We start from the raw sequence: 107,647 nt of genomic DNA, 5'->3' as shown, positions 1-107,647 counted from the left end.
CAAAACATAAGTACATTTGAAATTTAAACAAAGAACATAATGGGCCGACCCTTATGGGCACCCCAAAATGATGGGCCTATCCTTGTAATTCGGCCCGTAATAGCACCTAGGGCAAATTATATTATGCACCGCGCGTTTTTTTTTTAAATGAAAATTAACAGTGTTTATTTTCGTCGTTTTGCACCCTTTTGCAAAAAGTAACTCTGTTATTCAGTGTCATTTTGTATGCACTGCAGTTTCAGTTGAACACAACTACAGTTTCATTTCGATATTTATAGACTCAAATATGTGAAAATGTTATTTAATTTTATTTTATATACACTATAGTTTTATTAAAACACAACTACATGATCATTTTGATATAATTACAGCTTCATTGTACAATATACACTCAAATCTGTGAAATGTTATTCAGTTTCAGTTTATATACACTGCAGTTTCATTTCACTATAACTACAGTATCATTTTGATATAACTGCAGTGTCGGTTTGGATATACTGTAGTGTCAGTTGGTGTTTAATACACCAAACAAACGGACTCCATTAACTCTAACGGCGGGCCGTTTCTTTACTTAAAGAAACGGCGCCGTATATGGGCCGCGGTGCATAATCGATTATGCACCGCGGTCTATAATATAACAACTGAGCACCTAGTATCGTACCAGTCGTTATATCGTGCACCGCAGTGCAGGTGCATAATCGATTATGCACCGCGCGTCAAAACGGCGTCGTTTCTGTAGTTATAACGAAGTGACACTACAGTGTGTCTAAACCAACACTGTCTTACGTATTATTTTTATATTATCAAATGAAACTGCAGTTATTTCAAAATGATACTGTAGTTGTGGTGAAATGAAACTACAGTATATATAAAATGAAACTAAATAACATTTCACATATTTGAGTGTATATTGTACAATGAAGCTGTAATTATATTGAAATAATCATGTAGTTGTGTCTTAATGAAACTATAGTGTATATAAAATAAAATTAAATAACATTTTCACATATTTGTGTGTATAAATATTGAATGAAACTGTAGTTATATCGAAATGAAACTGTAGTTGTGTTGAACTGAAACTGTAGCTGTGTTAAACTGAAACTGCAGTGTATACAAAATGAAACTGAAGAACAGAGTTATTTTTTGCGAAGATTCTATTTCTTTTATTAAATAAAACGACATCGTTTTGATGCACGGTGCATAATCGATTATGCACCGCGGTGCACGATATAATTTGCCTTACGGACTACGGAGAAACAATGAAAGAAATTGTCATTCCACGTTTAAATAATGGCATATTTAGTTCCATCTAACAACACAAAAAACATTGAAAAGACTTTCTACTTAGTGCAATAGTGCACCCACCTTCTTGACCAATCCCTATTTTAGAATTATAGATAGATAGATGGGGCTCACCACTAAAGAGGCTTATAGCATCATTCAAATAAATCATACACCATTCATCTCATCAATTTATGTGTAAAATTCATTTAACAGGATTAAAATGACAAATTATTAACACTTTTTTTAGATGACGAGAGAAATTCACAGTTACTATTCAAAGATATATACTAGGTAAATCTCACTCACGTGTAATAGCTCACATACGATATAAAAATGATAAATCACACTAGAAATATCATGTACAACGAGACTTAATCAAGATAGTATGAACAAAAATCGAATGATTTTTAATAATTCTTAATACCTAGAGTACAAATATCTATCTACACCCTTGAAAGTGGTTTATATTGTGCTATATAATCATAATTATAATTTATCACAATTTTTTTTCAATATTATAATATATTATAACAAAAGTTTTACGTTTACGTAATGTATTATTAGCAAATTAAAAAATTAATTAAAATTCTACTCTATTAAACACAAAAGTCAAAAAAACACATCAAACTCAAAAATTAGAAGGATATGTTAAAAAATATGCATGTGGGTGAAGAACAGCTATTAAGCTTTGAAAAAGTAAATATTATAAATAAAATGAGGTGGAGATAATAGAAGAGAATTTGGATTCAAAGTACTTTTTAGTATAAAAATATACTATTTTTTCAACTAAAAAATTCGTCCATGTGGCACTATTTATGTCTTTAAAAAAAACACTCTATTACTATTAACTAATTAATTAAAAACGAAGTATACCCCAAAAAAATTAATTAAAAACACGAGTTAATTATAAGAATGAATTAATACCCATTTTGGTCCCTCGATTATTGAATATTGTTTAATTTAGTCTTTGACTTTAAAATTACTCAATTTGATCCTCTGACTGGTAAAATCACACTCAATTTGGTTATCTGTTACAAAGTCCATCCAAAAACTGTTAATTTGAAGTGCAAAATGGTCCATCCACTATTATTTATTTATTTATTTTACTTTAAAAGAAGTTTTTTGGTACATTTTACTTAGAGCTTCTCTTTGGATGTGGGTGAATTTAAGTTCATTTTCTTGTTGATAATGCACTAAAGTACTTCGTGCTTACTGCTTGCGACCATAGAACCCATAAGTAAAAGCTCTTCAATTCAATCCCCACCTCTTGATTAATCAATTGGCAAGCCTTTTCAAAGAGCATCTTTTTATTGCAAGGAGACCATGCAAGTAGTCCCCTGAGAAGAAGGTCAAATGATAGGAATCACTTTCTGAGTTTTTATCATTCTCAACGGATGACAAATTGGAAGTGCTAAATTGACTTGAGCTAGAGAATAGACTTCATGCTTATCATATGTTTATGAAAGCTTGATGTGCATAGAGTTGAAGTTGTAGAATGCAAAGAGTTCAATCAATTAAAATGAATTCAATTAAGGAAAACTAGGAATGGAAGTACTCATCTCTCCCGTGATGCTTCTAGTGTCTAAGAGAAAGGTTGATACATTGCAATTGAGTGATTCAAGTGAGACGACTTTACAAATGCCTTTAACCTCTTGATCTACTAGGTCTTTTCTTGGTATAGAAATACCTTTAAGTGACTATGATCCTAAGAAACATTTCATCGAACACCTTGTCTTCGCCTCATTCCAATCTTAGGCCTCTCGAAACTTTAAGAAAAGAAATACAAATTGGCTTGGGGCTCTAATTGATCTAGCAATCTCTTGCTTAGATCAATTGCTTAGAACAATCAAAGAAGTTTGGCAGGAACTCATAATTCACCAATTGTAACAAGAACTCAATCACAATTGCAATGCACAATCTAATTAGGAATTACATTTCACACTAGCATCATGCAATAGAATCACAATTCAATTCCTACAAGATATCTAGCCACTGAATCACTCATTGTAGCTTGATGAATCATCATAGAATCAAGGATCAATCAAACAAAGCAATTAAAGTAAGAAAGCAAAAGAATTACCAAACTTGATTCCAAATGAAGATTCAATTTACAATCCTCCTAAGATCAAGGAATTGTGTCAAGATCCTTTCCTTTAGAAGATCTTCATTCCAATATTCTTAAGAGGCTATAGAGAAAACCTAGAACTCTGCTAAGAACTAAACTCACTTGCTAACTTCTAAAGTATCTAAATCTAGCCTATATATAGCTTTTCCCTCTAAAATAATCTTCAAATCTCGCGTTGGGCTGCATCCACGAGCCGTCCACGAGCGTGCCACGCTCGTGGATCGCGCACTTAAGCCATCAGGCGCTCCTCTCCACGAGCGTGGATTCCACTCGTGGAACTCATTGTTCTCAAACCATGAATGCACCACGATCGTGGACTGCTTCGTGGACCCCACTATTTTCTATCCACGAGCATGCCACGGTCGTGGTCATGCCCTCTTGGGGTACTCCACTTTGCTCGCTTCTCCGGTTGCTCCGATTCATGCCCATATGCCTTCCTCTAAGCTCAATTCCCTTCACAAACACTAAAGTGCAGGATATGGTAGAGCTTTGCAACACATTAGCACATTCATGCATATTCAACCATAAATCAACCATAAAGGATTACAATTAAGCATCAAACATCCCTATTAAGACCCTAATAAATGAGTGTCTTTGACACTTATCACAAGTTTCCACACTTTAACTATTGCTTGTCCTCAAGCTAGTTCTCAATCAAATCAAGAATAAATAAGTCCCACAATAAATAACACATTAAGAAATAAATATTGGATGACACTTGTGTGAGACCGTCTTACGGATCGTTATCCATGAGTCGGGTCGGGTCGAGTTGAATCAATATGCACATATAATACTTATACTCGCAAATTTAATACTAAATCGAAAATAAAATTGTTGTTACTTATACAGTTATACATAATACTTTTGAGGACAAATATAATACATTTATATTTTGATGTAAAAGTATTACTTTTTGTTTTTTTTTATCAAAAGTATTATATTTTCCTTTATAAGTAATGTTGCACTTATAAAGTCAAATGTAATACTTTTGATGAAAAATGTAATACTTTAATATCAAAATGCAAAAGTATTACATTTTCCTCTAAAGTATTATATTTTCTCATATAAGTAATAAACATTCCATTCTTGATATAGTATTACATTTGCAAGTATAAGTATTACATTTCATCTTGATTCGATCTGTCTCACGGACAAAGATTCGTGAGATGGTATCACATAAGTTTTTGCCTTAAATATTAGACTATTATTTTTAGACCTGGCAATTATGGACACGACCCGTTAACACGACACAAAACCGGACATGAAAATAACGGGTTAGTGTTTAGTCTTAACGTGTCCCGGGTGGTTAACGGGTTGACCCGTTAAGGACCCGTTATATTTCGTGTTTTAACGGGTCAACCCGTTAAACCTATTAAGAACCCGTTTAACCCTTTAATATTATCGTGTTAACCCGTTAACACGAACCCGTTTACCAAACCTGTTTATAACCCGCTAAGAATCATTGTCATTTAGGTAACAACCATTGTCATTATTGAGATTACAAAAGATATTATGAATATGACTAAGGATGAAATTACTACATTAGGCCAAGATCCTACACCAATTAATTGATGTTCAACAATTTGAAATTTGGATTTTTATTGTGTTCAATTTTATTCTAAAAACTTGTATAGACTCCTTTAATTATGATTTTTGGATGTTTTTTTTTCATTTAGGTAACAACCATTGTCATTATTGAGATTACAAAAGATATTATGAATATGACTAAGGATGAAATTACTACATTAGGCCAAGATCCTACACCAATTAATTGATGTTCAACAATTTGAAATTTGGATTTTTATTGTGTTCAATTTTATTCTAAAAACTTGTATAGACTCCTTTAATTATGATTTTTGGATGTTTTTTTTTTTAATGCTACTAGCTCTATTACATTGTAGTATCTGTTCATATACTTTCGCAACCTACTGAAACACAGAGAGCTAATAACGCCTCCCACTGAGGCTCGAACTTACAACCTTCCAAATGGAAGTCCAACCCGGATACCATTAGACCACATAGTCCTGGTATGATTTTTGGATGTTATTTTATCTTTTTATGAATGTTATGAATTGAATATTTTTAGTTTGTTTGATGAATTGAACGCTAGTTTTTTTTTTTTTTTTTTTTTTTTTTTTTTTTTTTTTAGAAGTTAACTTTAAATTTTAGTTTTTTAAATATATTAATGGAAATAGCGGGTTTAAACGGGTTTCGTGTAATATCGTGTCAACACGACTTGAAACCTATTAACAAAATGTGTCTATCGTGTCAACCCGTTAACAAATCGTGTTCGTGTTCGTATTAAAAATTTGAACCCGTTAACCATAACGTGTCGTGTACGTGTTTAGCCTTATCGTGTTCGTGTCGACCCGTTAACGGACCTATATACACGAATTGCCAGGTCTAATTATTTTCAATCTTGCATGATTTCTGTCACACAAGAACAGTTCTTGGTATCTGGTCAGAAACAAAGGTGAAGTAGGGGTCGAGTTTTCTTTTATTTTATTCAAAATTATTAAAATAAATTTAATAAATTTTTAATGGAATAATTTTCACATCAGACTATATCGGGAGAACATGTCATTTCTTGTTTAATTACATGATTTTGAATTGTTTAGAAACTTAATTGTAATTTTTTTAGTTAAATGATTCGATTCCAATTTTACATATAAATTGGATAGTGTATTTAATTTACCCCTTACTCCTAAATTGTAATTATGACGATAGCACAATATAGGCCACTTTTTAGGGTGCAGGTAGATATTTGTTCCTGAATGTCGTCGGAATATACTATCATTCTTTTACAAATTAGGTAAGAAATTAAGATTATTGGTAAGTTAAGAATTAGTGGCAACTTATTGGTTAAAATAATTATTAAAATGCAACCTAGGAATTTGGTGCAGATTTTATTGCGGGTACCTGCCCCCACTATGAGAAGATGTTTACCTGCATGCATATATCATATATTGGCTGATTTGCCTCCACTTTTTCATTAATTTATGTGGGTGTCATTAAAGCTTGGGTAAATCTCACTATCAAACTATATATATATATATATATATATATATATATATATATATATATATTCCACTGTTTTTGTCACAAATACTTACTGAAAGATGTTTTTTTTTTTTTTGAAAGATGTTAATCGCGAGACGTGGCTTGACTGATTTCTAATCTATTAGTAATATATGGTTAATGGGATGAGACTTAATTATTAGTATCCTCATTGGGATGGAATTCGAATCTAAATTTTTTTTTTTTTTTTATGAAAAATAATAGTAATGCCATCACTCTACAAGGTACTTGGTAGGACCTTAAACATTAGGAGTATATGTGTTCGGTAAATAGCTATTAACTGATAACTGTTAGAGAATTGTGTTATCGGGTTTGACTAGTTAATAACATTAGCTGATTGTAGAAAGATGTTGTATATATATATATGTACTCGATACTTATAAAGTAATAAGTAAATAGATAATTTAAACCTAAAAATGTTTCAAATATACAGAAATAATGATGGTGGAGGACTTAACTTTTATTGTAGTATTGGTATTGTTCCACTAACAAAATTAGAAGTCTTTTACATTGTCTCTTGACCAAATATATATCAACAACATTTCAACTTTTCATTCTAATTTTGACAATATTTCTTCGCTCTCTAACATGACGAGACAAAATCGCTTTAAGATAGTGTTAGGCATGCTTTTATCTCATCCCAGGTGTTAATAAAAGCACTTCCAATATCCTCATTTCTAATTAAATATGGTATTATTATAAAACTCATCAAAATAGTAATAAGCCGTCCTTATTAAAAATGTCCACTTCATTTATCTAAATTTTTGGTACATCAGAAAAAAAGCAATATAATTTAAGTTTCTAATCATTTTTATTTGTCCACGATACTTGATGAATCTAAGGCTGTTTAGATTTTAGAAGTCGATCTTCCAATTAAAATTGTGAGTTTTGGTAGGTTATTGGCTGAGGTGGCTAAATTGATTACCTTATCCGTACGTATAATGGTTGTCTTTACACAAAATGTGTTTCACCTTAGTCACTCGTTGCTTTTGATCTTCAAAAAGTTTTATAATATACTTTTATTAGAATATGATCGCCAACTTCATTCTCTTCTCCCACCTGTACAATATATATAAGTTGCATCCAGCTTTCTGAGCACGATCGATCAATCCATAAAAGTTAACAATTTAACTTTGTTAATAGTCATAAAGTGTAGAGTTTGATTCCTATTAGAACAATTTCTTTGGGGCGTATGCCTCCCAAAAGGTAGTTGGTAATAACGAAGGCCAACAAAGGTTTCTCGAGCCAAATGGAGTTGGCCTCGAGTGCAATAGTAAAAGAGAGCTTGAATTGCAAGACCTCCTTGTTGAGCAAGGACAAAAGTTGGCCATAATGATTCACCAATTTGTCGAGTGGATGGACCATTATATTGTCCAATGGATAAAAGTTACTCTAGATATAAGAGACTAATATTTCTCAATAACTCATCTCGACGAGAAAGTTTAGCGCCTCGATATTAACATGGCAATAATGCCACCACCCGGGGTTATAGTTAGGGGCGGACCCAGTGTAGGGGCAGCTGCCCCCACCCCCTCCACCGACCCCTTTATATATATGTATATGTATATGTATACATATATAGCATGAAATATTATATAAAATCTATATTTATGTTGAAGATATCAATATTTTGAGTAGCTTAGTTTGTTGAACTCCAAATTTTATGTTATAATTATAAAAAGCTTATATCATGGGTTCAAATCTCATTAGCAATACTTTTAATTATCTTATCTATTTCATTTCTTCACAAGATAAATTAAATATTTTTAGTCTACTTTTTATGAATCATTTAATTAACAAATTAAATGTTCTTTTAGTCTAGTTTTTATAAATCATTTAATTAATGTAGTATACAAGTTTATAATATACTTTATTGTATTCGAATTAATTTAGAAAAATCGATATATAACTAAAAGAAATTAAAATTTAAAAGTATTTATGAATATATTGTTATTCAAATTATTTTATCTAATTGATTATGTTTCATATTTTCTCATAAATATATTACAATTTATAATGTATTTTAAATTTTAACCTTATTATAATTATTTGATATTTTGTCATTGAAATTTCTAACGTTATTTAATATTCGCTCTTACTCAGTTATAGTATGTTCCAAGAGTTGGACTGATTAGACTGTTCGCTCGTCAATTAATTGAAAAATACAAGCATACATTTAAAAAAATTTATAAATCATTGAGATACGTATACATACATTCTGCGATTTACTTTTCGAGTGGCAAAACATGCATGGTTTGTTCAAATGTAATAATGAATTTGACCTAGTCCTTGTCATTCTTACGTGTCCCCTATTCCTAGTCTCCACAAGTTTGGAATGGTGATTCATACCATAGCATTGTGTTTGTCTTAATCACACCCACTAAATCTTTGTTTTTGTCGTACAAACTAAACGCTGCCTAATTTGTTTCAAGAACTAACCCATCACCTTCTTACTGTATTTGAAGATCGAACAGTGTTGTCTCAGGCTACTACTGTAGTTATCTACCGCTGGAGCTCTCATACCTTTCTTTAAAAAGAGTTTAAAATTTGCACGCATGTTATAAGATGTTACGCATATCAAATTTTATGTTTTTAATCTCACGTAACTTATGACGAGTATCATAATAGTTCAGACCACGAGGTGTGCTGAGCAAATTTAAGTGTAGGAGGTAATTTTAACTCCATACTATACTCAATCTAATTCCTTTTTAAAAAAAAAAAAAAAAAATCTCATACCATACTCAAATTAATCCCCGGTTCAAAATGCGAATGTTTTCAATCTGACTGTTAAGCGTACATCCATATGGTGTAGGGTTGGGGTCGGTCTTATCTTGGATATATTATTGATAGTTGTGTCCCGTTATTGGGTTCCTTGGATTCTTGTGAGCTTGTCTTTGTTCGGTGATCGGCTAATCGACTAGCCCAAGCTCTCACAAGCTCAGCTCAATTTGGTCATGGTTTTTGGAAAATTTTCACTCCAAACTGTATTTCTCATCTCATTAATTGAAGCTTTAGATTTGTTGGCAACTTGGCGTTCAAAAAAAAAAAAAAAAATCAATCTCATGATAGAGGGGTAATTATTTTTTCCTAGAGTAGTCCTAGCAGCAACAAGCGGTTTGCTTTTATACGTGACAAGCTGCAAGTTGTTGCTCCAATCTGAGCTTGAGGGGGAGTGTTAGGATTCTTATTGGAGTATATATACTTCTATAGTCCACTGATAATTGATTAATACAATCCTAATCATGGTAATTAGATTTCATGAAATGAGGAAATTTCAATCACGATGACTCAATAGTTCAGTAGACATGCCCAAAATGTTGGTATGCACAAGGAATCTGTCCACTTTAGACATAATTCCCACATTACTACGACTGAGACTCGAACTTTGGTCTCTTCTTTTTTCTGTTGACCTTGGTTAGAGGAGAGAAATAATGCATTTAATTGAATCCTTAGCTTTAGATTTATATATTTATGAGGCATTCCGGTTGATTTGGTCATACAGTTAACTTGGTAATTATAGGGTTTTAAGTTTGACTCTTCATAGGAGTTGTCTATTGATCTTCTTAATTGATTTAAACCGGTTATGAACAATTTAAACTGATTTACCTCCATGTAATCTTTTATCTTCAAGAGTCACAAAGCAGACTTCACCTAGAACACATATTTGAGTACTACCTATACGTTTTTTCATAAATCAATGATTATATTTTTACATTTACCTTCAATACTAATTATATTATAAACCTAATTAATTATGTCTAGTGTCAAGTTATATGGACCCCTCCCTTCCCCCCCCCCCCCCCCCCCCACCCCCCTTCTCTCTCTCTCTCTATATATATATATATATATATATATATATATATATATATATATATATATATATATATATATAGTAAATTAATTTTTTTTTACAATATCCCTGCAAAAAGTGTGGATTTATTTATACCTTCCATTTATTTTGAACGGGTGAATCATTTTTTATTTTTTGATTAATTTAATCTTTTCTGAATTTTTTTTTAAAAAAAATTGACAGTAAATTAATTCTAAATTTAATGGAAAAATTAGTTAAGGTAAGATCAGAACTATTGATTTGTCACACAATTTAATACTTCAGATGCAGAATGCACACAATCTATCCCTGGAGTAGATTGAATTGTGTGCATTCATGGAAGAAGTTTGCAGGTTTCATTTGATCTTGATTTTATATAGTTCTAGTGCATATTGATGCTAATGCACTAAAATTGCAACATGCATGACTACTATTCATGGTGCTGTTTTAACTCTTGTCCTTGATTAGCCTCATAAATGTTACAACCATTGACCGTAGGTATAATCATGATATATGATAACCCAGCACTATCACCCCAAGGAAACCCCAAAAACTAAAAGGAGAAAGCTATGAAAGAAGTTATACAATTGGGGTTACTATATGAAGCATCTTTCTTGTCAAAAACAAAAACAAAAATTTCACTAGTCATTTCTGCTAGATATTGTAGGTGGATTCCACCAGATAACATTCCACATCTAGTTTGATGTTCTCTTGGTGTTTTAAGGAGCATTAGCATATGTTTTGTCATTATTGTAGCTTCTAATAATTACTATACCTTATTAAGAAAAGGTAGCAATAGATCGAAAATTCTAACCATGACAATTTACCAAAGGATGTTTCCAATATCTCTAGTGCTACTCATTGAATTGATCCCCTTTAATTTGTTCCCAATGGGATGTGAGCTTGAGGAATCAAAATGATTTCATTCCAACCAATAAAAGCAATCAATAGTTGTCATTCACTTTCTACGTAAATTTTGACTTCATTTGAAGCATCTTTGTTTTTGATTTTGTTTTTGTTTTTTTTTCCCCTTGTAAAAATGTGATAACGGTTGAAATTTTTAGTATATATAAAATGGCATAGAAAGTGGCTATTTTATGATATAAATATATGCAGGGTTCACTTCTGATTTGAGTCGAGTTAAAGTGGATTCGCACTCTTCGTAATGAGATGAAGAAATTGATATATTGTACACGAGTCCCATAATCCGGACGTACATAAGAATACGATAATTGAATCGAAGAATATAATACATCATTATTTGAAGATGTATTTCCACGTAGGTCCAATGAGGGACCTAGTACGTCGAACCCAACATTCGATGAGGTTGAGGATAATGAAAGTGGAGGGTCTGAAGTATAACCTAACCTCGAAGCTAGACATAGCAAGCGAGCGAGGATTGAAAAATCCTTTGGTCCAGATTTTCTGACGTACATGTTAGAGTGTGATGAGCATATTCTAATAACTTGTTTACTAGAAAATGAAGTAGATTTTACGACATATTTTCTACAGAAAGACCAATGTGGAAAGAAGAGTGGATTCTATTGTACAGAGTCACACTTGAAAACTTGTTGATTTTCCTTCGGGTAGTAAACCCCAAGGGTCCAAGTGAGTCTTTAGAAGGAAGATAAAAATAGATGGTTCCATCGAGAAGTATAAGGCTAGGCTTGTAATTAAAAGTTATAGGCAACGCGAGGGCCACGATTACTTCGATATGTATTCTCCCGTGACGAGAATAAATTATATTAGGATGATACTTGCCATGGTCACGATGCGAAACTTGGAAGTTCATCAAATCGATGTGAAAACAGCATTCTTGAATGGCGAGTTAGATAAAGAAATCTATATGGGACAACTAAATTATGATGTGTGGTATTTGTGGGTCTCGGACTCCCTACCATTCACTCTTCGTTAGAATAGTGACTCCCGCACGAGGTTAGAACATATATTGATGCTTTAATGATTCGAATGTTGGTTGACATGTGTGAGTATGCGAGATACTCAGAAAAGAATCACCAATGCAAGAGAGAAGTGAGGTCGCTTCAAATGAGAATTGATGGGCCCAATTCTTTAGAAACTCTTGTAGAACCAAAAACGGTGACTCATGACCAAAACGGGCACACCCATGAGAACAGAACAAAGGTTGGAAGGTTCCCCGTTTTGTGTGGGATATGTCATCGTCTACACAAGCGACAGTACGGTACAAAGACATCAAGTTCTACCGGACAACCAGTAGAGTAAACATATCTCACAAGGCAAAGTTTAAAGGGTAACACCTACCTATGCTATGTAGGGATCGACCGCAGAGCACATGCATGTCGTTTTTCCACGTCCCGAAAATTAATTTTCATTCATGTGGGGGATTGTTGGGATTTTTAGCATTAAATAACATAGAAAGTGGCTATGTTGTGGTACAAATATATGTTGGGGTCCACTTTCTATTTGGGTCGGGTCAAAAGTGGATTCGCACGTACTCTTCGTTAGACCTGGCAATTCGTGTATACAGGTCCGTTAACGGGTCGACACGATAAAGACACGAATACGATAAGGCTAAACACGGACACGACACGTTATGATTAACGGGTTTAAATTTTTAACACGAACATAAACACGATTTGTTAACGGGTTGACACGATAAACACATTTTGTTAACAGGTTTCAAGTCGTGTCGACACGATATGACACGAAACCCGTTTAGAACCGCTATTTCTATTAATATATTTAAAAAAACTAAAATTTAAAGTTACGTTCTATAAAAAAAAATAATAATAATAAAATAAAACCTACGGTTCAATTCATCAAATAAACTAAAAAATATTCAATTCATAACATTCATAAAGTGAAAAAATAACATCTAAAAATCATAATTAAAGGAGTTCATACAAGTTTTTAGAATAAAATTGAACACAATAAAAATTCAAATTTCAAATTGTTGAACATCAATAATTGGTGTAGGATCTTGGCCTAATGTAGTAAATTCATCATCAGTCATGTTCATAATATCTTTTGTAATCTCAATAATGACAATGGTTCTTACCTAAATAACAATAATTCTTAGATGGTTATAAACAGGTTTGGTAAACGGGTTCATGTTAACAAGTTAACACGATAATATTAACGGGTTAAACGAGTTCTTAATAGGTTTAACGGGTTGACCCGTTAAGACACGAAACATAACGGGTTCTTAACGGGTTAACCCATTAACGACCCGGGACACGTTAAGACTAAACACTAACCCGTTATTTTCGTGTCCGGTTTCGTGTCGTGTCCATCATTGCCAGGTCTACTCTTCGTAGTGAGACGAATAAATTAATATATTGTACGCTCAAAACGGATAATGGGTGAATGAGAAATTAATTTTCAAAAAGGATAATGGGTGAATATATATTTGGTAAATTAACTTATTCACCATCAACAATTATGACCTGCTCTGATATTAATTGTCAAGATAAAATGTTTATTAATATCCTAAAAGGTATAGTTAGGAGCAAAGACGTCACTTTTTTTTTTCCCTTTATACTTGTTTAATAGTCAATACCATGTTTTGATGACAGAATGATGGACTCAACTCTTCAAGCATCCGTCTAATGCATATTCATTAAGGGCTTAAGAAATGTTAGATTTCAGTATTTCACCATGAGTTTTTTTCAAAAAAAAAAAAAAAAAAAAGAAAGAAAAAGAATTCATTTAATACTTTAGATAATAAAAAAAAATAATCGAGTAGTGCTTACATTTAAAAAATAAAAAGAAAAGGAAATATTAGAATGCAAATCTAAAAGGGGAATATGGCATCATTCTTTATATATTTTGTCAATTGGACTATGTATCTAGCCATGTAGTACTTGTTCAACACTTCAACATATCAGCTATGTTATTATTATTACGGAGTATTATTGTTATTGCTATTGTTATTGTTATTATTATTATTATTATTATTATTATTATTATTATTATTATTATTATTTTACAAGGTTTTGAATAGGCAAATCATGCCATTTGTAACATATATTGGTGATATTCATGAGAGTATAGATAAGATGTCGTAGACTTTCTCCTTTTAATTTTAATTTGATATTTTGGGTCCAAATCTTAGAGATGTAGTAATCTTAAAACTCACAATGTCTTTTTTTAACACATTTTCCATCCGAAATTAATCATGATGTCTAATTCTAATTTACTGCTTGAGAAAAAATGTATGATCAAGGAAAAAAAAAGGATAAAATACATTGGCGGCTAACAACAAAGCTTACTTTTTAGTTTTTAATTTATTTTAATTTATTTTTGGTTAGTCTATTCATTTAATTGTAAGTGGACAATTTTAGTTGTTTATGTATGCACTAAGCTTGGTTAATATTCAACTCCTTTACTTTATAATAAATTATTAGTGGCGAGAATATTATTTTGATCTTTTTATAGTTAAAGAAAGAGCGTCGTCTAACCTTACAAATTCAAATAGAGTAATTAAAATGTGATTTATTATTAATAATAAGTCACCCTCAAGTATTAATTATTAATATTTAATCCTCCAATGACGTCATACCCATCAAGAAAAAGAATAAACTAATTTTGACTAAAGGATATGATGCACCACTGAATTAATGCTATATGAGGTTGGATTTTTCTTTTTCTTTTTAAGCTATGGACCCATTTATAGTTACATTTTAAAATTAATTAATAAAATTATCTAATTTTAGTTCTCTAACTTTTAACTTGTGGCAGTACCAATTTTGAATTTATTTTTTTTTTATGACATGGACCTATTTATAGGTCCTATGCATTTTATAATTAATCTTTGACTTTAAAGATATCTAATTGTAATCCTTTACCTTTTTAATTAGAGACATTTGCAGTTTTGATTATTTCATTTGTAAGGTTCGTTGGATTTTTAATTTCTATTTCAAGTTATGGACTCATTTATAGTCACATTTTTAAAATTAATTTTTAATTTTAAAATTATAGATCTTTAACTTTCAATTTGTGGCAATACCAATTTTAATCATTCTATTAGTGATGTTGAAATTTTCTTTTTAAGCCATGGAAACGTTTATAAGTACTATACATTTTAAATTTTAAAATCTATTTAGACTTTAAATTTATCTAATGGTAAGTTGTAACCCTCATACCTTTTAATTTGGGGCAGTTTCAATTTTGGTTATTTCAATCTGTAATGTTTGGTTTTTTCATTTTTATTTTAAGTTATTGTCAAATTTATAGTTATATTTTTAAAAATAATTTTTTATTTTAAAAATTATATAATTTTAGTTCTATCTGTAACTTTTAATTTGTGACAATATCAATTTTGATCATTATGTAATTTGTAAGTGATGTTGAATTTTTCTTTTTAAGCCATGGACCCATTTATAGGTACTAATGTACTATACATTTGAAAATCTATCTTTGGCTTTAAAGTTATCTAATTTGTAATCCTCTACCTTTTAATTTGTCTTGATTATTCCACTTGTAAGGTCGGGTTTTTTTTTTATTTTGTTTTTAAGCTATGTAGCCATTTATAGCTACTATATATTTTTAAAATTAAGCTTAAACTTTAGAGTTATCCAATTGTAAACTTGTACCTTTTAATTTATGCTCGTTTCAATTTTGATTATTCTTACCCCAAAAGTCTGAATCCCCAACTCTAAGGGTCCCCCACATTCCGGTCCGACAGAGCATGTGCGAAGATGTAAATCACGGTAACTCAATGGGTTAGTAGACAGGGTCAAATGTCGGTGCACACAAGGAATCTGCCTACTTTGGACATAATTCCCACACTCCCACTGCCGAGGTTCGAACCTTGATCTCTTACCCTAAATACTGTCCACTAAATCATTGAGCTAAGTCCGTGCGGGACCCGTTTCAATTTTGATTATTCTGTTAGTAAGGTTGGGGTTTTCTTTTTCTTTTGAAGTTAATTATGGAGCCGTTTATAGTTACTATACATTTTTAAAATTGATATATGACTTTTAAGTTATCCAATTGCAATCCTCTAACCTTTAATTTGTGAAGTTGAATTTTTCCTTTTCTTTTTAAGCCATGGACTTGATTATCATTTTTAAAATCAATCATTGACTTTAAATTACCTAATTGGAATCCTCTTAATTTTTAATTTGCTCAATCTAAGGTCTTTTTTAAAAAAAAAATTGAATTTTATATTTTATTTAATTTTATAAATATCTTTATTAAATTCTTAAACTCAACAATTTTTTAATACAAATAAGATATCAATTTATCTTTTACATACATACATATTATATATAAAATATTAATCCTTATTAAGAATAGAACAAATTAAAATTAAGAATGTCCTAAAAAAATTTAAGCTATTAAGATTACTTATTTTTATTTTAAATAAATTGTATGCTTTGATTTATTTTTTATTTTTTAATATACCACACTAATATTCTCATATTTGGAATGAAAATCTCATATTTAAATAACTCAAATCCTTTATCGATTAGTCAACACATTAATTTATTTTCATTTAATTTGATCCTTTAATTTAATTTAGTCATACAACTAATTAATATTGTAACCCCCATATTCCACACCAACCCCATGCAATGCAACCAAGTGACCAAGATTGCCATTTCCAAATTCCACACCAAACCATTATCCACAGTCATGCTATCATGAATCATGATTGCAAAATAAAATAAAATAATAAATTTACAAGATCCATTAACCCCCCAAACCAATAAAAGTACTAAAATTGATTGTCGCATTATAAAACTAAAAAAATAAAATAAAAAAATTACAACCAAGTAATTTTAAAGCCAATAATTAATTTTAAAAGTTTCATTTTTATAATTGATGAATGCCAATTAAAATCAAACTTTTTCTCTTCTTTTTTTTTTTTTTTTTTTTTTTTAACACTCGTGATTCTTTAATTTACAAGGTAATGACACTGTTTGAGTGTTTGATTAATTAGTTTTTTGTAACAACTTATAGCTCTAAAATACTAAAATTCAAAAAATTGTTCAAAACAATTTTTTCGATTAACATTTTAAGAAAGTTATTTTGCATGTAATCAGCAATCAACTAACAGTTAATTTATCAAACATTTTTTTACAATCAACTAATACTATCAACTAGTCAAACTCACTAACCAATCAGCAAACAAAAAGTTATCAGCTAACTGTTATTTACCAAACACCCTCAAATCTTTTCAGCGATCATCCATTTGAAATAATAACAGAGATGTCATCGAACTACATAATAGTTGTGTCAACTTTTTTTTTTCTTTTCTTAGAATATCTTATGAAAAAAATACTTTCCACAATATTTGAACGGTCACTTCGAAGAGACCTGAGCATTTGTTTTAAAATATCTTATATGGTTTACGGCTGAAAAAAAAAATAGATTTGTGTGTAATATTGTGGGCAGAAAATAAAGGGGAAGGAATTGGCATCATGTATAGTAAAAAATGGATTTTCCAGTTAGCTAGGTTGTTCTTTAGCTAGAGCTAGCTTGCTTTCTGTTCTGGAGCATCTGCTGACCTAACATACATTGCAATATGGTTGGTGGATTCCTAATCAGATCAGATCAGTTCGAGTTGCTTGGTTAGTTGGAGGTTCCATTTGTTGTCGGAATATCGGCACATCGCATTCACATGGTACAATAATGTTATATTTTAGGAAGATAATGTTAAATCATGTTGGTTATATATATATATATATATATGACTGGTATCAAGTAAGAACTAGTAGTCCTGTAAGAAAGAATGTACGAACTAATTTTATATTGTTTGGCAGAAATTGGTGAAGGGTCAAGTCCAACATCTTGTTTCTTGAAATATGGTGGTGGTATATATATAAAAATAAAAATTAAAAAAATTGCGCTTTTGCGGTTAGCTATAAGTTTTGGCATAGTGGTAAACGGCTAAACGCTTGATCCTAACAAGTGGTCTGGTATTTGAACCATGTCAATAGCAATTAAGACTGACAGGTGTTGAAACTTGAAAGGGGTAGTACACTCATGTGTTTGTACTATTAGTTATCTGCGGATATATGCACTATCAAGCGTTCTCAAATATAATGTCGTAATTGTGAAAATGTCATTGCGTTTTGTTCCTTAATTTTCAGTTCTTGATGATCTGAACGAATGATACTAGTCCATATGTTCTCACAAAACTATTAATTCTCATTTGAACTTGATTCTCGATCTCTATATATATACATACACATATACACACAAACATACACACATGACACTTGATCAATACTCTTATCTTATTCTTAGTTTTAATGATGTTTCAAGAGCGGCAAATGATCCTCTAATCCAATTCTATGGAACATACCACTTTACCAGCCTTGTCATTTTGGAATATGACGCTTTCAAGTGTGTTTAGGCAATGAGGGAATAGTTGATAATTGATAGTAAATTGTATTAATGGATAGCTAATAGTGAATTATATTAGTTGTTTTAATCAATGATTATTTGTAAAAAAAAAAATAATAATAATGTTAATAAAATAGTTGTTTATTATTAAATTATGTGGTAATGATACAATACCATCTAAAGTCATAAATCTATTACTTTATTTAGTTATCTTTTTTTTTTTTTTTGAATACTATTGACTCTATTAGAAGATAGTATATGTTCAATATCCCACCACTGAAGTTCAATTCTGTGATTTTTTTTTTTTTTAAGAAGAGCCACAGAGGTGTCATTTGAACACAAGGTTCTTGGTATTTATTTAATTATCTTTAAATTTTAAATAATTTAGTTTTAAAATTTGTTGTTGTTGCGTTGTTGTTGTTATCATCCTTCTTGTTGTTTTTATTAGGGTCTTAATTATAAAGAAGGCATCTTAGGAATTTTATGGGTACCTTAGATTAAAAAAATAAATGCAACTAACTGATATCAACTAAGATCGATCTTAGGGCTTTTATTACTATACAATTGTTAAGCAACTAAGTAATTGTTTACGCCTAAAAAAATTGGTGATCCACCTATTTCAACTGTTTGACCAAGTGTGAGAAAATTCATCTTTTTTTTTTTTTTAAAGTGCGAGTATAATATATTTATCAGTTTCATTTTATATATGTAGTTCAATAATTAATGAAGATTCAAGCAGTTTATGATATATTCATGTTTTTAGATATTAATTAATTAACATAATAATATTATATAAAATGTATGTTTCACATGACCCGAACATTTCTCGAGTGAAGTGGGTACCCGTAACCATTGTAATAATGGCTATATCCGTTGACTTTCATTTCTCTGCAGTACCAACCTGAGCCCTACTTTAATTTTTAGGCGGGTCCAAGGTCGGCTTCATTGGCCTATACTAGCTAGCTTTTTTTTCCCGTTAACTTTCATTTTTCTGCAGTACCAACCTGATCCCCCTACTTTTTAGGTGGATCCAAGGTCCCGCAATTTCATGGGCCTAAAATGTTTCGGTCAATTTCAATATACCTAAGACTTTCACATGAAACAATTTTACACAAGATCAGACTTGTTGAACACATGCATTCAATGTCAAGAAATGGTTAACCAAATGATGAAGGTTCAAATACAGGCCTATATTATCGTTAATTTTTCGGCTTAGGGCTTTCAAGCAACTAATAACATTAATAGGAATTTGCAAATGTTAGCAGGTTGCTTTGAAAGTTTACAAGTGTTGTATGAGTTTATAAAATGATACACATATATAATATAATGGTTCAATTGTCTTAGATTGCTAGCCTTTTTTATTCAAACCCTAAGATCATCTGTTTATACACACACCAATATAATTGTCTTCGAAGTGCACAATCAAATGCAAGTTGGTGTTGCTCCATTTGATCATATTGAGACTATGATTTTAGCTATACTGAAGGTTTTTGTGAAATGACAAGCAAGCCAGTTGATTTAAGCCCTAACCTTTCTCTCAAAATGTTGAATCCCCAACCTTAAAGGTCCCCCCACCCCGGTCCGAAAGAGCATTTGAGATGATGTAAATCACGGTGACTCAATGGCTCAGCAGACATGATCAAATATCGGTGCGTACAAAAATCTGTCCACTTCGAGCATAATCCCAACACTGCCGTCGGACGAAGTTCAGACTTTGATCTCTTTTTCCAAATATTGTCCTACTGAACCATTTATTTAAGCCTTAACCAATTTTATGTGAAACGGGTGAAAAGCATCCCTCCAGGTTACAAAGGGTCAGGCAACTATTTTAATTGCATGCTTTCCATTCATTTTCTTGTCATAATTTCTTAATTCCCAATCAACAAATTGAGCTTGCAATGAAATGTGTTACGTGCCATATTGTTACTTTTGATTCTTAGTTTCAGATGAAACTAAGTCTTTTTTTTTTTTTTTTTTTTTCCAACTCTGACTTCAGATATATAAATATATTATTTCACCGGTACCCTACTTATAGCTTAGATTATTTTAAGTATGCTTTATTAGTGTGTAGACCTCTTTTAAAAATATTATTAGTCACGTTAATTTGTGAAGCCCATTAAACGGTTACGTACAATTTTAATTTTTCTTGACAATCCTAACTGTTAATAATGTTATTATTTTCTTATTGTATTTGTTAATATTATAGTTAATAATTGTGTGGTGTTAGATTGGTTAGTCTATTAGTTAGGAGAGATTTACGATTCCTATTTCCTTTTGTATTGTAATATCTATCTTTTGGCACTAGTACAAAACTGCACATTTGCTACTGTTGTAAAGGGCTTTTCGCCACTGTTGTACAACAGTAGCGAATACTATAGTCACTAAAAGTCATGGACTTTTCGTCACTGTTGTGGAACAGTAGCGAAAAGTTGAGTCATCTGCTACTTTTCTTCACTTGAACGGTGGCAGATTATTATTATTATTATTTTATTATTCACTTTCCGCTACTGTTCTTGTTGAAGAACAGTAGCGGATTAATTTTATATTTTTAAAAAAATTCACTTTCCGCCACTGTTCTTCTTTGAAGAACAGTGGCGGATTCATTTTAATTTTTTTTAAAAAAATTAAAAATTAAAAAAACAAAAATAAAAACAGTATTTGTTTTTCACACTGCAATTCTCATACAAACATTATAAAATTACAATACTTCAAGCTAAAAAACAATCAATGAATTACAAATTTATAGTTCCAAATTAAAAATAATTGAAAGCTAAGACCTGGCTAAAAAACAATCAATGAATTTAGATGAATGGTTAAAAAACAATCAATGAACTAGTGTGCCAAAACTAAGACCTGGCTATAGTTGGATCGTATAGGCTCCAATTCAGTAGTGGGAGGAGCTCATTCAATTTATGCCAAGGTTGAGCAACCAAGATGAATGGCTGCCCATCTTAGAAATGTTCAAAGATCCATCTTACCGGTACTTTCAATTGGATTTATATAAGCTGAACTGCAAAAAAAGGATGTATAAAACTATAAATTAATTCCAAGGCCAGTTGCAATTTTGCAAGCAACAAAGATTTATTACTGTAAATTCTTTTCTTTTTTTCTTTCATTCTTTTTTTTTTTAGGCAAGTATAACAGTAAATTTATTAAAATTCAAAATTACCTAGGTTAATCCAGATCCAATATCATTATATTAGATAATAAACTTAGATGTTTAACACATGAACTCTTAAATACATAGTAAAAATTGTGAACCTTGAGCTAAAAGATCTCTATTCACAACAGAATTGATAATTTCTTGCTAAGTTTAAGCTGCTAGCTAGCTAAGCTAATATATGTCTTGTTAGTTGTTACCTTCAGTTCTTCAAAAGCTCTAGGAATTGCTTCAAACCCTTTCCATGTATACCTATTCTTTGCCTTCCTTGAAAGAACCTGAACAATCGAGGTCAAGCAAAAAGAAGAAGACACTGCAGAATGGTTATTTAAGAGGTGAGAACGGTGGAAGATAAAATCAGCCACTTTAATAAACACAATTGATAAGAGATTGGCTCTATAACATTCGACTACTGTGTCTACAACTCTACATCACAGCTATATCAAGAATTGACTGACCTCAAAGTAAATAATTTTGGAAGGGAAACAGTAAGTTACACTGTAATGCTTGTGTGAACCATATGGTTGTCCAACAAGGTCACCAAGATTCAATCCTTCCATTATCTGTTTGCACCAACAACTCGTATGAATCAATTTGATAAAAAGGGAACAAAAAGAAGAAATATATAACATTTCATTTGATTATATACTTGGTTGCTTCTACGCCCCACTAGTACGAAAAAACACGTTTGCTTAGAAATATCTTGTATTTCTACTTTGTCAGAAAAAGAGATTACAATTATCCAGCATGAATGTTCAATTGTAAAGGCAATTCTTCAGTTTAATGCCTTGGAAAGTTTTCACAATTGTAAGGGCACAAAGAGAGTAAGCCCTTCTTCGGTATCATTGGCTTGGTTTTGGAAAGTTTCCACAACTTTGGTGATCTCAATGTAGTTAAGGAAAGTGTGGAAAGGTCCAGCAACATATAGCAAATCTGTTAGGTTCACAAAGTCTGGGGCCGGGGCTGGCGCCGGAGACAGAGAAATGCTTTTTTGGGCATTCACTGCCGGCATCGAGCAAGAAAAGATCAGCAGACTAGCAACCACAAACACAAAAGTGTAATTCATCTTACAGGTATGATAATCTGCTTCTCTCTCTCTCTCTCCCTGGAATAAACACTAGAGACTAGAGTCCCTGCATTTGCAAGATCCTAATTAAATGAAATCACAAACATCATAGGCAACACATAGATCCAAAGACAGTTCAACTAGAATCATTCTACTTCTGCTAAAGTTGCATTAACTAGAAGTCTAGAAATCTAGAATCATCCTACTACTGATAAAGTCACATTCTTTAGCCCCCATATATATGTAGATCTCAGCATTTGGACATTAATTCCATCCAAAAGAAGGATAATAATAAGCCACTAATGAAAAAGATCAGGCACCCTTTAACAGATAAGCATTCATGATTCAGTTCAGTAAGAAAGAATATTAAAAGAATTACTAAAACCCAGCATCTCAAGAAGAATGTCACTTTTCGTGAACAAGGAAAGTACATACAGACATGCTGGGAAGTGGGATTTGGGATTTGGGATATCAGATTAGTACTTTTCGCCACCGTTTCAACTAAGAACGGTGGCGAAAAATAAAAGCCTTTTCTAAACCGTAACCGTTTTATCTTATAACAGTGGCGGATTGTTGATTAATTATTTACAAAATTGCCACCGCGAATTTTTAATTAAGAATACACCACCGTTCTTATAACAACAGTAGCTAAATGTCAGTCTTCTATGTCCATTTTTGTACTAGTGTGGTAACTGAATGAAATCATCTCTCTCAACCTTAGGTTAGATCCCCCTATTTTCTCTCTCCCTACCGCAAAACACCGCTATGTCGACAAACTCATCGAAGAGGACGGTGACTACCGCCGCCGTCCCTACTCCAGCCACCACCCCAAACACCCTATCCTCCGCCCACCACTTTGTATCCATCATGCTCACGTCCCGGAACTTCTTATTCTGGCGCACCCAGCTAGTTCCGTTCCTACGAGGTCAAGGCCTACTCGGTTATGTTGATGGTGATACGACGTGCCCTTCGCCAACCATTGACACCGTACCCTCCTCCGGCGACTCGGCTTCCGGCGCGACTGCCGCTGTCCATGTGGCCAATCCGGCGTACAAGGCGTGGATACAGCAGGATCAATCGATCCTCTCCTTCCTCATATCCTCCATTTCAAATGAAGTAATGTATCTGGCCATCTGCCAGAATACATCTCGGAAGGTGTGGCTGTCCATCACGGCGGCGCTTGGCTCCTCCACCCGCGACCAGTGTCTGAATCTTCTCGAACAATTCCAGTCGCTCCGCCAAGGCAACAGCTCTCCGGCCAAATACCTGGGGCGTGCACAACTCATCGTGAAAGATCTCGCATTGGCCGGCCGACCGGTCTATCTCGACGAACAGAACTTGTTTGTATTTCGGGAGCTCCGTCCGGAATTTAGAGCCATGGCTGCCTCTCTAACAATCTCAGGTAATCTGGTCTCTATACCTCAATTTTCTAATTATTTACAGGTTCAGGAGTTCATCTTTTCCGATGAATTCCCGGTGGGCAATGACGGAGGCAGTGGTGGTTCACCCACGACACTATACGCTGGACGGGGCTAGCGACAGAATGGAGATGGCGGTTTCGGCGGTCGGCAAGGTTCTAATGGGTATGGGCGTGGCGTTCAAGACCGCGGCGGTCGCGGTGGTTAGGGTCGTGGCCGCGGTGGTGCATCGTGGTGTCATATATGTCGCTTACACGGCCACACTGCCGTGTACTGTTACAAGCGATACACGACGCAACCGCCGGCGCAGGCCAATTTGGTAGTTTCCGGTGATGACGCAGCAGCGAGCACGACGGCGAGTTGGTTTCCGGATACGGGGGCGTCGGCTCATGCAACGTTGGATGCCACGATGATGTCTCATTTTGACGAGTATAACGGTAGTGATGTTCTACGAGTCGGTAATGGCGCAAGTTTGATTATTTCACGAGTTGGTTGTGCATCTATTCCTTCCGTGTCAAAGTCATTATATTTGTCTAATGTGTTACATGTGCCAAAATTGCCAGTTCCTCTCTTATCTGTTCATCGGTTTACTAATGAAAACGATGCCTTTTTTGAATTTCACAAAAATTGCTTTGTTGTGAAGGATTCCACCACCAGGGCGATACTGCTTAAAGGACCCACCTCGGGTGGCTTATACAAACTACCGGTGTCTCGGTCACATTTCGCGTTCCTCAGTTCCCGTACCTCTCCCATGGTGTGGCATCGCAGATTGGGCCACCCGCACGGTCATGTCCTAAATCGCGTCTTGTAAAATTGCCCGGTTGATCTGAATAAGTCCAAGTCGTTGGGGTCGTGCACGGCTTGCCAACTCGGCAAATCCTCGCATTTTCCATTAGATAGGGTCGTTTCTTCTAGCCAATATGTTTTGGATTTATTGTATACAGACATTTGGGGCCCCGCCCCTGTAATTTATGCTTCTGGTTTTCGTAACTTTCTGTTATTTATAGACGATTATTCGCGGTTTTGTTGGTTTTATTCCTTACGGGTAAAATCAGATATTTATAAAATTTTTGAGTCGTTTCGTGTGATGGTAGAACGCCAGTTTTCGTGTTCTATCAAGTCCATACAGTTAGATTTAGGGGGTGAATATCGCAAACTACATAACATATTTAAATCACTTGGCATTAACCACAGGCAATCGTGTGCCTACAATACGATTGAGCACCGTAATAGACATATTGTTGAAACCGGGTTAGCTCTTCTTGCCGAAGGCTCAGTACCTCTACAATACTAGGACTATGCCTTCGAAACAGCCACCTGCCTAATAAATTATTTACCCTCGTCTATGTTACAATTTGAAAGCCCATATTCTCGTCTATATAAAGCATCACCCCCATACACGTTCTTACGGGTCTTTAGGTGTCGTTGTTACCCTGATCTTCGGCCTTACAATCGGCACAAGATAGAGTATCGCTTGGCATCCCATGTCTTCCTAGGTTACCCCCCGTCCTTTATGGGCTATAGGTGCATGGATCTAACAACTGGAAAAATCTATATCTGTCGCCATATCCGGTTTGACGAATCCATTTTCTCCTTTTCAGACTTGACGTTTAAGGATAAGCCGCAGCAGGTGACTACCCCCGCACCGTGGGCGGCTGGGCGCATCATGCCACAATTCCCGCAACCCAACATGGCTGCACTGTTGACCCACTAACCAACACCATTGGCTCCAGAACCAACACCTTTGGCACAAAAACCCGCACCCTTAGCTATTGAAGGCCCTAGTGTGCCCGCCACGAACAGAACCCGTACCGCTCGTGCTCAACCACAGGAACGTGGGCATGTCATGCGCCTTCGTCACATGACCCGGGGCACAGACGAGCAATTCCACGCCTTAAGTGCAACTACTAATCCCACTTGCTACTCGCAAGCTGTAGGTCATCCACAGTGGCGTGATGCCCTGGACAAGGAGTTCAACGCACTACTACATAACGACACTTGGCGACTCATCCTGAATGAACCTCATATGAATATCATCGGATGCAAATGGTTGTACCACACCAAGCGCATCACAAACGGTTCAGTAGAGCGCTATAAAGCACGACTCGTCGCTAAGGGTTCAATCAGGTAGCAGGAGAAGATTTCTTTGACACTTTTAGCCCTGTCGTCAAATCGACTACGGTCCGGATGCTGTTTTCTCTTGCCGTATCAAATGGTTGGACTCTTCGCCGGCTAGATGTTCACAATGCCTTTCTCAACGTGCACTTAGCAGAAACAGTGTATATGAAACAGCCGTCGGGGTATGAAGACCCACACATCCCGGTCATGTTTGTCATCTTCAGCGCTCCCTATACGGTCTCAAGCAAGCCCCTCGGGCTTGGTTCAAGAGACTACATGATTTTTTGGTTTCAACAGGTTTCTCACCGTCCAAGACGGATGTCTCACTCTTCCACTACACCGCTGGCTCATCACGGGTGCTCTTACTTGTATATGTAGATGACATTATTATGATGGGGAATGATGCCACTATGATTGATACCCTCCTTCGTCGCATATCCAGTACATTCAAGATTCGAGACCTTGGCACACCGGGGTTCTTCCTGGGCATTGATACGCTCAAAGTTGATGGTGGTATAGTGCTCTCACAGTGCTGCTACATGGGCAACATACTCAACCGGGCCGGAATGGTAGATTGTAAACCTCTCGCAACTCCAGCTGCTGTCGCACAGGCTGTTACTCCTTCGGCACAACCGTATAAAAATCCAACACAGTATCGGCGCATAGTAGGGGCTCTACAGTACTTAACTATCACTTGGCCAGATCTTTCCTATGTTGTTAACCGTTTGTGTCAGTTTATGCATTCTCCCACTAACGACCATTGGGGCCTACTGAAGCGAGTGTTGTGGTACGTCAAGGCACCCTCGACTATGGTTTACGCCTTAGCCATTCACGCTTTCTCAAACTCAGATTGGGCCCGTTGTCTGATAGACAGGAAGAGTACTAGCGGGTACGCCATCTTTTTGGGTTCCAATCTCATCTCTTGGCTCTCCCGGAAACAGCGCACCGTTGCACGCACTTCGACTGAAGCTGAGTACAAAGCACTGGCGGATGTCTCGGCAGAGGTGACGTGGGTTGTCTCGTTGCTACGCGAGCTTGGGTTACACTCCGGCCATCCATCGACTCTTTGGTGCGACAATCTAGGAGCCACGTATCTTTGCGCCAATCCAGTTTTTCACGCCAGGACTAAACATGTTGAAATCGACTACCACTTCGTCCGGGACAAGGTTGCCCCGGTGACTTCGTGGTTAACTTTGTGTCTACCAAAGATCAGCTAGCAGACATCTTCACGAAAGCGTTACAGCTCTATGGGACAAACTCAACGTTGTTGCACACCAACCTTGTGCTTGAGGGGGTGTGTTAATAATGATATTATTTCCTTATTGTATTTGTTAATATTATGGTTAATAATTGTGTGGTGTTAGATTGGTTGACTATAGCTATTCTATTAGTTAGGAGAGATTTACGTTTCCTATTTCCTTTTGTATTGCAATCTATATCTTTTGGTAACTGAATGAAATCATCTCTCTCATCCTAACTATGTTAGCTATTATTTTGATTTCCAAAAAAATTCGCAGGAGTGTATTCTGGATGAAGCTCGCCGTATAACTTTAAAGGATCATAAGAAGATAAGTCAGGCTAGATTGTTTGTATGTTGAAAGTTACTTCAATTCTAAGTTCTAACTCATTCCTATTAGATTATCTTGTTATCTTGCATGTAATCATAATACTTAACGTAACTCATTTATAATAATATTAACACTCTATCTTAGAAAATAGATTTCCTTTTTCTTTTTAAAATGTTTCAACATCCTAAAATGCAAAAAGTAATTCCATATTTCTATCTTACTCTTTTGACACATTGTTATCAAGAGTTTGCTTTTATCAAGAGTGCTTTTTTTGGTTAATTGTCGTGTCATAGTATATGCACTCCTATTGTGTCATATGCTATCATGTTTACAAATTATAAAAATATACTGAGTGTGCGTGTATATATATACACACCCACAAACTTTTTAGTTATACTATAATATATTTCCTCTCATTTTACTCCGTATTCTTTAATATAATATGTGATGATTAATTATAAGCTCTAAAGAACAATCCTTTGTTGGCAATCCTAACCAAATTGGTTAGGGTATTGGCTTAGTAATTATACTCTAGTACAAAAAAGAGTAAATGGATGTGACTTTTTGCTATCCTTTTTAAAAGAAATGTAGTGTATTGTTAAAAAAAAAAAAAAAAGCGGTGAAAAAGTAGTAAATAAATTAATAAGAAACCGTGACCCTATTTAAACAAAAGGACCGCAGTTTCTAAAAGAAAATATCCCGTCGAGTTTTCACGACATTTTCTCGTATGAAGGGTCGAGGAAATTCATCTTATAAAATAATTAAAGAAAAAAAAGGTATACACTTTCTGGGAGAATGTGTCACGGGAAGTAAATTAAACAAAAAATAAATAAACTTTCCGAGACCCTTTCTCCTAGAAAGGGTTGCGGGAAGTCTTCATATCTAGATATGAAAACATATCGCGAAAAAGCTCAGCATCCACACTCCTCTCATCTCATCTATAAATTAAAAGTCTCTGGCGATATCAACACCACCGCCACACTCAGCCACCGTTAACGGCACTGCCACGCTCAGCCATCGCTAACGCCACATCCATTGTCACGCTCAGTCACCGCTAACGCCACCTCCATTGCCATGCTCAACTACCGCCACCGCCAACCTCAGCCACCGCATACCATTTTGTCGGTAAGTCTTTTTCTTTTAATTGTTAAAAAATGTGTTTTTATTATTATTTTGCTAAATATGATATTTGTTATTTTAAAAAAATATTTCAAATTTTTATGAATTTGTGGTTATTTTTGTTATTATATCTTAATTTGTAAAAAAAAAATGAATTTTGGTGATTATATATATATATATATATATATATATATATATATATATATATATATATATATATATATATATATATATATATATATATATATATATATATAGGGTACTTTTTTGTGATTATATATTAATTTGTGCGTGTGACTTTTGAATTTTTATTTTTATTTCAAAATTTGATGATTTTTAAGATGAGTTATTGTGATTAAATATTAATGTGTGCATACCTATCGGGCAATGACATTTTAAATGTTTAATTTTGAATTTTACTTTTTTTTTTTTTGTGAAATAGGTATTTTTATGAATTAGATATAGTTTGATGGCTAATTAACTTGTAATTTAATGGCACCTTTGTGACACTTTCAAATGAGAGGTTAGAGGTTTGAACTACGAAGCTGATTTATTTGCAGCTAATATTACAAGGCTAGCTAGCTTTTCCCACCGTGTATGCACCTCCCGAGTGCTTTTCTTTAAGTCAAAGTAGTGAGGATATATAATCCTAGGATACAATTAATATTTTTCATTCTCTAAAAACGTTTTTAATTAAGAATAGTATTTAATTACAACCACTTGGAAGTTGGAACATTGAACATAGTAAAAAAAAAAAAAAAAAAAAAAAAAAAACAAGAATCGCAAAGCATATGAATAACGTACAGTAAATTATGCATAAAATACAGTACTATTACAGTTGGACGACAATTTAGCCGCGCTCGCAAATGGAGAACGCAACTTGATCCATCCCCCCACCCCACCCATACTTTACACTCACCCACCTATTATAAAATGGCCCCCAGGAGCCTCCTCCTTTCTCAACCTCTCACTTGTTATTTATTGTATAACACACATATATACATATATATAACAGTCCTCCATATATATATCTATCAATGGCGGCTGAGATATCATCGGTAGCTAATGGCAACCGCAATGCAACAACCTTAGATATCAGGGACGACGATGTTTTGTGTCGTCCCAGAAACTTTCTTCCTTGTACTTGCAGCGATATGGCGTTCAAGAAATACGCGGAGGCGGCGGCGGTTTCCTCCTCCGCCGCCGGCTACTCGGACTTCATGCGCTTCATGCAAAAGGTGACGAAAGATTAATATATACACTACTAGAAATTATGAAATTTCCGATCACCTGAAAGTAATCTAAATCAAGTCTAAAAAGTGGTCGGAAATAGTAACAAAGATTTTTTTAGATACCAAAAGTGGTCGGAACAAGACTTTCGACTTGATTTAAGATCACTTTCAGGTGGTCGGAAATTTCATAATTTCCAGTAATGATATATATATATATATATATATATATATATATATATATATATATATATATTCTTGGATCGAGTAATAATAATAATAATATTATGCATGCAGTTGATAGCGGAGTTTATGGGGACTTACTTGCTGCTGTTTGCCGGGTTTGCTGCGTTGCTGACCAACAAAGATCTGTCGCTTCCGGTGACGGCAATGCTGTGGGGAATGGACGTGATGATCATGCTCTACACCGTCGGCCACCTTTCCGGCGCCCATTTTAACCCCGCCGTAACTCTTGCCTTTGCCTCCTGCAAAAGGTTCCCATGGAGACATGTATGCATATATATATATATATATATATATATATATATATATATATATATATATATATATATGCCCCTTTAGAACCTGCAAAATTCTAAGATTCTGTTCGGTCGTACCAATTAATTACCTTATATCATATACTCGATTATGTGTGCAGGTGCCTGCATATATAATTGCGCAAGTGCTGGCTGCAACTCTAGCAACTGGGACCGTCAGATTGATGTTCTCAGCGGAGGAAGATCATTTCCTGGGAACGGTTCCGGCGGGGTCGGATATGCAGTCGTTGATACTCGAGTTTTTAATCACATTCTATCTCATGTTTGCCGTCTCCGGCGTTGCCACAGACAAACGCGGCGTAAGTACCATGCATGATCAAATTTACAGTACGTAAATCAAGATCCTTTTAATGTGTGATCATCATTTTCTTAATCTTGTGATGGTTGGTTCAATTCAGGTTTCAGAATTCACCGGACTTTCCGTCGGAGCTGTGATCGCAATAAACTCAATAATCGCTGGGTACGTATATATAACTACACAAAACTCATAAGTACACTTGACTAGATTCTACACCATCAACACAATGCTTTTCAACCTTTTTTAGTGACAATAAAAAAACCCATAGTCATTAGTCACTACTCGAGGGGTGTAATCACAACTTATAATAACCTTAGATAGTAAAATACCAGGTACCAGTCTAGGCTTTTGCTGACGGGCTCAAATCAATAAAGCTAATAGGCTTCTTCAACTGGAAGTTAAACTTAAAACTTTATGGTTATCAAGCCAACAACTTGACCAACTTACCAAGAAATTCGACATTGCATGTTCATCAACACAATGCTTTTCAACAATTTTTTGGGTCACAAGAAAAAACTGTAACCATCCACCAACTATGCCTAAGGTAAACTTCACTTATGAGCCTAGTCAGCTAATTAAACATTAGATAAATCAGGCTAGCTATGTCGTTGTTTATAAGTTCATTGCTTATCCTTAAAGCTAAATTTGAAACCATAATTTACTATTATCAAGTCATAAATCTGACCAACTTGATTAAAATTGTCTCGTTTTCAACCTCATACGTACAGAACTCATATATGGTTCTGTACGGAGAACATAATAGTACATATTGTTAATATTTGCAGCAACTCATGATGAGCTCACTTTTGTTGAACGTACAGACCAATATCAGGGGCATCAATGAATCCAGCAAGGACTTTGGGGCCAGCAATTATATCAAACCGTTACAAGAGCATATGGGTATATATGTTGGGCCCCACTGCGGGGGCCACTGCGGGTGTCTGGTTCTACAATGCCGTCAGGTTGCAAGACAAGCCCTCTGATGAAGAAATCATCAAATCCCAGATCTTTCCCCAAGACTGCCCCACCAATTAATCTTAATCTCTCCAATGTAATTTAATCTTAAATATGTTGTCTCGGAATATTGAGTGAAATAGGCAAAAATGAAATGAGATGAACGAGAGATCAGAGAGTAAACAACTTATCATCATCAAGTCTACTAAAACAAAGATAGGCAGAATTACATACTTGGATTACCCAGAGTAATTCTGTTTATTTTTGTTTAGATTTTGTAAGTTTGGCCATTTATTCTCACTTCATTTTCGCATATTTGTTTGGCTACATACATCAATATAATGAAGAACTTATTCCCATCATATGTCAAAACCTGATGAGATCAAAACGTCAAGCAAATTGTGTATGGCACGTGCATAAATAATAATAATAATAATAATAATAATAATAATAATAATAATAATAATAATAATAATAATAATAATAAAAATTGAAGCTTTTGAACATGATGATAGGTGGAGTAAAATTGATATTCGATCTATATATATAAAATGTTTCAAGTGAGGTAACAGCATGAACAAAACTGGATGGATGCTCTTTGAATGGAAGTATACAATATAGCTGATGGGGAGGGCCGTGTGGTCTCACACCACAAGGGTACTAATCAGCAAGCTTGATTATATACCCACCATCTATGTGTGATCTACTCTTTTCATGGGTGAAATTATGAATGTCAATTGGTCCGATTCTGTGGATTTTTGAACAATTTTATCAGGTTGTTGGACTTATTAGTTTCGAGTTTAATTATTTTTTATCGAGTTAATATTTTTTTTTGTCCTAACCCTAAACTATCAAGCTATCCGGCTTACGGGATGCATGTGTTCAAATAAAATCTTGATATTTTAAATTTTTAATTTTAATAAACTTATGCATTTTACACTAATAAATATAAACTTAGACAAATTATGTTGTGGGCACGGTTCTATATCTGTAATTTCTATACTGTAGATTCATAATTTCTATACTGTAGATCCATAATTCTATACCGTAGATTCATAAAATTTATACTTTAGATTCCAATTGTTGGACTCTGTTTTCACAAATCAGAGAACTATATGTTCATAATTGATAACTATACAGTTTAGAAATTATGAATTTACAGTACAGAAATTATGAATCTACAGTACAGATATTATGAATCTGCAGTATAGAAATTATGAATCTACTGTATTTAAATTATAAATCTACGGTTTAGAAATTATAAATCTAAAGTATAAAAATGATAGATTACAATATAAAAATTATGAATCTACAGTATAAAAATTATGAATATTGAACCGTGTCCACCTTGCAAAGTGGGCACGTGCTCACAACATAACGTTTCATAAACTTATGCATCATTTAATCAATTCAAAATTTCATTTTCATATTCCAACTAAAAAATGAATCTATTTACACTTATATAATAACTAGTTACCACATACGCATTGCACGAATATTCTGAAACCCAATGAGTATTTTTAAATTAGTGTTTTAGAATTTATCAAAGTATCATTCGGTATTCTGGCGTATGTCAATGCAAGATTATTAAATTTTTCATAAAAGTAAATATTTCAAAAATGTATAACTATGACCTGTGGCAAAAATATTAGATTAACTAATGTAATAGTAATTTTAGATGAAAGCACGTACCCACACTTCCACTAGATACAATCCTAAGTATAATATTTGTTGCCAAGTACTTTGTGCTTAGATGGCACTCGGGTTGGACTTCCATATGAGATATTGTAAGTTCAAGTCTTAGTGGATGTATTATTGACTTTTTGTGCTTCAGTAAGTTGAGAAAATAGTTATGAACAGATACTATATGATCAATAACATTCAAAAAAAAAAAAGTATAATTTTTATAATATAAAATCTTATTAATTGGCGTAATTTATGCTTTCATCTTGTTGGCACTTACATAAGAAATGAATTCCTTATTGAATCTACTACCCTACTATATTTAGTGGACCACTCTTTATTGAGTATCCATTGGACCAATTAAGCCTGTTGGAATTTGGGCCATTTTAATTTCCACAACACAAACAAGCAAAAAGGCGAGTACGTGCATGTGAGTTACTGAGTATGTGTAAGCAGCATAAAGAATGTTAGTTATTACTGGGAGGAGCAGACATCATTGTATCTAATCGATACGACCGTAACAGTGCTGTCATCCAATGCAATATACTTATGTTTTATTCAACTGTTTTAAGAATGAGTTAATGTTATGCATTTTGCGTTCGAATTTGTGCAATGTAATAGGGCCAGACCCCACACACAGATAGTTTAAAGTTATAACTTGTAATAATTTAAATATTTTCTGCATACAAGAGCAATTGATTATAGGACTTCTTAGAGTCTTGCATTTATGTCAATAATTTTTTATTATTTTTTGAAGAAATGTCAATAATTTTTTATAGTAATTTATTTGTTATAACTTGTAAGGGCATCCCTATTAAGGGGATGTGTACATGTTTTGAGGAAAAAAGTGTGAGGTGGAGAAGAGAGGGGAGAGTGTGTTACAGGAGGTTGGGATTCTTTGTCCCCTTGTATGGGGCCCACAAAGAAAAGAAGTAAGTAGAAAAGTTGGCGCGGGGCCGTGGGCTACACATTCGCGGGTGCGTTTCAAGTTCTTTTTATTTTATTTTTTCTTTTTTCTTTTGTTGAGATTTTGTTTTTTGTTTTTTTTTTATTTTTTTAAAAATCTTTTTTATCTCATTTTTTCTTTCCTAATTACACCTACAAAAACTCATCAAATATCACACAAAAACCTCCACTATTGAGGATGCTCTAAGTTGTATTAAATTTACTTTCTAAAGTTGCAATTTAATTTTTGAAACTGTAAGCCTATAACTTTTCATTTTATAAATCTGCAAATAATATATGGTGATGGGATGTGAACTCCGTGGGCTCGGGGCCCAAGAAAAAAAGGGATCAAGCCCAGAGGAAGAGAGGTCCAAGACGAGAAAAGGCCAGGTCCAGAAGAGGAAAAACCCGAAAGAGATACGAGCCAAACCGAGGAGTCGGCTCGACTCGTAGGTCGGCGTGAGTGTGGGATCAGCACGGGTAGAAGGTCGGCCTAAACTAGCCGTTAGCCCATATTAAACTCCTAATTATTACCCCTCAATTCCTAACCCCCCTAATTATCTACCCTTAAAGTCCTATTAAAACACATATTTACTTACCTCATCATAGCCTACCATTTGTTACCACATTTACTACCCATCAATACTCTACTAAATTACCCAACGGACATTTTTGGATGAGCTAGCTATAAGGAGAAGAAGAGCACAAGGGAATTGAAGGGGATCACTCATTCATCTATACATGGGAGGACTCTCCCAAACACTATTTTCCCACTTACTATTCTCAGTCCCACAAAGAGAAAGTACTCTTCCACAACCACTCTCCACTCATCTAAGCAAGAAGACCACATGAAGAAGACTCCATATGAGAAGACTCCACCACTCTTCCACGTATGAAGAAGACTCCCTCTCAATGTACAAAGTATAGTAGCTCTATCTCTACACAACATCACATACACAAAATAGCTCTACAATATGTACAAAGACACCTACAAAATACATAGTGAATTTAGGCTTGACACCGCCCAAAAAGGCCCGTGGTTTTCACATTTCGGTTTCCACGTAAAAATCATTGAGTCATATTTCTCCTATTTTAGTAGCCTTATTATGAAAGGTGAATCCACCAACTACGATTGTGTTGGACCTCCCTGGCCGCAAAAACCCAAAAACCAACATATGGTTTTAAAATAATACAAATAATTAATAAATTTACATTTTAATAATTTTAATTGCGAGTTTAAAAATATATAAGTTTTTTTTTTTTTTTTTTTTTTGTTACACCACAATGTATCTTGAGTAGGTCATAACTGTAAAAGTCACCTTTAAGCCTAAACCATACTCAGACTAATCCACGTTCACACCGAACCGACTTAATTAAAAGACATAGTGCTGATCAAATTGATTTTTCGTACTAAAAGGAGTTTTAAAATTATTAATAAATTAAGTAGAATGAGCCAGACCGACTATATGAAAATATGAATAAAGCCAATAATTTATATTTGTGGCAAATTATGCCGAGTCCAAAATGACGTCGTTTTAAAGAAAAACGCAGCCTTCCAGTTTAATTTTTTTTATTTTTATTTTGTCTCGCCGTTAACGGCGTTAAAGGCGTTATTCGTTTGTGGCATTATGAATGTACAGTTATGGAATTATGAATGTACAGTTATGCAATTATGAATGTACAGTTATGAAATTATGAAATTATGAACACAGAGCTCTGACATTATGAACTTACAATTATGAACATATAGTGATAAAATTATGAACATAGAGCTCTAAAATTGTGAACATAGAGTTTCGAAAATTATGAATTTACAGTTATTGAATTATGAATGTACAGTTACGGAATTATGAATGTACAGTTATGCAATTATGAATGTACAGTTATGCAATTATGAATACAGAGCTCTGACATTATGAACTTACAATTATGAACATATAGTGATAAAATTATGAACATATACTCCTATAACAAAGTGGTCTGAATTTTTGTTTTTTATTTTTTATTTTTTAAAAAGTGGCAGAGAACGGTGCCACTAACGGCACCGTTACGGTGTCCAGCATGCATGCTGGACACAGGTCCATAGCATAACGATTGTATATTTGTGATGTGGGCTAAATCGACACCACACGCCCATAATAATACTGTGTTAGTTGACGATTAGACTGAGCCAACACGACATGAATCACTTGACCTCTTTAATCAATCTTTTTTAGGAAGAGTTCTACTGCATGTACTTTTACAGGTTGTTTGGTTCACTATAATTTAGCTGTAATTGAATTGCAATTCAGTGTATTCCTCAATTACATTGTTTGGTTGGAGGAATTGTCAAAAAAAAAATTTTGATGTTGTTGAATTGCAATTCAATGAATTTGAGAAAGAAAAAACATATGAAATGACATTACTATCCTTGATTGTTATTATTATTATTATATAATGATATTTTAATTTTTATATCACTTATTTCCTTCTCAATTTTAATTTTCAATAATTCTCGTTAAGTTTTATTTCCTAAATTTTACTCTCTAAAGTGAAAGTGACGGGATTATGATAAGTTATATATATTTTATGTGGGTCCCATACAAATGTAATGTATCTCTGGCGGAAACCTCACTTCACCCTTGTTTCAGTAGCTGTCGGAAATCCTGGCGGTAGACTCTCCGGCCGCAGTGATTCTATCGAGCCGCCACACGGCCAGGGTAGGAAATGGCAGTAGGCCCTTCGTTCAATCGGCGTAACCCGCTCGTCCCAGTCACGCCACCTGTACAGAGCCCGGAAAGCGCCGGCGAGTTCGTGAACCTCACCAACGACGGCGACGATCACATGGTTGATGCTTTGGCTTCGGTACCAGATACCACCCCGGAGGCTTCAGAAGCAGACGGCACGACGATGATGCAAGCAATTTCAGTGGAAGATTACAAGAGCAAAGGCGTCATCATGGGGCCCTTGGTTGCGGAATCCAGTCGTTATGGTGTGAACAGGGTCGTGATCGACCTCTCCCAGGGCCATGGAACCCTAGGCGACCCGAGAGTCGTAATCGACCTCACCCTAGACAATCCGGACGACGAAATTCAGATTCTGGAGGCAATGTCGGCGCCGGCGAGGGTAAAAGCCGAGTGTTCCAACTCGAAACCCGTCTATATAGACGTCGAAGACGCCATGGAGACCCCTGCTTCCTCCTTCATCTGCGAAATATGCTGCGACGCGAAGCAAATGAGCGACATTTTCACAATCAAAGCCTGCAAACACTCCTACTGCACCGATTGCATTTCAAAATTCGTAGCTTCGAAGCTCCAACAGAACGTCTCCCAAATCAATTGCCCTGTTTCTGGCTGCGCGGGGGTGCTGGAGCCTCATAACTGCCGCTCGATTTTGCCGCCGCAAGTGTTTGATCGTTGGGGGGACGCGTTATGCGAGGCATTGGTGTTGGCTTCTGAGAAATTCTACTGCCCCTTCAAGGATTGCTCTGCGCTTCTGATCGATGAAAAGATTGAAGTTGTGGAATCTGAGTGCCCCGAATGCTGCAGATTGTTCTGCGCTAAGTGTAAGGTTCCATGGCATGCTGGCATTGTTTGCTCTGAGTTTCAGAAGCTGCATGAGAACGATAGGGAGAAGGATGATATACTGCTGGTGAATATTGCAAATGAAAAGCAATGGATGAGGTGCCCTAATTGCAGGGTCTATGTTGAGAGGGTTTCTGGTTGCCCATTCATGATGTGCAGGTTAGATAATTTCTCAAACTGTTTGTCTTTTCATCATTTTTATCCATTTGATTGATTATAATATGTTTAGGCCATCATTGCACTTTGCTTAAAAGTGGAAAATACTTCACTTTTTGACCAATTCATCAAAAAAATAAAAAAAATGATAATAGCTCTACTTAGCTGACAGCGATAGGGTTAAGGTTGATTTCTACTGAAAAGGTATGAAATTGATTTTATTGTGGGCATTTGTACTCCCGAGGTGCTTGTACAGGTGCCCACAATAGGGCCTATTTCATACCTCCCAGTAGGAATCACGCAATCCCACAACTTACTTTCTTCACGAGACTCCATAATAGGGACAGTGAGAACTTGAGATTGGTTATTTTATTGACCCTATTGTGGGCATTTGTACTCCCGAAGTGCTTGTACGAGTGCCTACAATAGAGCCAATTCCATACTTTTTAGTAAAGGTGGGAATTTGGGATTTGTTATTTAAAAAATGGGAAATACTTAAGGGTCCTGAGTATCAGTAGAACAGGACTACTTCTATATTTATTTAGTTTCCTTATGCAGTGAATTTTGGATTAAATGCATCTTTAAATCCTTAATCTTAGAGTTTTAATGACTTTGTTGGCTTTTCAACCTCATCAAGTTACATAAAATGACAGCTGAACCATTGTGTGCCACTGGTTTAGTGTACAGTCAAAGCTTGTCTCTTTTCAGTCTAGATTGATCTAGACAGTTTTATGAGGCAAAATACCTGCTTCCAACATTATAAAGATTACATTTTTTTTAATATTTAGAGTTAGGACTATGGTAATATGATAAACTAATGTGTGTAGCAACAATTGGATTGGGAAATGATAGAATGGAATGGAACCTGTAGTGTGCTGCTTATCTCTTTAGCTCCTTGTTATCTTCTACTATCACTTCTTGCTTGTTTTGAATTACTGTTCTCTGCTCTTGCTGAGATGTTACCAATTGTAGGTGTAAGTGCTCCTTCTGTTACAAGTGCGGAGCTCCTGCAAAAGGTCACCATTGCCTTAATTGTGGCACTTAAAACTTAGAATCTCCTTTGTTGAGCCTGTTTAGTTGAGTAGATATTTGCTGAACTTGAACTTTGTGAAGTTGCATATCATTTTCATTTCTAAACTCTGTTGAAACTTTTGATATTATCGTCTGAGTAGTTCCAGAAAGATAGATTGATAAAGTGATAGCGTTGTACATGCATGACTAGGATTTGTTGTTGTGTTGTTTTTTGCAGAACAATGTTGGTGCAATAATGTTTAATTAGTTAGAGTTTTGAACCTATATTATTGATTTGCATCACGTCATCTAAATTGCTTCGTTTCTGTCTCCTGGGGCGGCTAATAGTCAATAATATTTAAGATGGTCTCATGTCAACCTTTATCGCTTTGACAACAACGTTAAATCTCAATTTATGGGCGAATGAATTTGTTTAATTTGACCATGGAAAACATGCATGTCCATTATATATTTATATTGGCTTGTTATTAAAGAGCAAAGTGGGCAATCTCCTGTTGCTGGCATGACTTCTCTTATTCATTCACTCCAATAATTGCCCCCGTAACTATCAACACAAATGCAATACTAAATCCATCACCTTACACAACGTTTTCCTTACTAAAAACATTGAGAATTCTCAATCACCATCTCTAACTAAATAACTTCATTCTATTTATAATAATAGACGTGTTACTTTTTTTTTTTTTTTTCGAGGTATACGGTGGAAGACGCAATCCTTTAGTCTTGTAAGCTCTAAACCAAGTTTGTTTCTCCGCTTTATTGAACACTAGCTTGGTCGGTAAATAAGTGGGTATGGTCGAAAGTGTCTGTTGTAATTTCAGGTCCTAAAGCCCCATTCACTAGTAATTAATGCGCCTTTTATAGGCTAGGTAGGATGAACATATCGGGCTACCGGTATGTCTTACACGTGTTGGATGTAGGTTGGGTGGTCATAATCATCATGCCAAGTATTTGATGAGGGCAGAAAAGGTGATGGGATTTGACGGGACGGGACGTGATATGACTAGTTGTCCCGTTCGGGGAGTACCTTTGAGGCAGTTATGGGAAAAAGGCTTGGTGACCGGTTATGTTAATAGGCTTCTCAGTCAGGTCAAGTCGAGAGTGGTTGGTACGACATGAGTACACAAAGGAATTAACTAGGTGTGCATTGAGATCGAGAACTCCGGTCGGGAGGTAAGATCAGTAGCAGTGGGAGATGGTCGGATACAACTTGTGTAGTACATATATGTCTGGTAGTTGCTCGTAGGCGTTTAACTCACTAGTTAAGTAGACAGTATTTGGGAGAAGAAGATATGTGTGGTAGTGCTAATATATTCCCTACCAAGACATTATGTTTATAGTGGTAGACATGGTAGTTGGGTTTACTCCACTTCACTTTTCATTTCTTTAATCTTATATTTATCTAACTTTCGATTTCCCACTCTTTTTTTAAGTTGAAAAATGCACAAGTAAACCCATTCTCTTGTTTCGGTTCTATAGTTTTTTTCATTCATCCGATTAGTAAATGCATCTAATGTCTTTTAGGCATTGTATAATTTTACGGTGTCTTTTAATTGTTTTAGTAGGATAAAATATTTACTTTCTAAAATTATACTCGGAGTAGTATTTAGTTTAACTTTTACACAATCACAATATGCCCTCTCTATTTTAAAATTTATTAAAATCCTCGTTTACATTTGTGATCGAAAATATATAACTAATTTAACTATATGAATATAATTGAAAGAACAAGGGCAAGTCTTTTCTAATTTAATCAAAAGTCTCAATTTAATCTTTATGTGCTTTATATTCTGACTAAAGAATAAGTGTTCAAACAAAAAAAAAAAAATACTAAAAGAATACAAAAAATATATAAAAGACAGTAAACTAGCATAGTCACAAAATTATCATGTGAAAATGATACGAGGATGCCACCCATGTTCCTATTAATGGACAATATCCATTTATATAGGCCACCCCTGGGAAGAAGAAAATGATTGCCACACAATATATTGTAGGCCACGTGACTGGCTGATATATATATCATATATGTACTTTTACTGGCTCATATATATATATATATATATATATATATATATATATATATATATATATATATATATATATATATATATATATATATGTACTTACTTTTTTTTAGGTGACTAGAATAATCTTAAGTCATTATTTAAAGGTATGCACGGAGTAAATTTAACTTTGTGATCTTAATTGACAATTAAAAAGGTTAAGATTTAAACTCGTGACCTTATAGTTAAAGTTTGTATTTTTAGCTATGTTAGTTGGGTTATATCTCCATGGTATATATATATATATATATATATATATATATATACTTATCATTATTAAAGTCGTCAAATTCAAGCTGTTTGGCACAGCCACGGTTCGTAGGCCATGGCAGCATGCAGCCAACGGTAAGCCATGAAAGTCACCTCAAGATTCAAAGAAGAATTGATACATTCATAAGTCATAACTCGTCCTAACCAAGAAACTCCCTCATATTTTATTTTAACCTTTAACCACTATTTGACGTATACATTGAGTAACTCTGACTCTTGTGTAATAACTTAGGCGGGAGAGATAAATCAAACCGCACTAAAATTACATTTTATTCTATATTGTGTACTGATGATGCTGGTTAGCTGTTCTAAAACCGTCCCGTATAAAAGAATGTGTAGCATAATTACGAGTTTATTGCTATACCGCACTGAAATTATATTTTATTCTATATTGTGTACTTATGATGCTGGTTAGCTGTCCTAAAACCGTCCCGTATAAAAGAATGTGTAGCGTAATTACGAGTTTATTGCTATACCGCACTGAAATTACATTTGATTCTATATTGTGTACTTAGGATGCTGGTTAGCTGTCCTAAAACCGTCCCGTATAAAAGAATGTGTAGCGTAATTACGAGTTTATTGCTATAGTTGACATTGTAAGTAACGGAACTAGTTTAATGTTATACTTGACACTGAGGAAAGATATTGTTAATCTTAAAATGGAGAGCGTTGGGATATATATAATCTATAAGTGTGAAGCGAATATTACTTTTTAGTTAATCCCGAAGAGGGTACAAGTGTTGGACACTTGAGTAGTAAAGTAAAGAAACGGAGGAAATTAATGAAGTTAATCTTGGCTTATATTGCTTTATTATGATGCTTATTAGCAGCCCATCTTCTTACACAGTTTTCTCCCTTTGTTGTAGAGAGTAGAGAGAGTGCATAGAATTGGCATTCGCGTTTAGCGCTTTTGGTTGATTGAAACATATGCCCAGAAAGCTTTACTTGGGAACTTCATTCCGGACTTTAGATTTTGAATCCGTTAGATAATCATATAGTTTTTCTTCAAAGCTCCTCCCGCGTATTCGAAGCTGGAAAAAATGATCCCCGGAAGAAATGCTGTTCGTTCTCGGATTCTCGCGCTGTGTTGCTTCCTGGTGTTGATGAGATTCGCAGAATCTCGAGTTGCTCGACGGGAAGGTGAGCTACGGAGAGTCCTTTCTCTTGAATTTCATTTCCTTGAGTAATCAAACCAATGAATTTCATTTCGTTTTAGTGTATGTGTGTTCTGAGAAAAAAAAAAGTTTTAGCTTTGTTTAACTTCGAACGATTTCTGTAATCATTTGAATGGGAGCTATGTTATAGTAGTGTATGCAGATAGCATGATCAGGAATCATTAATTCTAGGCTTCCTGGAGAAATTTTTTGCCTTTTATTTGTGGAGTTTCGCTGTGTTTTCATTTTGATGCTATGTGTTAGTAATGTTGGTGTTCATAATTTTGGGAAAGGAGAAATGTTTGTTGGAATAGTGGATTATAATTTTATTTTCTCCCCATTTTTAATCTTTGAGCAGTGATATATCATATATGTATGTTAACATCTACTTCCATTGCTGTGTCTCAGTGGATGTTCTCCAGCAGGTTGTCACTACCATGGGTGTAACATCTTGGAAGTTCAATGCTCGTTCATGCAAAATCGAAGGAGTTGGGACAGCACAACCGCGGCCAAGTTGGTCTGAGAGCGATGTTAAGTGTGACTGCAATGTGGGGAATAGCACTGTGTGTCGTCACATTGTTGGAATGTAAGCCTTCTTGATCTTATAAGCAAGTGCACTTGACGTTGTTTTAGTTCTGATTTTGACTCTACTCTGTAATTCTTTGTGTAAACTGAGTTTCATGTTTATGATCATTGAGCTTGCATGTGCGATATAGTTTTAATATGGGAAGAATTACATAACTACATAAGATTAAGCCTTTGAAGTATAAGAGATTCAAGCCTCAATTTTTTTGATGCATCTCCAGAAAAGAATAAAAAACCAATTCAATATTGTTAGTTATTCCCGGAACTTCTGATTGCAAATTCGGTTTTCTCTATCCACCGGGAAAGAATACTTCAATAACAAGTTCAATATTCTATAGCATTTTCTTGCAGAGTTAGAACTGAATGTAATTTTCGCTACTGCAGTGTGCTAAAAGGTTTAAGCCTTCCTGGTGTTCTTCCACACAAACTGGTGGGGCTCCCTTATCTCCAACATATGTAAGGGTTTTATGCCACTGCTGCATTTTTATTTTTATTTTTTTTTAAATTTTTTTATTTGCATTTTTGATATGCTAAATATCAACAAACATCTGAAAGTCATCTCTATTGTTCTAGCGACTTTGCTTACAATTATCTCAGCGGTACAATACCAACTGAATGGGCCTCAACAAAATTGAATAACATGTAAGCTCTTAGCTTTGTATCTTTTATGGCTGAATGATTTGCTGTGGAAGTCTTTAATAAAATTTAAAATTCACTAACAGCCAGTTTCTTTTATCAAGCTCTGTGCTTGTGAACAGGTTGTCAGGGGAAATACCTAAAGTATTAGGAAATATTACCAGCCTCACATACCTGTATGTATTATCAATTGTTGCATTTATTTTGATTTACTTTTCCCTCTTGGAATGTAAAATTGGCAGCATTTTACTCCTTTCCTTGTTACTTACTATTGCTTGATTAATGGTTTATGTTATTCTGCATTTCTTGAAATTTAAACAAAAATTTGAACCAGAAATCTTGAGGGGAATCAGTTTTCGGGTGGTATTCCTTCTGAACTTGGAAACCTCGTAAACTTGAAAACCTTGTAAGGCGCTTCTTCTTTATTCATTCTTTGCCTTGTATTTTGAAGGATAAAAGTTCCTGAATGATTCCAACATTTCAATTCCAGGATGTTGTCCTCAAATAGTTTGGTGGGAAGGTTGCCTGCATCATTTTCTGCACTTGTAAATTTAACAGATTTGTAAGCACAGTTCACATATTCTTCAGTTAATTTATTTTTTGTGTTTCAGGTGGTATGATTGACATTATTATATTCCTTTTTACAGCAGGATAAATGACAACAATTTCACCGGTCCAATTCCAGATTTTATAGGGAACTGGAAACAACTTACAAGACTGTAAGATGACTAAGATCTCCATTTACCCAACTTACTCCAAATGTGCGTATAGTTGGTATGTAATTTATTTTGAATGAAAATGAAGGGAGATGCAAGCATCTGGATTAGAAGGCCCCATTCCAGCAAATATATCTCTTCTTAATAACCTAATTAATTTGTGAGTACTCAACCGTTTTAACATTGAAATACCTTTCATATTTACTCTTTGTTTTCCAGTAGTAGTTAACAGTTTTCATATTTTTATACAGGAGGATCAGTGACATAAATGGACCTAGTCAGGGATTTCCTCCACTTAGTAGTAATGGAGGCCTAGTAACATTGTGAGTTAGGACAACTATAACCCTATGGAAATTGGTTTAGGCTTTCATGTTCAAGATCCTATATTTGAGGAATTATTACTTTTTCAGGATATTGAGAAACTGCAATATCTCTGGAATAATTCCCCCATATATCTGGAACCTGAAAATCCTTGAAACCTTGTAAGTAATCACGCACCATTTGACAACATAAATGTTAACTTCTTTGATATGCAAGAGTTCTCATTAGCCCTTTGTTGCATAATATTTCATTTTTTACCACTTTTAAGGAAGTTTTTTTATGTTCAATTTTTTGGGTTGCTTTTAGGTTGTTTTATATCCTTATACTCTCTGTTATTTATTCTTGCCCTCTTCTGTGTAGGCTACATAATATTTTTTATGGGCCAAACATATAGAAAATAGTGGTTAGCAAGAAGGATTTGAACCCACAACCTTTTGCTTGCTCTGATACTATATTGAAATATGTGTTCCATCTCATCTAAAAGTTTGAGTTTAGTGAATATACACCTTTGTCATTTTGTATTCATACTCAGTGATTTCTTCACTCCAAATAAACTTTAATTGGCCATTTTCGGATTCTTTTCAAGAAGTTCATCTGCTTTTGTCCTTACGTTGACATGTTGCAGAAGTTGTTTCTTCAATCTAGAACCCAAAGACATTCTACCATTATTTTCTTGTTTTGTGCATTGCAAGTACATATTATTGCACTTCCATGAAAAATATTAAAAAAATCGTGGATTGAAGTAAATGACACTATTTTTGTGGGTTTTTTTTTTTTTTTTTAAATGAAAAAAACACTTTGCTAATGGTAATGGTAATCTGTAGAATCATTGCTTCGCTGTAACCAAGTCAAGAATTGTGGCCCAACTGTTTGTTCAATTCTTTAAGTGCAGTTTTATTGTCTTGAGTAAATTGATCTTAACTTGAGCTGTTTTTGTATAAAGGGACAAGTAATATATTTTTGACATTTCAGCAATTTTTGGTTTTCTATCATTCATTGTTATTACTTATTAGCAGGATAGACTGCCTTTATCACTTTGTTTTCTCTTATGCGTTGTTCATTAGCTGAATGCATTCCTTCTCTTATGCCTCCATTCCAACTTATGTTTTTCCTTGTTAACTAAGGAACTATAGACATGACTATTGTAAGATGCCCTAACACAGAAATGCACTAATACCTCTTCCAACTTTCCCAGGAAAGGATACTTTCTTCTTTTTTCTAATCATATTATGTTTTTAAATTTTATGATCAGGGATGTCAGTTTCAACAAGCTAGAGGGCGGATTTCCAGATCATATTAGTCCCAGAAGTACTCTACATTTTTTGTAAGGAGAAATTCTAAAATTTTGGCTTCAATAGACAGTATTTCAATACATTACTTGAGTATGCATATTGCCAGAAATGTTATTTATCATATTAAGTATTTCTTTGTCCTCCCTCCTTAAGCTTTCTTTGGTACTATGCAAATAAGTTCTGTATTAATGTCCTGATTTGTGTTTCTTGGACACAGGTTTTTAACCGGCAACGTCCTCACGGGACATATTCCTAGTTCAATCTTAGTAACTGGACTGAATGTGTATGTTATTATCTCTCCAATAATTTTTCATGGTACTGTCCTGATAGCAGACCGCCAACGGGGGAATTATTTATGGTTATTTAAATGTAATTTTATAGATTGTAGTTTAGGAAAATTATGAGATCATTTTACTACCTATACACATGAATGGGCTGGGTGAATTTCTGCCTTTATCTTTTTTTTTTTTTTTTTTAAAATACTATTGACTCTATTATAATGTAGTATCTGTTCATATATACTTTCTCAAAGTACTAAAGCACAAAGAGTCAATGTCCCCACACTGGGGTTCGAACTTGAGACCTCTCATTTGAGGGGCCACAAGCCCACAACTATGCCGCTCGACCACAAGGCCTTTGGCAAAATTCATATTTCTGCCTTATCTTTAGTATAAAGGTAGCTAACAAAATTCATAATTTGATTGCATGTGCAGTGATCTTTCCTATAATAACTTTACATGGCAAGGTCTTGATGAACCTGCTTGTCAACCTAATCTGTAAGGAAACTCTTTATTCCACTGTTATGCCCTTAACTTACGAAGTTTCTACTGATAAATATTCTTTTCCCCTAGGAATTTAAATATAAACATGTACAAGAGCTTTTCAACAGTAAGTGCACTGTAAGATTCTCATTCCCATTTTCCTTCATTGGAATTGTATTTTTCACATCTTTTAGCAAAGAACTTATTCAATACGCTTAAAACAATACTCCGTTTGTTCCATTTGATATGCCTTATATATTATTCATTAATCAAATCACCTCTTCTTTTTTTTTTTTTTCAATTATTTCTTTTAACAATTTCTTATAATTTTCAATTTTTTTTTAAATAGAATTTTTAATATGGCTTTTAAATATAAAAATTTTATTCACTAAAACTAAATTAAATATTACAAAAAATTAAATTACAAATAGCTGGAGTCAAACCTAGTTATCCATGTAAGGCATACATTTTGGGACGGAGGTAGTAGGTTTTTTTTTTTTTAATCTAAAATTCAAAACTGATGTTAATTGCTTCTTGATTTTTCTTCAACAGAAGGAGAGTTCTTCCATGTGCGAAGGAAGTTATTACTTGTCCTAGATGTAAGTGTATTCTTTGTTTTCTGATTTTTTTCTCATTGCAAACTGCATTGCTTGTCAGAAAAAGGATAGCAGAATAATTTCTTTTAAAGGCAGAATTCTGAAATAAAAGAAAAATAAAGGAAAAGTCTACTTTCCAATTTTCTTTTTTATTATTTTCCTAATATCACGTACTACGGAAACCAACATATTTCAGTTGCCAAATATGACTTTGACAAGTAGCTATTTGTGTCTAATATTTTTTAAGCTCTTGTGAAATCAGTGTTGTAAAAATCGCGCCTAGGTGCTAGGCGGTCGGCCTCCTAGGCGCTCTAGGCACCCTAGGCGGTCCCCAGGCGCCTAGCGATTTTTTCAATATTGTGTGAAATACATCCAAGTTATGTCTGTAAAAGTAAATTTCATTTGTGGTCTCTGATATTCAAGCTAAGTTTCAATTTGGCTAAATGTTTTAGTCAATTCATTTTGATCCAAAATGTATGACATTGATTTCAGTTAAGTAAGTATTAATGTAATTTAAAACCAATTTATTGACAAATAGATTAGGAAAATTTTTGGTTTTTTATAGATATATTGTTTTCCTTTTTCATACTTTTCAACTTCCTTTTCTTCTATTTTATTTCTCTCTGCCACCTCTTATTAAACATCAACTTTATTGGATTTGCATAATAATTAGAGATGCTCCTTACTTATATGTCAATAAATTGGTGTGAGGTGACATTGGTATCTGATTCAAACCAATATCATATAATCAAGATCAAATATAAACTATTTAAACATTTAGGGCCAAATAAACTTAATTTAAAGTTTTGGGACAAAAACTGTACTCATCAGTGTAACTATGGAAACACTTTATCTTCCCCTACAGATAGGTGTTCTCTAAATGTAAATTGTGGTGGCAATGACGTTACCGCCAACGAAAGAAACCGTGAAGTTATGTATGAAGGAGATGCAAGTGTTGAAGGCAGTTCGGCTTCAAAATATTTCACTAGTAATAATTATTGGGGATTTAGTAGCACAGGAGACTTCATGGATGATGCTAATACTCAGAATGCACGTTTTATTGTGTCACAACCATCAGCAAACCTCTCTGAATTGTACAGAAGTGCTCGTATTTCTCCTCTTTCGCTTACTTATTTCCAGTATTGCTTGGAAAATGGGACTTATAATGTGAGTCTCCACTTTGCGGAGATAGAGTTCAGAAATGACAGTACATACTACAGTCTCGGAAGACGTATCTTTGACATATATATTCAGGTTGTTTAATTATATCAACTACTTGTGTTTCTTCTAGTAAGTGGTTTAGATTTTAGAATGCTTATCAGTATCTCTATTTCAGGAAAAACTTGTTCGGAAAGACTTTAATATTGAAGAAGAGGCTCGTGGAGCTCAAAGGCCTGTTGTATTGTATTTTAATGCCAGTGTGACAGATAACACCTTGGAAATTCGCGTTTACTGGGCTGGTAAAGGGACTACGCGTATCCCTCTTCCAGGGCATTATGGTCCCCTTGTATCCGCTATTTCAGTTCGTCCTTGTAAGTTTCTATTCCCAAATTCCCGTCTTTTATTCTATCTTGGGTGGTTGGAGACTTGGAGTGGCTTTCTTTTCTTTTCTTTTCAATTTTGAAGATCACAGTTAGTCTACCAAAGTGGCATTTGCATAGGAACATAGATAGTCATTCAACAAAAATGTGTTTTGTTGAATGTTTGAAACTGCATATGCTATATTTGATTTTTGCCCAGTTCTGCAATGGTATTCTTCTTCTACTACTTTTAGTAGAAAGTTTTTATTACAGAGTATTTATTTATTTATTTGGTGGCAGATATTAAATGTTCAAACGGGGCCAATAATCATGCAAATATTTATATTATTGTTGGAGTGGTGGCCGCATGCAGTACCATTCTCATGTTTTCCTTGCTGTGGTGGAATGGCTGTCTACAATGTAGAGAGATTCATGAAGGTAATTCTTAATAAACATCACAGTTACTCGAAGGCTCGAAGCTCATAAATGAAGTCTTACCTGAATTGATGTATGCTGACATCACTATTCACTATACATTTCCATGTGCAATGTGTGTGCATTCTCCGATTGAACTTTTAAATGAATAGTCACAGTGTTTGGTTTGGGTTTGTGGAAGAGAATGGGGATGTTATAACGGAAAGTATGATATCTGTATTCTTGACAGAACCAGCAGAGGGCGAACTGCAAATGGTTACTTATACTTTAAGACAAATAAGAGTTGCGACTAGAAACTTTGATATCGCAAACAAGGTTGGAGAAGGGGGTTTCGGTCCAGTATACAAGGTATGATCTCATTCCGAGTCTATTGGTTGCATCTTCCTTAAATCTTTTGTCAGACCTCTGATGAAGATCTGGTGTAGGGTCGGCTTCCTGATGGCACTTTAATAGCAGTGAAGCAACTCTCCTCCAAATCGAGGCAAGGAAACAAAGAATTCTTAAACGAGATTGGAATGTTTTCTTGTTTGCAACATCCAAATGTTGTTAAGCTTCTCGGGGGCTGTGTTGAAGCAGATCAACTACTTCTTGTATATGAATACATGGAGAACAACAGCCTCGCTAATGCTTTATATAGTAAGTTCTCACTAAAGTCGGAAATTTCCTCAGTAACTACAATGTCCTAGAAATTTACATACATTAACATTTCAATGGCGTTTTTTTTTTTTTTTTTTTTTTTAAATTCAGAGGACAATCAGTTGGTCTTGGACTGGCCGACAAGGTTAAAGATTTGCATTGGTATTGCTAGAGGTCTGACCTTTCTTCACGAGGAGTCGAGCCTCAAAATTGTTCATAGAGATGTTAAAACTACAAACGTGCTGCTTGATAGAGACATGAATCCCAAAATCTCGGACTTTGGACTTGCTAGGCTCAACGAAGACGATAAGACCCATATCAGCACTCGAATCGCTGGAACAATGTGAGCTTTACTTACATCATGAAATAAATACAAACGTCATTGTTACTTTGAGTCTCTCGTGATGATCAGAATTCTAACTCGACTTACCATTTCTTGTTGACTCCAGAGGGTACATGGCTCCGGAATATGCACTTTGGGGTCACCTCACCTACAAGGCCGATGTCTACAGCTTCGGGATTGTACTTCTGGAAATCGTTAGTGGACAGAGCAACACTAACTACATCCCAGTCGAAAGCTGCGTTTGTCTTTTAGATTGGGTACTATTCTCTTCACTCCTATTTTCTTTAATGATTCTTCTATTAATGAAGCCCAGTCTGCATATTTTTGCTGTTTTTCCAAGTAGAATAGTACACCCCCCCGCACATACCCTGCACATACCCTACACATACCCCGCACATACCCTACACATACCCTGCACATGCCCTGCACACTTTCTCAATCCCTCGAATTTTCAACCATGCTTATAAAGTTGTATATTTCAGGCCTGTTTCTCGCTGCTAAGTGGGAATCTGGAGCAGTTTACCGACCGGAAATTGAATTCTCGTTTCAACAAAGAAGAGGTCGAAGGGGTGGTGAAAGTAGCACTCTTGTGCACCAGTGCAGCTCCAACACATAGGCCTATAATGTCACAAGCTCTGGGTATGCTTGAAGGAAGTATCAGTATTCCAGCTGAAATCCCAGAAGCTAGTACATACACCGACGATTTGAGGTTTAAGGCCATAAAAGACTATCGTCGAGAGAAGACAAAATTCTCGAATGCTGCTACTGGAACCAACTCTCAGATCTCCGGCACTGATTACTTCGAGTACAATCCCGAGTCACCATCTCGACGTAATCAGAGCGAGATTAGAGTCGTGCCTGAGAATCCCGCAACTTTCTCAGAGTCACCCTGAGAATCTGCTCTGCTTTTTCTTCACAATCTTGCATGCTTCATGAACTTGTAAAAGGAGACTTCTATTCTTGAAGTTGGTAGCTGGTTCCAGCTATCCTCTTCTTTTATTTGCCTTTACATTATAAACTCCCAAAGGCTTCTTATTTATCTAGCTTTTAAATAATTAGCATCAATTTGTGTCTATAAATTTTGCATGGTTTATGTTTTCAAGAAATTTCTAGTGTTGATAGGTATCAATACCTTTTGTACCAAATACAACCATGCATGATTGTACTGTGTACTATGAGAACATGTGTTGATAGTACTCGATACAGTCCGAAATGCATTCATGGTTGTATCTGATGCAAAAATGCATCGGTAATGATATCTGTACAAATTCAACTTGTAAATACATCATGATTATCTATTTTTTTGATTGTTGTTATATTTTGTGGTCGTTGTTGACTTGTTAGTGCTCTTATTTGTCGTTGTCAAATTGATAGTACTCAATACAACTCAAATAACATTTATGGTTTATTTAATGCAGAAAGACATTGGTAATGATCAACACAAAATTTAATTTGCAAAGCATATATGATGATAATCTGCTGATTTATTGTTATATTTTGTGGTCTTTGGTGAAAGGCATCGGTAATGATTAATATTGTAGAAATTCAATTTGTAAAGCATATATCATAATTATTAACTGATTATTGTTATCTTATTCTCATATTTTGTGGTGATCCTTATTTGCCTATGTCAAATTGATAGCACCCCAAGGTTGATCGTTTTAACTTTTGGCATATAGTGGCCAAAGTAGGAGGGTAAAATAACAAATGAGAATTATATTAATTTGACTAAGGTTGACTAGGGACAGAGATTCACTCTTATCCCTAAAAATTTATTGTCCCTAAAGATGTCAACGGGGCAGGAGAGGGGGGCATACCCTCCGTCTCAGCCCCTGACTTTCTACCCCATTTCCCGTCTCCGTCCCCAGCTTTGCCTGAGAAGGAAACAATTTCACAATCTCCATCTCCACGGGGATTATCCAGGGACAATGAATCCCCTACCCCAATTTTAATTTATAAAAATATTAAAAAGTAAACTACATTTAAATAAATAAGTTATATATATTCAACTTAAGTACTACAAAAATATTCATATCTCATGTAATATGATGTCATCTCGGTTATCATTTCGAATGGGTGGTCATAAGTTCAAATTACGATAGTGAGGGTTAGATCCCATGACCTCATTAGAACATACTCCGTATTAGATTTTTGCATAGAAATCTAAAAAGGAAAAAGTACAATTTTTTTGGACTAAATTAAATAAAAATGTCCACTATATTATTTCTTGTGGTAGATGCACGTAAGAGAGCTTTTCTTGGTAGCTATTAATATACTCCGTAGCTTTTTGGTTTGGTTCGCAATGAAACATTTTTTTAAATGACTTTTTCCTCAAATTTAAGGAAAAATAAACTTTGTTTGATTGATTGGAGACATGAATTGATTACAAATGAAAATGAATTATATGGATTCTTAGGGTGTCTTTGGTTCGCACATAGGAATCGAAATTGGAAGGAATAAGGTTCAAATTGGCCACTGAATGTAACTTGAAAATGCAATTAGGCCACTCAAAAAAAAAAAGTGCAATTAGGCCATTGAATACTTCAAAAACGTGCAATTAGGCCACTGAACTCTCCAAACGTATGCAATTTCACCGGATAGCAGGTTACCATCAATTTTAGCAGGTTACCTGCTTACGTGGCAGCTTAATTGGCATTTTTAATAATTTTTAAATAATTTTTAATAATTAATTTTAATAATAAATTTTATAAAAAATTGGAAAAAATTAAATACAAAATAAAATAAAGTCGTTTTTATTTTTTAAAAAAAATTTTTAATAAAAATTTATTATTAAAATTTATTAAAAATTAATTAAAATTTATTAAAAATGCCAACTCAGCTGCCACATAAGCAGATAACCTGCTAAAATTGAGGGTAACCTGCTATTAGGTGAAATTACACATTTTTGGAGTGTTCAGTGGCCTAATTGCACTTTTTTTTCGTTCAGTGGCCTAATTGCATTTTCAGGTTACGTTCAGTGGCCAATTTGAACCTTATTCCAAATTGGAATGAGTATCAAATAATTGGTAATGGTAATGAGTTTTGGTGAAAGTATTTAACATGTTTGGTATGGGGGTGGAATGAGAATGATTACTAATAGTAGTGCTTCAGAATGAATAAGGGAATGAAATCCTTATTTTATTTGGGTATGAGTTTTTCAATTGATAGGATATTCAAAACTCATAATAATATTCTAAAAACCTATCAACTAAACAAGAACAATCACCAGGACTATGTGGTCTAATGGTATTCGGGTTGGACTTCCATTTGGAAGATTATGAGTTCAAGTCTCAGTGGAGGCGTTATTGGTTCTTTGTGTTTCAGTAGGTTGAGAAAGTATATGAACAGATACTACAATGTAATAGAGCCAGTAACTTTCAAAAAAAAAAAAAAACAAGAACAATCACTTTCATACCATCCTATGGACAAAATCCATCAACCAAACACACCCTTATATTGCCTTACATATTCTTATTAAACATTAGCATTAATATTTTAAGTAATTTAAATTTCCTTCTCAATTCTTTTTCACAAACTAATAGTCTAATACTAATAAACCGCGGTAAAAATTTTAACAAACAAATGTTTTTTTTTTTTTTTCTTTCTAGAATGTCACACTCCAATTTCACGGTATGCAATTACACATTGGCTGATAGCCTGATAGCCGTGTAGTAGTGTGTACACATATTTGTAATATTCAAAATGGTACGGACTACAAATAAATTATTGTTTAGGACATAAAAGGACAATTATAGATCAAGTTTCATTATAAATAAATAAATAAGACAAAGCCGCCCAGGCCCCAACCCTGCCGGCCTGCCCCGCCCCACACGAATATGTCAATTCCTTAATTGATTAAAATTTGAAACAAAGACTTTGGTTTCATCGTATTTTGACTATTTTTCAGAAAGAAAGCAACTGAATGTCATAAATTACTTTTAATATTAATATTTGAGTTAATTTCTCTCTTTTTTTTTTTTGTTCTTTTTACCAAACGTGAGAATAATTTTTTTATATTTTAAATTTTCAAAAACATTTAAACTTTTCTAATTACTAAACGTCTTCTTAATGTGTCATGTTATAATTAATTCAAAAAGCATATAAATCACAATATTTATTTTTCTTAAAATTTATTTCTTCAATAAAATTTAAACATATAAAGAGAACTTTATTTTATGAAAATACATTTATCATTTTAATATTGCATGGATGTTGACTTTTTATTCAAGGTCAGACATGCCGCTGGACGTCACTGTGAATGGGGCGTGCCGTGCACACTATACGGAGTAGGAGATAAGGCTGCTTATTTTTGTTGTATGTATGACGAGGAAAATCTGTTTTTTTTTTTTTTTTTTTTTTTTTTTTTTTTTTTTTTTAGGTAGTATACCACATGAAAAAATAAATTGTACGGAGTATTTAAAAAAAAATTGTGTGACAGATAAATTAAAAGGATTTAGTATTGAGTTAATACCCAAAATCGTCCTCGACTATAGTGGTTTTTCTCAATTTCGTCCTAAACGACTTTGGTGACCTAATATCGTCCCAGACTTTTGTGTTTCGCTCAATTTAGTCCTCCATTTGTTATTCCGTCAAATTGGTGTTAAATAAAGGGACAATTCAGTAACGTCAATATTGATCTCTCTTTACTTTCAACTTGTGAAGTGCGAAATTCCTCTTTCTTGTACGAATTACACCAAGAATTACTCCCGGACCTACAAATCAAATTTTATATTCTCAGTTTTAGGATTAATTCGTAAAAAAAAAAAAAAAAAAAAAAGGATTTCGCAGTTCACATGTCTATGAGTAAAGAGATGCCAATATTAAAATTACTGAATTATCTATTTATTTAACACCAAATGGACAGAATAACAAATGAGGGACTAAATTGAGCAAAAACACAAAAGTCTGGGACTAAATTGAGCGAAACACAAAAGTCTGGGACGATATTAGGTCACCAAAGTCGTTTAGGATGAAATTGAGAAAAACCACTATAGTCGAGGACGATTTTGGGTATTAACTCATTTAGTATTAGATACAAGAATTAAATATTATGAAAATTTGTACTTTTTGTTCCTAAATTATATGATAATTGTAGAATTTGTCCTTAATTGTTGAATGTTGATCATGCTCATCTTTTGTTTCTAAGTTATATTAGTGTTCACTTTTCATCCCTTTACTAACAAAACATTAGGGATGAAATTTACAACTTTAGTATAACTTAGGGATGAAAAGTTAGCACAAAAATTTAATATAAGGACGAAAAGTGCAATGTCAATGATAGCTTAGAGGCGAAAAATGAACACGACCAACACTTATGAACGAATTTTACAATTATCCTATAACTTAGTCAAACGGTTGATTTGGTAACCACAAAGTTACAACTTTGACTCTTAAGTCTCAATGGGAGTGTCTTATTGGCATTATTGGTTTGAGTCGGTCTGTTATGAGCAACTAGGCTGGTTGACCTCATTGTGATCTTTTGTCAACTAGGGATGAAATTTGCAACTTCAGTATAACTTAGGGATGAAAATTGAGCACAAAAATTTAATATAAAGATGAAAAGTGCAACGTCAATGATAGCTTAGAGGCGAAAAATAAGCACGATCAATACTTATGGATGAATTCTACAGTTATCCTATAACTTTGTCAAACGGCTGACTTGGTAACCACAAAGTTACAAGTTTGACTCTTAAATCTCAATGAGAGTGTCTTATTGACATTATTGGTTTGAGTCGGTCAGCTATGAGCAACTAGGCTGGTTGACTTCATTGTGATCTTTTGTCAACTAGGGATGAAATTTGCAATTTTAGTATAGCTTAGAGATGAAAATTGAGCACAAAAATTTAATATAAATACGAAAAGTGCAATGTCAATGATAGCTTAGAGGCGAAAAATAAGCACGACCAACACTTATGGACGAATTCTACAATTATCCTATAACTTTGTCAAACGGCTGACTTAGTAACTACAAAGTTACAAGTTTTGACTCTTAAGTCTCAATGGAAATTTCTTATTGGCATTATTAGTTTGAGTCAATCAGCTATAAGCAACTAGGCTGATTGACTTCATTGTAGTCTTTTGTCAATTAAATCACAAGATGATGTTTATTTACTCTTTAGGTAGTGATTGTAGATTTTTCTCATTACTAAAAAAAACTTCATACTGTTAGAAGTTCCACCCGAGGAATTTAGGATAACAAGATGGTCCTTTTATACGCAAGTCTCAATCGGGATTTATCCAATTCACTATGATCACTAATTCCGCCCTGCCCTTTCTCCAAGTATAAGGCTGCATATTTGTTGTTAAGTTGGCAGTTTGGCACATGGCTTTCATAAAAATCCATGGAGTCTCTCAACTCTACACTGCAATGCGTGTTGACTTGTTGTGTATTGCGACAAACCGTACCAACTCTGTATTACGTAGGAGTTTTTCTTCCATGAAACGACATTTTCCATTTCGGTACTCTCATCTAATCTTTGCCGGGCAGATTATTAAATTCAGTAATCGTTATAGTCTTCTTCATCTTCATCATCCATTCGCTGTCCATTTGTTCACCCGTACAAACTCTTTACAGGTGTTCACTGCATTTCTCAGCTCCAATACCATGCTCGTCTTCATCTTCTTGCTGCTCTGCTTCAACCCTATCGCCATTCCAGCTCAAACCCCAGCTCTTCCTCTTCCAGATTCTGAAAGTAAAAAAGCTTTATTTGCTCCTTATTCGCATTTTTTTTTATTATTGTTTTTTTGGTTTTTGTTTAGCTCGGAGGGCAGTGTGATTGTTTAAGAAGTTTTCTTAGTGCATCAATGGTTGCTGAACCAAATAAGCAGCCTTCATTCTTTAATGTGATTCTAGAATGTGTTAAGAACCTGTGTGGATTTAAAAGGATCAAGTTAGGTTTAAAAGCCATTGGAGTTTATTTTTGCTGAGAATTTGTCTTGATTAATTTGGAATTTCAGGGAAAGCTCTTAGTGAAATAGCTGTTCAGTTGGGGAAAAAGGGCTGGAATTCGAGCCTGAATCCTTGCGATGGGGACCCAAGCTGGAATACCCCAAAACAGGATGACTGGCCAATCTATCAAAATTCTGTTCTTTGCAATTGCACATATTCTGATGGTTTCTGTCATGTTGAAAACATGTTAGGTTCCTTCTTTCCTTTTGTTTTTGTACAATGAGAAGTGGTTTACTCAAATGATGATGGCACATTGAAGTACATTGTTTTGCCTGATTATATATCGAATTTTTATCATTTCTTTTTTTATGTAAACACTAAACAGATCGCTTACGGCTCAGGATTTAGCAGGTGTCCTTCCTCCTTCCTTGGCGAAGTTACCATTCCTCAAGAAGATGTACTGAGATTTTCCTACTCATGTTGGATTTGTCCTCGTCTTTACTAAAATCAGATTATGGTTTTTGGTTTGCTTGATCAATATATTTTCGTTTCCTGCAGTGATCTTACACGCAACTATTTAAGCGGGACAATCCCTCCTGAATGGGCATCTATCAAACTGCAAGTAATGTGAGTTGCACCTCTTTTTACCTATGAAACAAATGTAAACCTTTTTTTTTCTTTTTTTTTTTCTAAACAATGTTAGCCAAATGTGGTTTTGCAGGGTTGTCTCTATCAATCGATTATCTGGACCAATTCCAACATATTTGGGAAATATAACCACACTAAGAAGACTGTACTTTCCGTTGCTCTTAGTCCTTGCAGATTCATATATTGTATCTTTATTTTGAATTCTTCAGGGAATCTCTTGTATGTGATTTGAAATTTGATTGCTTTTTCAGGAGTATGGAGAATAACATGTTTAATGGAACTGTTCCACGGGAAGTCGGGAAACTTGTCAATTTAGAGAGATTGTATGGACTTTCAATCATTAAGATTTTTCTAAGCGCCTCAGTTAGTCAAATTTGATGTTCATATTCTCAGTTTCTTTTGTCATTCTGTGTTTTTTTTGGTTGATTGCAGCATTCTTTCTGCAAACAATCTCACTGGTGACCTTCCGATAGAATTGAATAATATGACCAGTTTGACAGAAATGTACGTTCATCTGTCCTAATTTTCCTTTTTAGAAACCAAACTTCTTCAGTTGTTTTGATTTAAGTTTCACCAATATAGTAGGTTGAGCCGAAATAACTTCACTGGGAAATTCCCTAGCTTTCAGGCTTGGACAAACCTTCAAAGCGTGTAAGCCTTTCCACCAACATTTTGTCATTTTCTACTTCAATGAACTGAGACTTTTAGATGTAACTTCTGTTTGATTGGTGAATGATCTGCAGAGAGATTGAAGCAAGTGGTTTTGAAGGACCGATACCTTCAAGCATTTCTGTATTGACCAATTTAACTGAACTGTGAGTAAATGCTTTTCAAGACACTTCAAATCCTTGTAATGTTAGAATGGTCTATTATACTATGATGATATGCACTGATCATGCTTATTAATCTTTATAAAATGGCTCTGCAGAAGAATCTCTTACTTAAATGGAGGAGACTCTGAGTTTCCTATGGTAAAAAACATGACAAGTCTGAATAAGTTGTAAGTAACACTCTTTACTTCCTTAAGCAATATATTAATGTTTTACAGCTTCCATAATCTCAGAGGAAATGATTTGTTGTTGTAGGATGTTGAGAAGCTGCAATTTAATTGGGAAGATACCAGATTATGTGGGCAGTATGACACCATTGCGTCATCTGTAATTCTACCATTTCTAGTTGCTTTGGTTTCTCCTTTTATTTTCTATATATATAGATTATCACAGATCCCATTGGGCTATTCTTCTATCTATCGACTGGGTTTACCAATATATCCAGGGTTGATAATCTTAATCCTGTTCTTATAGAATTCAGATGCATCTTTAAGTGCTAAATATAATGTGAATTAGTTTCCCTTTTACTTGTCACAAATACAAGAAATCATTTAAAATATGGATTGCTAAAGTTGTAAATGGTACTCACATGCATCTAGACTTTGAATAATACCATCTCTATTTGCCTATCTTAAAACTTCTGAAATTCTGTTTTTGTTTGGAGGATTGTTCTATGTATTGTGGCTATCATTTCCACTGATACAAAAGAAAATTATTGTCTGACTAAGATGCATTTTTTCCTTTCCACAGGGATCTGAGTTTCAACAATCTGGAAGGTGAAATTCCGAGTCTTGGTCTGTCTAATATGGAAGTGATGTGAGTACCAAATTAGTAAGGACCACTTTTGGTTCATCTTTTCATACTTGATTCTCTTCATTCATGTCCGTTCTGCTTGAAATTCTATATAGAATATTAGAATATGCAATTCTTACCAAATAAAATGATGTCCATTCTGCTAGGTTACTAACGAACAATTCTTTGACTGGGCCAGTCCCAGAATGGATGCAAAATCGAGACCCCAGAACGTATGTTGAATTCTATATCTTTAATTTCTCTTTTCTTGTGCTTGTTATTAAGCATCTTTTTGCTAATTTATTTTGTGTCTCAAGGCATCCTCTAAGTAGATGTAAACACCTAAAGGTTTCATTTGCAGACAAATAGACATTTCTTACAATAACTTCAGCGAGAGCTCTGTCCCATCAACTTGTCGTGAGACCTTGTAAGGCCCGGACTTCACATGCGTATATTCTTCTTTTCAGTTGGTTAATGTAGAAAAATATATTCCTAATGACCCTTTTATTCTGTTGTCAGCAACGTGTTCAAAACCTTCAGCGAGTGGAACCATGCGTAAGATTTAACTTCATTCTGAGGAATCAATGGAATAGAGATTACTTTTCTCTCTTTTCAGTTTTGTCTGGTCCTGACTATATTTTCTAATTTCATGCAGAGAGAAGTGCTTAAGTACTTGCTCAAAGGGTAAGTACCATGCATTCCAAAAATTTGAAATGACAAACAAACATATTGTTTATTTTGCAACGTTTCGAATTAGTATGCTTCATTGCAGAGGACACACTTTAGTCTTGTTTGACCTTTCTGCAGATTGGTATAATTTCCATATAAATTGTGGTGGCCCCAAAGTTGTGATTGGAGAGACTACTTATGATGATGATCAAGACTCAGCAGGTTCTACAAAATTTGCTCACCCATACGAGAATTGGGTTACCAGTAGTACAGGAGACTTTTGGGATGCAAACCGTACCATTTCTGACTATACAGCAAGAAATGTATCTGTTATCAAAGGAAATGAAACTGAGCTTTACACAACGGCTCGTGTCTCTCCTTTGTCTTTGACTTATTTTGGACGCTGCTTGGCCAATGGAAACTATACCATCACTCTCCACTTTGCGGAAATCATTATAAGAGATAATAGATCATTTGAAAGTCTAGGAAGACGGTTCTTTGATATTTATATCCAGGTGAAGTTTTATAGTGTACAGAATTAAATAAGTCATGAACATTTATGCAATATACTCATGTTGTTGAAATGCTTACAGGGTATACGAGTCTTAAAGGACTTTGATATTAAAAGTGCAGCTCAAGGAGTCGATACACCCATAAAACTGAAATTTAACGCATCTGTCACAGACAAAACTCTAGAGGTGCGCTTTTACTATACTGGGAAAGGAACAACAGCAGTCCCAGTCAGAGGAAAATATGGTTCTTTAGTATCAGCTATCTCTGTGGAATCTGGTAATATTATTATTCTGAGACTCTGATATAGTTATCTCTCTCTCTCTCTCTCTCTTATGGAAATTTATTTAAGTTTCATATATGAGATTTATTGCAGAAAAAAAAAAAGACTTCTTAGTTCTTACACCATTGAACTTGTTCTTCTGCTACAGATTTTGAGCCTCCAAATCACAAAAAGAAGACTCTCATTATAGCTGTTTCTGTGGCAGCTTCATTAGTTGCCATTCTCATAGTTCTTGGTGTTGCTTGGAGAAAAAGATACTTAAAAAGCAGAATTTCAAAGGAACAAGGTGGTGCCCACAAATGCCCTATAGGCGCTATATCTCTATATTTTACACAGATCATACTTGCGTCATACATACTATGCCGTGGATATTCATAAAATGTTGAAATAAGTCAAGTGATGATTTCGTTCATATATTGAATGTGCTATAGCACGAGAATTTCAGTTGAAGGTGTGAGTATCCTTTTCTACAACTGATAATTCATTCTTTAAGCCAGTCAAAGACATGAATTATAGCTTGAATGCACATGCATCTGCTAGGAAAAATAGCGGGATGCATAACACCTATACAAGGGCATTCAGGACCCTGCATTCCTACATTTATACCCCATATCTTAGATCAGCAGTTCTGTTTTGAACGGGAAGTGATATTTTAAAGTTTTTGAACAGAACTAATTGGACTTGATCTTAAGACTGGCTTCTTCACCTTCAGACAAATTAAAGCAGCCACTGATAACTTTAGTGCTGCAAATAAACTTGGAGAAGGTGGTTTTGGAGCTGTTTACAAGGTATATTAGAATTCAACTTTTTTGTAATTTTCCTATATAATTCCTTTTCTGTTTCTTTGTGCCCCGATTATTTGACTGCGAGAGTGATGGTATCATACACAAATGGTCTTTCCTATAAACAGGGCACACTACTAGATGGTACCATAATTGCTGTTAAGCAGCTTTCATCCAAGTCGAAGCAAGGAAACCGTGAATTTGTGAACGAAATTGGCATGATCTCTGGGTTGCAACACCCAAATGTGGTGAGACTCCATGGATGCTGTATAGAAGGAAATCAACTTTTACTCGTATACGAGTATGTGGAGAACAACAGCCTTGCCCGAGCTCTATTTGGTAAATCACCTTTGTTATTGTTTCCATTAATAGTTTCAAACTGTAACATTTTTTTTTTCTCCTTAATATAGAAAACTTGAGGTTGGAAGGATATACTCTTGAACCCATTTTCAGGCATTTCACATTCACAATTTCTTACAGGTCCTCAAGAATCACGACTGCAAATAGACTGGCCAACTAGGCAAAGAATTTGCGTTGGCATAGCTAAAGGTTTAGCTTTCCTGCACGAGGAGTCAGCTCTAAAAATTGTTCACCGGGACATCAAAGCTGCTAATGTACTTCTTGACAAAAACCTCAATCCAAAAATTTCCGACTTTGGTTTGGCCAAACTTGATGAAGAGGACAACACCCATATCAGCACTAGAGTCGCTGGAACAATGTGAGCTCAGATATATATTTATCTTATTGAAAACTTAACGTTCCTTCGATTATGAAGTATTACCTCTTTTCCATATGGTTCAGATTGCCTTTTCTTCTTCATAACCCAATCTTTTCTCCAGTGAAGCCTTCTAATATAATGTTCACTGTTATGGGATCTTGCTATTATGGCCATAATTCCATTATATATCTTAGCTTTGTTTTGGGTGACTAAGAAAATCCGCAGTCACTATACCAAACTAAGTAACTAACAACCCGACTAACTTAGCTCGGTTGTCCCCTACATATCTTAGCATTATACTGCAGCCTGCTTATTATATGACAGTAATCTCTTCTTCCTCTTGCAGAGGATACATGGCGCCCGAATATGCATTATGGGGCTACTTAACCTACAAAGTAGACGTGTACAGTTTTGGCGTTATGGCGCTAGAAATAGTTGCTGGGAAAAACAACATGAAGTTTCGGCCGGATGAGAGTTATGTTTGCCTACTTGACTGGGTGAGAATTGATCACTCTTTACTCCATTTTCTGCACATCTGCTTAGCTTACTCGAACCCATCGCCTTCTTCCACTCTGATCGTGCTTATTTTCCAGGCCTTGGTCGTGCAAAAGAAAGGGTCTCTGCTGGAGCTTGTAGATTCCCAGTTGGGATCAGATTTCAACAAAGAAGAAGCAATCAGAATGATCAAAGTGGCACTGGTATGCACTAATCCATCGCCCGCGCTAAGGCCAACCATGTCTGCAGTGGTCCGCATGCTAGAAGGCGAGGCAGATGTTAATGATCTTAGCTCGGATGCAACTATGTATGGCGATGACCTCCATTTTCAATCACTCCGAGAAAAGTACGATGAAATGCAGTCTAGGTCAAGTGAGAGGCATAGTATTTTTCAGTCATCTAATGCAAGAACAGGAGATGTCCCTTCTTCATCCTCCTAGCCAGAATCCTTCCTTTTTATCTATATACTGTTGTGCGGGGAATGTTTTAAAAGTGTTTAAGGCTGTTTTTTAGAGAAACAGAATGGAGTGTTTTTGTTTCTGTGACGTGTGGATACACTGCCTTAAAAGCTAATTGCCGGAGACTGTGCAGGTCTTTTAACCCGGTTGCTTTCGACCAGCGAACACAGAATAACTCACGTATATTCTTTGCACAGAGAGAATACGTTTTGCTCTGGAATTATTCTTGTAAAATGAGGTTTGGGAGGCCTGGTATTTATACTAATTCGAACCAACGGCCTTCCCACGACCTCCACAAAGAATAACGCAAAGAGTGGAGAGGTGACGCTGAATTGTTCTGCGCGATTTTCTCCTGGCCACAAGACACTTTCTGAAGCGCAAAAATCGGACAAAGTAGACTAATTCAAGCGAAAAAGTCGGACAGCAAAACAAAACTTTGACCCCACCGCGTCGCGCACGGCACGAGCCGAGCGGGCGGGCGGCGGCGCGCGCGAGACTTCCCCTTTCCTCTCTCTTGAAAACATTTCAAAGAACCCATTTGGGGTGGTATTAAAAAGGTGGGAAATTTCCTTCTAGGAAACCAATGTGGGACAAGCCTTAAAGCAAAACCACATTCTTGAATGTCAATTTCCAACAATCCCCCACACATTCAAGGAGTGTGGAGACTGGAATGTCAGCTGATCTTAATGCCAGTGTAGAACTTGAACTGACACGTAGTGACCTGAGTAACTTACTTCTCAGGAGTGAACTGAGTCTTGAACTCTTTGAGAAGTGGGTAGTTTTGAACTCTGGTGCACATATCAGCTTTATTGAGCACACTTTTCTATGTCTCAGATGAGTATACAGGATTCATGGTTTCATTTACCATTTATTTTAATCCCATGTCTCTTGACGTATCAAGGATGGCTTTCCTGTTTAGCCCTTTCGTTAGAGGATCTGCAATGTTCCTCTCGGATTTCACATATTCTAGTGTGACTACACCATTTACTATGAGCTGCCTTACCGACTCATGTCTGACTCTTATGTGTCTCCTTTTCCCGTTATAAACACTATTTCTTGCTACACATATGGCAGTTTGTGAGTCACAATGTACAGGCACCGATGGAGTGGAGTTCCCCCACAAGGGCATGTCTGCCAGTAGGTTTCTTAGTCATTCAGCCTCTTGCCCAGCCAGATCCAGAGCTATGAACTCAGCTTCCATTGTTGATCTGGCTATGCAGGATTGTTTAGTTGATTTCCATGACACAGCTGCTCCACCCATGGTGAAAACGTAGCCACTGGTGGAACTGACATCGTCACTGTCATTAACCCAGTTGGCGTCACAGTATCCCTCTAGGACGTTTGGAAACCCAGTATAATTAAGCCCCCATTCGATTGTTCCTCTTAGGTAGCGTAATACACGTTTGAGTGCATGCCAATGAGCTTCACTCGGGTTATGAGTGTACCGACTAAGCCTGTTTACCGCAAGGGCAATGTCGGGTCGAGTGTAATTCATCAAGAACATCAAGCTCCCAATTAGTTTCGCATAATCTTCCTGTGCTACCCCTACTCCAGTGTGTTTTGTCAACTTTACACTGGGGTCATATGGGGTTGAGGCCGGAGTCACTTGATCACTGTCGAATTTTCTTAATAGTTTTTCAGTGTAGTGACTTTGTGATAGCTTGTAGTCATTCCCATTTCGGGTGACCTTTACTCCAAGTATCACATCGGCCTCCCCTAAGTCCTTCATGTCAAACCTCTCACACAGTGACTTTTTAGTCTCTATTATTGCGTTGACATTAGGGCTGAAGATTAACATGTCATCAACGTAGATGCAGATGATTACCACGCTTGACTCAACCTCTTTTGCGTATAGGCAAGCGTCTGATCTGTTGATCATATATCCCAAATCCATTAGTGTCCTATGAAATTTTTCATACCACTGTTTGGGAGCTTGTTTTAACCCGTAAAGAGACTTTATTAGTCTACATACCTTTCCTTCTTGTCCTGGGTCAACGCAACCAGGCGGTTGTTCCATGTAGATCTCTTCCTCTAGATCCCCATTTAGGAAGGCCGTCTTGACATCCATTTGATGGACTGTCCACTTGTGCGCTGCGGCCAACGCGAATAGCACCCGTATTGTTGCTATTTTTGTCACAGGTGAGTAGGTACAGAAGTAATCTTCCCCAAATTTCTGTTTATAGCCTTTGGCTACAAGTCTTGCCTTGAACCTCTCAATTGACCCATCGGGTCTTAATTTTCTTTTGAAAATCCACTTGCAACCAATAGGTTTTGCCCCTTTTGGAAGCTCTACCACTTCCCATGTGTGATTGGATTTTATTGAGTCTAGCTCACTTTGGATAGCCTCTTTCCAAAGCACAACGTCAATTGAGCGCATAGCAGCCTCGAAGGTTTTTGGCTCTTCTTCGAGAATTAGTTGGCATACAAACTGATCAGATAACTCATCTATATCTTCCAATTCAGTTATGTATGTTACGAAGTCTGAACCGAAGCTCGTTTCGGTTCGTTGTCTCTTACTCCTTCTGAGCTGATCAGGCTCATTCTCACTTTGTAAGAGTGGAAACGGAGTTGGTTCGTTCATATGAGAACTAATAGGGGACTTTAAGGGAAAGATATTCTCAAAAAATTCAGCTTCCCTTGCTTCACACATAGACCGATTGTCTAGGTTCATGAATCGGTATGCAGCACTATTTTCTGCATACCCCACGAAGACTGCATCTGCGGTCTTTGACCCAAGGTTAGGCCTTTTCAAAGTGGGTAACCCAACCTTGGCTAAGCACCCCCACACTTTGAAATATTTCAAATTTGGGGCGTATCCCTTCCACATTTCATAGGGTGTTTTCTCATACCCCTTGTGTGGTATCCTATTTAGGATATGATTAGCTGTAAGTGCAGCTTCCCCCCACAACGCGTTGGGGGCACCTAAGCTTATCAAGAATGCGTTTATCATCTCTTTTAGAGTCCGATTTTTCCTTTCGGCTACTCCATTTTGTTGAGGGGTGTATGGTGCTGTCACTTCATGGATAATACCATGTTTTTCACATAACAATTTAAAGGACAACGACTCATATTCACCCCCCCTGTCTGAACGCAGCCTTTTGATTTTTAGACTTAGTTGATTTTCGACCTCGGTCTTAAAAATCACAAACTTTTCTTCGGCTTCATCTTTTGTTCTTAGCAGATAAATTTTAGAAAATCGAGTAAAATCATCTATGAAAGATATATAGTATCTTTTTCCACCTTTAGTTTCAGTATTTCTAAAATCTGCTATATCCGAATGAATTAAATCTAACGCACATTTTGAGTGATGTTGAGCTAATGAAAAAGGTTTTTTAGTAAACTTTGCCTCAGCGCAAGTTTCACATTTAGTTGCATTATCATTAGACACATTATGTAGCATGTTCATATTTTTTAATCTAGTCATACACTTACTACCAACGTGTCCTAATCTAGCATGCCACATATCAATTGAAACAGTAACGTAAGCAAAGCTGCCAGAACCACTGGCCACATTATTTACTTTATTCATTGTTTTTGCAATGTTCTCATTGGTGTATTCTATGAGGGGCATCACAAAAAGCCCCCCACGTAGATACCCTTTCCCCAAGTATTCCCCCCTGCGCGTCATAATCAATCTTTCTGATTCAAACACTAACTTGATCCCGGCTCTGACCAACAAAGGCCCCGAGATCAAGTTTCTCCGCAGAGTGGGTACATACATTACATTGCTTAACAAAAGATTTTTTCCACTACATAGCTTTATTTCTACAGAACCACTACCTCTTACCTCAGCCATACTATCATTGCCCATGTAGACTTGTTCACCTTGTCATTGAGCAATTGCCTGGAAGACTTTGAAGAGGCTTTTATTTGAGCAGAAATGGCGTGAGGCACCTGTGTCCACGATCCACTCCTTTGTGTCTTCTACAACATTTGCTTGTAGAGTTATTACTGCTGCTACCACTTCATTTTCTTCCACCACGTTGGCTTGGTTTTTGGGTCCGCCTTGGTTCCCCTTCGGGTCAGTTCCTCCTTTCTTGAAGTAACATTGTGCTGCCCGATGTCCATGTTTTCCACAGACGTAGCATGGACCTCCTTTACCTGGTTTTTGGTTTTTATTTGTCTTGAAGTTGTTAGTGTTATTAACTTTCACACTTTTCTTCCAGTTTTTATTATTGCCAGCATTCCCAGATTTAGACCCGTTACCTGTTTCTATTACATTCGCCTTTAGATTTTCAGGAACAGAATCAAACCTTTGTCTGAGGCGGAATGCCTCCTCGATGTTGATATGATTTACCATTTCCTCCCAGGTGCATAACTTGGGCTCGTGCTTCATTTTATTTTGGAACTCTGACCAGGATTCTGGTAATTTCTCAATAAGAGAGTAGGTTTGAAGAGTATCACTTACAGGTATGCCTTCGGTGATTAGATCCCCAACCAAGTTCTCGTATTCATGGACTTGGTCAATGACTGGCTTACCGTCTGTCATCTTGTAGTTCAACCAACGGGCAACTGCGTACTTCTTGCGACCTGCGTCGTCTGACCCATACTTCTTTCGCAGAAGATCCCAAATTGTTTTTGCACTCTTGTAGCTAGCATAGATGTCGAGTAGAGCATCAGACATGTAGTGTAACAAAATTCCCCTTACCGTTTTATTGTCACGCTCGTACTTGGTACGAGTATCTTGGACTCGTTCGGATGTCTTCGGGTCTGCAGCCTTCGGGTCTGGAGCTGTTTCCAATTCGGTGACTGCGTTTTCAGACTGTTCACCGTCTGTAGCTGCTGGTTGCGCTGGTTGATCAGACTGGGCAGGCTCGAACAGATGTGCCGCATCGCTGGAGGTGACAACGTAGTCGAGTTCGAGTGCCTCAAAATGGATCATCAGCTTGACCGCCCATCTTCGATAGTTCAGTCCGTTCAGCGGCTCAATTTTGGCGAGGTCAGCAGCAGCTTTGGCGACGAACGACGACATGTTTTTGTTACGGTAGAATTAGCTTTTAACTGTTGTGCGGGGAATGTTTTAAAAGTGTTTAAGGCTGTTTTTTAGAGAAACGGAATGGAGTGTTTTTGTTTCTGTGACGTGTGGATACACTGCCTTAAAAGCTAATTGCCGGAGACTGTGCAGGTCTTTTAACCCGGTTGCTTTCGACCAGCGAACACAGAATAACTCACGTATATTCTTTGCACAGAGAGAATACGTTTTGCTCTGGAATTATTCTTGTAAAATGAGGTTTGGGAGGCCTGGTATTTATACTAATTCGAACCAACGGCCTTCCCACGACCTCCACAAAGAATAACGCAAAGAGTGGAGAGGTGACGCTGAATTGTTCTGCGCGATTTTCTCCTGGCCACAAGACACTTTCTGAAGCGCAAAAATCGGACAAAGTAGACTAATTCAAGCGAAAAAGTCGGACAGCAAAACAAAACTTTGACCCCACCGGGCACGGCACGAGCCAAGCGGGCGGGCGGCGGCGGCGGCGCGCGAGACTTCCCCTTTCCTCTCTCTTGAAAACATTTCAAAGAACCCATTTGGGGTGGTATTAAAAAGGTGGGAAATTTCCTTCTAGGAAACCAATGTGGGACAAGCCTTAAAGCAAAACCACATTCTTGAATGTCAATTTCCAACATATACTACATAGATAAGTACCTTTTGCATTTGTTTTGTTTTATTAATTATCATTTTTTTAGTAAGTAAATATAATAGTTTTTGAGAGATAATAGATTGTTTAATTTACAAATGAGGACTTGGTCACATTAAATTTTGTATTTATGACATGGCAAGATTTGGTGTACCGGAGGTATATACTTATTTGGCATGTATTATAAATAAACACACACACACACTCTCTCTAGTTTGGGCTAGTCATTAAACGAATTACAGACATAATGCAAAAGGTTAGATGCTCGAGAATTTTTGGATACAGAGGAGGGGAAACTTGGGGCCTAGTGTTCACTCGGAACAATCTTTCTCTTGTGGGTCACGGTCATCGAATCCTCATTGTATGTTTCTAAAACATCTTGTAGGGGTTTGTCGAACTCGGTCCAACTCTTATGAGATTTCGCAGCCAGGCTCGCTAACTCAAGTTTAAATTAGTTTTATAGTTATATGGTTCATACTCTATAATGATGCAAAATAACGTAAAAATTTTTCAAAACAAGAATTTAAAAATTATGAAATTTAAAATGAGGTATAAAAGTATAAAGTAAGTCCATTATTCAACCATCTCTTCCCTTTTGTTTTTTTGTTTTTTTTTTTTTTTCCAACAAGGGTGTCCATGTAAAAAAAAAAAAAAAAAAAAAAAAAAAAAAAAAAAGGTCCAAGATTTCAATTTTCAAACTTCTCAGCAACTAAAAGATTTTGTTAACTATAAAGTGTTAAGGGAAAAAAAAAGCATATTTTGAATCACAATAATAGTTATGTGAATTTATTCCATTTTTTGCCTTGGACTATAATGACATTTTCTTTTAAGTTCAAATATTATAAGGCACAATTTTATGAAATTTTAAAAAGTGAAGATATTTTATATATTTAAAAGTAAACACGAAATGTTTCTGAAATGCATAAATTTAAAATATGATAAATTAAATTTAAAGATCATAAATGCATATGTGATAAATGCCAAAAATAATATAAACTTAGACTATAAATGAGTATGCAGTATTAATTAGAAAAAGTTCTCAAAAATTTATTTAAAAATAGAAGACAACTAACTACTTTGAAATATAATTGTATAATTTGTATTTGATAGAATAATAAAGAGAATAAAATAAAGTCTTCAATTTTTTATTTTTTTTTTATGGGTGACGAGCAAAACGGGCCATTTATTATTGAATTAATAATCAAAATCAGTCCTCAATTATGCCATAATTTAAAAGTTAGTTCTCAGTTATCAATTTTACTAAATAAGTCCTTAACTATTTAATTATGACTTAATAAGATATTTTATTGAGTACGAATTTAATAATTGAGGACCTTATTGAGTAACAATTAAATAATTGATGACTTAATTTGGTAAAATTGATAATTGAAGACTAATATGTGAATTATGACATAGTCGAGAGACGATTTTAGTTATTAGCTCATTATTATTTAAGAGTGTGCACTAAGTAAACCTTTATCATAGAGAAATAAACAACACTATAGGAAGATAATGGGGGATTCATGATGGATATATTATGATCGTAGCGGACCAACCCGAGAAGTTGGACCCGGAGCACCTCAGCCCAAGCCACCTCCACTCAAGGCACTTGGGTCGTGGTTACCTCGGCCCAAGGAGCTCGGCCGTAGGCTGAACTCAAGCCACAACGAGCTCGCCCGGGCTGAGCTTGGCTCCTGATGGGCTCGGCTAGGCTGAGCTCGGGCCATAAGGAGCTCGATCGTGCCGAGCTCATCCGCGCGTTGGACCCGCTCCCGGTTCGGGATGCGGTCAAACAGGAAGATCTAACCACCCCGGTTTAGGGAGTGCGGTTGGAGGTTTAATTAGTATAAAAATCTCACACCTTGTCCTAACAAGACACGTTCAATCTATTCTAGCTACTTTGTCCTAACAAATCATTGTAATAGCCTACTTTACGGCATTTAATACAATATACGGTCTCCGCGACCTTACGACATCGTCTTGCCTATCTATTTATTTCATATATACGTTCTTATTCGGGTTTAGTAATTCGGATCCATTCCATGTAATTAAATCTATTAATATTAATTTTACTTCTTATCATTTATTTATTCTTAGAGAGCGTTTTATACTTTCTCATCAATTAAATTTTCAGAAAAATATTTTCAAAGAATATATTTAATGAGAATAATTTTACTAAAAAATTAATTAGTATATTTAATGTTACCGGAAACATAGCAATTAAATTACATGAAAATTAATTAACACGTTTAATTTGTTGAAACTTTTCCAGGAAATTTTTTAAAATATATAATATATCTTTGTTATATACAAACATAAAACTTAAATTAACAAACAATAGTTATATATACAATACAAGTTATAATGAATTAGGCTTAAATTACAATGCATAACAAATCAAATTACATATAATTATGAACTAATACACACACACACATAATATGCAGTACTGCATATTTATACAGAGGAATATATACACGTAATACATATGCATATATAAATATAATATATGCAGTAATTTAACTACGTACTTGAATATTTTGCTAAAAAATATGTACGGGTAAGCTAGAATGTCAAATTTCTTATATTTATAAGAAATTTAACATGACAATATGACATCAAAAAGGATAAATATGTATGTAAGTGAATGGTAGATTCTTAGTAGGTCAATAAAAAGAATCTCACTCCTTTAGGTGTGATTTACTTTCCTTGATATCATGAAATGTGATTTTCATTGAACCAAATTTTCTTTTAAGTCAGAGATTACATCAAACATACGAATAATTTTCTCACCTTTTAAATTCTCAGGAAAACCCGAATCCTCTTAATGTGTCATGTTATAATTAATTCAAAAAGCATATAAATTACAATATTTATTTTTCTTAAAATTTATTTTTTTCAAGACTATGTTACAATGCAGTATCTGTTCATAACTATTTTCTCAACCTATTAAAGCACAAAAAATCAATCGTACAAATAGTCAATATCGCGTGAGGTTCAAATTAAATCTATGATCTCCTATATGAAAGAGTCACTTCATGTCATTAGATTACAAGGTCAAATAAAATTAAACATATAAAGAGAACTTTATTTTATGAAAATACATTTATCATTTTAATATTGCATGGATGTTGACTTTTCCTTCAAGGTTAGGCATGCCGCTGGACGTCACCGTGAATGGGGCGTGCCGCGCGTGCACATGGTACAAGACTAATATTATAGATTAGGAGATAATTAAGGCTGCTTATTTTAGCTGTAGAGGAGGAAAATCTGTTTTTATTTTTATTTTTTTTAATAGTTGGTATATCACATAAAAAATAAATTGTACGGAGTATTAAAAAGATTTCGTGTCACAGATAAAATTAAAGAATTTAGTAAGATTCAAATTCATAATTTTTAGATATAATAATTAAATATTATTAATAATAATTTAATTAAATGTTTGATTTGGTAATTACAATGTTACAATTTTAACTCTTAAGTTTTAATAGGAGTGTTTTATTAGTTTCATTGGTTTGAGTCGATCAGCTATAGGCAACTAAGCTGGTTGACCTTATTGTGGTCCTTTGTCAGCTAGGTCATAACTTAGTATACATCTTTCAATAGTGGTTGTGGGTTTTCGCTGCCACTAAAACAAAAATTCATTAAAGACAACTCCAACTAGTCGAGTATACATAATTGACTGGATAACTATACGATTACAAGTTCCACTTGAGGAATTTAGGGTCCACAAGACGGTCTATCTCCTTGTCGGGATTTATCCAACATTCCAATGCACTATGATCACTCATTCCGCCCCTGACCGGCCTTGCCCTTTGGCAAACTATTTTGCGGACAATGATCCACACAGTTGTGTGTAGACCATGGTCCAAAACAACGTCGTCATTTTGATGTTAAAAAAATTATTTGATCCGCTTTTATGTTAGAATAATGAAGATTATGATGTAAGATAATGTATTTTATGAATTAGAATAAAGTACTTTATATGTTAGAATAATAAAATTTCTGAGGTAAAAGAATGTATTTTATGAGTTAGAATAATAAAATTTATGAGGTAAGATAAAATAATGTATTAGAATAATATACTTTATGTGTTTTTAGACCGTAATTCACAAAGTGTGTGGGACCTATCTACTCCATGCAATAATGATTGTGCCCGTATAAGGCTGCATATTTGTTGTTAAGTTGGCACATGGCTTTCATAAAAATCCATGGACTCTCTCAACTCTACACTGTCTGCGTGTTGACTTAGCTTCTTGTGTATTACGTTCCAAAATTTCTTCCATGAAACGACATTTTCTGTTTCGGCAGTCTGATCTAATCTTGGCGGTTAGATTATTAAATTCAGTAATCATTATAGTCTTCTTCGTCTTCATTATCATCCATTTGTTCACCCATACAAAACTCTTTACAGGTGTTGACTGCATTTCTCAGCTCGAATATCATGCTCGTCTTCATCTTCTTGCTGCTCTGCTTCAAGCCTATCGCCATTCCAGCTCAAACGCCAGCTCTTCCTCTTCCAGATTCTGAAAGTAAAAAAGCTTTGCTCCTTATTCGCATTTTTTTTTTTTTTTTGGTTTTTGTTTTGGTGGGAGGGTAGTGTGATTGATTGAGAAGTTTTCTTAGTGCAAATTTAGTGCATCAATGATTGCTGGACCAAATAAGCAGCATTCATTGTTTAATGTGATTCTAGAATGTGTTAAGAACCTGTGTGGATTTAAAAGGATCAGGTTAGGTTTAAAGGCCATTTTTACTGAGAATTTGTGTTGATTAATTTGGAAATTTCAGGGAAAGCTCTCAGTGAAATAGCTGATCAGTTGGGGAAGAAGGGCTGGAATTTGAGGCTGAATCCTTGCGACGGGGACCCAAGCTGGAATACCCCAGCACAGGATGGCTGGCCAATTTATCAAAATTCTGTTCTTTGCAATTGCACATATTCTGATGGTTTCTGTCATGTTGAAAACATGTTAGCTTCCTTCTTTCCTTTTTGTTTTTGTACAATGACAAGTGGTTTACTCAAATGATGATGGCACATTGAAGTACATTGTTTTGCCTGATTATCTATTGAATTCTTATCGTTTCTTTTTTATGTAAACACTAAACAGATCGCTTACAGCTCAGGATTTAGCAGGTGTCCTTCCTCCTTCCTTGGCGAAGTTACCATTCCTCAAGAAGATGTACTGAGATTTTCCTGCTCTAGTTGGATTTGTCCTCGCCTTTACTAAAATCAGGTTATGATTTTTGGTTTGCTTGATCGATATATTTTCGTTTCCTGCAGTGATCTTACACGCAACTATTTAAGTGGGACAATCCCTCCTGAATGGGCATCTATCAAAGTGCAAATCATGTGAGTTGCACCTCTTTTTACCTATGAAACAAATGTAAACCTTTTTTTTCCTAAACAGTAAACAATGTTATCCAAATGTGGTTTTGCAGGAGTGTCGCTATCAATCGATTATCTGGACCAATTCCAACATATTTGGGAAATATAACCACACTAAGAATACTGTACTCTCCGTTGCTCTTAGTCCTTGCAGATTCATATATTGTATCTTTATTTTGAATTCTTTGGGGAATCTCTTTTATGTGATTTGAAATTTGATGACTTTTTCAGGAGTTTGGAGAATAACATGTTTAATGGAACTGTTCCACGGGAACTCGGGAATCTTGTCAATTTAGAGAGATTGTATGGACTTTCAATCATTAAGATTTTTCTAAGTGCCTCAATTAGTCAAATTTGGTGTTCATATTCTCAGTTTCTTTAGTCATTCTGTGTTTTTTTTGGTTGATTGCAGCATTCTCTCTGCAAACAATCTCACTGGTGACCTTCCGATAGAATTGAATAACATGACCGGTTTGACACAACTGTACGTTCATCTGTCTTAATTTTCCGTTTTAGAAACCAAACTTCTTCAATTGTTTTGATTCAAGTGTCACCAATATAGTAGGTTGAGCCGAAATAACTTCACTGGGAAATTGCCTAGCTTTCAGGCTTGGACAAACCTTCAAAGCTTGTAAGTGTTTCCACCAACATTTTCTACTTCAATGAACTGAGACTTTTAGATGTAACTTCTGTTTGATTGGTGAATGATCTGCAGAGAGATTGAAGCAAGTGGTTTTGAAGGACCGATACCTTCAAGCATTTCTGCATTGACAAATTTAACTGAACTGTGAGTAAATGCTTTTCAAGGCACTTCAAATCCTTGTAATGTTAGCATGGTCTATTATACAATGATATGCACTGATCATGCTTTATGCTTATTAATCTTTATAAAATGGCTCTGCAGAAGAATCTCTTACTTAAATGGAGGAGACTCTGAGTTTCCTATGGTAAAAAACATGACAAGTCTGACTAAGTTGTAAGTACACTCTTTACTTCCTTAAGCAATATATTAATGTTTTACAGCTTCCATAATCTCAGAGGAAATGATTTGTTGTTGTAGGATGTTGAGAAGCTGCAATTTAATTGGGAAGATACCAGATTATGTGGGCAGTATGACACCATTGCGTACTCTGTAATTATACCATTTCTATATATATAGATTATCACAGATCCCATTGGGCTATTCTTCTGATACAAAAGAAATTATTGTTTGGCTAAGATGCATTTTTTCCTTTCCACAGGGATCTGAGTTTCAACAATCTGGAAGGTGAAATTCCAAGTCTTGGTCTGTCTAATATGGAAGTGATGTGAGTACCAAATCAGTAAGGACCACTTTTGGTTCATCTTTTCATACTTGATTCTCTTCATTCATGTTCGTCCTGCTTGAAATTCTATATAGAATATTAGAATATGCAATTCTTACCGAATAAAATGATGTCCATTCTGCTAGGTTACTAACGAACAATTCTTTGACTGGGCCAGTCCCAGTATGGATGCAAAATCGAGATCCCAGAACGTATGTTTAATTCTATATCTTTAATTTCTCTTTCCTTGTGCTTGTTATTAAGCATCTTTTTGCTAATTTCTTTTGTGTCTCGAGGCATCCTCTAAGTAGATGTAAACACCAAAACCTTTCATTTGCAGACAAATAGACATTTCTTACAATAACTTCAGCGAGAGCTCTGTCCCATCAACTTGTCGTGAGACCTTGTAAGGCCCGGACTTCACATGCGTATATTCTTCTTTTCAGTTGGTTAATGTAGAAAAATATATTCCTAATGACCCTTTTATTCTGTTGTCAGCAACGTGTTCAAAACCTTCAGCGAGTGGAACCATGCGTAAGATTTAGCTTCATTCCGAGGAATCAATGGAATAGAGATTACTTTTCTCTCTTTTCAGTTTTGTCTGGTTCTGACTATATTTTCTAATTCCATGCAGAGAGAAGTGCTTAAGTCCTTGCTCAAAGGGTAAGTACCATGCATTCCAAAAATTTGAAATGACAAACAAACATATTGTTTATTTTGCAACGTTTCGAATTAGTATGCTTCATTGCAGAGGACACAATTTAGTCTTGTTTGACCTTTCTGCAGATTGGTATAATTTCCATATAAATTGTGGTGGTCCCAAAGTTGTGATTGGAGAGACTACTTATGATGATGATCAAAACTCAGCAGGTTCTACAAAATTTGCTCACCCATACGAGAATTGGGTTACCAGTAGTACAGGAGACTTTTGGGATGTAAACCGTACCATTTCTGACTATACAGCAAATAATGTATCTGTTATCAAAGGAAACGAAACTGAACTTTACACAACGGCTCGCGTCTCTCCTTTGTCTTTGACTTATTTTGGACGCTGCTTGGCCAATGGAAACTATACCATCACTCTCCACTTTGCGGAAATCATTATAAGAGATAATAGATCGTTCGAAAGTCTAGGAAGACGGTTTTTTGATGTTTATATCCAGGTGAAGTTTTAATGTTTTATAGTGTACATAATTAAATAAGTCATGAATGTTTATGCAATATACTCAAGTTGTTGAAATGTTTACAGGGCGTACGAGTCTTAAAGGACTTGGATATTAAAAGTGCAGCTCAAGGAGTCGATACACCCATAAAACTGAAATTTAACGCACCTGTCACAGACAAAACTCTAGAGGTGCGCTTTTACTATACTGGGAAAGGAACAACAGCAGCCCCAGTCAGAGGAAACTATGGTTCTTTAGTATCAGCCATCTCTGTGGAATCCGGTAACATTATTATTCTGAGACTTGGTTCTTTCTCTGATATAGTTCTCTCTCTCTCTCTCTTATGGAAATTTATTTTAAGTTTCATGTGTGAGATTTATTGCAGAAAAAAAAAATGACGTCTTACACCATTGAACTTGTTCTTCTGCTACAGACTTTGAGCCTCCAAATCACAAAAAGAAGACTCTCATTATAGCTGTTTCTGTGGCAGCTTCATTAGTTGCCATTCTCATAGTTCTTGGTATTGCTTGGAGAAAAAGATACTTAAAAAGCAGAATTTCAAAGGAACAAGAACTAATTGGACTTGATCTTAAGACTGGCTTCTTCACCTTCAGACAAATTAAAGCAGCCACTGATAACTTTAGTGCTGCAAATAAACTTGGAGAAGGTGGTTTTGGAGTTGTTTACAAGGTATATTAGAATTGCTTTTCTGTTTCTTTGTGGCCCGATTATTTGACTGCGAGAGTGATGGATTCATACACAAATGGCCTTACCCGCCTTTTGTTTTCTTGTGTAATAAACAGGGCACACTACTAGATGGTACCATAATTGCTGTTAAGCAGCTTTCATCCAAGTCGAAGCAAGGAAACCGTGAATTTGTGAACGAAATTGGCATGATCTCTGGTTTGCAACACCCAAATGTGGTGAGACTCCATGGATGCTGTATAGAAGGAAATCAACTTTTACTTGTATACGAGTATGTGGAGAACAACAGCCTTGCCCGAGCTCTATTTGGTAAATCACCTTTGTTATTGTTTCCGTTAATAGTTGCAACTTGAGGCTGGAAGGATATACTCTTGAACCCATTTTCAGGCATTTCACTTTCACAATTTCTTACAGGTTCTCAAGAAACACGTCTGCAAATAGACTGGCCAACTAGGCAAAGAATTTGCGTTGGCATAGCTAAAGGTTTAGCTTTCCTGCACGAAGAGTCAGCTCTAAAAATTGTTCACAGGGACATCAAAGCTGCTAATGTACTTCTTGACAAAAACCTCAATCCAAAAATTTCGGACTTTGGTTTGGCCAAACTTGATGAAGAGGAGAACACCCATATCAGCACTAGAGTCGCTGGAACAATGTGAGCTCAGATATATATTTATCTTATTGAAAACTTAGTGTTCCTTCGATTATGAAGTATTACCTCTTTTCCATATGGTTTTTTCTTCTTCATAACCCAATCTTTTCTCCAGTTAAAGCTTCTAATGTTCACTGTTATGGGATCTTGCTATTGTGGCTATAATTCCATTATATATCTTAGCTTTGTTTTGGGTGACTAAGGAAACCCGCAGTCACTGTCCGAGAGTGTGCATTGAGTAATTCCTGCCTTGTGATCTTAGCTGGTAAAGAACTCCAAGAAGGCAAATCAGTCTAGATTGCTCATAGCTGACCGACTCAAACCAAGAAGGCCAATAGGCCGCTCACTTGGGTCAGACTTGGAACCTTATGGTTACCAAACTAAGTAACTAACAATGTTACCAACTTAGCTTGGTTGCCCCCTATATATCTTAGCTTTATACTGCAGCCTGCTTATTATATGACAGTAATCTCTTCTTCCTCTTGTAGAGGATACATGGCACCTGAATATGCATTATGGGGCTACTTAACCTACAAAGTAGACGTGTACAGTTTTGGCGTTATGGCGCTAGAAATAGTTGCTGGGAAAAACAACATGAAGTTTCGGCCCGATGAGAGTTATGTTTGCCTACTTGACTGGGTGAGAACTGATCACTCTTTACGCCATTTTCTGCACATACATCTGCTTAGCTTACTCGAACCCATCATATCGCCTTCTTCCACTCTCATCGTGCTTAATTATTTTCCAGGCCTTCGTCGTGCAAAAGAAAGGGTCTCTGCTGGAGCTTGTAGATTCCCAGTTGGGATCAGATTTCAACAAAGAAGAAGCAATCAGAATGATCAAAGTGGCACTGGTATGCACTAATCCATCGCCCGCGCTAAGGCCAACCATGTCTGCAGTGGTCCGCATGCTTGAAGGTGAGGCAGATGTTAATGATCTTAGCTCGGATGCAACTATGTATGGCGATGACCTCCATTTTCAATCACTCCGAGAAAAGTACGATGAAATGCAGTCTAGGTCAAGTGAGAGACATAGTTTTTTTCAGTCATCCAATGCAAGAACAGGAGATGTCCCTTCTTCATCATCCTTCTAGCCAGGATCTCTTTTGGCCTTGTTTGGCAATGTTAGCGACTAGTGGTTTGTGTTAGTGAATAATAGATAGTGAATTGTGTTAACAGATTGTAAAAAGATATTTGGTAAAATTAGATGTATAATTAGATCTGAGCATCGGTCGGATTCGGACGGATCGGATGGTCAATCCGTCCGTCCGATCGGATTTCGGATTGGGGAAAACTACCCCAATCCGTTCGAATTAAGAGAGAAATCCTTTCGGATTTCCCCTGTTCGAATACGGTCGGGTTGGGGTCGGATTTCGGTTTGTATCGGATTATAAAACATACCCAAAAAAAAAAAAAAAACTGTAAAAATGTTCAAACTTAATAAGTAATATTGTAATAACCCTAAACTAAATTACCAAAGCTATGTAGGCATTTACATACATAATTACATATTGCAGTTCAAAAAGCAAAAATGAAGTTTACAAAATGAGAAAATCAACAACACTAAACTACTAAGTACTAAATACTAATTACTAAAGTACTCAGCATTCAGCAATCAGCATTCAGCATTAGTCACCATTCACCAATCAGCCTTTAGCAATCAGCATTCATCCATTCCTCATCTTCCTGCTCAATTATAAAACCATTAAAGGATTTAAACTTTAAAGCCAATAAAGACAAAGAGAAGTAGAGAACTAATAATAATTAATAAGATAGGCTCAGATTGCTTTTTTTCATATCATTTTAGAGTTGGGGGGAAATTGCTTCATGAGTTTTGTCTCAGAGCAACATACCAAACACCCAAAGTCCTTTTAATTCAGACAAATGGTGGAAGCATCATTATAGCCATAACTAAACAGAAAGGAGAATATGAGAGGAAGGGAAGTGATATACCAGAATTCCAGACTACCAGAGATGTAACTGAGTAAGGGCCTAAGGGGCTAAGGGCAGCAACATTTATAAAAAAGTTACCAAACCACTTAGCAATTAGCAGTTCTGGAATCTTACCTGAGTTGCCTCAAAGAGTCCACACATTTATCAATCAAACTAAACAGAAAGTCAGAAAGCAATGTTATATAAAAGTATTACAGCAATTGTTGGGAGTGTTCCAACAGCACTTGGTAAAGAACCAGCAGCTCCAGTGGACAATTCTGCACAAAAAGGATAAACAAAAAATAGTTTAGAAAAGGTAACAATTAACAATTTCTAAAGTTGAAACCTAGAAAGTTAGAAAATAAAAACAGTACCCTTCTCTAATCTTTCAACATCATCCAAGTTTTCCTCAACAGAGATTGGATGATTGGGTGGCCTCAACCAATCTTGTGCACATATTAGGGCTTCAACAATTTTAGGAGTTAAGGAACTCCTAAAGGGATCTAATACCCTACCACTAGTACTGAATGCACTCTCAGAGGCAACAGTTGAAATGGGAACAGCCAGCACATCCCTTGCCATTCTAGAGAGTATAGGAAATCTATCACGGTTAACCTTCCACCATCTTAGGACATCAAAGTCCACATTTTCTTCATCTTCCACTAATTTTTCACTTAGATAAATCTGGAGTTCAGTTTCTTTACTGCTTCCACCAGTCTCCATTCTCTGTTTTTTAAGCTGGCTTTTCATTCTAGCCTGAGGTTTTCCAACTGAAGTTTGAGAATGGACAGGTTCAGATTGGGTAGATTGCACAGTAGGACTAGGGGATGCAGACTGCACATGGTAGGTGGCTGTATAATCATTAAACAGTAGAACCATAGAAGATTGAACATTTTCAAAGCATGATTTTCCTTTTTCATCACCATACAACTGGGCAAATTGGGCAGGCATGTACTCAATCTTATCCCTAGGATCCAAAATATTGGCATAGAATATCAAGAAGTTCATTTTTCAGGATCTCCCCAATATTTTTCAAATTTTTGTTTCATATGGAACCCCATTTCCTATAAAACAGACATAACACAGAAAAAATAAACACAAAGTCAAACACAATTCACAGATGCATACAAACACATTCAGAAAATGTTAACAGTTTACCTTTTCAGAGGTTGAAACAGAGTTAACCATGTCATCCAGCATGCAACCTAAGTCAGAAATCTCAGAAAAGAAAGTATTTGAAGTGACATAGAGAGAACCAGATATTCTCACAGTCATCTCATAGAAGCCTTTCAGGAAATGGACTAAGCTTTGCACAGAAAGCCAATCCATAAAATTTGGAATAGAATCAGACAAGTCAGCATTCAATGAGGCATCATTCTCATAAGCTTCAAAGGCCCTCTGGTATTGAAGGGCAGTGTTAAGCATCATGTATGTGCTGTTCCATCTTGTTGGAACATCAAGTTGTAATGCACATTTGGCTTCCACCCCATTAAGCACAGCAATCTCTCTAAACTTCTTAAGTCTGGCAGGAGAACTCCTCACCCATCTCACAACATCTCTAACTTTCTTAACAGAAGGACCTGCATATCTCAACCCATCCTGGACCACTAAGTTCAACACATGGGCTATGCACCTCATGTGCATATATTGAACCCTAACAGAAGACCCACCCCAAGACAGAAGTTTGTTCTTGAAAAACCCCAAAGCTGTGTCATTTGAAGAGGCATTATCAACAGTAACAGTGAAGACATTTTTAATCCCCCAATCAAGAAGACAACTCTCAAGGGCTTTGGCTATGTACTCTCCCTTATGAGAAGAAATTGGGACAAAGGAAATGATCTTTTTGTTTAGCTTCCACTGATCATCAATGAAATGTGCAGTAATGCACATGTAATTGATCCTTTGGACAGAGGTCCATGTATCAGTGGTCAAGCTGACCCTTTGGGTGCTCACCTTAAACAACTTTTTTAGGGTTATTCTCTCATCTAGGTAAATCTGATAAATGTCTCTAGAAATGGTCCACCTAGAAGGGATTTGAAACCTAGGACAAGCAACTAAGATGAATTTCCTAAAGCCATTTCCCTCAACAATCCTAAAGGGAAGTTCATCAACAATGATCATCTCACACAATGCCCTCCTAATAGCCTCTTGGTTGAAAACCCAAGTCCCCAAAACCCCCTCAGAAGCTTCTGTTCCAGAGGCATTAAAGGTGAGAAGAGACTGCCTTGTGTCCTTACAATGAGGATTTTTTAGGCAGGCCTTCATATGGTTTTTCAAAGAGGAAGTGCCATGCTTTTTACTTTCACATTTATAAATTTTAGCACAATAAAGGCATTTGCCCTCAACTACTGGTCCCTCAGTTTCACCTTCAGCAGGTGGAGCACGGATCTTTTCAAAATGATCCCATACTATAGATCTAGACTCCACCTCTTTCATCTTCTTTGTAGGAACAACAGGAGGAAGAGGCATAGGATTTGTCTGAGGATTTCTCTCAGTACCTTGAGCTTCTACTCCATGCTCCTCATCAGTTGAGGTTGGAGGGTGTCCAGATGCACTGATGCTTTCCATCTATAAAGATGGGCATCAGTATCCACATTTTAGGGAGATTACAAATCATACAATCATATTAAAGCTTCCACCATACAATCATACATAGAAGTATTACATATTACACTTCCACCATTATACATAGAAGTATTACATATTAGACTTCCACATATTGAACAAAATCAGATATTCAGATAGTCACAGAGAACTGAGAGAACTGAGACCACATAAATTACATAATAAACAATTAAACATACAAAGATATCCAGAATCAGACACATGGACATAGTAGTTTGTGTCATCATTTTTCCAGATTTAACAATTAGCAATTAAGGGTCATACATCCATAAACTGATAGACATAATAACATATACAATTATACAAACAAATCCAGATTCAGGAACTCAGTCCAGATCATCATTATCTGGATTTGAGTTAAGGGCTTCCACCAATAAATGGAAATTCCCACACTGGAGATTTCACATTTTAGCCTTTAACTCGGATTGGTAGATTACAAATTTGCATGGCATAAAATCCAGATTTCACAAAATCAACACTTAGAAATCAGTTTGTAAAAGGCTTCCACCAACAAATAGCATAATATATGAATATATCACCAAATATTCATCACAGACTCATTGTAGAAAAGACAGAACACAATACATCTCAGTATCTCACATAAATGAAGATATATAAAACTAGGGTTTACGATTTACTTGATTTCTCCCAAATAATCCCGGGAGAACAAGGGCTTCTAATCACCAGTTCACCACGGCTTCCACCACTTAGACTCTCAGAGACAGAGAGTAAGAGATTAGAGATTAGAGATTGCAACGCTTCGATTCTGAGAACCCTGAGATTAGACAATAGAGATTAAGAGATTAGAGATTACAAATTAGAGAGTAAGACTGTAAGAGATTAGAGATTAGAGAAATAGAGATTAAGAGAATAGAGATTTACCTTACGGATTTACAGAATCAGAGATGACTGATGGTGATGAGTCTTGAGTTCTTGACTCTTGAGAGAACTGAGACTCAACTGAGACTCTGAGAGACTGAGAGTCTGAGAGAGTGAGACTCTGAGAGAGTTGAGAGTCTGAGAGAGTGACTGAGTGAGAGTCTGAGAGACTGACAGAGTGAGAGAGTTGAGAGTCGAGAGAATGAGAGATGCGATCTCAGATCTCAAACCCTAGGTCAGTTGCGCGGATGAGAAAATGAAGACCAAGTGGTGGAAGGCATGTATATATACATTGATGGAACGACGCCGTATTATACAACGCCTTAGGGAACCCTAGGATAGTTCGGGTGGTCGGACGGGTCGGTTGGCAAAAATGTATACCCCACCCGAACCTTCTAAACCGACGCCGTATTGAATGACGGATCGGGTAAGGAGAGTCGGGTACGGGTATCCACTCCGATAGCCAAGGAGGGGCACGGGTCGGACGGGTTGTTCGGGTTGGACGGGTTTTGCACAGCCCTATGTATAATGTTAGCAGTTAATTGATAAAACACACAAAAAGACATTCATATAATAATAATAATAATAATAATAATAATAATAATAATAATAATAATAATAATAATAATAATAATAATAATAATAATAATGCGTTGAATATAATGAATGAGTTAGAACTGAGCCGTTGAATATAGATCAACAACTCAAATCAATGAAAATTTAAAAAACAAAAAAATGTGCGTCCTCAATTAATGCATCCATCCTCTTCAGATTTACTTCAAAGATAACAACTCCACTATTTGTTACTTTGTATTATATTGCTATCATTTTTTTCCTTTTAAATTAGATAATTGAAATCAGCAAAACCTGGATCAAACCATTTTGAACTTGGGAACCAAAATTGAAAAAAATGATGCACCTTAAGAAGGAAAATAACGCACCTTAAAAGGAATACAAAGCACCTTAAGAAGGAAAACAAAGCACCTTAAGAAGGAAAACAACGCACCTTAAGAAGGAAAATCACGCAACTAAAACTTTAGGCTGACGCAACTTAAGCACACAAACCACGCACCTTAAGAAGGAAAACCACGCACCTAAAGCTTTAGACTGACAACCGTAAGCACACAACACAAAAACCACGCATCTTAAGCACAAAAACGACGCATCTTAAGAAGGAAAACCACACACCTTAAATTTGACATAGATACAAAACGACCAAATTGCCAACGCATTTTTTTTTAATCCTTGTTAATCCTAGACGTTGATCTTGGCAAGATCAATGACTCTCATCTCACCCCATGTTCACACCTGAACACACCATCTGCATTTGAATCGTATTATATATATATATATATATAATTGTAGCAAAAATGAGTGATGGTGAGTGTACGGATGTGAAATGTCGTCCTCAGGAGATTGGGGGTTATGGCACACAATATGCAATCACAAGGAATTAGACACTAGCATAAGGAAATTAACAAGAAGCTAAACAATTCATAACAACTTTTAAGGCTACGGTAAGATATAAACACAAAATAAAGAAATTGAACTCAAGCTAAGGAGCATTATCATCTAGATGCTTCAACAACATATGAATTAGGGAGAACAAATAACAAAGAGTCAACCGGGAATGCACATAGGTATCCTAGTCTATTAACCACTCTCGTAATCAATCAACAAGAATTAGAACAAGGAATTGCCCCACTCTCATGGTGTATCAATTTCAAGTTCTTCAAGCACACAAAACATCAAAGCCCCCAATTTTTCCTATTTTCGTAGGAAGAAATTGGGTTTATGCAAGGAGTGGCTTGAAATCTTGACCCAACTCTCATTGAGGCCAAGAATCCTCCAAAACATGCTAATGAATATTGTACACCAAGCATTAACAATATACAAACACAAATCATTTATAAACTCAAGAACCCTAGGTTAGAGTTCTTCCCCTTTTTGCAATAATCACAAATCAAGCATCAAGATAGAAAATACAACCCTAACTCAAGTCCAAAAACTAACTACTCAAGAATAAATAGCATAAAGAACACAAAAACACAAGTAATAAGCATAAATCTTGCAAAAGAAAGAGATAAAAGGCATGATAACTTGTATATTGAGGAAGAACAATATTGAAATGTTGAAATCCAAGCTTCAAATCCGAGATTACAAGCTTTCAAAATGTTATAGAACCTAAATCTAAGCCTAATCTAACCTAAAACATGAAAAGAAGTGAATGAGAGTGTCTAGGGTTGGAACCAGGTCCAAAACCGAGTTGAAAATGGATAAAATCACGCATAAATAATGCAGAGCACAGGTGACACGGCCAGGGACATGACCATGTCACTAGCCGTGTCCAAAAAGGCAGTGCACACTGCCTTAGGTTGGCACGGCCATGTCCGTGGCCGTGCCCTCGGCCATGTCTCCTGCAAGCAGAATTATGTGCACCTATCTTAACTTCTAGGCTATTTTTCATCCCCAAACCCATTTTATTGGCCCTTGTGGTCTTCAAAAAAGTTGTATCCCTTTAAGTTGACTTTCTAATGGCACAAGAATCACTTCATTTGGACATTCCTAGGCCGAGATATGGTCAAATTACCAAACAGTGGTCGAAATGAGCGAAAATTGTAATGTCTTGATCTTTTGCCCCTCTTTTGTTAGGGATGGCAACGGGGCGGGGCGGGGGCGGGGAATGGGGTCCCCATCCCCGACCCCGAAATAGATCCCCATTCCCCGTCACCGCCCCGTTCCCCGGCGGGGATGGAGAATTATTCCCCATCCCCGTCCCCGCAGGGATTTTTCGGGGACGGGGAATCCCCGCCCCGTTTTTTGAATTATGCCAATAGAAAAAAAATATATATTATGGTATTATCAAATTTTAAATTGGTAAGCATTCAATCTTTAAACAAATCACATAAACAAAACACATAAACAAATCAGGTTAATTAATAAACTCATTCTCTCACACTCTCACGGTACTAAATACAAAATACAATTAATCATTAACTTGCCTGTATATATGTTGTGTAAATAATTAAATTTGATGTGAAATAAATAAGAGAACTGATTCTCAATGCTTCCTATTTTGGTCACTTACCAAATGCTAAATACTAATCCATACGTACTGTGATTAGTGTCCGCCTATATATATGTTGTACAAATACTTACTAATTACTAAATACACTAATGCATACTGTGATTACTTACTTGGGAAATGAGGGTTTTTATTTTTGATTAATATTATATATATATATATATATATATATATATATATATATATATATATATATTATACGGGGAACGGGGATCGGGGTCGGGTTTGGGGCGAGGAATGCCCTCCCCGTCCCCGTCCCCATCCCCGCCCCCGTTACCCGAAAAAATTCCCCGAACCCGTCCCCGTCGGGGCGGGGATCGGTGTTCCCCATCGGGGACGGGTTTAATTGTCATCTCTATCTTTTGTTTTGGTTTGCCCAAGTGACCAAAAGTCCAAAATCATTGAATACACCACTGTTAGGCTCCCTTGGAAGTGTTTTAGCCATCCTCTTAGCTTTCCTTGGCTCCCATGGACTTTTAATGCATCCAAAACGCTCCATTTGACTCCAATGTCCACCACAATGCATGAAAATATTCATTTTTGCTTACAATGCTTTTCAAACCAAACTCCTTGCAAAATAACACAATTTAGTCATAATCTCATGAAATTTGAAATGATCTGTAAGCAAAATGACTTAGGGTCCGTTTGGAAAGCAGAAAAATGACTTCTGGAAAATGAGTCATTTTCCGAAAGACATTTTCCTTTTCCAGTGTTTGGAAAACTGCTTTGGTGTGTTTGATTCATTTTCTGAAAAATGAGTAGAATAGTATAAATAAATATTTTATTTAGAATAAAAAATACATTTTAAAAATGTTTAAAACTAAAAAAAAAAAAATTTAAAAAAAAAATCTGGACCATAGCTATGGTTTCCGGCGGAAACCAGTTCCGCCAGGAAAAAAAAAGGTGGAAAATGACTTCCGCCAAATTGGCGGAAGTCATTTTCCGCCAAATTGAGCACATTTTCCCCAGTCAACGGAAAATATTTTCCGTTCACTGAATTTTCCAAGTGTAGCCAAACACCAAAAACTCGGAAAATGACTTCCAGAAATCATTTTTCGAATTTTCAAACACAGCCTTAGTGAAAGTGGGAAAATATAGATAAATAAACACTTATCAATATACATAGGAATATATACACGTAATGCATATACAAATATAATATATGCAGTAATTTAACTACGTACCTAGATATTTTGCTAAAGAATGTATACTGGTGGAGTGTCAAATTTCTTATATTTATAAGAGATTTTTAACATGAAAAAAAAAAGGATAAATATGTAATTGAATAAAGTTGGTAAATTCTTTGTAGGTCAGGAAAAAAAATCTCACCCTTCTTATGTGAAATTTACTTTACTTGATATTTTAGTAGGTCAGGAATGTGATTGTCATTGACCTAAACATTTATAAGTTTTAAATTGCATTAAATGTAAGAATAATTTCTCATATTTTAAATTTTTAGACAAATTTGAATTTTTTTGTTTACTACACGCTCTCTCGATGTGTCCTGTTATAATTAATTCAAAAGGCATATAAATCACAATATTTGAATTCTTAAAATTTATTTCTTCAATAAAATTTAAATATATAAAGAGAACTTTATTTTATGAAAATACATTTATCATTGTTCCCAAAAAAATACATTTATCATTTTAATATTGAATGGATGTTGACTTTTCCAGTTTTCCTTCAAGGTCAGACATGTCGTTGGACGTGACCGTCAATCATGTTACAAGAATATTTGTTGTATGACGACGAAAATCTGTTTTTTTTTTTTTGTTTTTTGTTTTTTTTTTTAATAGTCAGTATACCACATAAAAAATAAATTGTACGGATATAAGAATTAAATATCAGAAAAAATTATACTTTTTTATACATAAATTATATGATAATTGTAAAATTTGTCTCTAATTGTTGTTCATGCTCACTTTTCGTCTTTAAGCTATCTTAGCGTTGCACTTTTCGTCCCTTTACTAACAAAACATTAGCGATGAAATTTACAACTTCAGTATAGCTTAGGGACGAAGAGTGAACATAAAAAGTTAATATAAAAATAAAAAATGCAATGCTAATGATAGATTAGAGGCGAAAAGTGAGCACGATTAACACTTATGGACGAATTCTACAGTTATTTTATAACTTAGAGATGAAAAATGCAATTTTTCTTAAATACCATTGACAACAACTTGGTCAAACGGCTACGGGCATCTAGGACCTGATCGTGATCCTTTGTCAATTATGTTACAAGGAGATATTTAATCAATATACACCTTTAAACGACAAATTTTTCACGTTATTAAAAAAAAAGTTTATTATATAGACAACTCCAATGCACTATGATCACTCATTCCGCCCGCACCCCTCCCCGCCCCTTTCCTCGAGTATAAGGCTGCATATTTGTTTTTTGAGACTGCATATTTGTTGTTAAGTTGGCTATGGCTTTCATAGAAATCCATGGAGTTTCTCAACTGTACACTGTACTCATGTCTGCTATGCGTGTTGACTTGTTGTGTATATTACGTTGGAATTTTTCTTCCACGAAACGACATTTTCCATTTCGGTAGTCTGAAGTAATCATTATAGTCTTCTTCATCTTCATCATCCATTCGCTGTCCATTTGTTCACCCGTACAAACTCTTTACAGGTGTTCACTGCATTTCTCAGCTCGAATACCATGCTCGTCTTCATCGTCTTGCTGCTCTGCTTCAAGCCTATCGCCATTCCAGCTCAAACCCCAGCTCTTCCTCTTCCAGATTCTGAAAGTAAAAAAGCTTTATTTGCTCCTTATTCGCATTTTTTTTTTTTTTTTTTTTGGTTTTGCTGGGAGGGCACTGCGATTGATTAAGAAGTTTGCTTAGAATTTAATGCATCAATGATGACTGAACCAAATAAGCAGCCTTCATTTTTTGATGTCATTCGAGAATGTGTTAAGAACCTGTGTGTATTTAAAAGGATCAAGTTAGGTTTAAAAGCCATTGGAGTTTATTTTTACTGAGAATTTTGTCTTGATTAATTTGGAAATTTCAGGGAAAGCTCTTAGTGAAATAGCTGATCAGCTGGGGAAAAAGGGCTGGAATTTGAGGCTGAATCCTTGCGACGGGGACCCAAGCTGGAATACCCCAGCACAGGATGACTGGCCAATCTATCAAAATTCTGTTCATTGCAATTGCAAATATTCTGATGGTTTCTGTCATGTTGAAAACATGTTAGGTTCCTTCTTTCCTTTTGTTTTTGTACAATGACAAGTGGTTTACTCAAATAATGATGGCACATTGAAGTACATTGTTTTGCCTGATTATCTATCGAACTCTTATCGTTTCTTTTTTATGTAAACGCTAAACAGATCACTTACAGCTCAGGATTTAGCAGGTGTCCTTCCTCCTTCCTTGGCGAAGTTACCATTCCTCAAGAAGATGTACTGAGATTTTCCTGCTCTAGTTGGATTTTGTCCTCGTCTTTACTAAAATCAGATTGTGGTTTTTGGTTTGTTTGATCAATATATTTTCGTTTCCTGCAGTGATCTTACACGCAACTATTTAAGCGGGACAATCCCTCCTGAATGGGCATCTATCAAACTTCAAATCATGTGAGTTGCACCTCTTTTTACCTATGAAACAAATGTAAACCTTTTTTTTCCTAAACAGTAAACAATGTTATCCAAATGTGGTTTTGCAGGAGTGTCGCTATCAATCGATTATCTGGACCAATTCCAACATATTTGGGAAATATAACCACACTAAGAAGACTGTACTTTCCGTTGCTCTTAGTCCTTGCAGATTCATATATTGTATCTTTACTTTGAATTCTTTGGGGAATCTCTTGTATGTGATATGAAATTTGATGACTTTTTCAGGAGTTTGGAGAATAACATGTTTAATGGAACTGTTCCACGGGAACTCGGGAATCTTGTCAATTTAGAGAGATTGTATGGACTTTCAATCATTAAGATTTTTCTACGTGCCTCAATTAGTCAAATTTGGTGTTCATATTCTCAGTTTCTTTTGTCATTCTGTGTTTTTTTTGGTTGATTGCAGCATTCTTTCTGCAAACAATCTCACTGGTGACCTTCCGATAGAATTGAATAATATGACCAGTTTGACTGAAATGTACGTTCATCTGTCCTAATTTTCCGTTTTAGAGACCAAACTTCTTCAGTTGTTTTGATTTAAGTGTCACCAATATAGTAGGTTGAGCCGAAATAACTTCACTGGGAAATTGCCTAGCTTTCAGGCTTGGACAAACCTTCAAAGCGTGTAAGCCTTTCCACCAACATTTTGTCATTTTCTACTTCAATGAACTGAGACTTTTAGATGTAACTTCTGTTTGATTGGTGAATGATCTGCAGGGAGATTGAAGCAAGTGGTTTTGAAGGACCGATACCTTCAAGCATTTCTGTATTGACCAATTTAACCGAACTGTGAGTAAATGCTTTCAAAGGAACTTCAAATCCTTGTAATGTTAGCATGGTCTATTATACTATGATATGCACTGATCATGCTTATTGATCTTTATAAAATGGCTCTGCAGAAGAATCTCTTACTTAAATGGAGGAGACTCTGAGTTTCCTATGGTAATAAACATGACGAGTCTGGCTAAGTTGTAAGTAACACTCCTTACTTCCTTAAACAATATATTAATGTTTACAGCTTCCATAATCTCAGAGGAAATGATTTGTTGTTGTAGGATGTTGAGAAGCTGCAATTTAATTGGGAAGATACCAGATTATGTGGGCAGTATGACACCATTGCGTAATCTGTAATTCTACCATTTCTAGTTGTTTTTGTTTCTCCTTTTATTTTCTATATATATAGATTATCACTGATACAAAAGAAATTATTGTTTGGCTAAGATGCATTTTTTCCTTTCCACAGGGATCTGAGTTTCAACAATCTGGAAGGTGAAATCCCGAGTTTTGATCTGTATAATATGGAAGTGATGTGAGTACCAAATCAGTAAGGACCACTTTTGGTTTATCAGAAAGTTTCGTTCTTGGTTGCTTGTTCATCTTTTCATACTTGATTCTCTTCATTCATGTCCGTCCTGCTTGAAATTCTATATAGAATATTAGAATATCCAATTCTTACCAAATAAAATGATGTCCATTCTGCTAGGTTACTAACAAACAATTCTTTGACTGGGCCTGTCCCAGTATGGATACAAAATCGAGACCCCAGAACGTATGTTATTAAGCATCTTTTTGCTAATTTCTTTTGTGTCTCAAGGCATCCTCTAAGTAGATGTAAACACCTAAAGGTTTCATTTGCAGACAAATTGACATTTCTTACAATAACTTCAGCGAGAGCTCTGTCCCATCAACTTGTCGTGACACCTTGTAAGGCCCGGACTTTACATGCATATTCTTCTTTTCAGTCGGTTAATGTAGAAAAATATATTCCTAATGACCCTTTTATTCTGTTGTTAGCAACGTGTTCAAAACCTTCAGCGAGTGGAACCATGCGTAAGATTTAACTTCGTTCTGTGGAATCAATGGAATAGAGATTACTTTTCTCTCTTTTCGGTTTTGTCTGGTTCTCACTATATTTTCTAATTCCATGCAGAGAGAAGTGCTTGAGTCCTTGCTCAAAGGGTAAGTACCATGCATTCCAGGCCATTGTCCTTCAAAGAACGATAGATGAATTATCAGCCAGTGCCTTTTTTCTTTCGTTCAAAAATTTGAAATTAGAAACAAACATATTGTTTATTTTGCAACGTTTCGAATTAGTATGCTTCATTGCAGAGACACAATTTAGTGTTGTTTGACCTTTCTGCAGATTGGTATAATTTCCATATAAATTGTGGTGGTCCCAAAGTTGTGGTTGGAGAGACTACTTATGATGATGATCAAGACTCAGCAGGTTCTACAAAATTTGCCCACGTATACGAGAATTGGGTTACCAGTAGTACTGGAAACCTTTGGGATATAGACCGTACCATTTATGACTATACAGCAAGTAATGTATCTGTTATCAAAGGAAATGAAGCTGAACTTTACACAATGGCTCGCGTTTCTCCTTTGTCTTTGACTTATTTTGGACGCTGCTTAGCAAATGGAAACTATACCATCACTCTCCGCTTTGCGGAAATCACTATAAGAGATAATAGATCATTCGAAAGTCTAGGAAGACGGTTCTTTGATGTTTATATCCAGGTGAAGTTTTATAGTGTACAGAATTAAATAAGTCATTGAATGTTTATGCAATATACTCAAGTTGTCGAAATGCTTACAGGGTTTACGAGTCTTAAAGGACTTTGATATTAAAAGTGCAGCTCAAGGAGTCGATACACCCATAAAACTGAAATTTAACGCAACTGTCACAGACAAAACTCTAGAGGTGCGCTTTTACTATACGGGGAAAGGAACAACAGCAGCCCCAGTCAGAGGAACCTATGGTTCTTTAGTATCAGCTATCTCTGTGAAATCCGGTAACATTATTATTCTGAGACTTGGTTCTTTCTCTGATATAGTTATCTCTCTGTCTCTCTCTTATCGAAATTTATTGAAGCTTCATTTTTGAGATTCATTGCGGGAAAAGAAATGACATCTTACACCATTGAACTTGTTCTTCTGCTACAGATTTTGACCCTCCAAATCACAAAAAGAAGACTCTCACTATAGCTGTTTCTGTGGCAGCTTCATTAGTTGCCATTCTCATAGTTCTTGGTATTGCTTGGAGAAAAAGATACTTAAAAAGCAGAATTTCAAAGGAACAAGGTGGTGCCCACAAATGCCCTATATATCTATATTTTACACAGATCATATATACTTGTGTCATACATACTATGTCATGGATATACATAAAATGTTGAAATAAATCAAGTGATGATTTCGTTCATATATTGAACGTGCTATAGCACGAGAATTTCGGTTGAAGGTGTGAGTATCCTTTTCTACAACTGATATTTTAGTTCTGTTTTGAACGGGAAGTGATGTTTTAAAGTTTTTGAACAGAACTAATTGGACTTGATCTTAAGACTGGCTTCTTCACCTTCAGACAAATTAAAGCAGCCACTGATAACTTTAGTGCTGCAAATAAACTTGGAGAAGGTGGTTTTGGAGCGGTTTACAAGGTACATTAGAATTCGAATTTTTTGTAATTTTCCTATATACTTCCTTTTCTGTTTCTTTGTGCCCCGATTATTTGACTGCTGAGAGTGATGGATTCATACACAAATGCTCTTACCGCCTTTTGTTTTCTTGTGTAATAAACAGGGCACACTACTAGATGGTACCATAATTGCTGTTAAGCAGCTTTCATCCAAGTCGAAGCAAGGAAACCGTGAATTTGTGAACGAAGTTGGCATGATCTCTGGTTTGCAACACCCAAATGTGGTGAGACTCCATGGATGCTGTATAGAAGGAAATCAACTTTTACTCGTATACGAGTACGTGGAGAACAACAGCCTTGCCCGAGCTCTATTTGGTAAATCACCTTTGTTATTGTTTCCGTTAATAGTTGCATACTGTAAAGGGGAAATAACGACCTGTTTTCTTCATTTTTTGTCTCCTTAAAATAGAAAACTTGGGGTTGGAAGGATATACTCTTGAACCCATTTTCAGGCATTTCACTTTCACAATTTCTTACAGGTTCTCAAGAATCACGACTGCAAATAGACTGGCCAACTAGGCAAAGAATTTGCGTTGGCATAGCTAAAGGTTTAGCTTTCCTGCACGAGGAGTCAGCTCTAAAAATTGTTCATAGGGACATCAAAGCTGCTAATGTACTTCTTGACAAAAACCTCAATCCAAAAATTTCGGACTTTGGTTTGGCCAAACTTGATGAAGAGGACAACACCCATATCAGCAGTAGAGTCGCTGGAACAATGTGAGCTGAAATGGCCTTTTCTTCTTCATAACCCAATCTTTTCTCCAGTGAAGACTTCTAATGTTCACTGTTATGGGATCTTGGTATATGGCCATAATTCCATTATATATCTTAGCTTTGTTTTGGGTGACTAGGGAAACCTGCAGTCACTACCTGAGAGTGTGCAATGGGTAAACCCCGCCTTGTGATCTTAACTGGTAAAGGACCACAAGAAGGCAATGCAGTCTAGAGTGTTCATAGCTGACCAGCTCAAACTAAGAAGGCTAATAGGCCGCTCCCACTTGGGTCAGACTTGGAACCTTATGATTACCAAACTAAGTAACTAACAACCCGACCAACTTAGCTCTGTTGCCCCTTATATATCTTAGCTTTATACTGCAACCTGCTTATTATATGACAGTAATCTCTTCTTCCTCTTGCAGGGGATACATGGCGCCCGAATATGCATTATGGGGCTACTTAACCTACAAAGTAGACGTGTACAGTTTTGGCATTGTGGCGCTAGAAATAGTTGCTGGGAAAAACAACATGAAGTTTCGGCCCAATGAGAGTTATGTTTGCCTACTTGACTGGGTGAGAACTGATCACTCTTTACACCATTTTCTGCACATCTGCTTAGCTTACTCGAACCCGGCCATCGCCTTCTTCCACTCTCATCGTGCTTATTTTCCAGGCCCTCGTCGTGCAAAAGAAAGGGTCTCTGCTGGAGCTTGTAGATTCCCAGTTGGGATCAGATTTCAACAAAGAAGAAGCAATCAGAATGATCAAAGTGGCACTGGTATGCACTAATCCATCGCCCGCGCTAAGGCCAACCATGTCTGCAGTGGTCCGCATGCTTGAAGGTGAGGCAGATGTTAATGATCTTAGCTCGGATGCAACTATGTATGGTGATGACCTCCATTTTCAATCACTCCGAGAAAAGTACGATGAAATGCAGTTTAGGTCAAGTGAGAGCCATAGTTTTTTGCAGTCATCTAATGCAAGAACAGGAGATGTCCCTTCTTCATCCTCCTTCTAGCCAGGATCCTTTTTATCTATATACTACATGCTAATAATACTGCAGTTATTTTGTTTTGTTTTGTTTTATTAATTATCATTTGTTTTTAGTAAGTAAATATAATAGTTTTGGAGAGATAATAGATTGTTTAATTTACAAATGAGGACTTGGTCAAATATTAAATTTTGTATTTATGACGGGCAAGATTTGGTGTACCATAGGTATATAGGTGGTATATACTTATTTGGCATGAAATATATATATATATATATATATATATATATATATATATATATATATATAAACTCTAGTCTGGACTAGTCATTAATGAATTACAAACATAATGCAAAAAGTTAGATGCTCGAGTATTTTTGGATACAGAGGAAGGGGAAATCCGGTGCCTAGTGTTCACTAGGAATGATCCTTCTCTTATGAGTCGTGGTCAAATCTTCATTGAATGGAATGCTTCCAAAATATATTGTAGGGGTTTGTCGAACTTGATCCAACTCTTATGAGATCTCGCGGTCAGGCTTGCTAGCTCAAGTTTAAATTAGTTTTATAGTTATATGGTTGATACTCTATAAGGACGCAAAATGACGTAAAAGAATTTCAAAGCAAGAATTTAAAAATGATGAAATTTAAAATGAGTTATAAAAGTATAAAGTAAGTCAATTTATTCAACCATCTCTTTCCCCTTTTTTCCAACAATGGTGTCCATGTAAAAAAAAAAAAAAAAAAAAAAAAAAAAAAAAAAAAAAGTCCAAGATTTCAATTTTCAAACTTCTCAACAACTAAAAGATTTTGTTAACTATAAAGTGTTGAGGGGAAAAAAAGCATATTTTGAATCACAACAATAGTCATGTGAATTTATTCCATTTTTTTGCCTTGGACTATAATGACATTTTCTTTTTTAAGTTTCAATTTTAATTTGTTCTGATTTTAATTATCAACACTTGAATATTCAATTTTTTAAAAAAATGTCAAATACTCCGTATCTTTAAATACAGTAAGGCACGATTTTATGAAATTTTCAAAAAGTGAAAATATTTTATATATTTAAAATTAAACACGAAATGTTGCTGAGAGGCATAAAATTAAAATATCATAAATTAAAATTTAAAGATCATAAATGCAAATGTGATAAATACCAAAAATAATAGTATAACCTTTGACTATAAATGAGTATGCAGTATTAATTAGAAAATGTTATCAAAAATTTATTTAAAAATAGAAGACAACTAACTATACTTTGAAATATAATTGTATAATTTGTATTTGATAGAATAATAAAGAGAATACATACAAAGTCTTCAAATTCTTTTTTATGGGTCACGAGCAAAACCGCCGGTTATTGAATTAATAATCAGAATCGTATATTGACTATGCCATAATTTAAAAATTAATCCTCAATTATCAATTTTATCAAATAAGTTTTCAATTATTTAATTCTTACTCAATAAAATCCTTAATTACTGAATTCTTACTCAATGAAGGATTTTATTGAATAAGAATTGAATAGTTGAAGACCTTATTGAGTAATAATAATTAAATAGTTGATGACTTAATTTGATAAAGTTGATAGTTAAGGACTAATTTGTGAATTATGACATAGTTGATGAACGATTTTGGTTATTAGCTCGTTATTATTTAAAGGTGTGTACTATGTAAAATAGAGAAATAAACAACACTTCCAGGACTATGTGGTCTAATGGTACCCGGGTTGGACTTCCATTTGGAAGATTATGAGTTCGAGCCTCAGTGGAGGCGTTATTGGTTCTTTGTGTTTCAGCAGGTTGAGAAAGTATATGAACAGATACTACGATAGCGTGTATTGGATAAATCTCACTCAAAAGGAAGGTAACCTAAATTATATTACGAAGATCCTAACACTAAAAAGACACGGTAAGACAGGTTCAACCGAGATAATCTTGAATTGAGAGCGTGTATTGGATAAATCTCACTCAAAAGGAAGGTATTATATTACGAAGATCCTATGTTACAAACTTAGATAATCACTCAAAAGGAAGGTATTATATTACGAAGATCCTATGTTACAAACTTAGATAATCTTGAATTGAGAGCGTGTATTGGATAAATCTCACTCAAAAGGAAGGTAACCTAAATAAATTATATTACGAAGATCCTAACACTAAAAAGACACGGTAAGACAGGTTCAACCGAGATAATCTTGAATTGAGAGCGTGTATTGGATAAATCTCACTCAAAAGGAAGGTAACCTAAATAAATTATATTACGAAGATCCTATGAATAAATTATATTACGAAGATCCTATGTTACAAACTTTATCGACGTGTTGATAAGAATCAAATTGGTGATAATTTAAATTGAAAGTTAGATGTATAGATTTGAGTTTATTAAATTTGAGAAATGAAAAAGGAAAAAAAGAAAAAGAAAAGACTAGTCAGCATCATCATCACCGATCCCCAAACAAGACAACGCGTTTCTTGCCATTATTACAGTCAAAAGCTTTGCATTGAACAAACAGCCCAGCCAAGCAACTCCAAGTCTAAAGTCCAACCGCTGACTAACTCCCCTCTCAAAAAACCTTCAAAAAATCCAGATTCCCAAATGAAGAAGCTGCAGCAGCACTATTAGGTGGAAGCAATTGATTCAGATTTGGGTTCCTGATTGATTCATTGATGGAGAACTTGATTACTACTCTCTGCAACTCAATCCAAGCTCTGGGCAGAGGATTCGATGTCACCTCCGATATCAGGCTCTTGTACTGCAAGGGCGCTCCTGGGTCTCGCCTGCTTCATCTCGATGAACAACGCACCAAAACTCTCCATCTTTTTTCTGGGGTTGTGATCCCTAATGTCTCCTCTGATATTGAGTGCTCCACTGGGAACAGAACCACTGAGGCCACTCCTGTTTATAGCTTCCATGAGGTCTGAAATCCAACCGTTTTATTGGTTTGAATTTCTTCTCTCCCGGCTTTGGGTTTTTCTTTTTTCTTCTCCGTATTTTAATTAGATCGTGATTGCAATGTTTTCCCATTCTGGGTTCATCAGTGTTGAAGATAAATTTCATTTCTTTCTGATTTTTTTGGGCTTGAATTAAGTTCTTTAATTTGCAGCGATGCCCATCATTTGCTTTTAAATCTCATGTTGGATAAGATTATTAGCATAAAAATTTCCCTCTAGTTTAATTTAATAGCATAAGGCTCCATTTTAAGGGAGAGAAATAGAACCCAAATTTCAGCAGCCTTAGAGCTCCTTCATTGTTATCACCTTCATCTTCTCAAAATGAAAAAAAAGGAGTTCATCTTTTCCTTTCCTCTCTCATCCAAATATCCTTTCCAGGGAATTTTGTGACTATTAAGAGTCCACATTTAAAAATAAGAGAGAAACATATGGCCCTAATTGATTAGATTCAGTCTTTTAGTGTGGTTATGGTATCAGAGCTTGTTTGGTTCCGGATGGTTTGAGCATTGTCAAGAAAACAATACAAAATGAGCTTTCTTTGATTCTTTCCATTTTCGTTTATAACTTAGGAGTTCTCCTTCATCATTATAAACTTTGGACCTGTTTAGATATATGTATGATTGTATTTTTCTTATTTCTATTTTTTCACTTGCTTGATTCGGCTTTTAACCCAAGTCGCTAACATTCTTTCATAGGAATCTGTGATTTGATATAAAGCTACTCTACTGGTTATTGGTTAAGAGATCTAACAGAACCCCCTGGGTAACTGAATTTGCAGATGGCTAAATACTTCAATGACATGTCTAATATACCTGGTCAGATTCCGCTAGGAAGCTTTAATGCGATGTTTAACTTTACTGGGTGTTGGAAACTCGATGCTGCAGCTACCAAGTCTCTTGCCATGATTGGATACATCATTCCGCTCTTCACTGTCAAACTAGCAGATTCGGAGTCTTTAGTTTTGCGTGATGAAATCAAACGTGCTGTTCCCTATTCTTGGGATCCGGCGTCCTTGGCAAGGTGAAGTATTTATAATAGCACCCGACATTTGGATATTAAAACGTAAATGCATGAAATACGTGAATCTGCTGTCTTTAGGGTGCAGCTTGCTATATGTCTTCCTATGTTGTGCTATAAAACCAAGAAAGTGGAGAAAACCTTAACAGGACGTTTGGTTGAAGGGAATTTAAATTCCCTTCCCACTTAATTCCCATCTAATTCCAAAGGCCACAAAATTCCCTTGTTTGGTTGAAAGGAATTGTAATTCCATGGAATTGCAATTCCCCCATTTTCATGGAATTAAAATCCCATGTCCCCCCCTGGGATTTTAGGAAGAAAAAAAGATAGTGATGAATCAAAATTATCCCTTCCTTTTTTAACCTAAAATTAATGCCTAACAACAACAATGGACATTTTTGACTTTATACTACTTATTCCCTTTCAATTCCCATGTATACCAAACATTGGAATTGAAATTTCCAGTAATTCTATTCCTGTAAACCAAACACTGGAATTTAAATTCCCACTTTATTCCCAGTAATTCATCTCCCATGGAATTGCAATTCCTTTTCCACGTAATTCCCCCTCTCCAACCAAACGCCCTGTAATAAGAAAACATTTTCTTGCCCTCTGAGGCTCTGACTTGAAATTCTTTTTTTTTTTTCAGTTTTATTGAAAATTTTGGAACCCATATTGTCACCTCTGCAACAATCGGTGGAAGGGATGTGGTTTATATTAAACAGCATCAGTCGTCTCCTCTGTTAGTGTCTGACATTGAGAACTATGTGAAGGACATAGGAGATCAGAGATTCTCGGATTCAAAAAGCCTCCCAGGTTCTGGTCCCTTGAAATACAAGGATAAGGTTAGTTTAAAGTTCGTTTTTAACGTATTTTACTCTTTATACATCAGGACATAGTTAAGTCACTTGCTTAATTCGTTAATCTTTTGGATCTGGAATATGCTTCATTTTTTATTTTTTTTTGAAATCGAAAATTTTAGTGCATTGAAAGCCATGTAAATTTTCTGCTGCAGGATGTTACGGTTATTTTCCGAAGAAGAGGAGGCGATGATCTCGAGCAGAGTCATGACAAGTGGGCAAAGACGGTAGAAACAACACCAGATGTAATCAATATGACGTTTACGCCCATTGTTTCGTTGCTGGAAGAGGTTCCCGGGATAAAGTACCTGACTCGTGCAATTGAGTTATACTTGGAATGTAAGTATTTATCGACCTTTTCAATTAATTGATTTGCAATTTTTTTTTTTTTCTATTTATACCTATCTGTCATTCCTTATTCTCTGTCTTTGAGGTAAGGTGTATGCATATGCATATATTGGTGGATATTCCTGTTTTCAATTCAATATTCGTGTACCTGTAAAGAACCAGCAACATAAACCATTCATATAATACATTTATAAGGTTATAATGCCGGTACTAGTGGATAACTTTATCGACCTATGCCCATATTCTCATATCCTTTGCAAGGGAAAAGTCACATTTAATGTTCAAAGTCTCAAATACGCTTATGACGAGATGCTTTGTCTTTAATTTCATCAGACAAGCCACCGATAGAGGACTTGCAGTATTTCTTAGACTTCCAAATTTCTCGAGTATGGGCCCCAGAGCAGAATAACCTCCAACGAAAGGAGCCTGTCTGCCCAACTCTTCAGTTCAGCTTGATGGGTCCGAAACTTCATATAAGTCCAGATCAGGTATGACAGTCCAGATCAGGTCTCGCAATCTAATTTAACTGCTGCAGGATATGTAAGAGATTGCGAAATTGAATTTTAATAATTGAAGCATGTGCTCTATCTCAACTAAGAGCCTAAGCTGATAGTTGGATTGCACATTTATGTTTATATATATTATATACTCAACACGCCCCCTCTCACGTGCGAGCCGATTACTTTTGATGGACTCCACCATAGTCTCACCTTTGGCATGGCTCTGATTGAAGCATGTGCTTCATCTTAACTAAAAGCCTAAGCTAATAATAGTTAGATTGCACATTTATGTTTATATATATTGTATGCTCAACACGCCCCCTCACGTGTGCGAGCCAATTACTTTTGATGGGCTCTACCATAGTCTCACCTTTGGCATGGCTCGATTGAAGCATGTGATGCATCTTAACTAAAAACCTAAGCTGAGAGTTGGATTGCACATTTATGATTATATATTATATGCTTAACACGCCCCTCACGTGTGCGAGCCGATTACTTTTGATGGGCTCCACCATAGTCTCACCTTTGGCATGGCTCTGATTGAAGCATGTGCTCATCTTAACTAAAAGGCTAAGCTAATAGTTGGATTGCACATTTATGTTTATATATATTATATGCTCAAAATTAATAACTCGCCATGATTATAATGAATATTGCAGGTAACAGTTGGGCGAAAGCCAGTCACGGGGCTGAGACTCAGCCTAGAAGGCTGCAAGCAGAACCGTCTCGCTATCCATTTGCAGCATCTCGTTTCTCTTCCTAAAATTCTTCAACCTCACTGGGATTCCCACATGGCGATAGGCGCACCCAAGTGGCAAGGTCCCGAAGAGCAAGACAGTCGATGGTTTGAACCGATAAAGTGGAAGAATTTCTCCCACGTAAGCACTGCGCCAATAGAGCACACGGAAACATCCATCGGGGACCTCTCGGGTGTTCACATTGTGACCGGGGCTCAGCTCGGTGTTTGGGATTTCGGTGCTAAGAGCGTGTTGCACCTGAAGCTCCTCTTCTCCAAGGTCCCGGGGTGTACAATAAGGCGATCCGTGTGGGATCACAATCCCGCTAATAACCCTTGTGCCACACAGAGACCCCATGGCTCTTCCACATCATCCACTTCAAACGAGAAATCTGCAGACAAGAAAGGCGAGAGCTCCAGCCAAATGGGGAAATTGGCGAAGATCGTGGACATGACAGAGATGTCGAGGGGCCCACAGGACACACCGGGGCATTGGTTGGTGACGGGCGCTAAGCTTGGGGTCGACAAAGGTAAAATCGTGCTACGCTTGAAGTACTCGATGTTGAATTACTGATTGATAGATGGATCATTGGGCCTTCAGAGAAGAGATTGAAATGGTGGAATTCTTTACACAGACAAACCTTCATTTTATATATTCTTCTGTAAATTCAGTTAGTTTTAGGCATTCATTTTGTTCGACTGTTTTGAGGTAGGCAGTTATTCCGTTAGTTCTTCACTTGGTATATATTATGCCATTTTTTCTGAGGAGCTTCTTCATAGTACGAGTAACATATTTGCTTCAAATACTCGGTTGTTGTTTCATTAATCCTACCACATCTTCTAATTTTCTTTGTTTTATTTTTTATATTTTATTTTTATACTATTACTCAAAATTGGGCTTAGTTTATGGACCATTACATGCCAATGATGCCATATGATGACTTTTCCATGTACAAGATAGAGCCCATCAAGTATAATCAAGATAGCTTCTAGAAGGTTTTCAAAGATTGCCTCGAAATTGAGTTGTTATGCCATGGACCCATGTCCACCTTACAAGGTGGATACGTGTCCAATACGACACCGTTCTGTAATTCGGGAGTAACGATTTTTTTTTAAAAAATTGCCACAAAAATTCAACGACATAAAAAATTGTGAATATACTGTTACGTAACTGTGAATATAGAGTTCTGCAGTTGTGAATATAAAGTTCAAGAATTATGAATATAGAGTTCAAAAATTATGATCATAAAGTTCTATAATTGTGAATATAGAGGTTAATAATTGTGTATATGAAGTTAAAAAATTATGAACATAGAGTTCAGTAATTATGAACATAGACTTTTAAAGACAAAAGCCGTTAACGGCGAAAGAAAACAAATTTTTTTAATGGACACGGCGTCGTTTTCCACCAAAACGACGCCGTTTTGGAACCGTATCCACCTTGCAAGGTGGACATGGTTCCACAACATAATTTTCCCTCGAAATTAAAAAGTCTTTTACTCTTGAGAATTATGGAGTATATTATTAATTGATTCAATTTAGATGAGTGATATAAAAATCAGTGTTGCAAAAATTTTGCTCGCCTAGCGTATCACTATAATCAGTGGTCTAGGTGGCTTACTAGGCCGCCTAAGCACCGCCTAGGCCTCCTAGGTAGCGACAAGGCCGCCTAGTCGGCGATTAGTTGTTTTTTTTTTTTTAATTAAATAAAAAAGGGGTTATTTAACTCAAAACAACATCGTTTTGAGCGAAATAACCCTAAATTGTTCAAACTCTAGATGTTTTAGTTAATATTTAATATTTTAGTATTAACTATTAAAGTATTAAATAGTTTATAATTATTAGTCTTAACAAATTTTAAAAAAACTAATATATCTTTAAAAAATAAAATAAAAAATAAAAAATACACAAGCATTCGAGGAGCGCCTAGCGATTTTTTCAACCATGATAAAAATATGATTGTACTATAACTTCGAGGGTCTTCATTGTTTGTGTGCTAGAGTCTTGATAGAGAAAGTAAACTGTGGGATGTGTCTTAATAGTGTACCCATTTTTCAAAATGCATTGCATGTACATCAGTTTTTATAGTAGGAATCAAACTTTGCACCCATGGTTACCAATATAATGAAGCTAAGTTATCAATTTCTTTAGATCAACTGATTAGTTGAGTTGTGCTCTAGAGGCTAGATGAGCAATGTGAAAAATAGACTATACCTTAATTTTGAGGGTCTTCACTGCTTGTGCCCTAGAGCATTGATAAGGAAGATAAATCGCAAGATAGGTTCTAATTTTTCAAAATTTTTGTACACTAATTTTTATAGCAAGTCAATTCCATACCTCCTTAATAGGAATCAAACTATGCTTACCAATGAAACTAAGTTATTAACTTTTTTTAAATTGATTAATCAATTGAGTTTTGTTCCAAGAATGAGCTATGTGTGCCACACGTATAATGGGTAGTTGTGCCAAGTTGATATGGTGTGTGAAGCTTGCCATATATCAAAAAATTAAATAAGAACGAACTTCCCTTAATTCAGTTTGCTTTCTTTGTCAAGATGTTGACGTGAGCTAAGGATGCCTACTATAATTTAACGGTTGAAGCCCGCAGCCCATTTTCCAAGCATCTTCCTAGCTACTTAGCTACGTAAACGATGGGAAACAATTCCAATCGAGTTGGTTAAGTAATAGTTAATTTGGTAATTACAAGATTTTTAAGTGTGAATATGCATATTGACCTTTTTAGTTAGAATCGATCAGCTATGAACCGTTTAAACTGATTTATTTTTTTGTAGTCTTTTACCGATTAAGTCACAATGCGAACATCACTCAAAGTACACATTCAAGTAGCAGATGTGAATTTTTCTGCCCATCAAAGTTGCATGAACGCATTAATATCTGCTAGCAACGTAGAGTGCAAGTTTTTGCTGCCAATTTAAATGCCACATTCTAAAGTTTATCAGGAAAAAAAAAAAAAAAAAAAAAAAAACTTATACCAAGCGAGAGACTTGTGGTGTTTGAGTTTCTTTGCCATGTGACTGATGGGTGAGGTGTAATTATTTGGTCACGACAAAACTTTCTAAAAACGAAACTTTTATGCAAGGTCTCGAATATTAAAAAAATGAGTTTTTTTGTCTATTTAAAAGTCTCTTTTTATTTGTTTAGTGTCTTGCTCAATTTATGTTTTATTAATATTATTTTTTTGAATGACAAGAGAAACTCACATTTATTAAAATTAAAGTATGCTGCACTGCGTAACTTCTACCTTGAAATCTTAATCGGCAAAGGACTATAAGGAGGTAAATTACCAACCTAGTTAAGTCTTTAACCGGCTCAAACTATAAAGGTCAATGGAATAAGGTTCAAATTGGCCACTGAACGTAACTTGAAAATGCAATTAGGCCACTGAACGAAAAAAATGTGCAATTAGGCCACTGAACACTCCAAAAATGTGCAATTTCACCTGACAGCAGGTTACCCTCAATTTTAGCAGGTTATCTGCTTACGTGGCAGCTGAGTTGTCATTTTTAATAAATTTTAAATATTTTTTAATAAATTTTAATAATAAATTTTTATTTAAAAAAATTTTTAAAAAATAAAAACGACTTTATTTTATTTATTATTTATTTTTTTTCAATTTTTTATAAAATTTATTATTAAAATTAATTATTAAAAATTATTAAAAATGCCAACTCAACTGCCACGTAAGCAAGTAACCTGCTAAAATTGATGGTAACCTGCTATCCGGTGAAATTGCATACGTTTGGAGAGTTCAGTGGCTTAATTGCACGTTTTTAGAGTGTTCAGTGGTCTAATTGCACTTTTTTTCGTTCAGTGGCCTAATTGCATTTTCAGGTTACGTTCAGTGGTCAATTTGAACCTTATTCCAAGGTCAATAGATCGCTCTCAGAATTAAATTTATGTTTTATTTGCTATGATAAGCCGTGGATTAAACCAATACGATGTTATTGAAAGACTCAAAGATTGTTACAATGCCAATGAGGCAATGAGGCTTTTGGAGGAGTGATAAATGATGCTGAGCTCTTAGCTCTTTTCGCTCTCTCTTAGATCATTTTTCTCTTCTTATTAACTTATTTATTGTGAACTAGCCATATGCTCGATGAATTTCTGTTGGACAGAAATAGCGAGATTTCTTGTAGCGCGACATTGATTAAACAATTTTGTGTTTGTATGAGCCAAACAATTTCAGACGTTCTATCATTTTTATCTAGGGAACATACAATTCAATGAAGCTGGAGTTGGTCATCGATGTAAATGTTTTACATGATACGTGTAATACTTTTTAAATAAAATATATTATTTTTTATTGTAAATAAAATAAACACTCCTATCAATTTAACGATATCTATTGAGATATATATATATATATATATATATATATATATATATATATATATATATATATATATATATATATATATATTTCCTTCATTAAATAGTAAATTTGATACGGTCATACATTGTTATCACAAGAGAATGTGAAATACGGGGTATTACTTAAGTTTGAAGGGTTCTCTCACCTAACCTATTTTACTATGGAGTAATTAATCTTTTAGAATAAAATTTTTCCCCGGTAAAATTTTTTGTCTTTCTTGACCACCATACCAATTTTAAAAATCTGAAAATTTTTATTACTATTATCAATCAAAGGTTGAAAGTGGCCAAAAATTCTAACCACTTTGTATGATGGTTGAAAATTTTGGTGGCCTCACTGTCAAGTGTCAAGCATATGTTTCCCTAATTTTGACCCTTGCATTGGTGGTCAAAATGATTTATTATTATTTTTTAAAATAAGCCATGATCGTCCAAAAATTTTTTTAGCAACCATATTGATATTGCCATTGAAGAAAATGAGAAGCCAATGAATGATTTTTTATTTGGTTGATTGAATCGGTTTTTTGTTTGTGCGAGCAACCATTAATATATGGTTTCTTGCTGTCTACGAGAAAACCTATCATTTTTGTTGGATGGCAGCAATTAATAAACTACCCACAGTGATTCGAAATGTTTTTTCTTTTTGTAAATCCTAAATTTTTGTCCAATTTTTTTTTTTTTTTATTAGATGGAAATAGCTAAATTTTCAGTAGCTTATTTTGAATTTAAGTATCTATTATTGACATTC

General features: G+C 35.3%; 6 protein-coding genes across 14 annotated transcripts; all 6 read left to right on the top strand.

Annotated features, from left to right (window-relative positions):
* The first annotated feature begins 30,060 nt into the window (after window positions 1–30,060).
* On the top strand, window positions 30,061–32,327 carry LOC109164920 (aquaporin NIP1-1-like). Its single transcript, XM_019313478.1, has 5 exons — window positions 30,061–30,337; window positions 30,626–30,838; window positions 30,987–31,184; window positions 31,284–31,345; window positions 32,005–32,327. The coding sequence occupies exons 1-5, from the start codon at window positions 30,137–30,139 to the stop codon at window positions 32,216–32,218; spliced, it is 888 nt and encodes a 295-aa protein (XP_019169023.1). The 5' UTR covers window positions 30,061–30,136; the 3' UTR covers window positions 32,219–32,327.
* Window positions 32,328–37,413: 5,086 nt separating this feature from the next.
* On the top strand, window positions 37,414–39,621 carry LOC109165794 (probable E3 ubiquitin-protein ligase RNF144A-B). The gene is made up of 2 exons (XM_019314730.1): window positions 37,414–38,487; window positions 39,457–39,621. Exons 1-2 carry the CDS (start codon window positions 37,472–37,474, stop codon window positions 39,527–39,529), a joined length of 1,089 nt encoding a protein of 362 aa, XP_019170275.1. The 5' UTR covers window positions 37,414–37,471; the 3' UTR covers window positions 39,530–39,621.
* A 3,048-nt stretch (window positions 39,622–42,669) lies between these two features.
* On the top strand, window positions 42,670–52,163 carry LOC109165792 (probable LRR receptor-like serine/threonine-protein kinase RFK1). Of its 3 annotated transcripts, none has more exons than XM_019314728.1 (24): window positions 42,670–42,992; window positions 43,415–43,592; window positions 43,976–44,047; window positions 44,165–44,233; window positions 44,332–44,403; window positions 44,562–44,633; window positions 44,718–44,789; window positions 44,878–44,946; window positions 45,032–45,103; window positions 45,195–45,266; window positions 45,354–45,425; window positions 46,517–46,588; window positions 46,774–46,839; window positions 47,270–47,332; window positions 47,408–47,455; window positions 47,870–47,916; window positions 48,779–49,167; window positions 49,250–49,445; window positions 49,734–49,871; window positions 50,098–50,216; window positions 50,294–50,504; window positions 50,616–50,847; window positions 50,954–51,104; window positions 51,330–52,163. In XM_019314728.1, the coding sequence occupies exons 1-24, from the start codon at window positions 42,893–42,895 to the stop codon at window positions 51,738–51,740; spliced, it is 3,063 nt and encodes a 1,020-aa protein (XP_019170273.1). In that variant the 5' UTR covers window positions 42,670–42,892; the 3' UTR covers window positions 51,741–52,163. The 3 variants fall into 3 exon arrangements, with proteins under 3 accessions (XP_019170273.1, XP_019170272.1, XP_019170274.1); XM_019314727.1 differs by having other exon boundaries at window positions 44,875–44,946; XM_019314729.1 differs by lacking the exon at window positions 47,270–47,332 and having other exon boundaries at window positions 44,875–44,946.
* A 4,979-nt stretch (window positions 52,164–57,142) lies between these two features.
* On the top strand, window positions 57,143–96,325 carry LOC109165383 (probable LRR receptor-like serine/threonine-protein kinase At1g07650). 6 transcript variants are annotated; one of them, XM_019314109.1, is made up of 26 exons: window positions 57,145–57,306; window positions 57,442–57,539; window positions 57,805–57,982; window positions 58,122–58,193; window positions 58,295–58,363; window positions 58,458–58,529; window positions 58,636–58,707; window positions 58,817–58,888; window positions 58,967–59,035; window positions 59,128–59,199; window positions 59,313–59,384; window positions 59,470–59,541; window positions 59,965–60,030; window positions 60,174–60,239; window positions 60,368–60,433; window positions 60,526–60,561; window positions 60,662–60,690; window positions 60,814–61,190; window positions 61,269–61,464; window positions 61,617–61,754; window positions 62,138–62,256; window positions 62,379–62,589; window positions 62,731–62,968; window positions 63,315–63,465; window positions 63,562–63,925; window positions 69,548–69,569. In XM_019314109.1, exons 1-25 carry the CDS (start codon window positions 57,170–57,172, stop codon window positions 63,901–63,903), a joined length of 3,090 nt encoding a protein of 1,029 aa, XP_019169654.1. In that variant the 5' UTR covers window positions 57,145–57,169; the 3' UTR covers window positions 63,904–63,925; window positions 69,548–69,569. The 6 variants fall into 6 exon arrangements, with proteins under 6 accessions (XP_019169650.1, XP_019169652.1, XP_019169654.1 ...); XM_019314108.1 differs by lacking the exons at window positions 57,442–57,539; window positions 57,805–57,982; window positions 58,122–58,193; ... (20 more) ...; window positions 63,562–63,925; window positions 69,548–69,569 and adding exons at window positions 73,975–74,092; window positions 74,349–74,526; window positions 74,666–74,737; ... (20 more) ...; window positions 95,778–96,041; window positions 96,075–96,325 and having other exon boundaries at window positions 57,155–57,421; XM_019314111.1 differs by having other exon boundaries at window positions 57,226–57,306; window positions 57,422–57,539; window positions 69,548–69,568.
* On the top strand, window positions 89,807–92,244 carry LOC109165385 (probable leucine-rich repeat receptor-like serine/threonine-protein kinase At3g14840). Its single transcript, XM_019314114.1, has 13 exons — window positions 89,807–89,841; window positions 89,926–90,043; window positions 90,309–90,486; window positions 90,625–90,696; window positions 90,799–90,867; window positions 90,957–91,028; window positions 91,135–91,206; window positions 91,316–91,387; window positions 91,466–91,534; window positions 91,627–91,698; window positions 91,809–91,880; window positions 91,965–92,036; window positions 92,153–92,244. The coding sequence occupies exons 2-13, from the start codon at window positions 89,956–89,958 to the stop codon at window positions 92,220–92,222; spliced, it is 978 nt and encodes a 325-aa protein (XP_019169659.1). The 5' UTR covers window positions 89,807–89,841; window positions 89,926–89,955; the 3' UTR covers window positions 92,223–92,244.
* Window positions 96,326–98,544: 2,219 nt separating the features above from the next.
* Window positions 98,545–103,363, top strand: LOC109165384 (MACPF domain-containing protein CAD1). Of its 2 annotated transcripts, none has more exons than XM_019314112.1 (6): window positions 98,545–99,010; window positions 99,825–100,066; window positions 100,713–100,908; window positions 101,079–101,262; window positions 101,605–101,759; window positions 102,431–103,363. In XM_019314112.1, the coding sequence occupies exons 1-6, from the start codon at window positions 98,762–98,764 to the stop codon at window positions 103,079–103,081; spliced, it is 1,677 nt and encodes a 558-aa protein (XP_019169657.1). In that variant the 5' UTR covers window positions 98,545–98,761; the 3' UTR covers window positions 103,082–103,363. The 2 variants fall into 2 exon arrangements, with proteins under 2 accessions (XP_019169657.1, XP_019169658.1); XM_019314113.1 differs by having other exon boundaries at window positions 98,905–99,034.
* The last annotated feature ends 4,284 nt before the right edge of the window (window positions 103,364–107,647 follow it).

The sequence above is a fragment of the Ipomoea nil genome, unplaced genomic scaffold (genome assembly GCF_001879475.1).
Source record: "Ipomoea nil cultivar Tokyo-kokei standard unplaced genomic scaffold, Asagao_1.1 scaffold3069, whole genome shotgun sequence".
Lineage (NCBI taxonomy): Eukaryota > Viridiplantae > Streptophyta > Magnoliopsida > Solanales > Convolvulaceae > Ipomoea > Ipomoea nil.
The sequence above is the reverse complement of the archived record's forward strand: the minus strand, read 5'-3'. Positions and strand labels throughout refer to the sequence as shown.

Bases quoted from the DNA above. Each gene is read 5' to 3' on its own strand.
- LOC109164920 (XM_019313478.1), top strand. From the start codon at position 30,137: ATGGCGGCTGAGATATCATCGGTAGCTAATGGCAACCGCAATGCAACA. The intron at 30,839-30,986 runs GTATGCATATAT...TTATGTGTGCAG, and splicing joins AAAGGTTCCCATGGAGACAT to GTGCCTGCATATATAATTGC. The intron at 31,346-32,004 runs GTACGTATATAT...TTGAACGTACAG, and splicing joins ATAAACTCAATAATCGCTGG to ACCAATATCAGGGGCATCAA.
- LOC109165794 (XM_019314730.1), top strand. From the start codon at position 37,472: ATGGCAGTAGGCCCTTCGTTCAATCGGCGTAACCCGCTCGTCCCAGTC. The intron at 38,488-39,456 runs GTTAGATAATTT...TACCAATTGTAG, and splicing joins TGCCCATTCATGATGTGCAG to GTGTAAGTGCTCCTTCTGTT.
- LOC109165792 (XM_019314727.1), top strand. From the start codon at position 42,893: ATGATCCCCGGAAGAAATGCTGTTCGTTCTCGGATTCTCGCGCTGTGT. The intron at 46,589-46,773 runs GTAAGGAGAAAT...TCTTGGACACAG, and splicing joins AGAAGTACTCTACATTTTTT to GTTTTTAACCGGCAACGTCC. The intron at 49,168-49,249 runs GTTGTTTAATTA...TCTCTATTTCAG, and splicing joins TCTTTGACATATATATTCAG to GAAAAACTTGTTCGGAAAGA.
- LOC109165383 (XM_019314105.1), top strand. From the start codon at position 57,170: ATGGCTTTCATAAAAATCCATGGAGTCTCTCAACTCTACACTGCAATG. The intron at 61,191-61,268 runs GTGAAGTTTTAT...AAATGCTTACAG, and splicing joins TCTTTGATATTTATATCCAG to GGTATACGAGTCTTAAAGGA. The intron at 63,466-63,561 runs GTGAGAATTGAT...CTTATTTTCCAG, and splicing joins ATGTTTGCCTACTTGACTGG to GCCTTGGTCGTGCAAAAGAA.
- LOC109165385 (XM_019314114.1), top strand. From the start codon at position 89,956: ATGCTCGTCTTCATCGTCTTGCTGCTCTGCTTCAAGCCTATCGCCATT. The intron at 90,697-90,798 runs GTACTGAGATTT...CGTTTCCTGCAG, and splicing joins TTACCATTCCTCAAGAAGAT to TGATCTTACACGCAACTATT. The intron at 91,207-91,315 runs GTATGGACTTTC...GGTTGATTGCAG, and splicing joins CTTGTCAATTTAGAGAGATT to CATTCTTTCTGCAAACAATC.
- LOC109165384 (XM_019314112.1), top strand. From the start codon at position 98,762: ATGGAGAACTTGATTACTACTCTCTGCAACTCAATCCAAGCTCTGGGC. The intron at 100,909-101,078 runs GTTAGTTTAAAG...TTTCTGCTGCAG, and splicing joins CCTTGAAATACAAGGATAAG to GATGTTACGGTTATTTTCCG. The intron at 101,263-101,604 runs GTAAGTATTTAT...TAATTTCATCAG, and splicing joins AATTGAGTTATACTTGGAAT to ACAAGCCACCGATAGAGGAC.